Raw genomic sequence first — 144,179 nt, forward strand, 5'->3', positions numbered from 1 at the left:
CTATCCATTCTCCAGAGAATCTTCCTGACCCACAAATTGAACGGGGGTCTCCTGCCTTGCAGGTGGATTCTTTACCAGCTGAGCTACCAGGGAAGCCAGAAGTATATATTACCTAAGCAGGGGCTTCCCAGGTGGAGCAATGTAAGAGGTGCAAGAGATGTGAGTTTGATCCTTGGGCTGGGAAAATCCCCTGGGGTAGGAAATGGCAACCCACTCCAGTATTCTTACCTGAAAATTCCATGGACAGAGATGCCTGGTGGCCTACATTCCATGGGGTCACAAAGGGATAGATACAACTGAGCAACTGAGCACACAGACACATTTTAATACATGGATTATATGTACTTCTATAATTATATATATTTTAGCGGTGGGGGTAGAAGGTCAGGGCTTACGCATGTCACCAGAACCTGACCATGCTGGCACCCTGATCTTGGACTTCCAGCCTCCAGACTGTGAGAAATAAATATATGTTGTTTATAAGCCACTCAGTTATAGTATTTTGTTATAGCAACTCAAACTGACTAATACACCAAGTTTGCTTCTGCTGGTCAACTCCAAAGTGGTTTAGAAATGAATTTGTTTTCTCATCTCTTCCCCATAGATTTCTCAATATAATAATTTTCTAGGGGATATCTTAATCATTTGGGGAATTTTGCTTACTGTTTTTGTTTACATTCATAACAAAAATTTCTGGAAAAATGTAAAATATAGAAACTACTATACTATGCGATAGTGATTTATTACTATGTACTAAACAACTACATTTAGACTGATCATAAAAGTAAAAACCAACACAAATACCCTCATTTTCTAAAGAAATATATCTTTATTGGCTTTTTCCATTTTCTTACAAAGCAGTTAAAATCTCATTCTTGAACTTGCATGCTGTTCAATGTAATGGTGGCTGTCTCCTTATGAGACTGTCAGTGGAGCTATAGTAAGTTTCCTTAAGCACCACAGAAGACAATCATTGCGTGGTCCCACTTTTCCAGAAAAGAATCCAAGTTTCACCAGAAAGAGTATGCTTAGCTTTCTTGAAGAAGACCAGTTTAGTGGATTAATGTCTAATTTACATACAGTAAGAAAGACAACCTTTGAATCTTTACAGATTAAATGCCCACTTTATACCATGGTGTAATTGTTTGAATTATTTATGAGTGTACAGTATATAGATGTAGATGAACTAAATATGTCTATAAATAAAATAGTGCTTTAAGATAACAATATTCTTTGGCTGGTTTAAATGCCTACAGTGGATTCTTTAAAAACACTAAAATGAAAATGGCCCCACTATTATTGTCAATCTTAACACTGAACTAGTGCGGAAGGTTCCTATACTGTTGACTGTCAGCATCTCCAGGTCCACTATATATTCTCTTGGTCCTGATAGCGACTTCACCAGCACAAGCATTGCACTTACAGGACTTGTTTGCTAAAATGAAAGAAAAATGAGGGAGTGAGAGAATAATTTTTCCTCTATTGGAGTTTCTATTATTTGTGAATACACTTCCTTATAAGAATTAGGGGAAGAATTCTGAGGTAGGATTAAAGTCACTACTTAGTCCATTCTTGGTTATAATCCTTCTTGAATCTTGTCTCTTGCCCACACAGTCATTAGTTTCAGATATAGGGACATGCTTTTTTGATAGTTCTTTGTTTTCTTTCATCTCTCTGTGTTAATTTTTCTCTTCATTTTTATTGAGTAATTATATCAATAAGAGACTGCAGTTCAAGTGAGAATGACTCATTATAGAGACTGCAGTTTATGTGAGAATCTGATATTTTTTTGACTGATAAAAAAGTTGTCACCTTTCACTTCTCACCATTGTGGATCTGTTTATATTCTAATAGGTGAAGAGATATGTAAATAGTTTTAACAGAATGTGGAAAATGCTAAGATATGTGGGGATATGCAGGGTTACATGAAGATACATAGAGGCATATGTATGTGTATGTGTTAGTTGCTCAGTCGTGTCTGACTCCTTGTGACTCCATGGGTTGCAGCCTGATAGGCTCCTCTGTCCATGGAATTTTTCAGGCAAGAATACTAGAGTGGGTTGCTGTTCCCTTCTCTAGGGGATCTTCCAGACCCAGGGATTAAACTCGGGTCTCCTGCATTGCAGGCAGATTCTTTACCATTTCAGCCACCAGGGAAGTCCATATAGAGGTGTATACACACAGGGAAAAAGAGAGGGACTCTGAAGCATTAACGGAAGGCCTTTGATTGCCTGAGGACAGTCACCCAGAATAATTGGGAGTTTTGTAAAGAAGGATGTTCTGGAGAAGTGGATGCAGTTTCATTTTAATGGACAATATGATGGGCACTGGAGACTCCAGAGAGATCAGTTTGGACAGGCAGGCAGGTAGATGTGTGGATCTGGATGCCAGGAGGAGGGCAGGGATAGAAACAATGGATTAGGACTTTCGCTGTCACTTCAGCTGTGTGCGTGCTAAGTTGCTTCAGTCATGTTCGACTCTTTGTGACCCTATGGACTGTAGCCTGCCAGACTCTTCTGTCCATGGTATTCTCCAGGCAAGAACACTGGCATGGGTTGCCATGCCCTCCTCCAGGGGATCTTCCTGACCCAGGGATGGAACCTGAGTCTCTTATGTCTCTTGCATTGGCAGGCGGGTTCTTTAATACTAGCACCACCTGGGGAGTCCAGTCACTTCAACAGGTGGACATTAAACTAAGGGAGAAAATGTATGATAATACATGATACATGATAATACTGGGTCTGGGAGAGGCCATCATTTAAGGATGGGCAGAAGAGAAGCCATTGAAAGAAGCTGAGAAGAAATAGATAATTAAGTAGAAAACAGATGAACAGCAAGAAGTGCCCAGTAGAGCAGGGGAGGATGAGGGTGACTAGGACTAAACAATGCCTCTGGATATAGCAGTATGGATGCTGTTGGTGGCTTTTTCACCAGAGCAATTTCAGTAAGGTAGTGGGAATAGAAGGTGGAAGAGTAGGAAGTGAGAAAGTAGAGATTGTGATTACAGACTATGCTTTAAGAACCTTGGCTAGAAAGGGAGAACAGAGAGAGGAGGCAACATCTAGAGGGAAAACAAGTTGGATATGTAGGAGGTATATTAGAATTTAATAGGGTAAGTTCCCAAAGGAGATGGAACGAAGGATACAGGAGTGAGTTGGCCTTGATGGATAGAAATGAAAGTTTGTCTTTGGAAAATTCAAGCAAGAATGATAGAAAGGGGACACATGGAGTTAAATTTGCAAGGGATAGGATGTTAAGTTCAAATAATTCATGACTGTTGGTTTCAGTGGTTTCAGAAGAGTAGGAGGTGAGTTTACCTACTGAAAATGAATGGGGACTACTCCATGGACATGAATTTGAGCAAGCTCCAGGAGTTGGTAATGGACCAGAAAACCTGGTGTGCTGCAGTCCATGGTGTTGCAAAGAGTCAGACATGACTGAGCAACTGAACTGAAGTACTTAAAGAGTATGGGGACATTTGCAATCAGCGACTGAAAAGAAGGAACAAAAGAAAGTAATAGGATTGTTGAGCATATTGAGGACACATCTGAAGACTTAAAATATTACCAATCTGTGCTGACAAGGTGGGTATGAAAATAGATATGGATTATGCAATTGATCTAGGGTTGCTGGACAGGGAAGTACTGATCACAGTAGTTCAAGGGTCCATTAGGAAGTTGATAGGCTGTAAGAAAATGGTGGGTGAAGGGTTAGAGGACTAACAGCACTTTGAGGGTAAAGTGAGGGCATGAAAGAGAAGGAGAATCAGTCCCTGAGGGGATCACTGGAGACTAAGATTCCAGTGTGGAACTGTTCTGCATGATAAAAGTGTCCCTCACGTGGCTATGGGGTGGTGGCAGAGTGACATGAAGCTGAAGTTCATGGGGGATGGCATGGCCAGAGATTTGTAGGCTAAGGTCCTGGATGACTATTATAGTGCCCAGTTCTGAGTGATCTCACTTATTCCCTACACACTCTCCCTGAGTAAGCTCATCCATAGCCATGGCTTCAGGTATGACATATCTGCCAGTGACTTTAAAGTCTATACTATGAATTCCAAGGTCACATATCCAATACCCTACTCAGATTTACTTGGAAGTCTCAAGGCAACCAGTACTCCATATGTCCAAACTGAACTCCTTGGCTTCCTCTCCACACTAACTCCTTCATCGTTATCTCAGTAAATGGCCCCACCATCTACTGTTGCTCAAGACAGAAACTTGGAGGTTATCCATGATGTTTCATTCTCCTTCACCTCCCCATAAAAAACAGCTTACCAAGTCATGTAGTTCTTCGTATATCATCATAAATCTGTCCACTTCTTTTGGACACACTGCTACTACCCTAGTCTCCCATCTTTTGAATTAATGGTCTCTCCATTTCCATTTTTGCTCCACTTCAATCCAGGCTCTACAGTGTAGCCAGGGTTGTTTTTTATTTTTTTTTAATGAAAATGTGATAGCAACTCCTCTTCTTGAAACCCTTAGTATGGTTTGTCATGCATTATGTGATATAGGCCTTGCTCATCTCTCCAGGCTTCTCTCAAATCACTCTGCCTATAGCACCTGGAGTTGTAGATCAACTTGTCTGCTTTTTGTTGCTTCCATTTGCTAGTCTCTAACTGCTAGTCTTCAGTTTAAATCTACTTCCAGGAAGCTCCCAGACCACCACTACCTTGGTTAGGGTTGACATGTAGTGTACTCATGAGGAATTTGCCATGTTCAGTTGAAACATTCAGCACACTTGTGAACACTTGTTCAATGTCTTGACCATAAGACCCACTGGGGCCAAAACTGGTTTGGTTTTATTCACTCTCTATCTCTAGAACCTAGCATGGTACTTGCCTCTTATAGGTAACAGTGATACCTTGAAGGTGTGGACTGAATTAATTCATTCATTTAAAAATATTTTTGAGCACTTACAAAATGCCAGGTACCATTCATTCTATGTGCTGTGCATAGAAAAGTCAACAGATAGACAATGTCTCTGCTCATTGCCCTCACATTGTAGTAGGTGACATTGACAAATAAATATTATGGAAGGTGGTGCTAGGGGTTATGAAGAAAAATAAGTCTCAGTAAGGGAGGAAAGATATTGGTTGGTGTGGGTGAAGGATGGTATTCTACCTTCAATTTCATTATTCTTTTTAATGTGTTCACTTTTCTAAGGAAGAAGATTTTCTCAGTATTCTCCCAAAAAGAATATAAATAAAATCCTATATCCCTCAGATTCTTTCAAGGATAATGTCTAGTCTTATGCTTCTCAAGAAATTGTCTTTAACTCTTTGATGTCTTGGGCCATGGAATTAAACACAATTAAACACTGCTGCTGTTTTCATAGGTGTTAACTATGCCACTAAGTAATAGTTAAAGCTCTTTGATATAAGGAACTGTATATTACTTACACTTAGCATGGAACTGAGCATTTAATAAGTGTTTAATTAATGCCTGCTGATTGTAAATGTCCTCTGTACAAGTGGAATTTCAGTGAAGACATTTTGTAGGATTTTATACAACTACTTTTTAAATTATGTGATAAGAAGTAGTCTTGAAATATCTTTTTATTTTAAATGCTTCTTTTTGTTTTTCAAATAGTAGTATTTAACTCTGGGATTATAAAAATTGACAATGTTTTATATCATTCATTAAAAGGGCTTTTACTTGAGAAAAATACTGTATTTATGATAAGTGCACTGATATGAATCATAAAACTTTAATAATGCCATGTTTATTAAAAAATATGCAGGAACTTTGCATAACTATTTGTTGATACTCCTAGGAAATTTTTTTTCTTAAATTATACCTAAGAGTCCCAAGTGGAAAATTATTTTTAAATGAACCTATTTTGTTGCCATGAGTTACAAATAATGTGATTTCTTTGGGCTAAAATTATTAAATTGATATTATCTGAACTGTGTGAAGTTTCTTTAAATTTCTTATAAATATCTATTATATCTCAAATTTAAAGCATCAAATGTTAAAGAAGTTTATTTTTAGTTATTAGAAAAAAGAATAGTAACAGATTGTATTTGGGTTGGGTTTTTCTCTTCAGAAGTTGGTCATGAGAAATTAATCATTTTTAATTTACTGGCAAAGAAACAGAATCACATAATTCTAGAGCTGGAAGGGAACTTAATATATCAAAGAACAGGATAAATGTGTAAACATTAAAAATCTGTAAACTTTACCACAAGGATGAATTTCCCAATTTACTTTTCATATTCTCAAAATGAAATATTGACCTTAAAATTTGATTAAAAATGAAGAGTGCCCAAAGGAGTTTTGAGAAAATTGTAACTGGATGAATAACATCCTTAACATGAAACAGTTACCGTAACTCTGCAAATTGGTTGGTGGGGTGCCATCATTTTCACATGAAGTGGTGAGCCATATTTAAAATGTCAGAATTTTAACCTAAAATGAACTTGCAAAGATTTTGCAGGGGGACTAGAAGACTGAAGCATTGGAGTCAAGAAGATCTGCTGGGAAACCTTTGGAGGGATTAGAGAGGTGCTAAGAGCCAGTTTAAAGGAAGAGAGTCAGGGACATGAGGAAGCAAAGATAACATAGGGGACATTGTGAAGAGAGAAATGGCAGAATTCAGAGAAAGATTTCATATAGGCAATGAACGAAAAGGAAAACATAAAGGTGACCTCACATTGTCTTCCTGGAAATTTGCAAGAACGGTACAACTTACTGGTTGTATACATGGTACAAGAGTGGGAGGTTGGGGTCACTTCTCAGATACTTCTGGGGTCTTAGTTTTGGTGCAAATCTTGTGAATGTAGCAATAAGGAATTCAGGGTTTTTGAAAAGTTCTGTAAGAATTAGTTTTTCTACGTACAATTAAATAGCTATCACTGATTTGTAGTATCTATTTAGTGTGTGTGTTTGTGTGTGTTTGTGTGTGTGTGTCCAGGCAGGCTTGTATTTTGGTGGTCACATATAACTCTGTTAGAGTCTGTAATTTTTATCTGAGTGACTTTAGAGAAGCTATTTCATCTCCCTGGGTCTCACTTTTCTGTAAAATATGGAGATAAATATTAATCTTACTAAGTATCAATATTACTAAGAGGATTATGAGATAATGCATACAGGAAGGCCTTACACAATGCCTGCACATAAAAACTTTTTAAATGTTGGCTTTCTTTCCAAGTGAACTACTATCAAACAACAACAAACTTGAACCAAGTTTGCTAAGGCTGCCCTCAGGATACTTACTCTTAGGTAGAACTCTCCATTTTCATTTCCAGATTTAATCCGAAAAGTGTTGATAGTGTTGGCATAAATGGTTGTGGCCTGTATTTGGAAGATGTCTGATGGTACAGACCTATCAGATCGAATGCTCATGTATTTGTAGACGATGGATTGAGGAAGTTCTCGGCACATTGCATTTGAGACTGGGCAAACACATCGGCTGCAGAGACAAAAGTATTCACTGTTAGGCTTGGTAAAATCAGAAGATTCTCAGTTTCAAAAGTTCTGGTTTTTCTTACTTCTCTGATGTTAGAACATAGGGATCTTGACAAGGATTTCGTGGGTAACAACGGAAGCCGCCATGATAATTCCAACACATTTCATCTTCCCGACATTCATTTGTGGTCTCACACTCATTTATATCTGTAGAGATGCAGAGTCAAAGAGTTTACTGATATAAGTAAATTGCCTAAGTGGCAGATGCCAGTTTGCCACCAGAAGGAAGTATATGAGAATCTGGGCTGTTTAATTTGATTTTAGACCTAAAACTTGGTGGGACCTCAATTCATTTCACTGCAGATGTAGTGAAACCATTCTCAACTGATTAATATGTGTCATTTCATTGTATTTTATCAAGCATCTATTATTCATCTGTTGAATTCAAAGCCAAATGCTAGGCCACTGACTTTGCTTAAATAAAAGTGAAAGACACCACTTCTTGGGGGATTAGCGAATGCTGAAGGAAGGAGGAGCCCTCTCAACTTGGCCTAGAAAAGGTGGTGGTTAGATAGGATTTTTATCATGGAGGTGGGGAGGGCCTTCCAGGGTAAGAAAGCAGCAAACAAAAACTCTGGAGATGGAAGTTTATTGTCAGGCTCAGGAGCTTGAAGAGAGGGAAAAGCTAGAATGTGGTTTCAGTAAGTTGTAGCATGCTGCTGGATAGTTGGTGCTCTGAGAGTGGGTTACACTGTCCTTAAGAAGCTGTTTACAGGAAAAGAAATGAAGCTATGAAGCATTCCAGCATGTGAAAGTGAAAGTCGCTTGGTCGTGTCTGACTCTTTGCAACCCCATGGACTATACAATCCATGGAATTCTCCAGGCCAGAATACTGGAGTGGGTAGCCATTCCCTTCTCCAGGGGATCTCCCCAACTCAGGGATTGAACCCAGGTCTCCCACATTGTGGGCAGATTCTTTTCCAGCTGAGCCACCAGGGAAGCCCAAGAATACTGGAGTGGGTAGCCTATCCCTTCTCCAGCAGATCTTCTTGAATTGGAAATCTAACCGGGGTCTCCTGCATTGCAGGCAGCTGAGCAACCAGGGAAGCCCATAGAATGTGGCTATTTAAAGATCATGGGGAAGAAGAGGAATTAAGGAAAGGGCAGTCAGCAGTGAGAAGCAACCCAAGAAAATGCAGTTCAAGGAGGTCAGAACAGGAGAGAGTCTCAGGAAGGAGGGTTGTGGAAAGGTCAGGCTGGACAAAGACTGAGTTTAGACTTGGGAATCAAGAGTTCCCAGATGACATCTGAGAGAAGTTTCTCCAGAGAACCATTACATTTACAATAATGACAAAAATTATATTAATATGCATATCCTTATGTGTGCTTCCCTTTACATTTGAATAGTGATAAGATTTTATCTGATATAAGTCTTTTCTGAATTATTCCTTCCACACAATCAGATATTTTCATTCATTAATTTACTTATTCCATAAATAATTTACTGAATTCTTGTTAACAAGGCAGTCATGGCCTAGCTGCTGGGATGTGATCTCTTTCTTCCCTCTGAATTCTTATATCTCATTTTTGCTCATTTGGGGCCTTTATTGGTTTCTGCTTTGCATTATTGAAATCTGCATGTTTGTTTTAATCCTTCTATTAGCTTGTAAACTCCTGGAGGGTAAGCGCCATTGTGCACATCTTTTTATCCCTTTATCACATAGCATGAATGCACTGGAGGCACCTGGATTTTAGCAAATATTAAACTGAATGTGAGAATTGGACTATAAAGAAAGCTGAGCACCAAAGAATTGATGCTTTTGAACTGTGGTGTTGGTGAAGATTCTTCAGAGTCCCTTGGACTGCAAGGAGATCCAACCAGTCTATCCTAAAGGAGATCAGTCCTGGGTGTTCACTGGAAGGACTGATGTTGAAGCTGAAACTCCAATATTTTGGCCACCTGATGTGAAGAGCTGACTCATTTGAAAAGACCCTGATGCTGGGAAAGATTGAGGGCAGGAGGAGAAGGGGATGACAGAGGATGAGATGATTGGATGGCATCACCGACTCAATGGACATGAATTTCGGTAAACTCAGGGAGTTGGTGATGGACAGGGAGGCCTGGCATGCTGCGGCTCATGGGGTTGCCAAGAGTTGGACACGACTGAATGACTGAACTGACTGACTGACTGAAACTGAACTAAGTTACTCTTCACACAACATGTGGAGATAGTGAGAAAGTTATCTCTATTTGGCATGAAGGAAAAACAAGTAAGGGTTAAGTGGCTGACTCAAGTGTATACAGACAGTGACAGGCATCTTTCCACCACAAGGTACTGCATCCTCTAAATGAGAATAATTCCATTCTTTGTCTTTGGAGAAAAAAATTTTTTTTTAGGTTCCAAATTGGCAAGAGCTCTCTGGAACCCAAGAGGAGACTGGAAAAGCCATGCAGTTTCCAAGAGTCAGTTACAAAAAGTATCTTCTTTTGGACTGGCTATGGCTAAAGAAAGACCTTAGATTCCTCAGAAGAAATCACAGCTGACTTGTCCTTTCAATATTTTTTACTTTTTTGAAAAATAAAGATGCTGTTTAGCTACAGGACTGGTTTGTTATATGGAGTTCAAAAGCGGCAAAAGGAAACTTTATGTAATAATTTAATTTATTACTTCCAGTAATTTACAGCCTAGCATAATCAGCTCCTTAATCATTTTGGAGGGTTTTTCAGAAATGATGAATAGTATTAAAATATTTCATGAGTGTGTCTGTGTATCTGAGTATTCTCTCTCTCTGTTTCTCTTCCTCACCGTTGTCCCTTTCCCCTCCCCACACCAACCAGCACATACACAGAGAATTTTCATTTTTGCAAGACTGTGGAAATGAGAACAGTTATTTCATCCCCCAAATAAACTTTTTAGGGGAAGGTGAGAATCGAAACTCTTTTGGTATTAATTTAACCTGTGGACTGTTGGGAAGGGATGCTTTCAGTGGGGTAAACCAATTGTTTTATACCTTAAAAGAATGGTCTCTTTCACAAAAAATGTTTTAGTTTAACAAATATTCTTCAAGATATAACACTGATGAATCCCTTATTTGCAATTCCACTGCATTTCACCTTTCATCCTAACAGATATAAATGTTTCCACAAAGTAGGCAGGTAACTGAATGTTAACTTGTTTCTGTGTTTTGCTGGGTATCAAGTCTATTTATGATTAGAAAAACACATAGATATTTGTTTGAAGGGCTCCAGAGAAATTGGTTAAGATAATCCTCTGGCTAACATTTTCCTGCATGTAATATTCATGTTAAAAGTCTCAATTAGAGTTCAGAAAATAAAACTTTTGGAATGCAACGTTTTTCCACAATTAACATTACAGAGTCTCTAGTAACCCTGAAAGGGGTAGAAAGATGTTACTTGTGTAATGAACTACATTCTGATTATGCTCATGTTTTGTGGTTAGATTCTAGCTGAATAATCACATGCATGCTATAAAGTATCAGGTAATAGATGTTCCTGTGAGTTAATATTTCCCTGCAAAATCATGATACAGACTCAGAATCCTGCCTCCTTTCCTAGATATTTTCTTTTCTTAACAAAATTTTACTGTCCTTCTAGAAAAAATTTGCTACTGGTAATTAATTAATATTTCTAGGTAAATTTCATAAAAACACCTTGAATTTTCCAGGCTTTATAGTTTATAGTTTTTCTGTGTATTATTCCATTTCATTCCCTCAACTCCCTTTTTCAAATGAGAAAGTTCAGGTTCAGAGAAGTCTGATAGTTTGTTAAAACTGTATAGATAGAATGTCATATGCTGGGTCTTCAACAGATTTTGTGTCTTCAAATTCAGTCATTTTTTTCACTTATTTATATAAACATGTATTTGTACCAATTTATCCAGGATTTTCAAATCTCTCAGAGAAATTCTGAAATCATCCTATGTAGGGAGCTGTATCTTTTCTACCTATATGTCACTATGAAGATCACCTGAATATTTAAAACTGGATTGAAAGACATTAGCTATTTTTGGATTAATAGTTGTTTTTTTTTAACTGAAGAGTTCAGGCACATTTAATACACATGATGCTGACTTTGTCAACACTTATTACTATCCAGTTTATAATCCTAGTGTTTTAGAGTATTGAGGTCTTTTTGAGGTACACCTAACCACACATTAAGCTTATGTTCTATACTGAAATTCATGGCAAAATATTCTAATAATTGAATAATTTTTGCTGGATGATTAGAAGATGTATATCATAGGAATTATGTAGGCTATTTAGAAGGCATTAATATTTTATTAAAATTATTTCTATTTTAAGAAAAAAATAATTACTTTAAATTTCAAAGAAAGAAAACGCTGAATATCCTTTTTATGAGGTGTGCATGTCTCATGATCAACAGGGGAAAAAAGAGCTCAAATTGTAAAAAACGAGAGTCTGTGGTAGAGATTCCAATACTTCCTCCCTGCTTTTCTTGGTTAAAACTTAACAGATCTGAAAACAATAAACTTACCCTGACATGTTCTACCTCTCACCACTTGGTATCCTTGGGGGCACATACATGAGAATTTCCCAGGTTCATTGACACACTGATATTGACACAAGTAACTCGAGGTTCTGCATTCATCAATGTCTGTTGAACCAGATAAAAGCAACAACATAGAGTTGAATACTTACATGTCATTATTTTGGTATTTTTTTTTGAAACATTGCAATCTCTGAAACAGAAATGTAATACTTTATAGGAGGCTCAAATGCAAGTTCTAACAATATCAGCTTTTTCTCATGGAACTTCACAGAGCAGAGAATTTTCTTACCATCAGTTTTACTCAATTACTGCTGACACTTTGGCAAATCCTGGAACTAACCATCCTAGCTGAGCAGACTGAAAGAAGTGGTTTGTGGTTGATGATCCTCGTGTTATGCTTGGCAGACCCACCCTTGATGCAGATTCATATTTGCCTTCTCAGAAATTGGGTGGCTCTGCTTCCAAGTTCATCTAAGTTTTGAACTCCAAGTTCCATCCCTATGCTAGCTTCTAGAGGTTGATGCCCTGGCAGAAGGCTTTGCATTTCTCAATGGTGCTGTTCTTATAGTTTGCTCAGAAGGGCAGAGGCAGCCGTCCAGGGCCAGCCCCTTTTGGTTTTGAGCGCAGTGGCATGATGGGAGGCCTCTCTGTGTAGGGTGTGATCTTTGTGGCCCCAAGTAAAGCTGGGACAGTTTGTGAGGAAGTCAAGAGCGTGAAGTGTCAATGGCATCCCTCAGTATGTCTTAGGCCATTTGAAATACACAGTGGAGCGAGCATGTGCAGTGAACTCTGAAGGTGATGCCTCTAGTTAAATGGCCCTCTTCTTGATCATGTGGAGAGTGAAACGAAAGCACCTTACGAAATGTGCCCTGAGCACGCAGTGGCAGGGATGCCTAGAGGCCAGATCTTTTGGTTTCTATTCTAGTGTTCCTGACATGCAATCAGCTACTTTTGAACTTAAATATGCCACTGGTCCCCTGGAATTCTCATTAGACACAGAATTTGATTCAGTAGGTCTGGGCTGGAGCGTGAGAGTCTACAATTTCACAGGCCCCTAGGAGGTGCCAGTTCTGCTGGCCCATCACACTTGAGAAGCAAGATACTAGAGTACCCTTGCTAATTATCAGATCCAGCCTACATCTAGTATTTAAATTATTTTTTCTTCTTTCTTTTGATAACATACTAAAAAGACAGTATTAAAAGTGAACTAAGTTAACTGGATTTTAGAACATAATAAAAATTTGCTTTCTTAAACAGGTATATACTCGGATAAAGCAACAGCAAAGACAGGAACTGTGCTATTACTACCAATTATTTGGATAATATTTTACCTTCACAGTTGAGTCTGTCACTGCTTAGCTCATATCCTTGATTACACTGACAGATGAATGAACCAAGAATGTTGTAACATTGCTGAGCACATTGATTGCTGGCATCACATTCATTTATATCTGAAAGGCAAGGTCATACACACTTATATATTTATGTCTTTAAACATAGTCTTGCTCTTTTGTACCTATGTCATCTGATGATAAGTGAGTAATTCCCTAGCTGGATTCTTTGCCTTGCAGAAGCTCACTGGAGAACATCCATTCAGGTCTCATATTTACTGGAACAACTTCAAACATCTGTCATGTACTTTCAGAAATACCAGAATATTTTTTTTCCTGGGAATGGCAGTTAGTTTGGTGTTTGATGAATCTTTCCAAAAGAATTTAATGATTCTAATAAATATACATTCCAATATCTATTTTCTTTTATTGTTCAAATGCAAAATGCCAAGTCTATAAATAATTGATATAAGACACATACTGATACGGTCTCTCAGCATGCTGTAGTGAAGATTTATCTGTGCTATTTATTACTTTTTAAATGGGTCCTGTTAAATTCCATTACAATTATAACATAAGCCTTTGAGACCCATACAGAGTTTTGCAATGCTCTAAGGCACTGAAAATATTGTGAAAAGGCATTTTTCCTGCACTAGATTTTTTCCATGTCATGCCAATCTTAAAATTGTGTGCCATGACATTGCATTCTGAAAGGGTAGAAGAAGCATGTGAAAATCAGATGCACTCTCAGCAGAAAGTTTATGTATCTGAACTTGTAGTAACCTCTTTGGCACCTTCAGTGTTTGTATCACACACTGTTGACTAACTGGTGTGTGTATATCAATTGATCTATAGTTAAAACCTTTTTTTGATACTGTCACAGAGGAGAACTAAAACCAAAGTTAAAAATTTTTTCCATTTACATCTTGATGTGTTTTTAAAAACCAGATTGGTTATTGTCTTTTCAGCTATGGGGAAGTTGATGGAAACCATGAATATAGAAAACTGGAGATACTGCTGGGAAGACAGAAATTGGTTGGCTGTTTCCAGAAGACTTACCTACACAGGTATAGTTGTTTGCTGCCAACTGAAACCCAGGATTGCACTGGCAATAAAATGATCCTGGTGTGTTCACACATCTTTGGTGGCAATATGGAGGGATGGTGCATTCGTCTACATCTAGGTTATTAAGCATACACGCAAAGAGAACCAAATTACCGACTATCCAAATTACTATTATTGATCTGTTTAATCTCAAGTTCTCAGCAGAGCATTATCTAGAAAACCTGGAGACCTCATTTTAAAAGTAATTATTTTTCTTTTTAAAAAACTAGGGTATCTGTGCTTTAAATATACTTTTGTACGCTCTCTGTAGCTAAATGAAATGTTAAGAACAAAGACTTCATAAACCTGGCTGGATGGGTTGAGATTTAAAGAGGGAGAAGTAATTAAGACTATTTCACATATAAGTGAAAATGTAAGGCTGGGAATATAAAAACTTATTTATAATTAAAGAAGTAGAAAAGAACTACGGAATTGAGGTATAGTATAAAAGTAAGAAAGGAGGCTGTTGCTTAGCGGGTGACGTTGGTGAAGTCACTCAAATGTTCAGTGGTTCATTTTTTCTTCCATATAATGTAGACAGTAATGCTTGCTATGTGTATCTTATGAAGTTTCTGTGAGAATCAAGTGAAAGAATGCTGTGGAAGGAATGGGTTACTAAACAAGTTACTTTTTGAGAGTGCCCTTCTGACACACTGATCAAGTGTTCCAGCCTGTGTCCTTCTCATATAAATATTTCCAACTATAAAATGCTCAATTGAGAATTTGCAGAATAGAATTAATGTTTTAGAAGCATAATAAAATTTCATTAATTTACAACTGTACACTTTGTGACAACTCAAATATGGCATGTGTAATTTAAAATAATAGTTATATACTGTCAATGCAATGATACTATCTTATGGGAAAAATGAAAACAAAACATAACTTTATGCTGAACTCTTCTGGTATTTTAATAACTACAAGTGTGGGAGGCAGTGTGCTTAAGTAGGTAGTGTACCATGAGGTAACCTGAGTTTAATTCTTTGTTCCGGCATTTACTAGCTTGGTCTTAACCTCTCAGAACTTCCACTTCCTCTTTTGTGAGTAATAATACAACAATGTGGTAGGGTTGTTGGGAGGATAACATGAGATGATACAGGCGAACTTCCTTGCACAAAATAGGTAAAAACAAATGGAAGCTATTATGAATAAGCTGAAAATATATGTGATTTAACTTGAATATTAAATAAACAATAACAATGTTCACATAGCTTCCCTCCTAATTTATTTAGCTGTCTGATCAGATGTCATGTCAGGGAGGCCATTTTTGTCCATCCATATAAAATAACTTCTACTCCATTTACCCCTAGTCCTGCTTTATATTTCTTTGTAGCCAGTGACACTCCCTGCCATTGTGTTATGTGTTTATTTACTTCTTGTCTGTCTTCCTCACTATAATGCATGGCAAATAATATCCATTTTCTCCCCTTGAGGTAGAGATAAAGTATTTTTTGTCTGTTGTGTGCTTAATACCTAGAATAGGGTCTGGCACGGTAGGTGCTCAATAAACATTAGTTGAATGAATGGAAAGTTCATACTAATTAATAGCTGTTGTGGCACAGTTCTTCCTAGTACCTAGTATCATAGCCAGGTGACAATATCAATAGCTAAGTTATGTAATTGGTACTTTCTAATAGCTCCACGAGGGCTGTGATTCTGTAAAATCTATTTGTTTACCACAGTGGTCCAGCACCTGGCACACAGTAAGCCCTCAATAAATATTTGATGAATAAATGGTGCATGTCTTTTTAACAAGTAAACATTCATTGAACCCTTGTTATTTGTTAGCATTGTGGTTAGCAATGTAGGTTTACACTGCTAAACATATGATGATGATCATATGTATATTCTACTCCATCTTGTATGGAAAACAGGCATGAAAACAAATTATTGTATGGAATTATAAGATTAAAAATAGAAAAGTGTACAAGAGATAGAGGGAGCACCATTCCACATGACTTGCTGACAACTGCTGGTCTATTTGGACCAGTCCACAATGAATAAATATAGAAATTGGAAGCATGTATTTAGGAATAGCAATTTGGTATTACTGCAACATTCCTATTGTACGCTGCAGAAATACTGATCTATAACAGGCTAGAAATTTACAAAAAGAATCCATCAAAGTTTGAGAATTACTGGCATAGAGGAGGGAGTGACTATATTTGGGGAGATCATGGAACACTTCCCAGAGGAAGTGACCTTGACCTGGAATTTAAGATTGAATAGGAGTTTGTCAGAAGTGCATGTCTCTGGTACTGAAAGCTTATAAAGAGGTAGCAAAGTGTGACACTGTGTGATGTACTGGGGAACTATAACTTGTGGGACAAAGCTAAAGTATAATTATTTTGGCAGGAGAAGGGTGCTGTTACAACAGAGTTGGGCGAGGATAAGATGAGGAAGACCTTATATGCTGTTGAGGAATGCAGTGTTGATTCTGCGGGTGAGGGGAACAGCAGGGAGTCACATGATTAGATCTGAATTTACGGACATCTCCTACCATCTTATAAAGAGCTCTAACCATATGGTCCATTTGCTTTGATTCTTCCCATAGTAGGCTGGGTTTGTTCTTTTTCTATACTTATTATACCCTCAGTTGTTTATTTTCCTAATACAACGGGCAAAACTTTGGTACCTATGACTTTTTCCAAACAATTTTCTCCTAAATCACAGCTTCAGTCACTGCAAATTCCTGGTGCTTCATCAGAGACTGGACTAACTAGCCCCAGCACCTAGCAGAGCCTCATGGCAGAGAGAGCAGGGCCAGGGCCTATGAGAGTTCAGAGTGGACACTCTGACAACAACAGCTTACATTCATTGGTGAAAACTGAATGTGGCGTTGCCTGTCCCCAGAGATTTTTATCCTCTGTTGCTATGAGAAAATAAGAACTCTTCATTGATTTAATGGTACAAGGAATTATGTAAGTCAGTGGACAAAGGGAATCAGTTACAGAGTTTCATCCTAGTGCTGGGCCTCAACATTGCACTCAGAACACTTGAGTTGACTTCTTATTTGCCAGCCTCCCCATATTGTGTTCTTCCAGTCATTCAAAATGCATGCACTGAGCATCTACTTGGCTGGCAGATTTCGGGGACTGGGGAGACAACAATGACACAAACCAGACCTGGCCCCTGCCCTCAGAGAGCTCAACTAGAGCTCTCAAGGAGGGCTCAGGTATTGCGGTTCTAGTACTGGAGCCACTTGTAACATAAAGAATGCTTAGTACAAGTCTGTTAACTCATTACATAATGATGGTACACAACTATTCAACCCAGGACCAGGCACCATTCTAAGCATTCCTGCACATGAGCTCTTGAGATAGGGGCTGGTTTCATTTCCACAGTACAAAGGAAAGAAGTGAGACACAGAGGATTTAAGTAACTCAAAGTGAGTTAGGGATGGAGCTGGGATTTGAACCTTACTAATTCACTCTATAGAGCTTCCCAGGTGACTCAGTGGTAAAGAATCCACCTGCCAATAAAGGAGATGCAAGAGATGCAGGTTCCATCCCTGTGTTGGGAAGATCCCCTGGAGTAGGAAATGGCAACCAGCTCCAGTATTCCTGCTTGGAAAATTCCATGGACAGAGGAGCCTGGTGGGCTACAGTCTGTGGGGCCACAAAGAGTTGGACATGACTGAGTGACTGAGCATACACACAGCACACATTTGCTCTGTAAGCTGTTATACTAAAACCTAGTGAATGAAGCCCATAGCATCAGTGTTTTAGAGCTAGGACACCAAATAACTAATTTAAATGATTTTCCTCTTTGCTTTTGTGGTCTCACTCATACCCTAAATTTCTGTTTTTGCTTAGTCTAAGACATAACTGACACTTTGATATCCGGAATATGCTTAACGTATAAAGTTGTTTTTTTCTCATTAATATGGAAAATGGGTTGGTAGTCAATGAAAGAATAAGCATTATCATTCTGCAAATAAAGATAAGTGCTTTGATTTGAAGGCCTGAGTATTAAACAATTAAGATGCTCCAGACAGGATTTGGCTCACTGCACTGTTGTACTTACCTACACACTGCTCTCCTCGCTTCTGATACCCGGGAGGGCATTGACAGGTGAAGGAACCTCGTAAATTGATGCACACTTGATCGGCTCTACAGTTGTGTGTCCCTGCAGTGCATTCGTCTATGTCTGATAAAGACACGCAGCACAGAAAGAGTTTGAGTCGACTGTGGAGATGTTAGTATTTCCTCCATCTTTTTTGCCACACTTTTCTTAAAGAAACCAAGTTTTCACTCTATTCTTAAAACATTACTCTGTAATACTGTTTTATTGGAAATACTTAAAATGATAAGTTATTTCAAATGTTCAGAAAGTAATTTCATAGATGTCACTGTATATCACTTATTAATAGATTTAACAAACGCTAACATTCTGCCATGCATGCTTCAGTTCACTTTGTTTTGTTAAGAAATGAAACATTGGAGGTGTAACCAAAGCTTTACTTCTTCTCATCCCTTTATTCATCCACCTACTACCATCCTGGTAGGTGTGAATCCTTCCTTGAGTTTTTTTTTTTATACTTTCATTGAACATATATGCACCCATTAGCATATATGGTATTGTTTTGGGTGTTTTAAAATGTTAAATTGTATGATACTTGCTTTTCCACTCAATATATCACATTTGAAATAATTTCTAGTGACCAATCTCTAAAAATCTGCCTAATACCTAGGTAAAAATCAAGCTTTAATATTATGCATTGCTTGTTGCTGTTTTTTTTGGTAAACTTTAGCATAACATGGATGAATAAACTTTTCATTGCAGATTTCAAAATAAAAGGGATTAAATTTAATCATATTTCTCTAGGAGAGATAGGCTGGTGTAGTTTAAAATACATATTTTACCAAAGCATTTCACATCTTGGAATAATTTACTAAATGTACCTTAAGGAGTAGGTAGATTTAGTTCTAGAAAAGTAAAAAAATGTTCACTTTGAGATCAACATGTATATGCATGGCAGAGTCCCTTCACTGTTTACCTGAAACTACCACAACATTGTTAATCAGCTCTACCCCAATACAGAATAAAACCTTTAAAGTCTGGGGAAAAATATGATGTGGATTTGTGTGTGTGCACTCATATTGGAATAATTTATAAGTGAAATTTAGTTCTGACTTCTCCACATCACCTTTGCATTCATTTGAATCTCATATTTATGAGGTTAAATAGCACAGATGAAAAGATTATGAAATATTGGCATTCTTCAACAACTGAAGACTCTAAGCTTCTTTCAAAAATATCTAAAATTTGTAATTCCTAGATGACAGATTTTGCATAAAAACTGAGAGAGGTTTTGGGGTGTCTGAATCATCACTGTGGTAGACCCATGGAAGTGCTTTGGAGGAAATAGTGGGCCAAAAATCAGTACTGAAAATGAACCATCAGTAATTAGAATTTATTCCTAAATCCTGTCTTCCCTTTAAGAGGCTCAGAGAGTAGCCCCAGGTGTGTTGCCTTTCATCTTCCTTTATTTTCAAGCATAATTGCTGCACTTACACTACCCAGCATATTAATGTAGGAAGCTCAGGTTATAAGAGAGTTGTCCTCAGATATCGGCTTTGGTTAGTTGGGTGTGGAAAAGACAAGAGGGATTCTTTCCAAGAGAAAGAGGGAGGGGAGATAAAGAATCCCCGAGGGGTGCCTGGCTGTTTATTGGATAATAACCTATAAAAGCATCTACTTACATAATTCTTATTATCCGGGTTTAAAGTTCTGGCAAAATTTTTGTTATTATTTTTATGTCTGTTTTGAAAATTTTTATTGCTATTTTCAAATCAGTGATTACAACTCTGTCCTTTCTAGGTACTATGCAAAGGTACAGCAATCTTTCTTTGAAATTATCTGCTTTTTTTGGTGTGTCTTTTATTATTTTCTCATATGCACTTGATGAAAACATGTCTATTGGGGTTTCTTCAGAGCTTTATGACTCGCTAATACAGAAATGACAGCAGAATTCCTATTGTTTTATGTCAAGAACATTTGCCAGCATTTGCAGTGATAACAGCCCTGAGAGATACAGCAATGTGAGATTCAGATGTGGCAAGTTTCCTCAGTACATGCTGGCAGAAGATCAAGGGCTTGGGTTGGCTGCTACATTTTCTAAAGGAGGCCTCACCAGTGACTGTGGCTTTTCTTTCTGAGACATCCCTTTGCAAACTGCCTCCACCCCATCGCATTCCTGATGTGATTTCCTTCCTATCTGGGTTTTTTTTTTTTGTCTTCCAGTTCTCTTTGATAAATAGGCTAACATTTCCGGTGGAATTAATATATCATTAAATAGGTTTCATACATAAAAGTCGTGCTCCCTGGACCAGTTCTTTTTTAAGAGCCAGGTTTGTTTACCTTCTAAGAAGGATAATTTAATAAAAGTATTAGGTGAATTAAAGAAATTTAATTTTAAAAAAACCCAAAAAGCAAATAAAATGCCACCATCTCTACTGCCACTATATTCTTTTCTCTGTCAATAACAAACAAAACTGAAACAGGATTTACCTCACCTAGGATTGACTGGTGATATTTTTAATATACTTTCTATTTACCTGGATTCACTTTTAGTTTTAATTCTTTCAGATGGGAAAACTCCCTGAAATTCAATAAAACACAATCGCATGAAATCCCCTTCAAGAAATTATTCCAAAGGAGTTGAATGGATGCTTCATCTTATACCTTGAGCTGCCATCTGCTAGTAAATGAACAGACTACATTTTCATTTATGGCTTTTCTGACTCGAGTTTAGAATATTTATCTCCTTTGCTCTTTGCAAGTTATGTAATGCTGAAATTATGTGTAGATAGACTAGATTTCTCTGAACTATCTTCAGTAAGACTGTAAATTTGTTGGTTTATTTGAATAACATGGTTTTATTAATTTGAAAGTTGTTCTTTGAGATCCTGTTATTGTTTATTCACACATCTATACAAAATCATGCAAAAATAATTTACACTGTTACACTCTTTTATGATTATCTTTTCTACTTGTATGCATCTAAAATATACTACTATGCTAGAAACTCAAAGCAGAATATCCATCTCTGTGCAGATTCACCAGCAGACCTAGCTTCCCCAGATATGTTAAAAAAAGTCCTCTGTGGTGGGAATACCTTACTGGCAAAAGCAATTCTTTATTCATATGGGAAACTACTCAGGTAAGCCACAGTTTCCCTGATAATCTAGGAAACAGTACTCTGGGGAGAGGAGTTTTTGTGTTGTTTTTAAACTATTTGTAAGTTATCTTTGACAGTTCAGCTCACTAGGTTCTTTAGGTAGACAGTTATCATGGTTCTTGGGCCTTGAAACCAAGTTCTTTGAGGACAAGGTCTATGTATTACTTTTTTTCTGTATTCCTAGAACCTTATAGAGTGCATGAAACATGATGGGTTTTCAAAATATAATAGTTCAATAATGGATGAATCAATCAAGGTTGTTTGCTAAGAATGGATGCCTATAGTTGAAAGCAAGTAGGGTCAGTGTTTTATCTCACCGAACTAAACATTTACAAGACAGAGTAACAAGGTAAAATGTAAGAAACACACCAAAATGTCAGCAAATGGAAATGGCTATAAAGCAATGGAGTAGAGAAATACAGAAGCTAGGAAGAAAAAGGCAGCATCAGAGGTGGAAGGCTGGCCCAAGGAGGTGAATTTTGAGCTGCATTTTGAAAAAGGTAAGGTATGTGGATTGGCAGAAATAGGGGGTTAGGGGCTTTTTTTCATGGCTCAGTGGTAAAGAATCTGCCTGCCAATGCTGGAGACATGGTTTCAGTCCCTGGTCAGGGGAAGATCTCAGATGCCATGGAACAGCTAAGTCCATGTGCCACAACTGCTGAGCCTGTGCTCTAGAGCCCAGAAGCTGCAAACTTCTGAAGCCCACACACCCTCCTGTGTTCCACAACAAAGAAGCCACTGCAATGAGAAGCCCACACACTCGAGCTAGAGAGAAGCCTGTGCTGCAGTGAAGACCCAGCACAGCCAAAAATAAATAAAACAACACGTGAAAAAAATTTAAAAAGAAAAAGAAATAGGAAGCTATTTCTAGGCAGAAGGGAGATCACATTAGAAAATGCTGATAAGATAGAATTGGTTTGCATGAGAAGAACGGCAGACAGCTGGAGTCAGCATGGCTGGAGGTAGTGTATGAGGAGTTTGGTGCAATGCCTGGTTAAAGGTGCTCATAAAATGGTAACTCAAGTCATGAGCAAAATTCAAGGCCTTAAAGGTGTGATTGGGCTTCCTAGATGGTACAGTGGTAAAGCATCCACCTGCCAATGCAGGAGATGCAAGAGACGTGGATTCGATCCCTGGCTTGGGAAGATATCCTGGAGGAGGAAATGGCAACTCACTCCAGTATTCTTGCCTGGAAAATCCCATGGACAGAGGAGCCTGGCGGCCTACATTCCATGGGGTTGCAAAGAGTTGGACACGACTGAGCACGGCACAGAGCACAGAGCAAAGGTGTGATTAGAGTTTAGATTGAACACCACAGGAAGCAGCTCTGAACTCTGTAGACACAGCCTAATGTAAACATTACCAAAGTACAAAATAATAGAATGTGCTTCCTAAAATATCACGACACATAAATCAACTCACATTTCATCATTCTAATGTATTAAGAATAGCTAATGGCAATATTTGGTGATTCCTTCATTTTTCAAAAATGTGCCCACACTCTCCCTTCTTGTGATTTATACTATTGTAGGTCCCTCTCTTGCTGACTTTGGCATCATCACTGCGTTGAATAATCCAGCTGATCTTCGCTCAGCTCTCACTCCTAGCCTCTTTATCGCGCTGATCCCCAGTCTATGGAGCTGCATATTTGGTTTTCTCTCAGAGTCAGTAGAGGCAACTGTGTCCACATGTCTGTGGCATCCATTAAGTCCCTGCTTAGGCCCTCATTCTCTATGGTTTTGGCTCCTGCCCTTCAGTATGACTCATATTTCCCAAACCCCTGACTCATGCTGCTTTCTCTCTCTTATGCAACATTTTAATCTTTGCAATGTTCTTTCCATAATTTGATAACTTACCACGACATGGACTAACTTCAGTGTGTTTTCATGGGCAAAGATTTTGTGTACCTTAAACGCTCTATACTACCACTTATACTTTTTTTGTGCTGCTTTACATTAAGGGAATAATTTAGAACTACTTTGGAGTAAGCCACCATTCACTAGATGTTGTATTTGATGAGAATGCACTGAAATAGAAATAAGGGACTTAAATTATTTTTATTCTGTCACTGCCTCTGTGATCTAGGGCCATGACATCAATTCCTTTTCTGTTTCTCTGTCTGTAAAATGGACTGTTTGTCCTTAATGATATGCACAGATTTTTAATTAGTTCAGAATTTTCAAAATACATCTTTTTAATTCCAGACCATAAATCCTTAGAGTAAAATAACCAGATCTTTACTAGTTCCGAGTGGGCCACTGTAAATATTATTTGATAGCAAAGAAAAGGTAATGGTTAAATTCAAGTTGCTGCTATTTCTTGATCTTTGTGGCTCTAAAACCTTATTATGTCTTCACCAACAATACTAATTTAATCTCATAAATGGAAAGAAGTAGGAGAAAAAGGTCAAGATTCATATTTGCTGTAAGGAGAAGTTTCTTTACTCCTGGCTGCTTTCTTTCCTCCCTCCCTCCCTCCCCCTTTCTTTCTTTTCTTTTTTCCTTCTTTTTTTTCTATAGTGACAGGATAATAAATTAGTTCCTAGCAAAGTACACTTTCTACTTAATCTATGAAACTTTTTGAAGAAAAGAGATTCATTGGGTGAAGATCTTATAGTTGTTTTGGATATTAATCTTATTTTTCAATACAATCCTGGAAGGTGGCATCTATTTCAGCAAGTGCTGAGGCATTGCTATTTTATTGCTGTTTCATCCATTAATGGCTATTGATAGTGATAGCCTGAGTAATCAAGGCATTATATTATATTGACTGAAATCTATTAAGGATAAGATGTGTAATATTTTATATGACTTCATATACAAATTTGTTAAAATTCTAAAACTAACTGGTGTAAAAATAGGTAAATATTTAATAGTATTTAAACATCTATTATTTGTTTAGGAAATAAGACCTACAAGTCTCTGATTTTATCCTAATAGCAATCCTGTAGAATACTGGTCTCATTATCCACAATTATTGGATGAGGCAGGAGGATGCCACTGAAATGTAGGTTGGTAAGTGATCTGCTCAAGGTAACACAGAACAGAGAAATCTTGGAGTCAAGAAACATTTCTCTTTTGCTTCTGTAATTTAGGTCTCCAGAAAGGCTTATTTCTTAAAAGTTCTGGATAGTAGAAGTTCTACTGTATATATATATATATTTATATATAAATATATATATATTTCTTATAAATATTATATAAATATACATAATTTTTCTTAGAATTAAAGAGAGGGTTGTTAATTATTAGGGCCTTGATTCTTCCTTTGCATCTTTCTGCTCCATCAGAGTAACATTCATAGCTCTCCAAGTCTTCCGTTTCCCTCCCCAGTCCTTAGCCAATTATCAACAATTTTTGTCAAAGACTTTCTATTTCCCTTGCTGCTTCTTTAATAGTCCTGGAATCAGATTTATCTGGGACAGATGCCCAGTTCTAGTTAGCTTTTCACCCTTCTGAAATTATCAGCTAGAATTCACCCAAGCTAAGCAGTTCTAGTGGGGAAAATAAATAGTGACATTGAGTAACAAAAGAGGACTGTCTTTGTTGATGGCCAGCAGTAGATTTATAGTTCTAGATTCTTATCTGTTTTGGCAAGACAGATTGTTAATAGTTTGGTTTGCTTTAAATGATAAACAAAAATATCACCAAAATCAAGAAATATCAGCTTCCCAGATAGTTCATTTGTTCCTTTTAGAAGAGTAGTCAATCAACTATACTGGAAGTCCTTGGTACTGCACTGCGTTCTAACAGACCCTTGAAATGTGCTATTACCATGTGGAAAAGTCATGGTACGTGTACTTGGAGTTGCCTTGTCAGCCCTGATAGTGGATTTGCACTACAAATGACCTTCTCTCACCTAGTTTCCTCTGTCTAGAGGTGTTCATTTGCAAGATGTTGGATGAGATTAGACATGAGGTTCAAGTCTAACCTCATGAAGTCATATCTAACATTCATGAATGTGGGGAAGAAAATCAACTGGTAAACATAAATAATCAACTTATGACTCATCTCTACTACAAACAAACCAAATGGACCCATCAGGCCAAAAGAAGACAGCAAGCAAGGACTCAAAGACCTTAATCCTCATTCTTCAGCTCTTTTTGCACACTGTCAAAGTGAAGCTTATTACTTTCAGTCTTAAGGGAAATACATTTTCTACTGGTAAATGGTTGTTAATTGTCAGGAGTGTTCTCTGGAATCTCTGTGAATATGTCACATCCAGGTAAACTCTCTTTTTTCTTCTTAATCTTAATAATCCATTAAAAATATTTGAGAAAAGATGACCCTGGTATTTGAATGATATTACAATCAATCATTAATCTATAATCAATCATTAATACAGTGGAGGTAAAACTGTATTTTGAAACAAGCAGCACCATCAGTCTTTGTTCTAGGGTGGCTCAGTACCAGGAATAAAGGATTCTGTGTGAAAGTTCAAGCCCATCCCATACATGTCAAGGACCTACTTCACACTGAATGGCCTTCAGAGGAGTTGTGATCCCATTTTATTAGGGGATGCCTTTGCATTGACTAAGAAGGGAATGGCAACCCACTCCAGTATTCTTGCCTGGAGAATTCCATGGACAGAGGAGCTTGGTGGGCGACGCCCATGGGATCACAAAGAGTTGGACATGACTGAGAGATTTTCACCTCACTTGCACTTATATTTCAATTGTGTTTTCTGGTGCCCCACTACTTCATCTTGCCCCTCCCACCTCCCTCCTATTTCCAGCTCCAGATCACACCACTGGAGAGTGATGAACTGAATGGAGGCTGAGTACATTCGAAGGAGTCCACCATGCCTTCCCTGAACACTGTGATTCGACTCCTGGCCCCAATCCTTAAGGCTTTAACAGCCAGATTAGTCAGCCTCTCTAGTCCAAGGCATATACATTCGTGGCTTACTCCTTCAGCCCAGTCATCACTTGAAGTCACATAAACCGCTGGCTATGGCAATGCCAATTATAAGCATGGCTTGAGGACCTCCTAATTGTATGAGACCAATTACATTACTTCTTGTTCATTTAATAATAAACAGCTTTTGTGCCCACTAAATTGAGGCATACTACTAAATTTGCTGAATGTATCTTGGCAATACTTCTCCAAATCATTAACTACCTAAGACTTTGAAAATAAAGTATATCTTTGTGCCTCTTGCCTTCAGAGCATGTTCCGTTCTTGTGTGTACTATCCTACCCATTTCATTACACTGTACTTATGATGCTTCTGCATAATGTTTTCCCATATGCCTGAATGCCCTTCCAGTTTTCTGAATTCCAAATGGATAGGTAGGATGAAGTGAGTGAGGTGTGTGACACCAAATTTGTGCTAAATTTCCTTTTCTTTTTCATTCAAAATTTCAGCACAATGAAAAGCAATGAAAGGATAAATATGTGTGTAAATCTTAATGAATACTGACTTTATAAAACAATAATAGTCAGGTCTTTCATGGTTTATAAAAAATTAGAATTAAAATACATGGGAATAAAGTGCATATGCTGGCAGGAATATAAATGGATTTTAAGTATTTTAAAGTCCTGCTATAGTCTGGGAAGAGGTAAAACCAATAAATAAAACCAGTTTATTCTGGACTTTGATAGGTCAAGGGTTATATGTTAAAGTATTCCCTAGAGAAAGCACAAAAAGGAATTGTAGAAGAATATGAAACTCACATCTAAGTCAGGGGAGAATGGGAGAATACAAAATAGTCCATCATTTTAGCTTGAAAGTGAAAAAGAAAGGAAAGAAAAACAAACCGTAATATGCAGAATGAAAAGAAAAAGGCAAAGAGTAAAATGGTAGCTTAAACCTAAACTTATCAATAGTTACATTAAAGGTAAGTGAATTAAAAGCTCTTATGAAAACCAAGAGTTCTCAGGTTGATTACAAAAACAAAGCCCAAATATGCTGTTTCAATAGAAATGATTTAAGTATAAGGACACAGGTGGATTAAAGAAAAAAGATGGAAAATATACTATATAAACACTAACCCAAAGAAAGTTGGCTTTGCAATATTAATATCAGACAAAGTTGACTTTAAGGAAAAAAAGATTAGAAAGGATAAAAAATAATACTGTGTAATGATAAAAGTTTAGTTCACCAGAAAAATGTAGAAATTCTAAATTTAACTGCATTTAATCACATAGCTTCAATATAGATAAAGCAAACATGAGTCAAACTAAAGGGCAAATGGCTATATACAGTAAAAGATTTTAAGAATCTCTCCCAGTAACTAAAAGAATAAACACATATTTGCAAAAATGAATAGAAAATATGAATAACATGGTTAAAATCTTTGAACTGACATATATAGAACACTGTACAGAATATATAACCTTTTCAAATATTGAGAAAGCATTAATGGAAAATAACTATATGCTGCTTTTAAGTCTAAATAAACTTCAAAAATTGCAATATACAGATTTTATTCTCTAACTGCAAGGCAAGTAAGATAGAAACAGCAACAATAATGAGGACAAAACTAGAAAAATCACTCTCTTTTGGAAAAGAAGACATACACTTCAAAAGAGCTCATGATTTAAAGAAGATAACAAAATTGAAATTTAAGACTATTTCAAACTAAGTGAAAATGAAAATGTTATGTATCAAAGCCTGAGGGGGCAGGGAAAATGCCAGCCTTTAAGAAGGACTGTAGCCCCTACTCTCCTTACATCATCCTTATCTTCCCCCCACACTGTACTCAGTTTACAAAATGAAATTTGTATCTGAGCTAGTGTGCTGTGAGAGTGACTTGAGGATTTTGAAGGTCTGCTTAAAGAAGAAAAAGATCTTGACCATGTCTTTCCAAAGAGCAGAACTAGAATGAACAGAAATCTGAAGAAGGCAGATTTTAGTTCAGTGAAAGAAAAAAATGTTGTGGTCATTCAACATTTTAAGATATTAAGAGATAACGAGGTTCCTATCACTTGGAAATATGCAACTGGTGTAACTTTAATCCCAGTAGTGTGTGTGTATGTGTGGCAGGGGCAGAGGTGGGATTTGACCAGTTTGTTATCTGTGTTTAAAGATGGTGTTAAGGTACTGCATGCAAATATTAATAGTTTCTGAATCTGGATGGTGGGTGATCAATGTTCATTTATCACACACTCAACTTTAAGTTTGAAAATTTTGATAAAAACACTGAAAAATAGGTGCTGCATCTACCCCAGTGTAGAAAGTTGTGAGGATTCAATAAGATGAAATATCTATATTTTCTCTCTTTGACATATGGTGTACATACATATATCTTTGTATATACACAATATATATTGTGATGTTTACTTTTATACTTTGATAATTTTTCCTCTAACATCTGAAAAACTGACTCTATGACAAAGTATAACAAGGAAAGATCTCATCTTAAGTGTTTTATTTTTCATTCTCTCTTCCTTGAGCAAGGAAGTAGTAAAGAAATCCTAGACTTGTTATTATGCTAATATATACTATATGTTATACTATACTATATAATATACTATATATTATTGGTATATATAGTTTACTAACAAATACTAACAAAATATATACAGTATACTAACAAATTCCTTGTTAGTTTTAAGAATTTTTCAGGAAGGAAGACTCAGCAGGCTTTATCATATTAAGGCAGAAGATTATTCAGTGTTCAAAATGTTAAATGCAAGCAACTATCAGCTTGTGCCCAAGTGTTTCATGTGCCATCATACCAAGTAAGATTTGACTTTTTGGTTTTGTTCCAAACTGATACTATAGTTACCATTTCTTCCAAGTTATTCATGAATTATCATGCATACTTGAATTTAATTTGCTGATAAATTGTGTTTGACCTAGATAAGCTATGGGATATCCCCTTACCCACTGTTAAAACACTTTTAGTGATGTGAAGCAATAGCATTCAAATAACTCCTGATTATTAGTTCAAAGAATACCTAAAGGCAATAGGGGACAAAAGAAAATACTGTTCCCTAAAACTATGACCTGTTGAGTTTTGATGCTACAGATTTCTCAGGCTAGCATATAAATAGTCTTTGGACTTTTTAAATGAGTTTGGGGCATTTTGCCCTCCATTTCCATTAGAAGGAAAAATACTATATATTCTCTGAAATTTCTTTCAGTTTTAAAAATCTGAAATTAAAGCTCACTTTGCTGAATTCCTGAATGCTGTTGTAAAACGGATTCATTTTCCAGCTCTTATCACTTCTACCCTTTCTAACACACAACATTGGATCCTGGAAAACCTGAAAAACATGCTCTTGCTTCTTGAGAGCCATGACTGTTTCTTCGTCCCTTGTTTTCCTTTTTCCCCTTCTCCTAATCTGTAGAATCAAAGGAGGATTTAAAATGGACTCATCTTTCTGAACAGGATTAAATGGCTCTGTTAGCAGAGGGGGATGCACAGAAAGTTCTCTTCAATGTTTAGGCAGTACTGTGTACCTGTAAAGTCACATACTTGCCCAGAATTTAGAGAAGCTTAATGCTTGATTGCCAGCTTAAACTCTGAAGAAAAATCTTATGGGGAAACATGCCCTATACATGGTTTCTGTCTGTAGACTACAAAGGGAGGTGGACCTGTGCCAGTTATGTGTTAAAGGTAGATGCCAAACAGTCTTTAAGAGAATTTCTTGGCATGAATAAACACAGATTGAAAAAAAGTCTATATTCTTAGATCTGTTATATACACTTAAAATGGTTACCGCATGGGGCACATCCATAGAGTCTATCATATTCCAAGTTTTCATTTTAGAAGAAAAATGGAAAAATTGAGTAATTCATATTGTTAATTTTAAAATTAGCCTATAATCATTTCTCCCTAGAAATATAACAATTTGTTTATGGAAAGCTTTAAATGAAGACCTTTGACTTCAGGCACATATATAATATGGTCAATGTGGATGACTGTGAAGCTGCCAGATAGCTGTAAGGAGGTCCCCTATCAGTGACCTTCAACTACAGATCTCTTTCCATGGCTTTTGGAATTTGAATAGCCATACTATTTTCTCTTCATTTTCTGCCATAAAGGTGGTGTCATCTGCATACCTGAGGTTATTGATATTTTTCCTGGCAATCTTGATTCCAGCTTGTGCTTCTTCCAAAGCCTCTTGAGGAAAGTGAAAAACTTGGCTTAAAGCTCAATGAAGATCATGGCATCTGGTGCCATCACTTCATGGGAAATAGATGGGGAAACAGTGGAAACAGTGTCAGACTTGTTTTCAGGGGCTCCAAAATCATGGTTATTGCAGCCATGAAATTAAAAGACTTGCTTGCTCCTTGGAAGGAAAGTTATGACCAACCTAGATTTCATATTAAAAAGCAGAGATATTACTTTGCCAACAAAGGTCCGTCTAGTCAAGGCTATGGTTTTTCCAGTTGTCATGTATGGATGTGAGAGTCAGATTGTGAAGAAGCTGAGTGCCAAAGAATTGATGCTTTTGAACTGTGGTGTTGGAGAAGACTCTTGAGAGCCCCTTGGACTGCAAGGAGATTCAACCAGTCCATGGTTGGATCAGCCTTGGGTGTTCATTGGAAGGACTGATGCTAAAGCTGAAACTCCAATACTTTGGCCACCTCATGCGAAGACTTGACTCATTGGAAAAGACTCTGATGCTGGGAGGGATTGGGGGCAGGAGAAGGGGACAACAGAGGATGAGATGGCTGGATGGCATCACCAACTCAATGGACATGAGTTTGTGTGAACTCTTGGACTTGGTGATGGACAGGGAGGCCTGGCATGCTGCGATTCATGGGGTCGCAAAGAGTTAGACATGACTGAGACTGAACTGAACTGAACTATTTTCTCACTACATAGTATTTGTAAGTTTTAAATTATTTTACTTGAGATTGTTTCTTTCTTTAGTTGCTTGTGCTAGATTTTGTCCTAGCCTTATTATACCAAGAATTAAGAGTTTATGGGAGGACTCAATCTTTTTAGAAAATTTGGGAACCACAGAATAAATTTTTTCCCTGTGCACCTCCCTGACAGAAAGATATGAAATATGATTGAGATACAAGAGTAGGTAAGATCATGGGATTTGGAGTCAAACAAGTCTCAATTCAAATCCAAGCAACACCAGTTTTTTAGTATGTGTCAGGGGAGAGTCATTTAACTTTTCCAAGTCTCACTGCCATGTCTGTCAAGTAGGGATAATATGCATTTCATAAGGTTCTTGTGAGGATGGACTGAAGTAATACACATCCCAAATGGCACCTCATTGACACTAAGGGCTCAATAAATTTTATTTAACACTGTGAGGTTTTTACATGTTGTTGTATATCAGGATGGTACTTCTGTTATAGACAAGTGGAAGGAAGCAAGAAAACTGCCGATGTCCTGGTATATAATTACACATCCTATCTTGGTTTCCTTGCTCAGTGTCATATTTTGAATGTGGTGGTCATGACTGAAATCCACTTAGGAGGAACAACCATAGCATCGAATGACTTCCCTTCCTTTGGCATATTCCAGATGCATGGATGCAAGAATAGGCAAAATCACCCTTTCTTTCTTAAAGTTATTTCTCATTAGGGAAATTGCAAACATTCACACAAATGTGATCTGGCAAAACAGAAAGAGTCTACATCATTTGCATTTCATATTTTGAGATATGAAAGGACAGTTGGTGGCAATAGGACCCATCCACAGAAATGGAGTATTAATGTTTATGAAGTATTAATGTTTAGCAAACATAGCTTTAATTGGCACTCTGATTAGAACCTACATGTAATTCTGATAGATTTGAAAAAACTGTGAAAAATACAAATTTCAGAAGCAATTTTTATTATTATATTTGTGGGATACCTGGGTTTGATCCCTGGGTTAGGAAGATCCCCTGGAGGAGGGCATGGCAACCTACTCCAGTATCCTTGCCTGGAGAATCCCCATGGGTAGAGGAGCCTGGTGGTCTACAGTCCATAGGGTCGCAAAGAGTCAGGCATAACTGAATGACTAAGCACAGCACATGTCAAGAATATGGTCACCATTTCTCAAGGTGTCAATGAAATTATAAATCAGAACTTGAGAACAGATGGGGAATATTTTCAAACATGTGGGAAAAGCTACATGTAAAGTCATGATAAATATTTCTGGGTGTTTGTTCATTAGGGACAAGGCTCAGCATCACATTCTAAGATGAAAGCATCAGGTGCTTAACTTCTCAAATGAGGAGATCTGAGGAATCTCCACAAGACATAATGGTGATGTATATCATTTGTAGTTAATGAAACATCCATTCAATCATATCATACAGGAATGTTTGATCTGGAGCCAATTTTTGTTGGTTAAAAGTTATCCTATTAATAAAGCAAAAAAATATGGCATATGAGAAAAATAAACTTGGGAAAATTAATTTTGGTTCCTTTGGATACCAAATGACCTCTAAATGCTTTCATTATATCCATATATAGATTATATAGGTGCATATGATAAATTCTTGTTCTCATATTAAAAGTAAAACATAGAAAATTAATAGGAAAAATTAAAGAATTTAAAGCCTGAGGAAAAACACTATGCTTATGGTGACAGTGTGACAAATCAGCAAGTGACAAGGGTGACTTCCTTCTCTGTTGTCTTATTATCCCACCTTTTTCCATCCTGCATTTCTGACTCTTTCTTCCTATTTCAGTGTTCGATCTTGCATTTCAGTTCAGTTCAGTTGCTCAGTCATGTCCAACTCTTTGCGACCGCATGGGCTGCAGGACACCAGGCTGCCTGGTTCATCACCAACTCCCGGAGCCTGCTCAAACTCATGGCCATTGAGTCGGTGATGCCATACAACCTTCTCATCCTCTGTTGTCCCCTTCTCCTCCTGCCTTCAATCTTTCCCAGCATCAAGGTCTTTTTCAATGAGTCAGTTTTTCCCATCAGGTGGCCAAAGTATTGGAGCTTCAGCTTCAGCTTCAGCATCAGTCCTTCCAATGAATATTCAAGACTGATTTCCTGTAGGATAGACTGGTTGGATCTCCTTGCAATCCAAGGGATGCTCAAGAGTCTTCTCCAACACCACAGTTCAAAAGCATCAATTTTTTGGCACTCATCTTTCTTTATGGTCCAACTCTCATATGGAGAAACCATAGCTTTGATTATATAGACCTTTGTCGGCTAAGTAATGTCTCTCCTTTTTAATATGCTGTTTAGGTTTGTCATAGCTTTTCTTCCAGGGAGCAAGCATCTTTTAATTTCATGACTGCAGTCACCATCTTCAGTTATTTTAGAGCCCAAAAAAGAAAGTCTTTCACTGTTTCTATTATTTCCTCATCTATTTTCTATGATGTGATGGGACCAGATGCCATGATCTTCATTTTTTGAATGTTGAGTTTTAGGTCCACTTTTTCACTCTCCTCTTTTACTTCCATCAAGAGGCTCTTTTCCTCTTTGCTTTCTGTCATAAGGGTGGTATAATCTACATATCTGAGGTTATTGATGTTTCCCCTGGTGATCTTGATTCCAGTTTGCATTTGTAGTTGATCTTGTATTTGCCCTTTCTTAATTTCACTTCAGTCGGGCAGACCATTCTTTTACCTTGAGAATTCTGATTGATGCCACATCCAAGGGTAGTGTGAGGATCTCCTACTAGTGCAGGCCTTGGGCACTGTTGCTTTAGCAATGGTTTGTGAGTGCTGTTTCCCTGACCCAGGGCTGTGACTCTCCAGTGCACCCCTCAGGAGCTCAGCAGACTGTCCCTGCCATCTCCATCTCTTCAGTGAGGTGATCTGCTGCTACCCAGGTCCCCAGAACCCCAACACCGGTGACTCAATCCTGTGACTAATGCAAATCCACATAGATGTCAATAAAATGCAGAAGGTCCATATAACTGGATGAACCTCACTATAATATAACAGGTAATTTCATATAAAAACTAGTCTTTTCATCAATATCATCTTGTATGACCCTCAATATATAAAAACTAGTCTTTTCATCAATATCATCTTGTATGACCCTCAATATCATCTTGTATGACCCTCAATATCAAGCCAGGCTACATATTTCCATGGTGCAAACACATGTTGCCACTTGTCTGCCTTTGCCCATGAGCCTCTCCCCAACCCTTCTACCTTAACAGGATAGATTGTCCTTCTATCCAGTTCATATCCACCTTCCTGAAGCTTCTTTTCCCAGGTTCTTTTGCCCAATGTAAGATGACTGCAGAAAGTAACCTGTCCATTTGAGCTCTGGGACTGCCATATCCACAAATCATCAACTATCTTGGAGAGATCTTGGTGACAGCTGCTCCTATCCCCTCCTGCTTAACTAGACTCACCTTAAGGATGAAGGAGTGCCTCTGGCACTTTGTCTGGCTTAGGGTCCTAAATAAGTTTTTCTCTGACTACTGAATTTTGGCACACTCCATTAGGAAAAACCGACAGTGAATAACCCTAGGCACACATCAGTGGCCTATATAATTTTATAGCCTCAATTTGTTGAAGGTACCAATTGAGCTCTCCATTAGATCTGATGTGTAGTTTCTAGCACTATTATATTATAAAGTGGCAAAACACTTAAGATAAATAACACTTGATACTTCCATAGCATTTATACAATTATATTGTCACTATAACAATTTTTTTTTTGTAAGGCTAGGGATGCTATGCCAAATAAGGTGAATGTGTGGAAACTCTTGTAGCTTCTGCAAAGTTACAGAGAGGTTGAGTTACAATTTTATTTTCAAACTAGTTTTCCAGTAAGTTTTAGTACAAATTTTAAGATGGAACAGATCTCAAGTAGTAAAAATCCTTTAAGAGTTTACAGTTATATTCTGTGTGGATAAAATCATAATGGCCTGGAACAATGACCAAATGCTGAGTGGAATTTTAAGGCTGGATTTGACTTTATAAGCTTTTCCTTGAGCTAAGATATTTTTCCCACTGTGTTATGTTTGATAAAGATTGAAACTTATAAACAGGACTGTGCCATTTTTATAATGAAATTCATACTTAATTTGCCTTTGTAGCACTGGTATGAAATGAAGAATTAAACCAGTTCTAATTAGCTACAATAAAATTATCTCACCAGGTTAACAAATTTATAATTTAGAAATAAGTTTTAAAAGCAAATGATGTGTGTGCCTCTTCTGTAAACAAACCTGATTATGTCACCTCCCACCTATCTTCAGGATGAAATCCAAACTTTTTAACAGGATGTTCAGGCCCCTTTCTGATTTGACTTGCTTATCATTTTAAATGCTCACTGAACTATACAGAGCACTTATTTCTCCTGTATTTCACTTAATGACTAGCAAATGCTGTTCCCTCTGCATAGAACATTTTTTCTCTTTCCCTCCATCCCTTCCCCCAGTTCATTAAAGGCTAATCCCCACAACTTCCTAAGACTGAGGTCTGGTGGTACTTTCTCTGGGAAGTTTCTGAAATGGGACTCAAAATGTCACATTGGTATTACTGTCTTCTTGTTCAGACTGTTAGCTCTTTGTGGGCAGGCACCATAACCTTTCATCCTTGTATTCTCAACACCTACTATGCTTTGCACACAGTAGTTACTCAACTCAAGCTTGTTGAATAATCTCACACTTTGAAATTATGCTTAGGGATCCAGCTATAGGATGTCTCTGTAGTCTTGTGCCATCTCCCAAACTATAAGAAACAAAGCAAATGTTAAAATATTTCTACCTACCATTTTATTATTCCAAAATCCAACATCATTAAAAAAGCAAATATAGACAAATAACATTTCATCTCCGGGAGACCCACTCTTGAAAAGCATAAGCATGACTGTTGTTTATGAAGTGTTCCAGAATGGACACTTAGATCAATAAATAGACAAGTCAGGTGTTTTGTCTTTGCAAAATTCTAGCTATGAGTAGATCCTTAAAAAAACCAAAACCAAACTAAAACAACCACCCCCAACCAAATAGTATCAAGACTTAGTGATCTCTAAATCTAGTTAAAATTCCTCTGGATTACTCTATAGGCTAAACTATATATTCTTATGGTTTTAAGTTCTTGCTGTATTAGCTTAGCAATCTAGCCTCACTCCCACTCTAAAATTGCTGTTCCCCATTTTGTATTTTTAAATGAAGATCATTTTTAACTGGAAAATGCATTTTCCATGCATATTCTCATGACATATTATGAGAACTTGTTGCTCTCCTCTGTTTATAATCAGATTACTCCTTTAGTTTATGCTGATTTACAAAATGGATAGTAAGAGACTCACCGGGGTGACTGGGCCTATGGATAATTGCCTCTTGCCATAATTTTCTATAACTGCAAAACCCTTATTTAATTAGGGTATGACTCTACTTCAGTTGTATTCATTGCATACTGCAGTGTCACAGACTTAAATAGGTTAAAATAAGAGAAACTGTTGTTAACAGTCTATGTTTAGACAGTTTATGGTTAGAGACTTGCTCCATATTCCTTCAGTCATACAGTATAACTAATGAGCATTCTACAGTTTAATGGATGTGGGCACGAAGCACAAAGGCTGATTGTTCAGAAGATCATTTAAGGGCTTACTTAGCTCCTAATTGGCTATTTCATTGGGTACAGGAGCTGAATTACACCAGAATGTTATTAATTTCAAATTTGATGTTTACTTTGGTAAAACCTATGAATAAATGGATTGCTAAACAATATTATAAACAGTTTACCCTACTTGAAGTGGAACTTGTTTAGAATCATCATTTGACTCAGGAGAAGCACTTGCATGCAAAAATAATGAATGTGTTTATTGGAAATAGTTTCTAACAAAGTATTAAATTATTATTATGATTCTGAAAATAGTCCTTATGGAGCAAACTTTTTATACCAATTATTAGCATCATTACTGTATGTATTAACTTGAACGTTATGTACAATTCTTTCTTAAAAAACTCAATTTTAAGCAAATCAGACTAACATATGCCTTCTGGTCTCAGTTCCCCACCCCAGTCCTATTGAGGTGATTTAACACATTTAACCATATGTGTATGTTTATTTCTCCCCCTCACCTTACAACTATCTGAAGGTAGCATTTTTATTAGATCACTCCTTGCTCAAACATTTTACTAATTTTGACAGTACTAAATTTAAATAGCTTAACAAGAATTCAAGGTTCTATATAAATTTTCTCCAATGACTTTCTTGTTGTGTTTCTTGCTTCCCCTATAGTAGACCCTCTTTCCATCACCCTGAACAGTAATACAGTACTGTTACCATTATTCAGGTCCATCTAACAGAGCCTGCCCTTTTGCTTCTCAGATTTATCCACATCTGTCAAACATCTGCTCCCTACAAAAAACTCTTAACTGGCCCTTGGTTGCAGCAACCAATCCTTCCTTTGGACCCTTCCAGTTCTTTTTGTTAAATTAATCAATTAGTTAATTTTTAATTGGAGAATAATTGCTTTACAATGTGTTAGTTTCTGTTGTACAACATCATGAATCAGCTATATATAAATATATATATATAGCCGTCCATCTTGACCCTTCCTTCCACTTTCCCCATCCCACCCCTGTAGGTCATCACAGAGCATCAAGCTGAGCTCCCTGTGTTATATAGCAGCTTTCCACTAGCTATCTGTTTTGCACATGGTAGTGTATCTGTGTCAATGCTACTCTCTAAATTTGTCCCACTCTCTTTACCCTGCTGTGTCCATAAGTCCATTCTCTACATCTGTGTCTCTATTCTTGCCCTGCAGATAGGTTCATCAGTATCATTTTTTCTAGATTCCATATATATGCATTAATATACAATATTTGTTTTCCTTTTCCTGACTTACTTCAGTCTGTATGACAGACTCTAGGTTCATCCCCCTCCAGTGCTTCTTGGTAACCATCATTTACCATTTACTACATAGGGGCTATGGCCCTTAACTAGGGTTTTGTTGACTTGAATTGTTGAGCTGAATTATTTGGTTAATTTTCTTTTTTGTTGATGTATAATTGACATACAACATTATATTAGTTTCAGAGATATAACAATTTAATATTTGTGTATATTGTGATCACCACAATAAATCTAGTTAACATCCTTTTTCTTGTGATGAGAACTTTTAAGATGTACTCTCTTAGCAACTTTCAAATATACAATAAGTGTTATTAACTATAGTTGCCATGCTGTATGTTATATCCCCATGACTTATTTATTTTATAACTGAAAGTTTGTACCTTTTGATTCCTTTCACTCCTTTCACCCACCCTCCACCACCCACCTCTGGCAACCACCAATGTGTTCTATCTATCTTTCATTTCATTTTTTAAATCTGACACATATGAACGTGAGAGCTGGACCATAAAGAAGGCTGAGTACCGAAGAATTGATGCTTTTGAACTATGGTGCTGGAGAAGACTCGAGAGTCCCTTGGACAGCAAGGAGATCCAACCAGTCAATCCTAAAGGAAATCAACCCTGAATATTCCTGGGAAGAACTAATGCTGAAACTCCAATACTTTGACCACCTGGTGAAAAGAGCTGACTCACTGGGAAAAAACCCAGATGCTGGGAAAGATTGAGGGCAGGAGGAAAAGGGGAGACAGAGAATGAGATGGTTGGATGACATCACCTATTTCAATGGACATAGCGAAAGTGTGAAAATTATTCAGTCATATCCGACTCTTTGCGACCCCAAGGACTATACAGAGTTTGAACAAATTCCAGGAAATTGTGAAGGACAGGGAAGCCTGGCGTGTTGCAGTTCATGGGGTCACAATGAGTCGGATACAACTGAGTTACTGAAGAACAACAACAAACCTCTTCAGATAGACTGAAAAGTCCTTGCAAGAAAGGTGGTATGTCTAAACATCTAGTATAGTTTGAATACATATTAACTGAATGCATTGATGCAAAAATTGATGAATAAGTGACCAAAAATTGAACAAATGAATGTATGAATGGTATGAATTTCGGAGTACACATGGAAAAAAAAAATCCTAAATTTACACTAACAATTTGGAATCTACTGAGGAAAAGAAAGGGAGAGTTCTTAAAAGCCAAGACTCCTGATATTTAAATTATCCTTCGATGTCTGCAGGGCAAAAAAGTAGTGAGTCCAGAAAGAATAGCCAGAAATGGGCTCTTTTAGTTTCATAATCTCTCTGTTGAGTCCTGTGTGTTTAGGAATTTAAGATCAGCGTGAAGTTATGGTGACTACCTGGCCACACAATGTCCCCTTTTCCTTCTCTCTATGGAGGGATCATGACCTCATCCTCTGGAAAGTGGACTCTCCTCTAAAAGCATTTGAGGACCGCTTCTCTCAAAGATTAAATGAAATGCAAAATGGGTCCAGGACAAAACCAATCTTATTAAGAGAGCATGCACAAGTTCTGGAGGGAAAAGTCATTGCTAAGTTATATATGTATTTTTTTCCTGAACCTTTGAAAAGATCAACTCTGGTTTCAGTTTAATTTTTTTTATTTTTTTTCAAAAGAAACCTACATGGCCACTTCTTCAAATTTGTTCCAGATGGATTTAGTCATAGAATGATTGATTATCCACTCAGTTGTGAGCTATGTGGTTAAGCTCAGAAGAGCCTGCAACAAACTGGTCTGGAGCTGTTTCACGGTTAAGTGGCAGAAAGGATAATCCTTACACTGTCATTTTAGAGTTAGTGATGAGGAAAGAGGAATTTAGTGAGGCTACTTATGTCAAGGGAATGTATTAGCAAATGGATGGCTGAATATGAAGAGATATTATGAGCACAATGCTCCCTCCACCACTCCACCCCCATCGTGTATTTCATGGTAAAGGGAACCAGATCTGACTGAGAGCCCCACGAGAGCTACCCCAGTTCTCACTGCCTGCTTCTTGAACCAGTCCAGCCTCCTGGGAATGCTCCAGGCCCAAGGCCAGAGGTTGGCTGCTACCTGGCTGCTGAGGCACCTATTATCCTACTACCCACTCAACAGGTCCATAGAGCCTTTTATTATTGGCGTCAGAAACACCTGGGAAAACCTGGAAATTAATTCTGGGGAAGAGTGAACCAAGGAGAAAATGTACTGCTCTCCATACAGAGCTGTATTATGTACTTTAAAAAGCAGTTTAAGAACATTTGGTTCATTTCCATTTTCTTTTAGGGAAAAAAAAAAAAAAAACCCTTTCCTTTGGATTTTGGTTACTCCTTTTAATAGCTGCATTAGCCTTTTCTTGGTTCTTTCACTCTGGTTAAGTTACAATCTGGCTACCAGAATATTCTTTTAGGGAGATTGGATGTGGCTGATGGCCTTGCCTACATGTCACCATTTGATTTCATAAGTTGTTCAATTCTTAGTATCTCTCATCATGGTGATTTTCTATTTTTGCTCATATACCCTTTCTCTTTTTTTTTTCCCCCTTAGAGTGCTATTCTACCTCATTATTGCCTTCTTGTTGAAAAACAAACCACTATTCTGTCTCCTATCAAGACACCAGCTCCTTAAATCCTAAGACAGTTCATGTTGGATTTTATTGCCACTGAATTTTTAAGTCTTACAAAACTTATTTATTGTAACCTTAGGTTATATTCATCACAGGTCTCCTAGTAGAAATTTGAGGCAAAAGAAAAGATGTAAACATTTAAACACAAAAATGACAACTCTAGGAGCAGGCTTTTGAATAGGTTGTAGGAAGAAAAATGTGACCAAAACATAACAGCGATTTCTATTAGAGAGATGGAGAACATTTTCCATGATCCTCTAACAAACACACAAATATCACAGATGTCTAGGACAAAAGTTCATGTGAAGTAAGAACTGTGTTTATTGAATTTCTTTTATATAACAAGCATGTGGATACATGCTGATCTGCAAAAATAAAGGGAGTTTTTGTGTTTGCTCATAAAGTTCTTGTTTCATGGATATTGTTTATTTGTAGAGTGGAGTAAAGCAGGATTTTAACTAAAACACTTGAAAGTCAGAGAATATATTCATAATTATTTAGGAGTGGTTTTGGAGAGAATTGATAGCATTCTAGAAGTTCCACGTCCATGAAGAAGAGAAGGGTACATTCATTCAAAAGGAGCTGTTAGAAGCTATGAGGCTCTTCTTTTGAACAGGACTTCACCTGTTTGGACTGCACCCATCAGGATGCGTATCTGAATGAGTCATCCACTCTCCTGAACTGCTGGGGAGGTGGGTGCATTTTGCTTTTTGACCCATATCTTGCCTTTTGAAACCATTTAAAATTCTAGATTTAACTCTAAAGGTTTAGATGGAATCATTTCAGGGAGAATTTTAATTACAGATTATGTAGGCTTCTGACATGGCTCTCAATGATCCTAGGCTCCTGGCATTCACACCCTTGACTGTGGGCTGATCTAGTGGCTTGTTTCTAATGAACAAAATCTGCTAAAAGTTCGGGACTGTCACTTCAGTGATTGCATTACAAAAGGCTGTGACTTTAGTCTTATTAGCGTTCTCTCTTTTGCTGACACCTCTTGCCTTTTCTCTTGCTTACTCTGATGAAGGCTGCTGTGCTGTGAGATGCTCTATGGAGAGGTATATGTGGCTAGGAGTTGATGGAGGAAGACCTCATGAGGAATGGAGGCAGGAAATGAATCCTACCACAAACTCTAGCTGAGTGAGCTAGGAAGGGGATTCTTCCCAGTCAGGCCTTGAGACAACTGCATGTTATAAAAGACTCAGAGCCTAAAGACCCAGCTAAGCCATACTTTGATTCCTGACTTAGAGAAACTGAGATAATGAATTTTTGTTGTTTCAAGCTGCTATGTTTAGGTCAATTTGTCACGTGGCAAGAGGTAACTCATAGACTTCATTATGGTTTCTGTATAACAGACAATAATGCACAAAGTCAGGAAAGACCTTTGGTCATAAGCCTAGTTTGAGTCTGAGGCTGAAAAAGTCTTGAAATGTGAAATGAACAAACCTGTAGACTTTTAACAGGTTGTTCTTTGCTGAAAGGTATTCATGTCCCACAGTGAAGACAGGAAATCCTAACTCAAAATCAATAAAAAGAGAAAAAGAAAATAATAAAGAACCTGTAACATTTAATGTTGGCACCTTTACATTTTAAATAAGTTTAAGGTAATAAATAAACTACTTAAATACATAAAATACATAAACATATTTTAATATATAAAATACATAAACATATATACTATACTATGTAGTATAATATAGTACACTATATAGTACTAGTGTACTATATTATACTACATCAGTTCAGTTCAGTCGCTCAGTCGTGTCCAGCTCTTTGCGACCCCATGAATTGCAGCATGCCAGGCCTCCCTGTCCATCACCAACTCCAGGAGTTCACTCAGATTCACGTCCATCGAGTCACTGATGCCATCCAGCCATCTCATCCTCTGTTGTACTAATATTACTATAGTAATATAGTAATACTGCCTCTTGAGATATCTCTGCAGGTCAAGAAGCAACAGAACCAGACATTGAACAACTGACAAGTTTCAAATTGGGAAAGGAGTACATCAAGGCTGTATATTGTCACCTTGCTTATTTAACTTATACACAGACTATATCATGTGAAATGCCAGACTGGATGAAGCACAAGCTGGAATCAAGACAGCCAGGAGAAACAGCAATAACCTCAGATATGCAGATGACACCACCCTTATGACAGAAAGTGAAGAGGAACTAAAGAGCCTTTTGATGAAAGTGAAAGAGGAGAGTGAAAAAGTTGAATTTAAAACTTAACATTCAAAAAACTAAGATCATGGCATCTGGTCCCATCACTTCATGGCAAATAGAAGGGGAAATAATGGAAACAGTGACAGACTTTATTCTCTTGGGCTCCAAACTCACTGCAGATGGTGACTACAGTCATGAAATTAAAGGATGCTTGCTCCTTGGAAGAAAATCTATGACCAACCTAGACAGCATATTAAAAAGCAGAGACATTACTTTGCTGACAAAGGCCTGTCTAGTCAAAGCTATGGTTTTTCCAGTAGTCATGTATTGATGTGAGAGTTGGACCATAAAGAAGGCTGAGCATTGAAGAATTGATGCTTTTGAACTGTGGTATTGGAGAAGACTCTTGAGAGACCCTTGGATTGTAAGGAGATCCAACCAGTCAATCCTAAAGGAAATTAGTCCTGAATATTCATTGGAAGGACTGATGCTGAAGCTGAAGCTCCAGTACTTTGGCTACCTGATGCGAAGAACTAACTTCTTGGAAAAGACCCTGATGCTGGGAAAGATTGAAGATGAGAGGAGAAGGGGACGACAGAGGATGAGATGGCTGGATAGCATCACCGACTCAATGGACATGAGTTTGGGTAAATTCAGGGAGTTGGTGATGGACAGGGAGGCCTGGTGTGCTGCAGTCCATGGGGTTGCAAAGAGTTGGACACGACTGAGTGACTGAACTGAACTGAACTGATAGTAATACATGCAAAAAAGTATATTTACCCTGCACACACACACATACCAACCAACCCAACTCCTTTACAAGCTAGGACTGAAATGGAATCCTTAGCTGTGGCATGAACCACAATAATTACCTCTGTCTCTGCCTTGGGGGGAAGACTGCAGTGATCTAGCTTTTAAAGGTTCAGTGATTTGGTCCAAACTTTCAGCACACAACTAGTACTAGGTGTGAACTGTTTTGTCAGTAAAGCTTTAAATCATTAGAAATGTCTGGTTTTTTGCTTCTGAGTCATTAATTTTATTATAATCACAGAATACACCTGCATTCTTCTCAGGGCAGATTTTAACTTGCTCTAGTATGCTTTTCCTTATAAAAAAATGCCAACTGAAAGGCAAAGAGTTCCTATCAATAGAAATAGTTCAAGAAGCATATAGTGACCACACTTCCAGGGCTTGTAGCTAGACAAAGTACACTTTCTCTTTTTTTCTTTCTCTACCTCTCTTTTTCTCTTTCTCATTCTTTTAAAAATATTTTGAATGAGAGCTGGAAGAGACAACTCTTAATTTTGACAGCTGAGAAAGCTGAGTCTCAGAGAGGTTAACTGGTTTAATATAGTCAGAATCACTTGGGGAAGTTTCAGATGGGAACCTTTTTCTCTTACTAAGTTTTATGGAATCTCTGCCACTCTTTTCCTGTCAAACTACTTTCTGTATCCTCCTGAGCATTCAAGCATAAAAACATTCCACTACAGGAGAAAATTCTATTAATTAGTAAGCAAAGGAAATATCTATGTATTATAGCTGTAACTGTTACAGTGGAATTTATATTGGAGACATTGAGTATCTAATCAGGGAAGAAGAATATGTTTTGGGGGGAAAAAACCCCACCACATGCAGATCTAATTTTATCCAAAGTATACCCACTTTGATAACTGCAGAAAAAAGAGAATGAAGAATCACTAGACATATCAGTTTCTTGGTGGGAAGTACAAATTGCCAGCTACTGGAAGGTAGGCTCTGTTTATATCAACGAAATCTGGGAGCTTGTTAGAAGTGTGAATCCTGGGTCTCATCCCACACATAGTAAATCAGAACCTTCATTGTAATAGGATCCCAGGGATTCATATGTACATTAAAATTTTAGGCCAGAATTGGTGGTCTATCACACATAGCATATAGAAGTTTCTCAGAAACATGTTAGAAAATTGAATCCCAAATTTAAAGACTCCCTTAGCCAATTTCATAAAAACAGCAAAACTGATTTACTTAGTTGTCACCTTTTCCTTTTCACCTTCATCAGTCTTTTGAGGAAAATATACATTTATACCTACTATGCTGCTGCTAAGTCGCTTCAGTCGTGTCCGACTCTGTGCGACCCCATAGATGGCAGCCCACCAGGCTCCCTCATCCCTGGGATTCTTTAGGCAAGAATACTGGAGTGGGTTGCCATTTCCTTTTCCAGTGCATGAAAGTGAAAAGTCAAAGTGAAGTCGCTCAGTCGTGTCCAACTCTTAGCGACCCCATGGACTGCAGCCTACCAGGCTCCTCCATCCATGGGATTTTCCAGGCAAGAGTACTGGAGTGGGGTGCCATTGCCTTCTCCATGCCTACTATATACATAGGTAAAAAATGGTCCTTGTTATACTATTTTACAAGAATCTTCAGTACAACCCATTTTTGATGAGACTAGTCTTACATTTGCTCATTGTCCTCTACTCTTCTACCTTACTCTATTTTTTTCTCTCTCACAGTTTCATTCAACATCTCCTTTTCTGACTCTCATTCCTCTTACAGCTGCTTGTCTCCCAGGGTAAGGGGAGGTTCCTGGAAGAGAAGGATATGGTTCAGCTGTTTATTTTGCTTTTTCCTCCACAAAAGTGTGAATATTGTACTGGCCTCTACCCTCACAGGTGTTCACTGCATTTTTGCTTTTTCCTTAGATAACTAATTTTCATACTGAGTGGTGTGTGGGGATGGTAGGTAGGTGTTGGGGGGAGAGTGTTACTGTTACCTTGAGTCACTCAGCAGAGGAGCCAGGGAAATTTTCATAACTGGCATCACTGTTTCATCTTAATTTGTGGTTTATATAGTTGCCCCTCTTATCTCTGGTTTCACTTTCTGGAAGTTTCAGTTACCCACATGGTCAACTATGGTCTAAAATATTATATGAAAAATTCCATAAATAATTCGTAAGTTTTAGACTGCCCACCATTCTAAATAGCATGATGAAATACCTTGCCATCCTACTCCATGCTGTCCAGGACATGAATCATCCCTTCGTCTAGCATATCCTGCCCAGCAACCGATTAGTAACATCTAGCTTTCAAATCCACTCTTTTGAGTATTGCAGTGCTTGTGTTCAAGTGAATCATATTTCACATAACACTGGTCCCAAAGCTCAAGAATTGTGATCCCGGCAATTAGGGTATGCTGCAGAGAAACTATAAAGTGCTTCCTTTAAGTGAAAAGGTGGAAGTTCTTGACTTAACAAGGAAAGAAAAAAAAATTTGTCCCTGAGGCTGCTAAGATCTACATTAAGAAGGAATCTTCTAAATATGAAATTGTGAGGAAGGAAAAAAAAAATTTGTTCTAGTTTTGCTATTAAAACTCAAACTGTAAAAGCCATGGTCAGTGTGCAATAAGTGCTAAGTTAAAATGAAAAAGGTATTAAATTTATACAAAAAGATATTTTGAGAATGAGAGAGATCACACTCACATAACCTTTATGACAGTATATTGTTATAATTATTTTATACCATTATTAGTTATTGTTGCTTATCTCTCACTGTGCTTAATTTATAAATTAAACTTTATCATAGGTATGTATATATAAGAAAAAACAGTATATATAGAGTTTGGTACTCTCCATGGTTTTAGGCATCCACTGGAGGTCTTGAAATGTATTTGCAGATGAGTGGGGACTTTTGTATTTAAAATTGATCAATGCACAAGCAACACTTAAGTCATGAATTTTTAGCATCAGTAGTTACCCAATTATGATCTTTGTAGTTAAGAGATTCACCTAACAGTAACAGAGAAGAGAAAGTATCTCTTCTCCTTTAGGGGAAAGTGGTGTTTTCTTTTTTGCTGAGTAATAGAGTTGACATAACATAGAGTGTGTCATCTATTAAACTGATTTTAAAATGTCTCCAAGTCAACTGCAAAGGCTGACTTGACTCTGCACTGATTCTTCTTTTCCTAATGTGAGATTTATACTGAGGAATAGGCAGTTGCTTGTAGTTGGTTTTACCCACTTCTCAGGACTTCTACTTGATATTTTAAGTTCTTGAGAAATGACAAAACATCATTCATATTTAATCAAATAACTCATTCAATTTTCTTTACTGATGTCTTCTCTATTCTCTATCCCCATATATATTTCCTTTTAATATGAGACCAGAAACAGTGTATTTCACCAAGAAAAACAGTTATAACAATTTTGTTATGGATTAATAATGCTTTGGGAAATGTATAATTCTGCCTATTCCTGACTTTGACATTATAGTCAGCTTTTCCAATAATTCTTTTACAACCCTATTAGAATCCTAATACTGTTTGGGGCTTGGTTTTTCAATGACAACTAAGTAACCCAAGCTCTTTTTCTAAGAGTGATATTCTATTTGGGTATTAACCATTGGTGATAGCTTGGTTTATTGGAAACTTGTTCTGGCATGCTTACACAATCTATTTTTCTGCTTAAATTGAAAAATCAATGAGAATATTTTTTTAGTTTACTTAGAGTTGAACTCCAATTTACAATGGTTTTTCTATTTAACATTTTAAAAAAATGAACTAGGGGCTTCCCTGATAGCTCATTGGTAAAGAATCGGCCTGCAATGCAGGAGACCCTGGTTGGATTCCTGGGTTGGGAGGATCTGCTGGAGAAGGGATAGGCTACCTATCCCAGTATTCTTGTGCTTCCCTTGTGGCTCAACTGGTATAGAATCTGCCTGCAATATGGGAGACTTGGGTATGATCCCTGGGTTGGGAAGATCCTCAGGGAAAAAAAAAGGCTACCTCCTCCAGTGTTCTGGCCTACAGAATTCCATGGACTGTATAGTCCATGGGGTTGCAAAGAGTCGGACACAATGGAGCGACTTTCACTTCACTTCACTTCAAAATGAACTAGTCGCCAAATAATCTTTCCCAGCCTTTCAGAATTATCATTAGCTGTATAAATTCAGTTCAGTTCAGTCACTCAGTCATGTCCAACTCTTTGCGACCCCTTGAATCGCAGCACGCCAGGCCTCCCTGTCCATCACCAACTCCCAGAGTTTACTCAGACTTGGGTCCATCGAGTCAGTGATGCCATCCAGCCATCTCATTCTCTGTCGTCCCCTTCTCCTCCTGCCCCCAATCCCTCCCAGCATCAGAGTTTTTCCAATGAGTCAACTCTTCACATGAGGTGGCTAAAGTACTGGAGTTTCAGCTTTAGCATCATTCCCTCCAAAGAAATCCCAAGGCTAATCTCCTTCAGAATGGACTGGTATAAATTGCACCACAATTAAATTTCCTTCTTTCATTTAGGTTCTTTTTATCATTAGCACCTCTATACCCCCATCACTAAAGAAGAGAGGTCTTGCAATTGAAGTTTAGAACAAAGCCCAGCATCTTTACCAGCTTGTGTGGGAAAACTTTTTTCTCTGGCTACCTTCCTGCTTGGATTAGGGTTCTTCTTTTATGCCAGGTCATGAACAAAAAGGAACCATAGCTTTTATTGGGAAGTTTAATTAATTGAGAATGACTGGAATTTTCTGGCTTGCCTGTTGAGTGAACTTTTATTCTGGGCTACATCCTGACTATAATTCACCAGAGTCTGTCTAGTCAAAGCTATGGTTTTTCCAGTAGTCATGTATGGATGTGAGAGCTGGACTATAATGAAAGCTGAGTGCCAAAGAATTGATACTTTTGAACTGTGGTGTTGGAGAAAACTCTTGAGAGTCCCTTGGACAACAAGGAGATCCAACCAGTCCATCCTAAAGGAAATCAGTCCTGAATATTCATTGGAAGGACTGATGCTGAAGCTGAAGCTCCAATACTTTGGCCACCTGATGCGAAGAACTGACTCATTAGAAAAGACCCTGATGCTGGGGAAGATTGCAGGCAAGAGGAGAAGGGTAAGACAGGGTGAGATGGTTGGATGGCATCACCAACTTGATGGATGTGAATCTGAGCAGGCTCCGGGAGTTGGTGATGGACAGGGAATCCTGGCGTGCTGTAGTCCGTGGGGTTGCAAAGAGTTGGACATGACTGAGTGACTGAACTGAACTGAAGAATAAAAGAGTATGGCAATTCAATAATAGTCCCAGATATGTTATCTTCTAATTCATTCTATGATGGTCTATCAAAAAAGTTTATTTTGTTAAAAATTCAGTTGTTCATTTTCTTATTTTCTAACACAAAGATAGGTCAAGATAGAATCTAGGTAAATCTCTAAGAAAGATTAGTCAAGACATGGCCAGGATGTTGTAGAAGTGTAAGAGAACACAATCTTAGAGGTTATGTCTTAACATTTTTATTTCTATTTTGTTGACTCTTTCTATATTCCATCCAACATGTTTTTTGTTGCTTGAATCATGTAGTAGCTGTCCAAGGTGACCTGTTTTCTTGTGATAGGTAAAAACAGGAATTTATAAAGCAGTTCCTAGAGTTGATTTTACAAGAATAATGAGAGAATCCTTTTAGAAGCATTTTCAGCTTTGGTCAGTTTAATTTTCATACATGTTACTTTCCTATTAAAAAAAAATGGTGTATCACATGTTTGTGCACATGAATCTGTGTGGGCTAAACTTGAGTAGGTATGTGTGTATATGTGCACATGTGTGAATGTAAATAGCTGGAACAAACTAAATCCAGGCAAGGAAGGGGGGGCATTTAGGCTGTGTAGGCAGGTCTCTAAGGTGTCTTTTAACAACTTCCTTTGGAATATCCTTTCCTTTTTTAGAAGAGGTACCTTCTGATATCACAAATTTCTCAGGGGAGGACATGGATAAGCAGAGAAAACCATCTTACACAACATTATCTCTTTAGGCCTCAAATGATGAAAAACAGTGATTAGGAAAAAAGTTTACTGGTGGGTTTTGAATGATGCCAGATACATAAACTGCTCACATATTTTAGGAGAATGATTTATTTTGAACTAATTCTTTAAGAAGCTTCTTCAAATAAACAAATTCAAAGGACTGAATAACAGACTCTGGAAAGCAGACTTATATTGCTCTGCATAATTTTGGTATATTAAAAATATTGAGATACTTAAATTTTTTAGTGAACAGTAACAATTTAATGACAATTTAATGACATTTTGTGAATATGACAGCAACAATTTAATGACATTTTGTGAACGTATGTATAAGAGGAGGGCCTTATGGCAAAATAGTGAGATCTAATTAATCACCACCAAACAAAAATTCTTCCCTGATCCACATTGTGACAGATCTGGTCTCCAGGTTGGACAATGAGTGGGAACCCCTGAGTTGTTTCCTACTTTAGATTGTGTTCCACTGTCCACTCAAGGGAGTAGGATTAGATTATCTGCAGCACACAGCTGTTTAGAGTACAAAACTTATTTCACTACAGTCCCTAGAGCTTTTTGAGATTTTATATGCACAAAGGAAGTTGTGGTTTCCACCATGATTCTCACTTTAGCTGCTGCTAAGTCACTTCAGTCATGTCCAACTCTGTGCGACCCCATAGATGGCAGCCCACCAGGCTCCCCCGTCCCTGGGATTCTCCAGGCAAGAACACTAGAGTGGGTTGCCATTTCCTTCTCCAATGCATGAAAGTGAAGTCACTCAGTCGTGTCTGACTCTTAGTGACCCCATGGACTGCAGCCTTACCAGGCTCCTCCGTCCATGGGATTTTCCAGGCAAGAGCATTGGAATGGGATGCCATCGCCTTCTCCGCCACTTTAGCTGGGCACACATAAAGCAAAACACACAGCTTTCATGGTTGTCTCTAGTTCTGTTGTCTCCTTCACACTCCTAATTCATGTACAGTTAAGTACAAGGTAGCTCTTAGCTCCCAGGGTCCCCTCAGTATTCTGCATTCTTTCTTCCTGGGACTCTCAGATCTATGGATTTCTTTCTCACTTCTCTAGAAATTCAGTTCTTCCTACCTTGGGACCAGATCATAAGTGTGCTTCTTTAAGTCACCTACAACCAACTAAGTAACTTTCCTGGATTCTACCCTTTAGCATTTTAACAGGATAGATTTTAAAAGAATGGTTTCATTCCTAGCCACAGCAATCAGACAAAAAAATAAATAAATAAAAGGTATCTAAATTGGAATACAAGAGGTAAAACTATTTGCAGGTAACTTGATACTCTATACAGAGAACCTTAAAGACTCCATCAAACACTTATAGAACTAAACAAATGAATTCAGCAAGACAGGCAGGATAAAAGATTAATATACATAAATCTGCTGCATTTCTTTATACTAACAATGAAATACCAGAAAGAGAAAGCAAAAAAAAAATAAAATCCCATTTAAAATCACATAAAAATACTTGCCAAAGCAATTCTGGGGAAAAATAACAAAGCTGGAGGCATAACCCTTCTACACTTCAGGTGATACTGCAAAGTTATAGTAATCAAAATAGCATGGTATTGGTACAAAAACAGACACATGGATCAATGGAACAGAATAGAGAGCCCAGAAATAACACACACACCTACGGTCAATTAATCTATGACAAAGGAGGCAAGAATATACAATGGAGAAAGACAGCCTCTTCAACAAGTAGTGTTGGGAAAGCTGTACAGCTACATGTAAATCAATGAAACTAGAACACTCTCTCACACTATATACAAAAATAAATTCAAAATGGTTTAAAGACATACACACAAGACATGACACCATAAAACTCTTAGAACATAGGCAAAATATTCTCTGACATAAATTGCAGCAATAATTTCTTAGATCATGCTCCCAAAGCAAAAGAGATAAAATAAAAAATAAATAGGGCCAAGCAAACTTAAAACCTTTTGCACAGCAAAGGAAACCATTACCAAATGAAAGGTAACCTACAGAATGGGAGAAAATTTTTGCAAATGATGCAACAGGCAAGGGGTTAGTATCCAAAATATGCAAACAGCTTATATAGCTCAATATTAAAAAAAAATTAAAAAATGGGCAGAAGACCTAAACAGACAGATGTTTAGGTCTCCAAAGACATACAGATGGCCAACAAGCACAGGAAAAAATGCTCAACATCACTAATTATTCAGTTCAGTTCAGTCACTGTCATGTCTGACTCTTCGCGACCCCATGAATTACAGCACACCAGGCCTCCCTGTCCATCACCAACTCCAAGAGTTCACACAAACTCATGTCCATCGAGTCGGTGATGCCATCCAGCCATCTCATCCTCTGTCTTCCCCTTCTCCTCCTGTCCCCAATCCCTCCCAGCATCAGGGTCTTTTCCAATGAGTCAACTCTTCACATGGGGTGGCCAAAGTGTTGGAGTTTCAGCTTTAGCATCAGTCCTTCCAATGAACACCCAGGACTGATCTCCTTTAGGATGGACTGGTTGGACCTCCTTGCAGTCCAAGGGGCTCTCAAGAGTTTTCTCCAACACCACAGTTCAAAAGCATCAACTCTTCGGTGCTCAGCTTTCTTCACATCCATACATGACCACTGGAAAAATCATAGCCTTGACTAGATGGACCTTTGTTGGCAAAGTAATGTCCCTGCTTTTCAATATGAAATCTAGGTTGGTCCTGGAGAAGGCAATGGCACCCCACTCCAGTACTCTTGCCTGGAAAATTCCATGGGCAGAGAAGCCTGGTAGGCTGCAGTCCATGGGGTCGCTAAGAGTCTGATACGACTGAGCGACTTCACTTTCACTTTTCACTTTCATGCATTGGAGAAGGAAATGGCAACCCACTCCAGTGTTCTTGCCTGGAGAATCCCAGGGACGGCGGAGCTTGGTGGGTTGCCGTCTATGGGATCGCACAGAGTCAGACTGAAGTGACTTAGCAGCTTAGCAGCAGCAAGTGGTCATAACTTTCCTTCCAAGGAGCAACCAAGTCTTTTAATTTCATGGCTGCAATCACCATCTGCAGTGATTTTGGAGCCCCCCAAAAACAAGTCTGACACTGTTTCCACTGTTTCCCCATCTATTTCCCATGAGGTGATTGGACCAGATGCGAGTGTAATGCAAATCAAAATCACAATGAGTTATTACCTTATATCAGTCAGAATGGCTATCATCAAAAAGTTTACAGATTGTAAAATGCTGGAGAGAGTGTTAAGAAAAGTGAACTCTCTTACACTATTGGTGGGAATGTAAACTGGTACAATCACTATGGAAAACAACATGGAAGTTCCTTTAAAAAAACTAAAAATAGAGCTACCATATGATCCAGCAATCCCACTCCTGGGCATATATCCAGAAAAGAAGAAAACTAATTTGAAAAGATATATGCACTCCAATGTTTATAGCAGCACAATTTATGATAGCCAGTATATGGAAACAGTTGAAGTCACATCAACAGACAATTGGTTTAAGAAGATGTAGTATGCCAAAGAAAGTTCAAACTACCATACAGTTGTGTTCATTTCACATGTTAGTAAGATTATGCTCAAAATTCTTCAAGCCAGGCTTCAGGAGTATGTGAACCAAGAACTTCCAGATGTACAAGTTGGGTTTAGAAAAGGCAGATCAATTTGCCAACATTCACTGGATCAGAGAGAAAGAAAGGGAATTCCAGAAGAACATCTACTTCTGCTTCATTGACTACACAATGGAAACCAGAACGTACTTATGGAGTCACAATAAACTGTGGAAAATTCTTAAAGAAATGAGAATATGAGACCACCGTACCTGCCTCCTGAGAAACCTGTATACAGGTCAAGAAGCAAAAGTTAGAATCAGACATGGAACAATGGACTGGTTCCAAATTGGGGAAGGAGTATGTCAAGGCTGTATATTTTCACCCTGCTTATTTAACTTCTATGCAGGGTACATCATGCGAAATGCCGGGCTGGATGAATCACAAGCTGGACTTAAGATTGCCAGAGGAAATATTAACAACCTCAGATATGCAGATAATACCATTCTAATGGCAGAAAGTGAAGAGGAACTAAAGAGCCTCTTGATGAGGGTGAAAGAGAAGAGTGAAAAAGCTGGCTTGAAAGTTGACATTCAAAAAACTAAGATCATGCCATCTGGTCCTATCACTTCATGGCAAATAGAAGAGGAAAAAGTGGAAGCAGTAACAGATTTTATTTTCTTGGGCTCCAAAATCATTGCAGACAGTGGCTGCAGCCATTAAATTCAAAGATGCTTGGTCCTTGGAAGAAAAGCTATGACGAAACTAGACAGTGTATTAAAAAGCAGAGACAACACTTTGCTAACAAAGGTCTGTATAGTCAAAACTACGGTTTTTCCAGTAGTCAGGTACAGATGTGAGAGTTGGACCATAAAGAAGGCTGAGTGCCAAAGAATTGATGCTTTTGAACTGTGGTGCTGGAGAAGATTCTTGAGAGTCCCTTGGACAGCAAGGATATCAAACCAGTCAATCCTAAAGGAAATCAGTCCTGAATATTCATTAGAAGGACTGCTGCTGAAGCTGAAGCTTCAATACTTTGGGTACCCGATACGAAGAGCTTACTCTTCGGGAAAAATCCCGATGCTGGGAAAGATTGAAGGCAATAGGAGAAGCGGGTGGCAGAGGATGAGATGGTTAGATAGCACCACCAACCTAATGGACATGAGTTTGAGCAAACTCCAGGTGATAGTGAAGAACAGAGGAGCGAGGTACACTGATGTCCATGAGGTCACTAAGAGTTGGACACAACTTAGCAACTGAACAACAACAACAACCATACACACACACACATATACATATATACAGTGGAATATGTCATAAAAAAGTAAAATATGTCATTTGCAGCAACAGATGGACCTAGAGATTATCATACTAAGTGAAGCAGTAAAAGACAAATGTTTTATGGTATCACTTACATGTGGAGCCTAAAAAATAATACAAATGAATCTATATACAAAACAGAAAAAGATTCACAGACATAGAAAACAAACTTATGGTTACCTAAGGAGAAATGGAGGGGGAGAAGGGATAAATTAGAAGTATGGGATTAACATATACAAACTACTATACATAAAATAGATAAGCAACAAGGATTTACTGTATAGCACAGGGAACTATGTGCTTCCCAGGTGGCTCAGTGGTAAAGAATCCGACAGTCAATGCAGAAGACACAAGAGACTTGTGTCAATTCTTGGGTCGGGAAGATCCCCTGGAGAAGGAAATGGCAAGCCACTCCAGTATTCTTGATTGGAAAATTCCATAGGCAGAGGAGCCTGGCAGGCTATTCTTGGGGTTGCAAAGAGTTGGACATGACTGAGGACTGGGCATACATGCACAGGGAACTATATTCAATATCTTATAATAACTGATAATGGAAATCTAAAAAATACAACTGAATCAGTTTGCTGTACTCTTAAAATTAACACAATATTGTAAGTCAATTATATTTCAATTTTTTAAAGTTACATAACCAAAAAACAACAGCAAAAAACCTACAGATGGTTTGTGGCTTGCAGTCAAGGGACAGAACCAAGAGAGATTGCTCTGATCCCTTCTTTCTTTTTTGCTCTTATTTTACAGAGTTTTATCCAGTGCCCTGATTTCCGCCACAATATTGGAGAGCTTACATAAACATTTTTCCAGCATTGTGATTATTTCACTTCAAATACCATAAATATTAACATTTCCCTGAGCCAACTGTATTTTCATTATTCACCATTATATTTCTGATGAAGGGTATAGCTGATATAGAGATGCAATCACTGGTTAAATGGCTTGTCAGAAAGTTAAAAGAATTATAGTGTTTCTTATTATTACTTTTGCTTTAGGAATAACAGCAACTTATTTATTTGCCAATGTTTTTTAAAAACCTAACAATCCATAATATAAAGAATAAATTTCATAGTTTCTTCTTTCAAATGTCTTAAGCTTAAGATAGGTACTAGATATCTAAGACCTCCATTGTTAATAAAAAGTTTGATACATACAGAGTTGGGAAATATAATTTATACATATATGGTATACATAATAGCTCATTTTCAAGGATGATTTTAGAACTCAAGTAAACTTTAAGCATGAATTCTCTAATGATTAAAATACATTCATTTATTCAAACAACACACACACACATACACAAACACAAAACATTTGCTTAGTGCCATTTCAATAATAAGTAAAATGGGACATAATTTAGGAAGATACTGAGACAGAGCTGGAGGACCACACTAGTATTTTGTTGGGGAGAGTTACTGAGGATGGAACCAGTCATAAATGTTCGGTCTGCAGTGCTTCAGCATCATGGGTACTGTCTAATTTTGTATTCCTCCACATACCGTTACCCCTAACCTTGTTAGCATTCCTATCAGCAGCACCCTGCTTCTGGGGGAGTCTCCTGGGAAACCGCTCTTGAGTAGGAGGAACATGGACACAAAGCTGTTTTTCCCTTGTTCTGGCTTGTCTACATGATGCTTACTTCCCTGGCTGTTTGGATCTTAATTTCCTCTTCAGAACTCTCAACTTCCCCTCATTATTCTCTTCTAAATATTCCATTCCAGGAAGGAACCAGACTTTTGTTCTTCACCATACATCTGGGAACATGTTCTTTTTTTTCTGTCCAAATGTGGATTTTAGTAAATTGTAAGGATACCTGTATCACATATTGATTTTGCTACTACTTCTGGCAATTCATTATGTACTTCTTGTGATGTCCCATGAGTTATTTTCCAGAGTTGTATTTTGTTTCTTTTATTGTTATTTGATAATTCATGGGCTGATGATGGCAAATTTCCAAAGGACAATGTCCACTCCTACTTTGATTCTACCAAAGTGCCTTAACAACAAAAAGTGATTCTTAAAATTTGATAGAATTACTGAACATTAACTGAATGGTTTGCATTCTCTTTGATCAGTTTCACTCGTGATATTGCTTGGTTACCCTTGATTAGTATAAACATACAATTATTTTAAAGGTAGTTCAAGTTTTAGAATTGAGTTAGCCAAATATCTTAAGTTTTTAAGTCTATTTAGTACACATTTATATAACCTTAATTCACATTCTGTCCCTCCTTTTAATTTGTGGTTATACAAAATTGACAGCAATAAGCTATCCATGCTGCTGCCAGTATCCTGGCACTCAGCCTTCCTTTCATGTCATTCCTTCGTTTCATCTTTATTAAATGTTTACAAATCATTTAGGTTCAAGCTACAAGTCTGCAACTGTGGCTAAATGCTTACAATGAGAGCTGTTTGCTTCTGCCAATATTTGAATGCAGTTTTTTTTTATCAGTTTTATTTTCGAGTGTGCAATTTGCAGTTACCTCCTGGAAAAAGCAGCATGCTAATGAATTTCAGATGTGGCACAGATTACTTATTTGTACATTCGTGCAAAATCAAACACATTTGGGACAAATTTTGTTTACTCTTTGGTTTCAAAGAACAGAATTGTGCCAATAATTCAACAAGTGCAAAGGCAATCTTTACCAATGGGGCAATTTGTTGATTTCAGAGACTCTAGTTTGACATTTTCTTCTGGAGAAAGAGATAATGAATATCCAGTGCACACTCCTGAAGTTACCCAGACTTGCAATTCTACTATAATCTGCTTCTTTTTGCTTCTATGGGGTGAGGAAAATTCATTCTGCAGATTAAGTGTTAACTAGTTTTAAGAATCTTGTCTTTGATGGGAAGTTTTAATTCAACAGAAGATACTCATATGAATAGTATTCTAATATTTGATGATATTCACAGAATCTAAAGGGGATGTCAGCCATGTATCTGGTATTGAAAGGATCTCCTATCAGTTTGGTAAATAAAGCACACTTTTAAGGCCAAAATCAGAATCAACATCTTCCTCTATTGCAACTCTACATGAACTGAACTGCCACACAACGTTTGTGCCTTGAGTGTAAGGCGGATGCCTTTAGAAGATACGGGTATCACTTAGCACCAATCATTACCACAGCCAAAACATAACTGTGAGTTTCACCTACTGACAATTTAAGGGCATTTATAGTATTTCACAGGGCTTCCCAGATGCAGTGGTAAAGAATCCGCCTGCCAATGAAGTAGACGCAAGAGATGTGTATTTGACCCCAGGTTGGGAAGATCCCCTGGAGTAGGACATGGCAACCCACTCCAGTATTCTTGCCTGGAGAAGTCCATGGACAGAGGAGCCTGGTGGGCTACAGTCGTTGGGGTCCCAAAGAGTCGGACATGACTGAGCAACTGAGCACAGGACAGCAGTGTGGCATTGCACACTTGCAGAAGCCTTCACACTTGCAGGCTCCACAGAAAGGCCAAACACCTCTGGTTTCTTGTGAAGATGTCCCCTTTCTTCTAGATTGCACATATATGCTCTTGGTTCAGGAATACAGTCCTAACCAGGACTCATGGCCAATCATGTTTGGGGATGAGGGCACTGGTGATGGCAATAAGAATGGTGAGAGAAGTAGACACATTATTCTGTCCCATAAGCAGAAAGCATTTTTGATGTTTTCTCTTCATTACTTCCCATATCCCACATAAAGTATTCTGACCCCACCCTTTGATTTTTACAACTGAATGCAACTTCCTGAGGTTAAAATTATATTAGACCATTGGTTCTCATACTTGAGTAGGGATCAAACTCATAGGATTGTTAAGACATAGATTGCTGAGCCCCATCCTTAGAGTTTCCAATTCAATAGTTCTGATGGGGCCCATGATTTTGCATTTCTAGTAAGTTACTGGATGATGCTAATGTTTCTGGTCTGGAAACCACATTTAGAAAATCACTGAGTTTAATAGTTATATAACTTATTCTTTTGTGATGGAGAAGGCAATGGCACCCCACTCCAGCACTCTTGCCTGAAAAATCCCATGGATGGAGGAGCCTGGTGGGCCACAGTCCATGGGGTCGCTAAAAGTCGGACACAACTGAGCGACTTCACTTTCACTTTTCACTTTCATACATTGGAGAAGGAAATGGCAACCCACTCCAGTGTTCTTGCCTGGAGAATCCCAGGGACAGGGGAGCCTGGTGGGCTGCCGTCTATGGGGTCACACAGAGTCGGACACGACTGAAGCAACTTAGCAGCAGCAGCAGTCTTTTGTGGCAGAAGTGTGATCATATCAATATCTTCCATCCTTCTACCTCAAGTAACTATCATTCAATTTTTATGAAGGAATTTTCTGACTATACATGAATCACAAAGATGTACATATTATTTACAAATGTGTATTAAAATATGTCTTAAGTAACTGAAATTTGATGACTATAGTGTTTGGAGATGTAAATCATGAAACGATGCTAGATTTTTCAGGAAGAAATCAATGCAATTATATGGCATCAGCTTATTTAAAAAGTAATTAAGTTTTCCCTATAAACTCAACTTCTATGCATTTACATGGCCTTAGAGAATTTTAAGATACTCAAAGATAATTAACACCTAAACACAATAAACTATTAGTAGGTGAAATACCCATTTTACATTCTGCTTGAAATATTTCTTTTCTGATAATATAATAATTTACTCAATTATAGTCTTCTTTTTGCAAAATATCTATTTTCTGAGATCAAAGCTCTTTGCTGGGCTGTATAATTATATATAACAAAAATTAGGCACTTCTTCACAAAACTAAGCGGAGCAACCAGAGACCCTAATGACAGTAGTGAGGATGAACGAAAGGCTAGTATTTGAAAGTTGCTTGGTAATGACAATGCCAACTATGCTAAGCTACTTGATTACACTGTAATTTATAAATCCTCTTTTGGATATGATATCATTTAAGTTTCAAATGAAAGAAGCCAACAAGAGATGTCCCTAATATCTGAGAATCTCTATGTGTTAGTTCAAATTTCTCTTTTTTAAAGTAGTTGTATAGATAATAACTTTTTTCCTTTTCCAAACAGTACTTTAGTTATGTTTATAAAGAAACGTGTGGAGGATAATATACGGTCTCCAAGAGTGTGGAGCTTTTTAACCCTAAGTATAATTTTTTAATTCCTTTAGGCTTTACAAAAGGCAGTATATTTCTCTTTTTAGCTTTTTAGTTGCTCCTGCATCATAGGTAATAATAACAGAAATCAAATAAAATCATTGAAAATACAGCTAAAACTGAAAAAAGAAATTTGGCAAACAAAAGTTTGTAGTTAAGTATGGTTTTTAATTTAGCTGAGTGAAAATTTTTCCCAGTGGAAATGAGGAAAGATGAACTAACTATGGTATGCCATATATCCAAGTATGTAGGTGCTAATGTCTAGGTATCCTATACATGCAATCTAGAACAATGTGGAAATTGACAAATGGGCAGAATCCTGACAACTGCAAAGAAAGGCTCTGTCCAGGTACATAAAGATCAATGAAATATAGTTTTTCAAAGTTTAAAACAAATTGAAAAAACAGTCTTTCTGGACAAACAATGCCTTAACCTGAAAAAGTGGCTTTAACACTGAAACTTTCCCACTGTTGGCTGTGGTGTGCAGAACATTTGTTTATTGGTGGTTTGCTGAGGTGCTCAACAATTCCATTTCTCCAGGACTGAGGCATTTTCAGGGAAGTGGGACATTTAGTTTTCAGATCAGGACAGTCTTGGGTAGCACGGATGGTCGGAAACCCTAGGATATGTTTTCACATCTTTCAGTTATACCTTATATAATACAAGCCAGGAATTGCACTCTGGATTTGACTCCACAATCAGCTTTATTAGACATTTTATCAAGTTCATTTTCTAATGGCATGGTTTCTTAAGCAAGTAAGTAATGATACTTGCAAACCCTGGCTGAGTTTAGTAATGATTTAATTACCAGCCATTCAAAATATTCTACATGTAATTTTTGAAAGTTCAGTTAAGTGGACAAATTCCTTTCAATTGGGCAATTGATTCTCTTATTTCTCTTATTTTTTCCCCTACAAGAATGGGGCTCTTAGAACGTGATATATGGTGAAAAAAATTATTTCTCAACTTGAAATAGTGTTTTCTAACTCCATATCCTTTGAAGATTACAATAGTGACTATGCACTGAAGATCCAACTTCCTTTAGGAACAGATGAATATCTGTTATCTTTGAAGTGGATGATATTTCATGGAAGAATAATTAGTTTCTAAAGCTTAATTTTTACATTACTCCAGGTATGTGACACTGAAATGATCTTCATGAAATTTGATAGCTGCCAACATTCAGAAAACTAAGATCATGGCATCTGGTCCCATCACTTCATAGCAAATAGATGGGGAAACAGTCGAAACAGTGTCAAACTATTTTTGGGGGGCTCCAAAATCACTGCAGATGGTGACTGCAGCCGTGAAATTAAAAGACGCTTACTCCTTGGTAGAAAAGTTATGACCCACCTAGATAGCATATTCAAAAGCAGAGACATTACTTTGCCAACAAAGGTCCGTCTAGTCAAGGCTATGGTTTTTCCAGTGGTCATGTATGGATGTGAGAGTTTGGATGGTGAAAGCTGAGCGCAGAAGAATTGATGCTTTTGAACTGTGGTGTTGGAGAAGACTCTTGAGAGCTCCTTGGACTGCAAGGATGTCCAACCAGTCCATCCTAAAGATCAGTCCTGGGTGTTCATTGGAAGGACTAATGCTAAAGTTGAAACTCCAGTACTTTGGCCACCCCATGCGAAGAGTTGACTCATTGGAAAAGACCCTGATGCTGGGAGGGATTGGAGGCAGGAGGAAAAGGGGACGACAGAGGATGAGATGGCTGGATGGTATCACCGACTCGATGGACATGAGTTTGTGTGAACTCTTGGAGTTGGTGATGGACAGGGAGGCCTGGTGTGCTGCGATTCATGGGGTTGCAAAGAGTTGGACACGACTGAGCGCCTGAACTGAACTGAAAGATGCCACGTGTCATTTGAAATTCTCAGTGTGAATGACTTCCCCAGTATCATGCTCATTTGGTAAAAATTACCTGGAAAAAAATGCTTACTGTGAATTGATAATTGGATGTTATGTTTTAAACTCCTTGCTTTTGCATAAAATTGAAAAAACCTGGACAAATAGATGAATAAAGGTTAAAGAATCATGTTTTGACTAAATGTTAAAACATGGAAAGCTGGTTAAAAATATATTTGCAAAATAGAATACATTTATTTATTTACTTTTTTATTTTTGGCCGCACTACCCGTGGCATGAGGTATCTTAATTCCTTGACCAGGGATTGAACTCTTGTCCCTCTGCATTGGAAATGCAGAGTATTAACTGGACCACCAGGGAAGTCCCTAATATAGAAATATTTTAAACTATCTAGTGGTATTTAAATTATTAAGTGCCAACTGTGATTGATAATAGTGCATGCAAAGGCACAATTAACTAACATTGAAATACAGTTCAGATTTCAGTCATTACATTAAAAATGTCCTCAGCTTTAAGTTATATAATGATAAACTGTACCTGTAGAAAAATATATATGGAAAAAAGAAATAATTTTATGACAAAAATATGACTCATCTTAGGCATTCATTTATTCTGATCCAGCAATCATGGTAAATGTGTTTGGATTACTAGTCATAAGTATGCAACATTTAAAAGGAGAATGGAGATCTTTATTAAAACAAAAAGTTCCTCAAACTCTACAATGATGTCAGTAATATAGGTCTTTGGAGCACATTATTGTTTTAAGCAGAAGTCCCTACACTTTCACATTGGTTATAAAACATTATTTTGTGCTGCTGGCCTGGAATGAGAATGTCATACATCTGTAGGCAATTAGAAGAAGCTGGACTGCATGTTTGATCAGCTCAATAATAAACGGGCACAAGTGTGACTCGACTTATGTTAGTCAGATTCCCTAGACAGATTATCCTGTTGTTATCATATGAAATAACCCCCTTTTATCAACAATTTAGTAAATCCACATTTATGGGCACTTTGCAAAAGTGTGTGATGGGAAGAAATCCAACTTAAGCCTTAAGTCATCCAAAAAAACTTTTAACCCTGCTTTTAATGATACAGACCCCCAATCTCAAATTGTAGAAATTGGTTGAATTATGCAAAACAGTTTGGGTTGGAAATGCCTCATGTGCACACAATCAATGAATATGTATTTAACATCTATCATAAGCATTTAAGAGTTTTAGCTTATAACTGAAAAAGAAATTCCCAAACAAGAAAAGACCTTACTTTGTAAGGTAGTCTAAATCTTTGTTTAAGAAAGATTAAATAGGATTTCATTTTTATTATTCACTTTTTATTATACAGTTTTTACTGTAACCAATGCATGTTGTAAATCCTGCATATGTTTTATTCTAGAACTTCATTCGATTCTAGGCATTCTTCTTGCTTTTAACCACAACTGTCAATGATGGATCATAACCTACTTTGTAGTTTCTGATAAATGAATTTACCTGCTTTTTTCCCCTCCTAAGTACCATTCAAACATATGTCCAAAGTATAAAAAATAATTCAATATGTAAAAGTCAATACTTTAAAACTTTCACAAAACCTTTTCAGTTTCAGGAAAATTACCACCAAACCTTCCAATATAATTATATATTTAAATAACACAATTAAAAGTTGCTATCTTAAATAAATTCAAGGTATTTTTAAACCAATATTCACTCAAATACACACACCATACATATATAAATATATATATTTACAAATAAATATACATATATATATATATAAATAACCTCATGAGGTTATCTCTTTGACATAATCCTTAAATTAAATATCTGAATATCAAGCAGATGCTGAATTGGAATTCTGACTCATGACAGTAACACAAAACAGATGCTAATAAGATAGGCACTCTGAAAAGTGACACCATCACAGCATGGCTTAGCTCTTGATGTGGGATACTGAAAATTTGAATGCAAAATATAAAATAATAAAAGTCAGAGCCTGATAGGTTTCCTTACTTCATCTATAAACCATTTAAAATCTACTGTATTTTTATACAGAACATAAAACTCAACACTTGTGAATAAGGGGCAGCATCCTAGAAGAACACAAGATGCTTCTTTCACTTAATACAGCAGGTAGGTGACCCCAGTTGATCCCTCTGTGTTGAGGGAGGAAGGTGCTCTCTTCTTCACTTATGTAAGTAGAAGGTAAGAACTCCTGGGCCCTTCCTATTGGCCAGTGTGCACCAGGCACTTATGGTGTATATGGGGTATACCCAGCCAGCACCTGGCAGTGAAAAAGTAGCCCAGAGCTTCTATGGCCACATCAGGCAGATCTAAAAGGGTTTGCTAAGTAGGCAAAGAGGAAGAAAATCCCTTAGCACAGTCCAGTTAGTTCATATGCTACACGTCTTCAAAGCCCAAGATTCTTATCAGTTTGCTAGCATGAGTCTACCGGATGTGTGTTCTTTTTGAGAATAAACAGAAAAACCCAGGCAGATGGTGCCATGGTGCAAGTGATATAAGCAAAATGTGCTCAAATGAGAGCTTAAGAATAGATATAAGTGTGAGTGGGGGGAGATTCCTTCAAAGGTAATGACAGGCAGAAGTCCCATTTCTTTATTCCTCAGTGAGGAAAACAAGTCACTGGCAAGTTCAGTTAAGAGACCTTAAGGGGGGCATTTGTGGAATAGCTTGACAGCACAATTTCAAATTCCAAATGAGTAATGTGACTGCTCCTTTTGACAGCTGTGACTCTAGCCCCATCTGTCTGGGTTTGAAGGCTGGCTCTGCACTCACCACCTGTGTGACCCCTGGTTCTTAAACTTGGCTGCACACTGGAACCACTTGGGGAGCTTAAAAAAAATACTGATTCCTGGAACCCACCCCCAGAGAGTGTTATTTAATTGGGCTAGGGTGTGGTTTGGACATGGAGAAGTTTTAAAGGCTCCCAAGTGACTCTAAATATGTGCAGCTAAGGTTGAGAACCATTGGTGACCTCTCTGAGACACAGTTTCCTCATTTGTAAAATGATGATGACACAGGCAGCAACTACCTTTTATGATTTTTGTGATGATTGAATATGATAATGCAGGCAAAGCACTTAGCACAAAGAATGGCGAGGGGGAAGCTCTCAATAAATGAGAGCTGTTGTCTTTCTCACCACAAGGTGCACTTGGGCAAGAACTTTCTCATTAGCATAGAAAGTCATGCTTACCTTGGCACACGTTATGCTCACTCTGCTCATAGCCTGTTGCACACTGGATCCGGTGAGAAGGGTTGGCGGGAATGCGCTGAGGGTCAGCTGGGTTCCGCCGGGTGACAAAGTTATTTCGTCCAGTCTGCACTTCAACAGCAGCACTGGCGACAACACCACCCCCAGGCACCACTCCACTGGCAGCGATGCCAGTGGCTGCCACACCCCCAGTGCCTGTACTAGAGGTCGCGGCTGCATTTGCAGCTGCACCCACACCTTCGGCTGCTGGTGTTTCTTGCTGAGGTTGCTCATTGTTGACAATAATCTGGGCTGTTTTAGGAAGGCAGAGGTATCCTCCATAGTGGTTGACACATTTCATTCCACCTTTGCAAGCGTCTTGGACAATGTCACATTCATCAATATCTGTGGTGAGTAATAAAATAAGTCAGGAATCTTCTTACAGGGGAAACCGAACATGTAAACACATGCTTACACCTTTTGGGTATAATACAGGTGGGGCATGAAGGACATACTAGATGGAGACAGAGAGCTTTGATCAGATGGGACATTTTTGAAGCTGGCTCACCTTTGCACTGCTGTCTTACAGGATCCCATTCATATCCATCTGTGCATTGCTGTGAAGAGGGGCCAGGAGACAGTTAATTGAGTATCCACTCTCTAAAAAGTCACTTTAAAAGCTTCATATTTATGGCAACAGTCTTGGTACTAGAGTCCCATATAGATGATGAGATAGTTTAACATTCTGTAGCTTTTTTAAAAAAGACACATCTGTGCACTGGACTGCTTCAGGGATCCCTTCTCAATCACCACCTGTCTCAGCTCTTTTGTTGCATTTCCATTGGATCCAGTTGCCCATAACCAGCTTGGAATTCCTTTCTGTCTTGATACTAATACTTTGTAATCTCTGTTTTTTTTTTTTTTTGGCTTTACTTGACCCTTCTTCCACATTATAAATTTTACCAAAAAAAAAAAAAAAATCCAACTGAGTTCTTTTATTCAGCCCTTGACTATTCCCCCTCTGTCTAAATCCTCTTAGAACACTCCAGCACCTGACTTTCCTTATCATTCCTATTCAGTTAAGCCCTGATCCGTCTTCTCATACCATGGCCTGCCTCCCAGCTTCAGTTTCTAAAGGTCCTCTCTAGTTCACTCACTGACAGAACCATCTGTCAAGTACCCTTTCACACCAGGCACCATCCTAGTGCCTGGGAAAGCAAAGACGATTAAGATCTTGTTCCCATTCTCAGGCAGCTCACAGGCCTGAAGAGGAGACAGACAGGTAGATTAGTTGAAGCAAGATGTCAGGTGTCGTGAGACAAGTTCACCTGTGGAAGGAGTGATGGACTCTGCTCAGGACTGTGGGTAGGCATGACAAGGTGGAAAGGAGGGCTTTATGGGCAAAGCTACAAGTGAGTTGGATTTTTTTCCAGGGAGATGTGGTAAGTCTAGGATGAGGGACCACATAAGCAAAGGTGCAAAGCTGGAAGGAGCTACCAGTAGTCTTGGGTGGATGGAGTGAGGTAAGAGAGGCAGGCAGGGCCAAACCTGGGAAGCCTTTCTTTGGAAAGGCCAAGTGGGACCTGAATTTGACCTTGAAGGTCAGTGAATCTCAAGCTTTATTATGCTTAAGAAAGTCTGGTGCTTGTTAAAATGAGATTCCTGGGACCAACCAAAGACTCTGACTCTGCAGATCAGGTAGGGGGCATGGAATCTGAATTCCTAACAAGCATCTCAGGTGATTCTGATACAAGTTATCTATGGGCTACTTCTTGAGACATGCTGGTCTAACTGATGAGGCCTCTGAAGAATTCTTAAGCTCAAGAAAACATCTGATCACATGCAGATTTGAGGAAGAGGTTTCAGGAAGGATTAAGCAAAAGCAGAGTAAACAAACAAATAAACTTAGATTCTTCCATAAGAGCCAAGAGTTGCTTGGCAAACAACAGATGCTTGGCAAATAAATAGCTGAATGGAGACAGAGATGAGTTTAGATATTTTACTGACTTCTGAGACTTAATAAGGTGAAAACTAAACTCATTTTATCTCCCAAACTAATGCTTCTACTTTTACCAACACTGTCCAAGGCACTATACCACATTTCTCAGGAACCAGGATAACAATTTTAACATCAACTTTTCCATTATTTTCCTTCAAGCTCTGCTGTTATTGCGTCCATTTTTATATCTCCCATGTTGGTATAAGCCTTCCTGACCTCATGAGAAGGCAAATCTCCTTAGCTGGTCTCCATATCACTGCATTCAGCACACAAGCCTCTATGATAACCTTTCTTCGCTCTCTTGGTTACACCGCTCCTCCATCTAAGAGCTCACAGGGGCCTGTGGACCCCTCATCTTCCACTATTACCATCTTTAGGTTCTCCACATCACCCAGCTCCTTGTCACCTCCTGATCTTGACTTGGCTATGTTCCCTTCTAGTCTTTGATTATGCCACCTTTTCTGATTCAGGTGCCTCTTCAGCCTTTCTAGAATAATCCAAAGTCCTCACTTCCTTCAAGAAGTAGCAGCAAGTTCTAACTCCTTCAATAAGCCAGTGGCTTATTGAAGGCAGCATGCACTAAGTCGCTTCAGTTGTATCCAAACCTTTGCAACCCTGTGGATGGTAGCCCACCAGGCTCCTCTGTCCATGGGGTTCTCCAGGTAAGAATAATGGAGTGGGTTGCCAGTATGAACATTAATCACCTCTCTGCTTTTGTATTTCTTTAGCAACATGTATAAGCTGCATAATACTTTGTACTTTTCAACAGTACTTTTCTCAAAGTAAATTCCCCAAGGTTAAGGTCTGAAATTGTTTAGTAAACAAATAAGCTTGAATTGTTTTGATAGTGATGAGAACTGCTTATGCACAGGGCAGGTACATGACGCATACATAACTGAATGGATCCTATCTTTAATATGAAAGGAGAATATGAGGCTGTCTTGTGGATATGATCCCATCCATCTGAAAAGTATCATTCAAGCCAGGCAGAATGGTAGTTCACTTGATAAATTTGTATGCTAAATAGAGGAGACTTGCAGTTTGTTTTAGGTTTTCAGTTCCAGGACATTCAATATGGATCACTATTAAACAAGCCTAGACTGAATTTAGTTTCACCACTTATTGGCTGTGTAGTCCTTAATTTAGATACCTCTCTGATCTTTAGTTCTACTATTAGTAGAAGTAAGAGCATGCCACTTAGCTCATATTTTGCTATGAGGATGAAAAGAGATAGTGTCTCCATAGGGAGTTACTAAAAAAATAGTTACATCTTGTCCTTTAACCATGAACTAATAGCCATATACAGTTTAAAAGAGAATAGATTTAATCTTGGCACAGAAAGGGTGCCATATCTGAGAAACCTGGTATACTACTGGTGAACCCTAGTTAGCGGTCTTAAAACTACAGTGTCTAAACCACAGGGAACTTTCTCTGCTGAAGATGAGTAAGGTTTAGGTGATTAGCAAAGGGAAGGAAGTACAAGATAAGCAATTGTAAAAAGCAATAAAATCTATTATTACATGAATATAAAAGGGGGTAGCTAATTTAATTTTAACTCCCTAAGAAGGTAGTAAGTTTAGCTTGAAGAACAAAACAATTTCATCTGAAGATAAACAACACATGTATTCATTTCTCTTGCTTTATTTATCTTCAGCAGAGGAAGCAACTACATTTACCATTAAGTTAACAAAATATTTATACTAAACCCCATTTGATTTATAGTTGATCTGGACAACAGGAACATTTGCCAGATGAATACTAACATTCTAGGGATAATACTGTATCAAAAAAGTGAGATAACGTTTATTATCAGTAATTAACATTAGCTCACTTTTAAGAGTTTTATTTTCAAAAATTTTCAACAGTCTTTTGAGTAAGATTACTTAATTTTAAGTTGGGAGCAAGTAGAAAAATATGTTTTTCATATTCTGATCCAGGACAAATGTCATTTGCCTCACAACACTGATTAAAGACTAGAAAACACAAAACAGAGGTGCAAACAGACTCACCAGAAGTGAGGCAAGCACTGCTCTCTGTTCTCACCATCCATTCTGGGCAGTGGCGGGGAGGGGTGGTTAGATGATGATATTTTCAATACTTTATTCAATGTTGGTTGTACTCATACAATTAGCTAATTAATAAAAATTACTTGGAAAATCAGATATGCTAATCAGAAAATACAAAACCAAATTTCACAATACATTTTACCAAATACTGCATCCTGGTAACACATGCCTGAGTGGCATTTATATGAGCTATCAGTTAGATTGTAAGTGAATAATAGCCTTTATAAAGTCGAGAAAATCCACTTACATGAGAACATAAGTCATATGCACAAATGAGGTGATGGGCTTTTATGATATTTAACATTCCTATTTGAGTCTTACTCCTTGAGTTCTGGTTTTATCTTCATGTATATTGTAATTCGTGTTTTCCAATTACTTATACTCATTAATATGCTGAATGTTTCATAAACATGTAGCTTACTTTGATTTTTGATTTAAAGGAGTTTCCCTTTTTGGCCTTGCATAAATCCTTACATTTTGGTCCGTATCTCAAATGGCGATCTAAGTGAACTTTTGAAAGGACGGGCTATTTACAACGTATCTTAAACGTGAACCTTGCTAACGCTGGTTTAATTTATTACCCTCCGCAGAGAATAGCCCACATAGACTGGCAGGACTGGATAAAGTCTCCCTTGTGCCACAGAATCCCACTGAACCGCAGTTGTCTCAAATTCCATCATCCCTTACCGTGTATGTGATGGTTTCTTCAGTGTCCTGTGACTTGACCAATGCCAGAGTCAGCATAGTTAGGAAAAGGGCTTTCAACATCGTGAATCTCAAATAAAACACAGTACAAACCGATGCTTAGCAGCTGCAGCGGAGGAAAATAAAACTTCAGCTGTAAAGTAATGAGCAAGGTAGAGAAGGTGGAGAAGGCTGAGGCTCTGTCATGCACAGCTTCTAATCTACTTCTCATCTCCCCACCCCCTCCTCAACTTTCCCTTGGCCAAACGGGACACCAAAGGCTGAAGACGGCTGCAGAATTACATTTCGATTTACATTGTCCGGCTACGATGAATATACACAAAAGCTGTAAGGTACGCAATTTACACTGCACCTACAATAAGCTCAAGAAAGGGGGTGAAAGAGAAAGAATACAGGGTAATTAATTTCAAAGGTGACGGTGCATTTTTTTTTTTTGAGGGTGGAAGTGGGGCAGCAAATCTTATATTTCCTTTGAACGTTAAGGCTTTCCCTATAAGCTCACCTCTAGCCAGTTAAGTTCCTTGCAAAGTTCAGCAGAAAAACTTGTGAACCAATATGAATTATCTTGGCTTCAAACTTTAAAAAAAAAAAAACTTAAAAAAAAAAAAACAAAAAACACAGCGAAACTCTGGAGCAATCTCCTCCCATACTAAAATACCTGCCCTTCAGAACTCCTTCTCACATTCCCCAGCGCAAACTCTCCAAGTGGCATTTCCACGCGTTCTCTGTGAGCAGCTTTGTTTAAAAGCCCCAGGTGGTGTAGAGGAGCAGCCCAAGCGTCTAGTTCCCTCGCGCCTTACGGGTGTCTCGGTCCCCGAAATGCTACCTTCAGGATCCGGTCTGCCTAAGGCCAGAACTGGGGAACCACACCGCAGCCCGAAGTACCAGTTTCAGGGCGGCAGGCCAAACGTCCTCAGGGAGGCGAGGTCCCCTTTCTTAACTATATTAACAGGCGGCTGTCTCTGGGGAGCTGCTCGGTGCTCCAGCTTCTAACCAGTTCCGGTGGAATCCAGGTGCGGCTTAAACCTCACACACTGGCCCCCTGAAACTTTCAAAACTTCGTTTTCGGGCAAAGCCTTGTCGGTTGATTGTCGGCACGCACACACATGCCCATCCAAACAGATGTCACCTAGTGCTCGCACATCCTGACAGATCGCATTCCGAGACCTCACACCTCCACCTCCCTCTCTGCCTGAGAGATCCTGCACTGTGTGGGGGCAGTTCTCAGGTCCACTGCACCCCTCAAGTCACCCCACTTACTCCTCGGCGCGCGGCCCCGCGGGCACTGGGTGCGCTGGTGTGACCCCCGCTCTGGGGCTCCTACCTGCGCGGCCGCGCGGCGCTCCGGGCCCGGGCAGCGAGGGGAGAGCGCAGGGGAGGGCAGCCCCGTGGGTCTGAACTGGCGAGGTCTGGCAGCGGCCGCGGTAGGAGGAGGAGGAGAAAAGGAGGAAAAGGGGAGGGCGAAGGGGGGCGGAGGAGAGAGCTGAGGGAGGCGCAAGGGCTGAGCTGAGCGCAGCAAACCCGGAGGGAGGGCGCGCTGCGCAGCTGGGTCTGCGCCCCTTCCTCCGAGGGCGCCTGCCCGCCCCTCCCAGCCCCTCACCCTTAGTTCCCAGACGCGCCGGAACTCTAGGCAGAAGATGGCACGTTTGGCATGTGATGTTTGGGATTTGAATAGGCCTTGGTGATGCTCCAGCCTCCCAGGCAATTTCTCGTGCCCCGCGGAGTGGAAAACTGCTCTCCTAGAGAGCTTGCGAGCGTCCTGAGAAATTAAACACACACACACACACACACACACACACACAATAAGTGAATCCTAGGAGAGTAAATTAACCCCATTTATAGGACTAGTTCTTTTGCCTTATCTTTAAGATATTTTTTGGGGGGGAGGGGATAGGGGAGTGTCTGCTGCTGCTGCTGCTGCTAAGTCGCTTCATTCGTGTCCGACTCTGTGCGACCCCACAGACGGCAGCCCACCAGGCTCCGCCATCCCTGGGATTCTCCAGGCAAGAACACTGGAGTGGGATGCCACTTCCTTCTCCAGGGGAGTGTCTACTTCCTCAAATATAGAAAAAGAGCATTCATAATGTTATAGCCATGCGTTCTGGGAAACAAACTCACTCAGAAGGACAATGCAGATAGTGGAGTGCAGTTTATTACACTGGGGGGCCCAAGGCAGAGTCTCCTCTTAGCCAAGAACCCTGACCAGTTTTTCTGAAAACCTTATATGCCCTAAGTGCTACTGCTACTGCTGCTAAGTCACTTCAGTCGTGTCCCACTCTGTGCGACCCCACAGACAGCAGCCCACCAGGCTCCCCGGTCCCTGGGATTCTCCAGGCAAGAACACTGAAGTGGGTTGCCATTTCCTTCTCCAATGCATGAAAGTGAAAAGTGAAAGGGAAGTCACTCAGTCGTATCCGACTCTTAGCGACCCCATGGACTTCAGCCTACCAGGCTCCTCTGTCCATAGGATTTTCCAGGCAAGAGTACTGAAGTGGGGTGCCCAACCCACCTCCTCAAGTTCCCTGAAACTAGTCTGAACAAAGGAAAAGAAAGATACAATCAAAGGTAACCCGTGATTCTTATGCCTTAAGCCTAGGTAGTTAACAGTGGACAGTTATCAATAGGCCTGTGGTCATACCCCAATAAGCGTAATAGAAGTTATGATTCTATTTGGTTACACAGATAATTAGGGTATTCTTTTAGGCAACAGAGAGTCTAGGTACGAGCCCTGGGGCTCCTCCATCCAGGGGCCCTGGTTTTTCAGTTGTGTTTCCATAGATACTGAGCATATAGCTCAAAGTCCACAGTCCAGCCCAAGATGGAGTCCTGCTTTCAAGATGGAGCCTGTTCTGTTTCCTCCTTCAATTCAACAAATATTTGTGACTTACTGTGTGTGAGGTGTTGGGAATAGGCCAAGTAGAACTCACACAAAATTGTGAGGTTGTGTTGTTTTTGGTCTCTCAACCATACCCCTCCCCCCTTTATCATCTACTGCTTTTCTTCTCTCCACTGGTTCATTTATGGGAGTCCTCAACATTGGTCATTCAAAGTTGAATATTTCACTCTCACCTTTCATACTAATGGTGGCATTTCAGGAATTTGGAGAGAAAAAAAAATTTTTTTTCTGGCTTCTTCAAGTCATACCACACAGATTGTGGTTATCTTTGAAAGCTCCAACTCTAAAGTCAGATTAATAGTTTGCCTCCAAGGCAGTTATGACTTCTGAAGAAAAGAGTTTCATGAATAAGACAATATGCAAGCTGAAGTTGTTGACTCAGCACCCCCTCAGCAGGGACAGAGGCTCTGCCCAACAGCTCCTTCTCCTTCCCTGCAGACCAAAGGGCAGCTAATGATAGGGAATGCAAGAGAGAGAGAGAGGCTGCCAGGGGGGAAGCCTCTGTCCTTATCTCTGGGGTATGTAGTAGGTTGCCAACCTTGCTAGTTTGGTTGCAAGCCCCACAACAGTGGACAAGATCAGAGGAGCTTCACCACTCTGATGCTTCACCAGTTATTTTAGTGTATGGTGTTTTGGTAATAGTATTGAAGATTTTGGTGCCAGAATTTCAATGTTTGTTTACCCAGTTGTTCAGTTCAGTTCAGTTCAGTCGCTCAGTCGAGTCTGACTCATTAGTGACCTCCAGACTTTAGTAAATTGTATCTTTGCTTTTGTACAGTAAGAAGATCTGTCTAGGCATTTTCTTCTACTTTTTGAGTTCTTTTTACCTATCTTCAGCCCTTTCCCCAGGGAAAAAGGGGGTTAAAACTTCCAAATTTCTATCTCCAGCCAGGAATTGTTCCTGTACATCCAACTCCTGACCTGCTATCTTCATTTGTGCACTTAATGGACATTTCAAACTGAACAGTCTGCTGACTTTCACCCTTCTTCCCAACCTTCTCTGCCTACCTGCTTCACCATCTTAATGAACAGCAATTTCATCTTTCCATTTGCTTAGATCCAAGATCACAGAGTCATCCTCGGTTTCTCTTTTTTCTTACACACCCTGCAGTCAGTTCTTCAGAAAACTCTATTGGCTCCATCTTTAAACTGTATCCAGAACTGAACAACTTCTCATAACTTCTTTCATGACCATGCTGGCCTCTGCCACCACCATCTTCCACACAAATTATTTTAGCCTCCTTATCTTTCTCCTTACTTATACCCTCACGCCTCTGCAGCCATTTCTCAGCAGAAGTTCATGTAAATGGAATCCTAGAACATGTACATTTTTGCATCTGGCTTCCTTCACTCAGCATACTTTTGAGATGCATCCTTGCTGTTAGGTATATCAGAAGTTCACTCCTTTTTAATTAATGAGTATCGTTCCACTGTGTGGATATACCCTGGTTTGTTTATCTGTTCACCTGTTGATGGGTATTTGGATTGTTTGTGAATAAACCCATCATGGACATTTAATGTAGAAATTTTTGTGTGGACATATGTTTTCCCTTCATTTAGATAAATACTTAGGAGTGGAATCTCTGGGTCATATGGTATAGGTATGTTTAACTTTATAAGAAAGTGCCGAAGTATTTCCCAAAGTAGCCATACCACTTGGCATTCCTACCAGCAGTATGTGAAACTTTGTGATATTGTCAGCAACTTATAATGCTAGCCATTTTATGGCAGGTGTGTAAGTGGCAGCTCATTGTGGTTTTATGTTTCTCTGATATCTAATGATACTGAACTTTTTTATATGCTCATTATCCATCATTATGTCTTCTTTTGTGAAGAGCCCATTCAAATCTTTATTTCTTTATTTTTGTTTTTTTTTGTCTTATTAGTAGTAAGAGCTTTTTTAAAAATACAAGTTCTCCCTGCAGGTTCTTTGTCTGATTTTTGAATGTTTTCTCCCAGTCTTTGTTTTGCCTTTTAATTCTCTTAATGCTGTTTTTTTGAGAGCAAACATTTTTAAATTTGATGAAGTCTAACATTAATTTTTTCTTTTATTTTTTGACCTCTTTATTTACTATTTATAAAATCTTACCTTTGGGAAATCTTGTAAGTGCTATAAGCCTCAGTTCCTGCTTCTATAAAATAGGAAGGATAACATACTTTCTTTCTTAAGGTTGTGGGGACTAGGTAAGAAACTCATGGTAAATATCAAATACATGTGAATGATTGTTCTGAGATATTAGAATATATAGTGTGATGGGCTATAGTAGACTGTTCCTCCATCTCAACTTAACCCAGGATTCTTTAGGTATTCCTTACAATAGGGCATCTCCTGACAAGTCTAAGGTAATGAAATCAGCAATGGCATTCTCTGGCTGTTGTTTCAGGGTAGCCCATCTTCCCACCTCAACCAATCAGAACTGAGGGGAAGGATTTCTTTCCTAGGTGAAAGGTCTCCGAAGCCCACACTGGAGAACAGTGGAGCCTTTTGCCTCCATTGCCGTTGTGTTATGGCAGCCATAACACAGGCCAGAGGTAAGCCAGCCTGAGCATAAAAAGGTGATACATGCTGTGTGTGGCCAACCACATGGAGAGAACCTGGATCTTGATGGATTGTTCAGAGAGCCAACTGACCCCAGAAATCATGATACTTTTAGGGGTCCTCCACAGTGTTTTTTAAAGAATTAATTAATTAATATTTGGCTGTGGTGGGTCTTTGTTACTCTTTGAGGGCTGTCTCTAGTTGGTGAGCAAGGGGCTACTCTCTAGTTGTGGTGTGTGGGCTTCTCATTGTGGTGACCTCTCTTGTTGTAGAGCACAGGCTTTAGGTGAGCTTCAGTAGCTCTGGTGCCTGGGCTTAGTTGCCCCATGGCATGTGGAATCTTCCCAGAAAAGGGATTGAATTCATGTCTCCTGTATTGGCAGGTGAATTCTTAACCACTTAATCGCTAGGGAAGTCCTCTCCACAATATTTTAATTTTTAAAGTCAGAAAGAATAAATAAATATCATCCAGTCTGGATTATATTTGTCCCTATACTATTGCAGTTGTAAAATATAATTTTTATGGAGAAAGGGGCCCAAGAAGGTAAAACTACCCAGGGACCAGAAAGTTATAATGTGGCCCTGATTGTTGAGCTTCCAAATTAGCCAGACTTGAACTCTGCGCTGACTCTGCACCCCTGTTTTGTGAAGTAATATATTTCCTTATGGCTCAAGCCAGTTTGAGTTAAGTGTTCAGTTACTTGAAACAGAAAACATCTCTCTGTTAACAGGGGAAGAATCCCACTCTGGGAGCTCTGGTTCCTGCGAAGTGTTGTACCTGTGTCCTGCACTCCAGAGTGCCAGGCCTTGGCTGTTTTTTAGGAGAGTCTATTGGGAGAGCTTCCCAGGCTTTCTGTCCTGGGACAAGTTGAGCATTTCAACCACTCTGTTTGGATCAGCTTCTGGATCCCCCTTCATCCTTTAACCTTTGTGTGTGTGTTTGTGATTTTCAAAGATTTAAGAATTGAGATCTTCCTTTAACAGTCACTGCCTCTGGAAGACAACTCTGGCAGACAACTCTGGCTTCTCTTCATAGGATTTGAAAAATAACCAGTGATAAGGGAGCCATCTCTTTTCCAGCTTGCCAAATATTATACTATATGTATCACAAAGAAAATTTTTACTATTGCTCCCTTTTTAAATGGAGAAGGAAATGGCAACCCACTCCAGTACTCTTGCCTGGAAAATCCCATGGACAGCGGAGCCTGGTAAGCCACAGTCCATGGGGTCACAAAGAGTCAGACACAACTGAGTGACTTCACTTTTTATTTCCCTTTAAAAAAAAATTCCTTGAAAATAATTAGAAGTCTCAAGGACCCACAGGCTTTAATTGAGTCATGGAGCCACAAATCTTGTGGCTAAAACCTGATTAATAATTTTCACTAGTATGTGGGTAACTGGAAAATGAAATCTGTGAAAAAACATTAAGAAGGCAGTGAAGAAGGCAGTGAAGATGAAACAATTGTGTAGGGATTAATGGCAGGGTGATTGACTCATTCCAGTTTTCCCAGGACTTTTCCAGTTTTTGCACTGGAAGTTCTATATCTTTGGAAAGCCCTCAATCCTAGGCAAACTTAAAGGTATAGAAAAGAGAACTCCTTGGCAGGCCAGTGGTTAGGACTCTGAACTTTCACTGCTGAGATCTGGGTTCCATCCCTGGTATGGGAACTAAGATCCTGAAAACTGTGTGGTGTGGCCAAAACAAAAAAAAAAGTGAAGAGAAACAGTGTGGTAGAAAGAAAATATGAAAGGACACAGGAGTTCTTGCCTGGATTTTTGCTGTGCTTTAGCTGGGTAATCATAGCAGTTGCTCAACTTCTTTGTGTCAGTTTTACACAAACACTGACCTGGGTAACAACATTTATTTGTAGTTATTATATTTAACCTACCTGTTGTCACATTCTACTTACCTGTATTTCTCACATTGCTTTTGCCTGTTCGTCATTTCTTTCCTTACAGTGGTAGGCCATCAGCAGTCTTGCACATAGAATGCCCCCTAAGTACAAAAAGGAAAAATTCCTAGGTCCAAAAAAATAAGGAGAAATGACTTAGTGCCAGTAAGAGAAGAATGTCAAAGTTTAAAACCTGGCTGTTAGGTCTAGTAAATTGTGGCAGAAGTATTGTCTTCTCTAGTGTCAGTAAAAGAAGAATGTCAAAGTCCAGAACCTGGCTGTTAGGTCTGGTGAGATGGTAGAAGTATTGTCTTCTCTAGTGTTTAAGTAGTTTCTGTGTGCTGATGAGCCTGAGGACACAAAGAACACTGAGCCCATGATTCCAGGTTTCTCTGACTGGAAGACAACTCATTCTGCATGGGCTGTCAGGATTTCTAGATTTAGGTTTGCCTCTGCAAGCTACATTCAGTATCACAGTAATCCAAGTCTATGCCCAACCAGTAATGCTGAAGAAGCTGAAGTTGAACGGTTCTATGAAGACCTACAAGACTTTCTAGAACTAACACCAAAAAAGGATGTCTTTTCATTATAGGCAACTGGAATGCAAAAGTAGGAAGTCAAGAGATACTTCAAGTAACAGGCAAATTTGGCCTTGGACTAAAAAATGGAGCAGGGCAAAGGCTGACAGAGTTTTGCCAAGAGAATGCCCTCTTCCAACAACACAAGAGAAGACTCTACACATGGACATCACCAGATGGTGAATACTGAAATCAGATTGATTATATTCTTTGCAGTCGAAGATGGAGAAGCACTATACAGTCAGCAAAAGCAAGACTGGGAGCTGACTGTGGCTCAGATCATGAACTCCTTATTAGCAAATTCAGACTTAAATTGAAGAAAACAAGGAAAGCCACTAGCCCAATCAGGTATGATCTAAACAAAATACGTTATGATTATACAGTGGAAGTGACAAATAGATTCAAGGGATTAGATCTGATAGGCAGAGTACCTGAAGAACTATGGGTGGAGGTTCATGACATTGTATAGGAGGCAGTGATCGAGATCATCCCCAAGATAAAGAAATTCAAAAAGGCAGAATGGTTATCTGAGGAGGTCTTAAAAATAAGTGAGAAAAGAAGAGAAGCTAAAGGCAAAGGAGAAAAGAAAAGATATACCCATTGACTGCAGAGTTCCAAAGAATAGCAAGGAGAGATAAGAAAGCCTTCCTCAGTGATCAATGCAAAGAAGTAGAGGAAAACAATAGAATGGGAAAGACTAGAGATCTCTTCAAGAAAGTTAGAGATACCAAGGGAACATTTCATGCAAAGATGGGCACAATAAAGGACAGAAATGGTATGGACCTAACACAAGCAGAAGATATTAAGAAGAGGTGGCAAGAAGAAGTGTACAAAAAAGATCTTCATGACCCAGATAACCATGATGGTGTGATCACTCTCCTAGAGCCAGACATCCTGGAACGTGAAGTCAAGTGGGCCTTAGAAAGCATCACTATGAACAAAGCTAGTAGAGGTGATGGAATTCCAGTTGAGCTATTTCAAATCCTGAAAGATGATGCTGTGAAAGTGCTGCACTCAATATGCCAGCAAATTTGGAAAACTCAGCAGTGGCCACAGGACTGGAAAAGGTCAGTTTTCATTCCAATCCCAAAGAAAAGTAATGCCAAAGAATGCTCGAACTACCACACAATTGCACTCATCTGACATGCTAGCAACATAATGTTAAAATTCTCCAAGCCAGGCTTCAGCAATACGGGAACCACGAACTTCCAGATGTTCAAGCTGGATTTAGAAAAGGTAGAAGGACCAGAGATCAAATTGCCAACAGCACTGGATCATTGAAAAAGCAAAATAGTTCCAGAAAACATCTATTTCTGCTTTATTGACTATGACAAAGCCTTTGCCTGTGTGGATCACAATAAACTGTGGAAAATTCTTCAAGAGATGGGAATAACAGGCCACCTTACCTGCCTCCTGAGAAATCTGTATGCAGGTCAGGAAGCAACAGTTAGAACTGGACATGGAAAAACAGACTAGTTCCAAATTGGGAAAGGAGTATATCAAGGCTGTATACTGTCACCCTGCTTAGAAATGCCGGGCTGGATGAAGTACAAGCTGGAATCAAGGATTGCTGGAAGAAATATCAATAACCTCAGATATGCAGTTGGCACCACTCTTATAGCAGAAAGTGAAAAAGAACTAAAGAGCCTCTTGATGAAAGTGAAAGAGGAGAGTCAAAAAGTTGGCTTAAAGCTCAACATTCAGAAAACTAATATCATGGCATCTGGTCCCATTAGTTTATGGCAAATAGATGGGGAAACAATGGAAATGGTGAGAGACTATCTTTGGGGGCTCCAAAATCACCACAGTTGGTGACTGCAGCCATGAAATTAAAACACGCTTGCTCCTTGGAAGAAAAGCTATGACCAACCTAGACAACATGTTAAAAAGTGGAAACATCAGTTTTCCAACAAAGGTCATTTAGTCAAAGCTATGGTTTTTCCAGTGGTCATGTATGGATGTGAGAGTTGGACTATAAAGAAAGCTGAGCATCAAAGAATTGATGCTTTTGAACTGTGGTGTTGGAGAAGACTCTCTAGAGTCCCTTGGACTACAAGAAGATCCAACCAGTCAATCCTAAAGGAAATCAGTCCTGAAAAATATTCATTGGAAGGACTGATACTTAATCTGAACCTGCAGTCCTTTGGCTACCTGATGCAAAGAGCTGACTCACTAGAAAAGACTCTGATGCTGAAAAAAATTTGAAGGTGGGAGAAGAAGGGGATGACAGACAATGAGATGGTTGGATGGCATCACTGACTTGATGGACTTGAGTTTGAGCAAGCTATGGGAGTTGGTGATGGACAAGGAAGCCTGGTGTGCTGCAGTCCATGGGGTCGCAAAGAGTCAGACATGACTGAGTGACTGAACTGAACTGAACTCTGAGCTACAAGGTAGGCCAGGACCTGGGGCATCCACCTTGAACTTTTATTTTCATTTATACTGTCATCTCCTTCTATCCAGACAGTGTATATTCCAAGGCCTCCAGTGGATGCTGATACTATGGAAAGTACTGAAGTTTATATATACTATGTTTTTCTTAGGCATACATAATTATGATAAAGTTTAATTTATAAATTAAGCACAGTAAGAGATAACAACTCTTCCCTGGTGATTCAGTCAGTAAAGAGTCTGCCTGCAATGTGGGAGACCTGGGTTCAATCCCTGGGTTGGAAAGATCCCCTGGCAAAGGAAATGGCAACCCACTTCAGTATTCTTACTTGGAGAATTCCATGGACAGAGGAGCCTGGTAGGCTACAGTCCATGGAGTTGCAAAGAGTCGGACATGACTGAGTGACTAACACTTTCACTTTCACAAGAGATAATAACAATAACTAGTAACAAAATGGAACAATTATAATAATATACTGTGATAAAAGTTATGTAGTCTCTCAAATGTCTTATTATACTGTACTCACACTTCTTGTGATGATGTGGGGTGATAAAATGCTCACATGACGAGATGAATGAGGTGAATGACAACAGAAACTGTGACTTAACATTAGGCTGCTATTGACATTCTGAGAATAAGTCAGAAGTAGTATCTGCTTCTGGTGATCCTGGATCATTGGACCATGATGATGTCTTTGATTGGATGTAGGCAGATGATGTCGATGGTTAAGATCTCAGGTAGGATGGAGCAGGACAGCTCAAGATTTCATCATGACACTCAGAATGGTGCAATTTAAAACCTGAGTTGTTTATTTATGGAATTTTCCATATAATATTTTCAGACCATAGTTGACCTTGGGTGACTGAAACTGTGGGAAGCAAAACCATGGATAACTGGGAACTGCTGTATCCTTTGCTTGCTTATCCTTATGGTTCTTCAATCCAGACACCGCCATCTGGTCTTGAGAATTTCCACTTCAAGTAATTTGTAGGGAGCTTATTTTTCCTCTGACTTTTTGAGTGAGCATGTGGCTCAGACTGTGCCAATAAATATCAAAACTATAGACACAGTAGTTGGTTAGAAATAATGGACATACCCTAAGATAACCGCCAATAAGGAGTTAGTGTAGTGTAGGGCTTGGGTCCAGAGAGCTTGGGTTCAAGTCCTGCTGTGCCACTCACTCACTGTGTGAACTTGGGAAAGTTACTTAAGTCTTTTGGGACCTCGGTTTCCTCATATGTGAGATGGGAATAAGTATAATTCCTAGCTCATAGAGTTTTTATGAGTATTAAATAAGAAAATGGACATAAAGGCTTTAGTACAATTCTTTGCACATAGCTATTGCTGTAGTTATTACTGATCATGGTGACTTAAATCAGATAATCAGATTAACTGAATGATAGAATGAAAGAGGTCATTAAGGTTAAAAAATTTCTTCATATTTTTGTGTGTAACTTTTTCTAATTTGTGGGATATTTAGAAGAATCAGGGTCTAGACACTTAGTCTGCTGCAGTTTGATGACTGGGTCATGGAAATCTGTGGCCCCACTCTGAACATTGTCCTCAGACAATAGTATTTTTTGAATAAATGGATCTAAGTGGCTTATGAAATTATACTTCTTTACTGGTAGTAAATAGTAGTAGTTACCATTTTTATAGTCATTACACCATGTGTTACAGAACTATTATTGTGCCTGTTTTACTAGAAAAGAAATTGAGTCACTGAGCAGTTTAGTAACTTGCTCTGGTCATATAGTAGTGAGCAGCAAAGTGGGGATTCAAAAGTAAGCTGTCTAGTGCCAGAACCCTTGTTCTGAATTCTCATCTCTGTTACTCCTTCCCCACCACCAACGGAATTTAGGATTTCAGGGACAGAACAGAAGCATTGTGTTGCCACTACAGAGATTCAAACTGATATGTAGATTGAGCAGACTGTAACTGGAGATTGCAATAAATTCACCTTGCTAAATTACTCTGAGCCCACAGGAGTCTGAAATTTTAAAGATTTGAAGATCTGTTTGGTTGGAGTGGGCGGGGGGCGGGGGGCACAGTTTAGAAGGAATTCACAGATGTTGATGACTACACAGTGTGCTTTAAGGCTCCATTTACATCTAAAAGAAAGATGCCCTGTGAGTGTAGCTCAGTTCTGCTGCTGCTGCTGCTAAGTCGCTTCAGTCGTGTCCGACTCTGTGCGACCCCAGAGACGGCAGCCCACCAGGCTCCCCCATCCCTGGGATTCTCCAGGCAAGAACACTGGAGTGGGTTGCCATTTCCTTCTCCAATGCATGAAAGTGAAAAGTGAAAGTGAAGTCGCTCAGTTGTGTCCGACCCTCAGCTACCCCATGGACTGCAGCCTAAGGCTCCTCCGTCCAGGAGTGGCTGATTAAGGTGCATGCTGTGTCCAGCTTTGGGTACCCCTGGTATTCTAGAGACCAACACATGAATAGCAGAAATGGCCTGTAACTTTTGGCCGTATAACCAAATCAGACAGTATTTGGGTCCAGTTGGTTTGTGAAAGTATATGCTGTTATGAATATGTTGAAAGAGAAGCCAATATTGGGATCAGATTTGCCCGTACAAACCTTTGCCTTTCATAAAAACAGCTTTTTTTTGTTAAACACTAGATGTCTTAGTATCATGATAAAATTTGATTACTGGCTACTGATAGCCCCTGTAATGTCATTTTGCAAGAATAATGTTGATTTAAATTATTTATTTTCTTGGGCTGCTTTCATATTGATGCTTAAAAATTCAGCATTTTTAATAGCTAAGTTTATCATTATTATCCAAGAAAATTTTCTTGTGGTGAATACACATATGAATTTCTGATATACTTGTCTTTATTAAATAAGTAGTCTTTAACAGTCTTTCTAGTGCTAAGTTTCTTTTATTTTAATATTATTTTTTGTCGCTGAATTAGAGTCAGCATCAGGCCAAGAGAAAATATGAATTTTAAGTGGGTTTTCAGCACACACCTGAGTCTTTTCAAATACACACATACACACACACATACACACACTCCACAGAAGATAATGTGTGTTTAAGAAATTGATTGCTGAAACAACACCAAACATTAACCTATGTGATTTGTGGCCTGTGCTTTAGAAGAAGACTTGTTGAAATACATGGAAGTTGGATTGCAGCTTTGGCCTCAAAGAATATTGGCAAATTTGCTTTTATGTGATATTAATTTGCCTCAATTATGTCACTGGTGAGTTCTTTGTTTTAGTGAATGCCAGATGAATTCTTCTTCAGAATATATTTGGTGAAACTCTTCTTCTAAATGCCAAACGGACATGAGAAAACTTTCAGTCATCTGGAGCTCGTAAATTGTTCTGAAATTTTTGGAATTTTATTGAAGGCTTGATTTCATCATAGAGCAGAGAATACCTTGGATGAATAAAAAGCAAATCAATCAGAAATGATTGGAACCAGTAATTAGAATTTCCTTGGAGAGAAAAAAATGTATGATGTAAATCCATGACCTGGCAAAAAAAAACCCTCGAAAAAACCAAAGTTGCTTTCTAACAAGTTATCAGATCTTACAGAGCAACTTCAGATGTAGACACAGATGTGAAGCTTTATTTTGTTTCCAGCAACAAGTTCCTCTCTCTCTTTTTTCAAAATTAGCTTTTCCGGAAACTTCATTTGACTAATCAAGGCTGATGGGATTTTGAGATGACTGCACTGTGGAGCATGAAATTAGAAATAACATCCTGTGAAAATCAGTAATTTTATTTCAATATGTAATTTAATGAAATGGGTCATCACTCTCCCACTTTTGTGAGTTTGGAATCTTTCCATAATACTCTGTTGACTTTTAGAATTCTCTGTGTTCTACTTTCCAATTTTGTTTACCTTATTTGAAGTATTTTTCCCTTTTGTTGTGAATTTTTATTTGAATAGAAAATCTCCCTTATCTGTCCTTTTGTGAATACTTAATCTTGTATCTTGATACTGATTAAAGATAACAAAGCAGGTTTCAAATCTCTTTGAAAATGTTTTTTAAAATGTGTAATAGAGTTACTAAAACTGATTTATGGTTTTCCCCCTTTAGTATGTCTTATCCTATACCAATGGAACTACTGAGACCAAAGCCTAAAATGGAATGGACATTATTATTTTCTCTCTGCCCTTGGAGGAATTTTAAGGCATAAATTACTTTGATAAACTAGCATTAACTTCTTTCTCACTGTAGAATGTGGAAAGGGAAAAAAAAAATCCCTTTCTTCTTGGAATTTATAGTATGCTGCTAACGGAAAAAGTATAAGGAATGAAATATCTGACTTTTATCATTGATTAAATAAGGCAAATATGGAAACTCTATTCAAGGTAAGAGGCTAAAAGTTTATATATCTGCAAGGGAGATATCACAAAGATATTGCTTGGATTTAAGTTGGTTTTTTTAAAAATAACTCTGTTCATTCAGATGATTCAATTGCAGTTAATTTTTAAAAAGGCCAAGAGTTATAAAATGCTTGAATTTATTCAATACAGTTGGCAGAATGGCAGGATAAAAAAGGACTTTCCAATCTGATCTAAGAAAGATGAATTCCTTTTATGGAGAAAAGGAAAAAGAAAAAAAGGGAATCTTAGCAGTCATCTGCTCCAATTCCCATGAGGGAATTAGAACTTAGATGACTTGTCCAGCTTAACCCTTGTTAGTAGCAGAGCCAAGGACTAGAACTAGGTGTCTTCACACCTTGTCTTTGGAGCATTCCACCTCCCTGTCCAATCTCTTTATCTACAGCCTCCTTGGTCTCTTTCACATAACCATCATTATTATCATCTATTCACGCAATACAAATTGAGCATTAGACTGAGGCACTGTTTCAAGGCTTAAGGAGCTGTTGGGTGGAGCTGACAAGTAAGTGTGCCGGATGACATGGATCTTATCTCTTTTGCCAGGCTCTGATTTTCTTGAAGTCAGGGACTGTGTTTGCCTCCGTTCCAGTCCACATTGCAGAACATGCTCTATGAAGTTTTATGCAGAATGTTCTCTGCCTTAGGAAATTTCTCTACCCATCCCTAGCCTATGAATCTTTCTATCTTGATTTCTACCTGTTGCCTCTTATTAGGAGTCCTGTATCCTCCTTTGGACTAACAATTTACTTGGTAAACCTGACTTTGATTTTGGTGTTTCTCCTGGAGATTACCTTTTGTATTAAAATCGTTTCTGCTTAGCACTATGCTCTGTAGTCTTTGGTCAAATGACCCTTGTATTTGCCCTTACTGCAAGCTCCCAAGATACTGCCTATAGCCTGTGCTAGAGCCCAGCTCCCATCCACCTGGAGCTGAAAGTAGTTTTATCTTTGTATTGCTGAAGAAATGAGGATAACCTTACACTTGGTAGATACTCATCAGATGTTTGTGGAATGAGCAGTAAAGACACTACGTAGCGTGGTCTTTGTTGTCATCCTCATGTTTTATTGAATGTTTGGCTTAGAGGGAAGGTGCAATGAAAAATGGTTTATGGTTCAAATGATCACATTCAGATAGATACATAAAAATGAAACCTATTCTCATTCTTGAATTTCCAAATAGCTGGTTTAAACATCTGGCAAATTCTATTAATATTTGGTTATTCTTTTCCTTCTCTGTGTATTGTGAAGACTTAGTTTGTATATAAGTTTTGCTATATTAAGGAGTTATTTTCTCTTCTCTCTGAGGAAATATCCAATCAGTAGAGGAAGTGGGGTTCGGCTGTGTACACATGCTGAGTTTCTATCACTTAGTCTTCTTTCAAAAACTTTCAGAAATTCTTGGCTGGAGTTCACTAATAACTAGCAATTTAAAAATAATGCATGAATCAGCTTTACTTTAGACAAAATAGCACTTATTTTTTTAAGAAGTACATTATATTAAAGGAATATGGACAATAGATTTAAAATTTTTAATTGGTTAGAAGCTTATTTTTAGTAGTTTGCTAGCAGTTAAAAATGAATTTATTCTGTTTCTAAGCATTCTCTAGCTTCCTTCTTCCTAATGACTCTTTTGACAACAGTATTTGTCTTTTTTTGATTTTTAAAAGTAATATTTGCTCAATGCAGAAGTTTACAAAAATTGTTGTTGTTCAGTGGCTCAGTTGTGTCTGACTCTTTGTGTCCCCATCGACTGTAGCACACCAGACTTCCCTGTCCTTCACTGTCTCCTGGAGTTTGCTCAAACTCATGTCCATTGAGTCAGTGATGCCATCCAACCATCTTATCCTCATCCACTTCTCCTTAAAATCATCCATAATGAAAATGACTTAAACATTATCATTCTAAGAGACAACTGCTGTTAACATTTGGTTGTATTTCTTTCCAGACTTTTCCATATGCTCCCTTGCTCTCTATTTCTCTCTTTGCCTCACATTTATTCTAAGCATGTATGTAAATGTAGACAGTATTAGACTTCCCAGGTGGTACTAGTGGTAAAGAGCCCACCTGTCAATACAGGAGACTTAAGAAACATGGGTTCCATCCCTGGGGCTGGGAAGATCCCCTGAAGGAGGGTATAGCAACCCACTCCAATATTCTTGCCTGAGAATCCCATGGACAGAGGAGCCTGGTGGGCTACAGTTCATGGGGTCGCAAAGAGCCAGACGCAGCTGAAGTGACTTAGTTGTGCATACACACATACATGTAGACAACATTGTTATTTTTGAGCATGTACATTATATTAATATATATACAAGATGTTGTATATTGTTTCAGTCTTTCTTAGCATTTATATTTCAAACATTTCTTTATATTTTGTAATAAGATAAAGCTTATCTTTGATTTTCTCTGTGGTAGGGGAGACAGGTAATGCTTAATCCTTTCTGGAGGAATCACAGGTATTTTTTGAGACTCATTCTACATGGTTGTAAGATAGTTATCCACATCTGGGAAGTGGTTTATAATAACAGAGTAAAATTATAAAGGCATATTATCAAGGTGAGAGTTAAGAGATTCTTTATGTTTTCCCCTAGTTATAAGCTACTTTCAAACATTCATTATATCTAAGTCTAAGCTACACAAGGTAGGGGCTATCCACCTCTGTGTTAGCACCTGGCATGAAATTCTCAAGAAAAATGTGTGGATGGCTTATTGAATGATTAGTTTTTTTTCTTGGAAGCTCTGGTTTAGCTGAAGAATCTCGTAGCACACCGACAAATATTATCAAGAATGTGTCTCTCTTCCTCTCACCCTCTGGTCAAGAGGGATTGGCTTCAATAAATGTTCATCATCTTCTCTTTGTGACTGTTTTGCTACCATTTTCTTTGGAATATTGACAGACCTAAAGAGACTGCTTGCTTAATGGACCTTGGAAACACAGTAGAGTTAATTTGTGTATGTTTTAGTCTTTCCAACTAGATTTTCTAAAGTGCAGATTTGTAAAAGTGAGGATTTGTGTCTTATTCTTTTGCTTCACTATTTCATTTGGACAACAGTGAGATTTTTAAACTCATACAATGTTTAAGATACAGCCAAACACAAAGTCCTTTGCAAATAGAAGTGAACATGCATTTCTATTGTTTGTAAGTGCTAGTGCAAAGTCTGACTTATAATTTGTAATGTTTATATGAGAAAGCTCTTAATCATTTATTTGAAACTGATTAATAGACTATTCCTAAATTATAAAATCACTGTGAAGTCAATGACTATATGCTCTTCAAGTAGCCAGTTAAATCAGTACATTCTGTGAAATATAAACCTAATAGTCAAACTGTTTATGGGCAGCAATGTACTAACTAATTTGTTTTTGTTTTTACTGTCATATAGAAATACAAGTATTTAATTTGGTATTTAGATTTAATGAGGTGATTATGTGCTGATTAACTGGTATTGCACTTATTTTTAAATGTATTTGGTTGCTATGAATCCTATGGTTCTTTGAATCCTATGAACAGAAAGTAAAACTTAGTCAAATATCTATGTAATATCGTCTGGATGGTTTTTGTGGCTGGATGTGTGTTATTTATTTTACAAATTGTTTTAAAATTTTTTTATTGGTCCCTTACTTTTTCTACAAATATCTGTAGAACATATACCATGTACTAAGCATTGGGTTTACCACCATGCCCCTAAAGATATTACAGTCTGGAGGGGTATCAAAAGTTTAAGCAGGCATTTAAAATGCAATGTGATGGGGCGGTACAGAGACCACAGGAAGAGGCAATTCACCTCACTTTGGGAGGCCAAGGAAGACTTGTTTCCCAAAAGGAGGGACATTTACGGCAGTCTTGGAGGATAAGTCAAGCTAGTCACCGACAAGGGAGGAAATGACCCTTCACTAAGGCTTAGAGAGCCTCCAGAAAAGCTGTAAGCAATGCAATATAAATGGAGTTGAGAGATCAAGTAGTGGAGGAAAAGGAAGTTGAAGCTGGAGGGATAAGCTGGGGCTGGATTTTGAGGCCTTGTTTGCCACACTAGGCAACCTGGGTTGCATGGTGCTATGTAAGTGGATTTCAAGCACTGAAAAATGTCAACTGGATTTAGAAACAAAGTTGTATTTGACCTTGAAGAGAGAAGTTTAGTTGGAGGTGTGGGAGTGAAAACCAGATTGCAGCAGGTTGAAAAGTGAGTAAAAAATAATGAGAGTAAAAAATAAGTATAGACAGTGGCTGTTGTCAGGAAGTTATTTTGATTTATGAAACATTTAAAATTTGTATGTCATTAAATGTAAAGGATTAGTCTTGAATTATAGATTGGCTACAATAACAGATACTAGATTTACTATTAATATCACATACCTCTCTTGATGTATGGTAATTTTATTTTCCAAGAGTTTTTGAAGAAAATAATGTTAGGTGATAAAACTGTTTCCTCTAAAAAGAAGAGTCTCTTTATGATCAAGACTAATGTCTTCTACTTAAGAATTATGGTGTATTTTAGATCTGATAAGTTCCTACAAAGTTCTGTCTACACTTAAGTAGTTACTGCTATAAACAAAGCAAGCTACAAGAATTAATTTTTGAGAATAGTTTATTCATTTAAGAATTCTTGACATTATTAGAGACATTGGCTCTAGGATTTCTTTGGTATTTTATACATGTAAAATTATTTGAATAAGAAGAATTCTGATTTCATAGTATTACTCAGTACTATGTTGCCTTCCTTTTAGTATAAATGATTGGTTTGGCCAAGAAGTTCATTTGGTTAGTGAATATGTTGTTCAATAAAGTTCTTGGTAAAAATAAAAAATGCATCTTTATATTTTTACTTAAAACCAAGTGAACTTTTTGACCAATCCAATTTTTTCAGGCTGCAAGCATTAAAAATGAAACTAGTAGATGATGCTTTTAATGTTAAAACTGCTATCAGAGGTGGATTTACCTTGAAGTTTATGAAACTTCAGAGCCTCCTCACTTGTGCAGCCCTATATTCAATTTTCTATCTCAAATTTCTAACTTTATATTCATAATTATTCTTTTTCATAAAGAACGTCCCCAAATTGTATACATTTCAAACCAAAAAAATCTGAGTCTGCCCTGATTTCTCTGTAATAGATTATTCCTAGATAAAGAACCTCAATGTATTTAAAGCTTCTACTTTGAACTTTATCAAGAAAACTGGAGAAGTAGGCTCCTGAAGGGAGAAACATACACACTTAAATTTTAAACAAATGATAATGAATCGAGAATATTCTTGAAAACCAACAAAGTGAAAAAGTTCCTACAACTAAGTAATTTTATTTTATCTTGTGTGGCTTTATGGTCTAGAAAGAGGACATGATTTTTGAGGCTTACTGTGTGTGAGTCCTCGATGGATATGAGTTTGAGCAAGCTTTGGGAGTTGGTGATGAACAGGGAAGCCTGGCATGCTGCAGTCCATGGGGTTAAAAAGAGTTGAACACAACTGAGTGACTGAACTGAACTGTGTGTGAGACCTGAATCAATCTTCTCAGCAATGAAGACCTCCTACTGTCTATGGATGAGGAAGCTGAGTCCTCAAGACCTGAGACTAATCTGGGCCTGCTTATTAAGGATGTGCTTAGCTTTCTGTGCATTTTTCAAATGGTCCACACACACTGTTCAAGTGGTCAAGTTTATCTGTTTGATACCTGAACAAACTTAACTCTTCACAGGAAAATATATCTGAAGACAAATGCCCTTGAACATAAGGGGCCATGGCTGGCTCAGAAAATGGAACTCCAAGCACATGTCTCTTCAACAGTGAGTCTTATCTGTGCTATTATTAGCATATACAGATAATGGATCATTACCTTGGTATATTTTAGATACCTTTTCTACCTAAGGTATTTTATTGCTTTTCTATTTCTGTGCTGTGCTATGCTAAGTCGATTCAATTGTGTCCGACTCCTTGTGACCCTGTGGATCATAGCCTGCCGGGCTCCTCTGTCCATGGGATTCTCCAGGGAAAAGTACTGGAGTGGGTTGCCATGCCCTCCACCAGGGGATCTTCCTGACCCAGGGATTGAACCCGTGTCTCTCATGTCTCCTGCATTGGCAGGTGTGTTCTTTACCACCAGCACCACCTTGCTGTTCTACCTAACGTATTTTATTGCTTTTCCATCTCAGAAGAACATTAAACCACTAAAAAATCCACTGGTTGTCCATAATTTGGATCTTACTAGAACATTTGAATTGCTATCAGAAAATTGACTTTTTAAGAAAGGAAGGGTAAAGCTACAGTTTCACCACAAAATCAAATGAAAGACATGAGTCTAAATTAACTATGGACATGGGAAAAAAGAAATGTTCAATAAAAGCATTCAATAAAAATCCCCTTGAGTAGTTTCTTATATGACCCAGGTACCTGCTGTCATGCAAACAACTTAAAATTTATTTGTCACTAAAATACTCAGCGTGCACAGGGTTTGTGGTTAGACACAACCAGAGTCAGGAATCTCATCTATTCTAAAGCCATCTATGAGTAGCTGAAGAATAGATCATCCTTTTATTTTTTTTTTTAACCCAACTGTCAAAGCATTTATATTACCCAAATAGGGTCATGTAATTCCATAGAATCTAGAGTATGTTTAATTGAGTCCTCCTGTGGTGATTCTGTTTTCAAGCTGGTTCCTGGTCTTCAGGATTTCTAGAAGTCTGGAAAGGGTTTAGTTGTTTATTACTGGCTTTTCCCAGACTATTAAGGCCTCCTTTATTCCCTGACTCTCCAGCAATATTTTATGTTTAAAGAGCACCTGGTACTCTGAGAATAGTTGATTTTCATGTTTCTAATCTGAAATATGATTTTTAGAAAAAATAAAAAGCCAACTGCTGGAATCAGGAAGTGTCTATTTAGCTTCAGTAACATATTTTTTTAAAGTAGCTCTATTTGATTTTGTCTTTTTTCCTATCCTTTGCTGATAGAAACATTTTCTACAGAAATTGAGGTTGGAAAGGAGGCTGAAACAAGTGAAATTTTTAGGGCTACTACTCTATAATATTACTGTAAAATTATTTTTAGCATCTATTTGGTAAGAATTAAAAAAAAAAAAATCTCCTGTTAAAAATTTGCCAAATCATTTTATAGCTGAAAGAACTGCTTCTGAACGTTATATTTAACCTAAATAGCTGACAGATTTATCCTTCCAATAACCTCCCACCTCTGCCCCTCAAACCCCCTACCTACTAATTTTGTCTTCTTTAGTCATGAATAAATAACATTTATGGTTACAGTTTGCGATGGCCCTTGGGAACTGTGAGATGCTCTCAACTGGAATTTAAATCTACAAGCAGTAATCCAATTTGTCAGATTTTGGGACTTTAGCCATGTATACTTAGCATTATTCAATCACCAGTCGTATCTTTCAAAAGAACGGATCTTGCCACATAAATTCAGTTTCTGGATGAAAGCCAGTGTGAGTCAAACAGACACAACTAATTGGGTCTTCACTGTAAGTAACATTTGTTAGCAAGTTGCAACGTAATTGTTCATTATCCGATAGAAAAAGCTCTATTGGGTAAATATTTTGCTATGAAAACATAAAATATATGATGAGTTCAGGATACTTACTGGGAGATGCTCATTGGGAGGTTTCCATGGTTTAAATGTAACTAAAATCTTGGACTTTTGATGCTAGAGCATCAAATTTGAAGTGAAATTTAAAATATTTTTGGACTGATCGTGTTTGTCTTCTAATTACAGCATGGTTTAGTGTTAATGAAAACTTATCGACACTTTTGTGAAAGTTAGACTGGATGATTTCATTGGGAATTTAAGCCAGTTACATCCTAACTTTTTTTTTTTTTTACTTTCTCATGGCCTCTTTTGATACCTGTGTAATTATTGAGAGAATAAGTAAAAATCAGGACTAAGTTTTAATTTCTACAGTGTTTGCAAAGTCCTAGTAGAAGTGCCATCTCCATGGGTTCCTCTTGAATACTTTCCTCCAGGCAAGAGGGACCTTGTAACCACTGGGAATGAAGTGCAGGTTATAATTCTTAGTCATTTGTTGTTGTAGGCTTAAGTCCAAACAATGAACTAGAGGTGAAAGTCCCTAGGTCCTATTACTAATCCCCATGGTCTCTTAGGTTCCTTTTGATTTTCTTCTCACTACATTATTAACTATATAGTGTCAGGGGATACATCAAACTCCCATAATGGAAGTACAATGTATAAACAACTTATAACCTGGAAGATTTCTTGTTCTGTATGTAGGGTTCTTATATTTAATGTATATCTTGCCAAACTTGGGATAACTATTTTAAAACTTTGTCAAATTTCTGCACCTTTCCTAATGTTTTCCCTGATATTTTATTTTAATTATTATGACTTCCTTACTTTGTTGTATTAAATTGTGGCCACATTACAATAGGGCACTTAAAAATCACTTCGCTAGAGACTACTATTGTATTCTGAAGTTTGAACAGTCTTGGTTGGATTCCACAATATTTCTTCTTGAGTCTCAGCATCTTCTCTCTGAAAAGTTTCAGATTCACCACAAAACAAAAGGTGAAGTTTAAAAAAGGTGTATTATCTCTGTTATTATTTACACACAATACACTTTTTCTAATTAATACATTTGAATTTTTTTAAAAGTTCAAATGTATAATTCATTATATGTGCATATTGCAGAAATAATGACAAGCAAATAGATAAAAAATTACTTCACATCCTACCACTCAGAGGTGACAAGTGTTAACATTTTCTTTCTGATGGATATTTTTTACTATCTCTATATTTATACATATATACATATATATTGACCTCCCTGTGGCTCAGACAGTAAAGTATCTGCCTGCAACAAAGGAAACCTGGTTTCAATCTCTGGGTTGTGAAGATCCTCTGGAGAAGGGAATGGCAACCTACTCCAGTATTCTTGCCTGGAAAATCCCATGGACAGAGGAAATTTTATTTATATATAGATAGAAATATCTCTATATTTATACATAAATACATATATATTAATAAATATAATATGTGTATAAAATGGGATCATACTATGCCTACTTGTTTGGGCTTACCAAGTAGCTCAGCTGGCAAAGAATCTGCCTGCAATGTAGGAGACCTCAGTTCAATTCCTGGGTTGGGAAGTTCCCCTAGAGAAGGGATAGGCCACCCACTCCAGTATTCTTGGGCTTCTCTGGTGGCTCAGGCAGTAAAGAATCTGCCTGCAATGCAGGAAACCTGGATTTGATCCCCTTGTTTTACCCCCGTTCAGTATTATTAACAATAGATTTTCCTGTTTATAATTAGTTATCTATGGTATCATTTAATGATTGCTTAAGGTGATGTTGTATAGATTGCTATAATTTATTTAGCCAATCTCTAATTACTGGACATTTAAATTGTTGCCAAGTTTATATTGTTATAAAGAGTTTGTGCTGTGCTATGTTACTTTAGTCGTGTTTGACTCTTTGCAACCCTAGGGACTGTTGCCTTCCAGGCTCCTCTGTCCATGGGATTTGCCGGACAAGAATACTGGAGTGGGTTGCCTTGCCCTCCTCCAGAGGATCTTCCAACCCAGGGATGGAAACTCTTATCGAATCTGCATTGTAGGTGGGTTCTTTACCATTAGTGCCACATGGGAAGCCTCTATAAAGAGTTTACTAATCATAAATTCTTATACATAAATCTTGTGCAACTAATTGTTTATTTTCTTAGGAAGAACTTCTAAAGGCATAATCCTGCTGCTGCTGCTGCTGCTGCTGCTGCTAAGTCGCTTCAGTCATGTCCGACTCTGTGCGACCCCATAGACGGCAGCCCACCAGGCTCCCCCATCCCTGGGATTCTTCAGGCAAGAACACTGGAGTGGGTTGCCATTTCCTTCTCCAATGTATGAAAGTGAAAAGTGAAAGTGAAGTCGCTCAATTATGTCCGACTCTTAGCGACCCCATGGACTGCAGCCTAATCCTAGGTTAAAGGATATGCACACATTAAGGCTTTTGATATGTGTTGCCAAATTGTTTCCCCTAAATAATACATCAATACATAGTTCCTCCTTTGAATATGAATGATGTTCTATCCCTTACTATCCTTTTCTTTTTAATATTTGATGTTTTCACAGTTGAAAATGGCATCACATTGTTACTCTGATTTCTATTTCATTAATTACTAGTGAGATCGAAATGCTTTTTTAATGTATTTGTGTGTTTGCTATAATTTTTTTTTAATGGATTGTTTCAGTGTTTAGCCTATTTTTGTATTAAATCTAATTGTAGGACTTAAAATGTAATAACTTTTGTCTATTAAATAGAAGATTTTTTGCTTTGTCATTTGCCTTTTAATGTTTGTGGTATTTTTGATATACGGTTTAAATTGTTAACTTTAAAAAATTAAATATATCATTCATACAAATGAACATGTAAATACCGTACATATACTGTTTGAAGAACAATAAAAATAAAACGAGTAATCGTGCACTTACATCCCAGTTTAAGAATAATACATTTCCAAAATCTTTAAAGTTTGTATGAGCTCCTATCATATCATATTTCCGTTCCTCTCTGGAGGCTACTGAGTTCCTTAATTTTGTTATTTTCTTTATATTTGTATCAAATATGGAGAATTCCTAAATAATATATTATTTAACTTCACATATTTTTGGAATGATTTAGAACTAGATTCATATTTTGTAAATTCTTTTGTAGCTTCCTTTAAAAATACTAAACATTCATTTAGAATCATCAGTGTTGATGCTTCCTTTTTAGTGCATGTATGGTATTCTGTTGTAAGGCCATATCACAATTTATTTATTCCTCTGTTGTTTTCAGTTTTTGATATCACAAAAAATGCCTCTACAAACCTTGTACATATCTCCTGGTGCTTATGTACAAAAAAAAAAAAGTATTCTTAGTATTAGAATTGTAGGGTTATAGGTTAGTCATATTTTCTGCTTACAAAAAGCCAAATGTTTTCCAAAGGATTTGGACCATTTTATCCTCCAATCAATAGTGTTTAAGAGTTTATGTTATTCCACATTATTATTAACATTTGATAGTATCAGTTTTTAAAACTACTGGTGGCAGTAAAATGTTATCTCATTGAGGTTTTCATTTGCATTTCTCTGATTACTAATGAGGTGAGCATCTTTTTTGTAAGATTACTGGTCATTTGTTGATGTTCCTCTGAGGAATGCCCTGTCATGTCTTTTGACGATTCTTTTATTGGGTTCTCTATCTTTTCATTATTCCTTTTCTTTCTTCTTTACTTCCCTCCCTTCTTTTCTTTCCTCGCCTACTTCTGCCTTCCCTCTTTCCTCCTTTTTTCCCCCTATGTTTTTTTATTCCAAGGTGGTTTTTATATATTCTGGATACTTAAGTTGATTTTATGTGTGAAAATGCCTTCTCTCCATCTGTGACTCCTCCCTGCGTCCCTTTATGGTAACATCTGAAATTAATTTTTGTGAATGAGGGCTTCCCTTGTGGCTCAGCTGGTAAAGAATCCACCTGCAATGTGGGAGACCTGGTTTGATCTCTCGGTTGGGAAGATCCCCTGGAAAAGGGAATGGCTACCTATTCTGGCCTGGAGAATCCCGTGGACTGTATAGTCTAGTTCAGTTCAGTTCAGTCGCTCAGTCATGTCTGATTCTTTGCAACCCCATGGACTGCAGCCCGACAGGTCTCCCTGTTCATCACCACCTCCCGGAGTTTACTCAAACTCATGTCCATTGAGTTAGTGATGTCATCCAACCACCTCATCCTCTGTTGTCCCCTTCTCCTCCTGCCTTCAATCTATCCCAGAATCGGGGTCTTTTCAAATGAGTCAATTTTTCACATCAGGTGGCCAAAGTATTAGAGTTTGAGCTTCAAAATCAGTCCTTCCAATGAATATTCAAGACTGATTTCCTTTAGGATGGACTGGCTGGATCTCCTTGCTGTCCAAGAGACTCTCAAGAGTCTTCTCCAACACCACAGTTCAAAAGCATCAATTCTTCAGTGCTCAGCTTTCTTTATAGTCCAACTCTCACATCCATACATGACTACTGGAAAAACTATAGCCTTGACTAGATGGACCTTTGTTGGCAAAATAATATCTCTGCTTTTTTAATATGCTGTCTAGGTTGATCATACCTTTCCTTCCAAGGAGTAAGAATCTTTTAATTTCATGACTACAGTCACCATCGGCAGTGATTTTGGAGACCAAAAAAATAGTCTGACACTGTTTCCCCATCTATTTGCCGTGAAGTGATGGGACCAGATGCCATGATCTTCATTTTCTGAATGTTGAGCTTTAAGCCAACTTTTTCACTCTCTTCTTTCACTTTCATCAAGAGGCTCTTCAGATCTTCTTCACTTTCTGCCATAAGGGTGATGTTATCTGCATATCTGAGGTTATTGATATTTCTCCCAGCAATCTTGATTCCAGCTTGTGCTTCATCCAGTCCAGCGTTTCTCATGATGTACTCTGCATAGAAGTTAAATAAGCAGGGTGACAATATACAGCCTTGACGTACTCCTTTTCCTATTTGGAACCAGTCTGTTGTTCCATGTCCAGTTCTAATTGTTGCTTCCTGACCTTCATAAAGATTTCTCAAGAGGCAGGTCAGGTGGTCTGGTATTCCCATCTCTTTAAGAAATTTCCACAGTTTATGGTGATCCACACAGTCAAAGACTTTGGCGTAGTCAATAAAGCAGAAATAGATGTTTTTGTGGAACTCTCTTGCTGTATAGTCCATGGGGTCTCAAAGAATCAGACACGACTGAGTGACTTTCACTTTCACTTTTACATGTGGTAGGTTGCGTTACTGGCCCCATTTCTTTCCTCCTCCCTGTACGCTCTTTGGTATGTGGCTTCAAGTTCCTTACACAAAATCAAATGGTATTTCCCCAGCTCTTTACTTGGAATCAGTCATGTTACTTGTTTTGGCCAACAGAATGTGCAGAAGACACGTCCGTTCCAAGCCTAGGCCTTAAGAGGCTTTGTGTGTTTCTGCTTCTTCCACTTCTATGATAAGAACATGTCTGAACTAGTCTACTAATCCCAAGCGAAGGAGAGCTACTTTAGTCAAGCTTCATGAGTTGAGTCCAGTCAATTTCAGCTGAATCCTAGATGACTCATAGACGGACCAGTGATAGTAAACCATTGCTGTTTTAAGCCATTGAGTTTGAGGTAGTATGTTCTGTGACAAAGTTAACTGGTACAAGTGCTGATTCAATTTCATATTTTTTTCTATATGAAAACTAATCATCTCTCTTATCATTATATAATAATCTCTCTAGTCTTTCGGTTTTCTTTGTATTAGCATTTTTTCATTGATAGTAACTATTATTGCTTTTGAATTTATCTCTACCATCTTAATTTCATTTTCTCCTCTGATTTTTACTATGTTCCTTTTTCCTCTCTTTTTACTTTCTTTTGGTTTGGATTGTAATTAGCCTAATTTTTATTCTACTTTTTTTTTTTTACTTTTTAAATTGTACTTATTAGTTCTATTAATTTTGTGGTAACCTTAAAATTTTTAACATGCATATTTAACTTAATAGTCTTTAAAGGTAATTACCTTTTCATCCTCTGGAACAATAAAAGGCCATTACAACACTTTAACAACCATATTCTGTAGTATTATTTTTGTCTGCTCTACCTTTTTAAAATGCCACAAATTAAACGTTGTTATTATGGCACTTGGGCTCCCTCCTGCAATGCAGAAGAGGCTGGTTCAATTCCTGGGCGGCGAAGTTCCCCTGGAGAAGGGATAGACTACCCACTCCTGTATTCTTGGGCTTCCCTGGTGACTCAGATGGTAAAGAATCCGCCTGCAATGTGGAAGACCTGAGTCTGACCCCTGGGCTGGGAAGATCCCCTGGAGGAGGGCATGGCAACCCACTGCAGTATTCTTGCCTAGAGAATCCCCATGGACTGAGAAACCTGGCAGGCTACACTCCATGGGGTTGCAAAGAGTTGCACACAACTCAGCCACAAAGCACTCACAACACAGCATCATGGCAGTCAGTGTTTATGGAATTTGCCAATATTTACTATATTTTCTCTTAGTATTTCCTCTTCCATTTCATATTTTTCTTTGGTGCCTTGTCCTAGAGTGCTACCTTTAGAAATTTATTTAGGAGGCATCTGTTGGTGGTAAGCTCTCTCCTTTTTTTGCTTTTCTGAAATAGCTTCATCATGCTTATCTTGAAAAGTATTTTTGCTGGTATACAATTCCAGACTGAGAGTTTTACTGTCATTTGGCATAATGAAGGTATTGTTCCATAACCTTCTGGCTTCCATGGTTATTCTGAAGATGTCAGCAGTAATTTAAATTGTTCATTTGTCAATAATCTCACTTTTCTATCTGGTGTCTTTTAAGATTTCTTTAATTCAGGCATGCTTCAATTTCTCATGATGTGTGTAGGTAAGGGTTTGTTTTCATTAGTCCTTCTTGGCATCATTGTGATGCCTGAATCTGAGGATTTATGCCTTTTCACAATTCTAGCAATTCTCTTGCATTTCCTCATACTCTTTTTATCTCTTTTGGCTGTCTTGTTAAACAGCTCTCTCTTCCTTCCGAGTCTTTTGACTTCTCTTTTATATGTTAATTTTTGATTCTCGTTGCTGCATATTGATTCAGTTTTAGCTTCTGGCTCACAACTTCTCTCTTCACCTCTGTCTAATGATTAAGCTGACAATTGAGCTTCTAATCTTAATCTTGATAGTTTTCATTACTAGAAGTAATATTTCATTTTTAAAAGCCCTTCCCATTTTTATAATCTTCAGTTCAGTTCAGTCACTCAGTCGTGTCCAGCTCTTTGTGACCCCATGAATTGCAGCACGCCACGCCTCCCTGTCCATCACCAACTCCCAGAGTTCACTCAAACTCACATCCATTGAGTCAGTGATGCCATCCAGCCATCTCATCCTCTGTTGTCCCCTTCTTCTCCTGCCCCCAATCCCTCTCAGCATCAAAGTCTTTCCCAATGAGTCAATCTTCGCATGAGGTGGCCAAAGTACTGGAGTTTCAGCTTCAGCATCAGTTCTTCCAAAGAACACCCAGGACTGATCTCCTTTAGAATGGACTGGTTGGATCTCCTTGCAGTCCAAGGGACTCTCAAGAGTCTTCTCCAACACCACACTTCAAAAGCATCAATTCTTCGGCGCTCAGCTTTCTTCACAGTCCAACTCTCACATCCATACATGACTACTGGAAACACCATAGCCTTGACTAGACGGACCTTCGTTGGCAAAACAATGTCTCTGCTTTTGAATATGCTATCTAGGTTGATCATAACTTTCTTTCCAAGGAGTAAGCGTCTTTTAACTTCATGGCTGCAGTCACCATCTGCAGTGATTTTGGAGCCCCCCAAAATAAAGTCTGACACTGTTTCCACTGTTTCCCCATCTATTTGCCATGAAGTGATGGGACCAGATGCCATGATCTTCATTTTCTGAATGTTGAGCTTTAAGCCAACTTTTTCACTCTCCTCTTTCACTTTTATAATCTTACTTATTCATAATTTTGAGTATGATTTTAAAATTCAAATATTCACATTCATTGTAATTTTATTAATTATGTTTCAAATATATACTTCATTTAGAATTTATCTTGATGCAACATGAGAATAGAAAATAATTTTATTTTTTTCTCAAATAGTTAACTTATCCCAATATCTAGGTAATTTGTCAAAAAATAGAAATGTGAAATAATAAAGACTGAAGTTGTATTACCAATAAATAGAAGTTGTGTTTGAATAGAAATTATAATCTACTATAATCAAATTATTAGCTGCATAATATGGAAAACCAATAATGAAAATTAATGCTTTTTTAAAAAGTATCTTAATTTCCTTTGTATTCTTTGAAAGAAGAGGACTTTTAATTCTTTCATTTTATTTGCCAGTGTCTACTGTGGAAGATATCTCTTTTCCTGAAAAATTCCCAGGATACTGTAAAATAAGGCATTAAAACAGGAAGTCCTGGGGAGCTAAATATTTTTCTGTCTTCGTGTATATTCTTTCTGTTTTTCTAAAGTCAGAAACTTGCATATATTCAATTCCGCATTGTGACACAATTATTGGTGGCCTTGTAGAGAATTGGAAGGAGAGACACATTAATTTGAAAGGGAAAAATGGAATTCTCTTATTTTCCCAGAGATGTGGACTATGAAGGTAGAGCAAATGTTGCATGGATAACCTCTGTGGAAGAGTATTAAGCTCTTCTTCATAGATTAGATCATGCTTTCTAGTCAAACTTCCCTGTATCTGTAGAATCATTTCCATGCAAACTAGAGAGGTAAAATTAAACTTCTAATTGTACCTTTAGCTCACGTTTGTGCAGATGTATGTTATGGACACAATCTCAATCATTCAGCAGTGGTTGACTGACCTTTTGAAATCTCCTGCTGGGTCTTGCTTAGCATAAGAAGAGATTTCAATCTCCATTTATTTATAATGTGAGAGAATAAGTTATTTTTATTAATAGAACATATGAATTACTAGTCACATTTTTAAATCAAATAATAAATATACATTTGAAACTAAAAGTATATGGAAAAGACTTGACTCTGAAGATTTCAGATTTTAGTGTTTTCCTCTTGCTGTCAGAACATGTACTATTATTGCCTGATGGTTATAGATGAATAAGGCAGTTACAGATGGAATCAGAACTACCTTTTTGATATGTTGAAAGTTGCTTTATGGGCTACATTTATGAAAGCTTGTTTACTTGTTATTTTTCCTCATAAAAGAGAAGCTACACAATTCTAAGCAATATCTGTGACTCATTTCATATGCCCACAGCAAGCAAAACGTTGTTAGGAACATAGTAAGCATGCAACAAACACCTGTAAATGAACAGAAACGGGAGCACAGGAAAACATTATTCAGTTTATTTTAACTTTCTGGTTCACTGCATTCTAAATAAATGATAGTTTATTGTAGCGAGGAAAACAGGACCTGATGGAATCTGGGAAAGATGTGGCAAGAGAAGGTTGTCCAGCAGGTCAGGGAAATTTGAACCCGTTGTCAAGAGTTCTGAATGTTTTTCCTGTTCAACATTATGAGGTGCTTACCCATCATTAATTTTAGTTTGTTTTTATATGAACTTAAACTTTGGGTAATTCTTGACTAGCGCTTTTTTATGTAACATCAGTTTTTTAAAAATGATTTGCATTTTGTTTCAAAACAGTTGCCCAAAATATCTTTGAAAAAAGAGGGCTGTGTTCACCTTTAATATTTAAAAATCACTTGGAGGCAGTTCAGTTGAGCCTGAGTGTGTGTTTGCAAAAAAGTAAAACATAACCAGAATGAGTAACCTCTGTTCTCTGAGGCTTATTGCATATCATTTATGCTTGAACAAACAGAATGAATTTATTTGCTTTAATGTAAAAAATCTTTGACCCAAGAGTTAAAAGGAGTTTGCTGACCAATCCAATAAAAATAGCCACAAACTTACTTTTTAACTGAAATTATATTTAACCTACATCTCTTCATTACAGGAAAAGTTGAAAACAGTTTGAAATACTTTTCTAGTGTTAGCAGGGATGTTTAAAATGTCTACTCTGGTAATATGAAGTATAAGTCAGCCAAATTATCTGAATATCCCAGGCCCCCTAACAACCCTTGGAGATAGAGGTGAGGTTTTTTTTTTTTTTTTTTTAGTTTAAATTATCCAAATAGCTTATCTTTATAATCCCATGACATTTGGTAATTACTCAATCTTCATTGAATCCCTGCTGCCTTGTGGACAGAGCTCTATTAATAAAATGAAAGGATTTAAGAAAATGGAATGTCAGAAATCAGCAGCAAAAAGCTCATTTTACTTTAAAAATGTTTTTAAATTAAACATGATACATGATAATTTAGTTAAACTTGATGAAATCTTTATAATCTTTCCATATATCTATATTTTGCTGATTAATCTTAGGATAATTTGCTTTGTTGTTTTCTGTTTTCTCTAAAGGAGTGGTTGGGTCTTAGCTTGATTTGATGTTCCCTCCCAGGCCACTAATAAAGGCAGGCCTCTTCCCAAAATGACTTTTTTATTATTGTTCTAGAAAAATGCTGATGACAATATTTTTCTTTATTACCCTTTATACCGGTCTTGCCAAGTCTTCTCAATTGAATATGTAACAGTCAAATAGTTTAATGAATAATTTGGGGGCAAACAAGGGCCTTTCTCCTCCTGGCAGTCGTTTTATAGCTGTCAGTGCAACCTAGAAAGCACAATAGTGTGAGTAGGAAATTCAACATTTAGTTGAGTTTCTCCTTTGAGACTCGGAGTTTGATTATAGAAAAAGTAACATTGATTAAATGGCTTTTAAATAATTAAGCACTTTTGTTTCATCCTCAATACTGTGGCCACATGCATTGTGTGGTGTAAAAGCTTTAAGATGTGACTACTCTCACCAGCTTATTCACAATCTAGATGAAGTGATCATATTTACACCTGAAGTCCGGCAATTAAATGGTGGCATAAGATAGCATATGACTAAAAATCAAAATAAGCAGTGTAAACAGCAGGTACTACAAGAGCTCCTGATGGAGGTGAAGAATCAGTAGAGAACATTTGACTTAACCAGAGGAGTCACATCATACTTAGGAATTAGGTGCCGAAGTTAACACACAATGTAAAATGTATGTGAAGTCAATATCCAGCTCTCTTAAATCACCGGTAGATTTCAGTATACATAGTCACAAACACTTGCTACACTGAATACTGACACATTCTCTCCTTCTTAGAAAGTTATGAACATATAGTGTTTCCTTTATTATACAAACAGATCGCTGGAAAACTGCCTCAAGTTTAACTTCAAACCCAACAATCAGGCTCAGCATCATGAGCTGCTTATATAATGAGGGGACAATGGGAAGTGGGGTCTGACTGACTTGGCAGTTTTTGCTCCTTTAATGAAGTAGTGGGCAGAAGTTTCCACACTTTATAATTCTTTTTCTCTAATTCTCTCCTTTCTATTAAACCTGCAGAGGCAACTTTACTTAAGTTTAAAGTGTATATGATGTGTTCCTCTGTATATAAGTCATTAAAATTCTTGCTGACTCTTGACTCTTAGATGGTAAATTCTGAATTGTTTTTATTTGGCTGAATTTTACATTTGTGTACATAGCTAGTTTAGTATATTATTGTTTCATGATTATTGAGGGCATTTCTAGTTCCTGTATCATTTTCCTATATTTTCTTTTTTATCTTTCTAGTTTCATGGGATTTCATATACTCTCTCTTCCTATAAACGAAAATCGCTACCTGTCCTGGATTTTTATTCCTTCTCATTTTCTCTAAGATTAAATTTACTAAAAGAATCACCAATCAGAAAATATTAAGGAACACCTACTATAAGGCAAACTATTGAGCTAAACTTTGGGAAAGAAACTTTGAAGTGCATCAGAAAGGAAAACAGGGACATTTAATAGCTCAAAGCACCGTGTTGTAAATGCCAAACTGGTGATACAGAAGGTAAGTGGTGAGGCTATTCAGAGGAGGGAGACACTCCTGGCCTAGAGTGAGTGGCCTGAAAAAGTCTGGGCAAAGGGCTGGGATTGAGTCAAGTCCAGAACCTTGGGTACAATTCAGATAAGAGGAGGGCAGTGTGTGTCCATAATTACATTCATTCAGACTGAGATAAATGAGTAGTACCTGGTATTGGTTTTCTGTGAGCTTACAGTCTAGTGATGCAGACAGACAGGTAAACAGATAAATTTCAACACAGTGTGGTACATGTGTTCATGTAGGGATCGAAACAAAGTCCTATGTAGGCATAAAGACTGTTGGATTGTGATATAAGAAAGGAGGTATCATTTGGACTACACTTTAATTGTAGGAGGGTCTCCCCTGATAGCTCAGTTGGTAAAGAATCTGCCTGCAATGCAGGAGACCCTAGTTCGATTCCTGGGTCAGGAAGATCCACTGGAGAAGGGATAGGCTACCCACTCCAGTATTCTGGCCTGGAAAATTCCCTGGACTGTCTATGGGGTCCCAAAGAGTTGGACACGACTGAACGAATTTCACTTTCACTTTCACTTTTAATGGTAGGCAGCAGCTTGCAGGCACAGAAGGAAGAAAGGCACATTAGATCAGAGAAAGCACTTCTAGACACAGATCTGGAAGGAACAAGAAAGCCCATTGTCAGTGACAAAGTGCTGGGGGTGAGGGCATGGCACATGGGGAAGCAGATTATGAAATGCCTTTTAAGACTCGGGAAGGACTTGCATTTCAACTTGAATGAAAAGAGGAGTGAAGAGAGAGTTGTAAGCCACAGCATGACATTATCAGATTTGGTTTCTTACAAGGAAATGCATTAAGCGTGGTGGCAGAGAGACCAGCTGAGATTGAAAGCTACACAAGGGGAAGGTTATGTTTAATCTCTCTTGACATACTCAGCACTATCACATGGTGCATGCTAAGTCACTTTAGTCGTGTCCTACTCTTTGTAGACCTGGCTCCTCTGTCCATAGGATTCTCCAGACAAGAATACCAGAATGGGCTGCCATGCCCTCCTCCAGGGGATCTTCCTGATCCAGGGATCGAACCCACATCTCTTGTGTCCCCTGCATTGGCAGGTATGTTCTTTACCACTAGCATCACCAAAGCCCTATGCTCTATAATCTTTTACTGATTGGAGATTTTTTGTTACCTGAATAGTCCAAGGAAAGGTTGAGAGCCCAATCTAAGGCCTTAAGCAGAGAAGGTAAAAAGAAGTCAAATATGAGTGAGGGTTGTGAGATGGAATCCATAGGGTCTATTGTCTGATTAGGTGTAGTAGGAAGTGATTAGGAAGAAGAGAAAGTTGAGGAGAATTCCGTGCTTTTCAGCTGGGGAATCAGATGGATTTATTATGAATTAAAACAGAAACCACTGGGGGCACCATGGGTTCTCTTGGGAGTCAACACATTTTGTTTCAAGGGTCTGTGAATTCATGCTCAGCCACATCCGGTGAGCAATGGGAAATACCGGCCTGGAGAGTGAGACTGAGACTGAGGTTGGGGATACAGATTTTAGAATTGGTGAGCAATGAGTGGATGGGTCGAAGGTAGAAGAGAACACACTGGAGTGGCCACTCTCTGAGGAATGGATGAAGATTGTATAAGGTTGAATAGTATCCCACTTTAAATTCATGTCAGCCCAGAACTCCAGAATGTAACTTTATTTGGAAATAGGACCTTTGCAGATGTAATTAGTTAAGATGAGCCATACTGGATTAGAATGGACCCTAGTCCAGTGACTGGTGTCCCTCTGAGAAAACAGAAAAACAGATACAAAGTGGAGAAGGCCATGTGAGCACAGGTGCAGAGCAGCACAAGCATGGTTTGATTAGAAGAGATGATTTGTGTCAAGGGATGGTTTACAGGCTGGGTCCTAAAGTACTTAGAACCAGTTTGAGGTGCACTTCTGTGCCAGTGAGGGTGGACCGGGGACAGGGTGGGTCTGGGCTATTTCTGTGCTTTGAATCTTCTGTCTCTCATGGTCAGCCTTTCCCCACCTCGCCTCCAAACTCAAACGGGTCTCCCCTATTGTATGAAGGACAAAATGAATGGCCCTGGGTCTAATCCGCTGCTCCTTCTCATCTCCCTTTGCAACACTGCCTCCATTTCCTCACCACTCATCCTCTGGGACTTGATTTCTCTCCTCAGTTTCTCAATTAGTCTTTAACTTGTTAAATTTTCTAGAGCTTCCTCTCCCTACCCCTCATTTTTCTTGAACTCACTTGCATCTCTACAGCATCAACATTTCTGATTTTCTCTGCCTTGTTGAAAGTTTCTCTTCCTATGAATTCTCTGCTGTTCTGTTATTCCAGTTCTTAAATTACATCTTGGTCTCCCCAGGGTTCATTCTTCCTGCTGCTGCACAGTGTGGATGAGATGATACTTTTGGTTTAACTATAACTTCTATGATTTCTTCCTTCCTCTCACAGTCAATTTATATAACTAGTCACTGAATGAATTAATTATGAATTAATTCAAAGCATATTAGTGCTATCAAAATTCCTTCTTTACATTTGACCTTCCTCCAGTTGGGATTTCCTGATAGCTCAGTTGGTAAAGAACTCACCTGCAATGCAGGAGTACCCGGTTCGATTCCTGGGTGGAGATCTGCTGGAGAAGGGATAGGCTACCCACTCCAGTATTCTTGGGCTTCCCTGGTGGCTTAGCTGGTAAAGAATCCACCTGCAATACAGGAGACCTGGGTTCAATCCCTGGGTTGGGAAGATGCCCTGGAGAAGGGAAAGGCTTCTTCCCACTCCAGTATTCTGGCCTGGGGAATTCCGTGGACTGTATAGTCCATGGGGTAGCAAAGAGTCAGTCAGGACTGAGTGAGTTTCACTTTCACCTTCCTCAGGTCAAACCTAATTTTGGTCAGGAATGTGAGTGTGCTTAGTCACTCAGTCGTGTCCAACTCTTTGTGACCCCCATAGACTATAACCTGAAAGGCTCCTTTTGTCCATGGGGATTCTCCAGGCAAGAATAGTGGAATGGGTTGCCATTCCCTCCTCCAGGGAATCTTCCCAACCCTGGGATCGAACCCAGGTCTCTTGCATTGCAGGAGGGTTCTTTACTGCTTGAGCCCCCAGAGAAACCCGTGAATACTGGAGTAGTGAGCATCAGTTATAATCTGTGTCTGTTTAAATTTTCTCTTATTTTATTTGAAATGTTTCCTTAATGAGGTCATTGAAGAAAATTTGAAAAGTATATAAAAGGAGAAGAGAGATATAAATTTGCCCAGTGTTTCCTTTCACCTTTTGTTACCTGTAGGGATTTACTGTTTATTTTTACAAGCAGAGTTAAAAGCAAATGCTTAATATAGATACATACATACATATATATGTGTGTGTGTGTGTGTGTGTGTGTGTGTAATATATGTCTTCTCTTTTTTAAATTTAATATTATAAGCATTTTCATGTTACCCATCCTTATAAGTATTTATAGCTTGTATAGTATTCTGTCGAGAGGTTATATTAATTTTTCCTTAACCATTTTCCTATGTTTGATATATATATAACTTGTTTCTGTTTTTCTGTTATAAAATGATAGTAAGTATCTTTATGCATGAAGCTTTATTTTAGTTTCCATTTTTTTAAAAAATGATACTTTTTCCAAAAATGGACTTTTGGATCCAGGGTATAAACATTTAAAACCTTAATATATATTGTCAAGTTTCTGGTAACAGAGTTCTACCAACTTGTACACCAGCAATCTATAAAGTGTACTAATTTACCACAGCCTTGCTAAAATGTTTAATTAAATTTTCTGCTCTTTAAATACTTGACTTTTTTCATCTAAGAACACCAATGATGTATTTTAGTGAATAAACTTATAATTCAGATATTTTAGTCATACATGCACTTAGGGACTGATAGCAGAAATTAAATTGATGACAAGGGTTTGTCTTTCACTAACAAAAACATGTTTACTTGGCAAGGAGAATCTTAGAAAAAGGAAAGATCTGAAAAGAAAATTTGATATGGTTTTAGAAACAGTGTCTTTGAAACTGTAGAACAGTATCTTGGCTTGAATTTCTCTGTAATTCCTCTACAGAAAAGAAAATATTCTTAATTTATTAATTTTAAGCAGAAAAAGAGTTCCAACAGAGAGGGAATAACTTTCTCTCTGCAGATATGAGATTCACTTATCCTTATAGAAAACATCTTCCCATAGGCATGTACAGATGAGCATATTTTGATGTGTTTCTTATCTGCTTGCCAAATGAAGTGCTTGTTTAGCAAAGCTTCTATGAGAGAAGTGTGCATTATCCTAATGTAGGTATGTGTTGTTTGTGGTATGTGGGTTGGCTTAAAACATTAATTAGATTCTTCCTGCTAGTTTATACAGAACATACTGTCAGTTTATAGAAGAGATATTTATATGTTTGTAGAGTTCTTTCAAAGAGTCTGAGATCTGATATGTTTCAAAAAAACAATCCATGTCTTACACAGTCTGATTTCTGGAATCATTTTCTCATAACCCTCTGGGTTTCTGGTTAGTGACACTTGAATAAAATTCAGAGAAAATATAGGTGCTTGATAGCACCTAGTATTATGTTCTGTATTCCAAACTTTTGAAAAAAATCAAACCACTATTAATATACTAAAAGCTAAATTTTGTAGAATGTTAAACATTCATGAAAGGAATGATGAAAGAAAGGATAGGTTTTCTGCCAGCATTGCGGTCAGCAGCAGTACTCTGGCCTGATTACTTAAGCCGATGTTTTTCCTAAATCAGTCATGAATCAGTAATTATCAAGTTTTGCAATACGAGGCAATTCTCTTGAGAATAGCAAATGATTTGTAATGTTCAGTTGATAGCTTTTTGAAAAAAAGAAATGTTTTGGCTCCTCTTGGTGGGTTTCCCTGGGCACTGGGCAGAACCCCTATTGACTTAATGAAACTTGTCTGTGGAGGCTTTGTAGGTTCAGTTTTCCTACATGATCAAATAGCACATATTTGCTTTCTTTCCCCACAAAAATAAGAATGCTGCTGGTGTGTGGTATGTTGGTTTCACTTCCATTCATTTGGCTTAACTATTTAAACCACGATGTCGTCCAAAAAGGGGAAAAAAAAAGAAATCACAGATGAAAAAAAAAAAAAAGGATTCACAGATGGAAATTCAGGAATCAAGGTTTTTTTTCTTTTTGATTTAATTCTGTTTCTTCCAGCACATTTTGTGATAACCTGTTTCTTCTGTCATATTCTTCTGTCATAATACGTTCTTCTTTGTGCACTGGGATTCTAAATCTTAGAGTTGGAAGGGACCTCATGAAAAGTTTCTCATTCAGTCCCCTACTCCTCTGTCTCAGTTACAGAACCCAGAATTGGTTAAATAAGGATCCAAGCATGGCTCTTTCTTTTACTTGATAGTACATTAGCCAACATGCCTGCATCGATGCAGTTGCCTTATTTTAGGAACAGGAAACCTGGAGCTCAGTGGATTACACACTTTGCAGTTTGTCCCAATGTGCCATGTGACACTAGAATTTTAAACAGTTGTCATTTGGTGTCCAGGACCCTCATGCTGGTGCTTCTCTTTTATGATCACCATCCTGCAAGTACGTATTTACTCAGGAGCCTGTGTAACTTTGCCATGTCCACTTCCTACTTCCTTCACAGTGGAGATGCTCTTTTCTTGGATATATCTTTGATAACACCTTTGCTTGGAGGTTCCTTATAATTTTAATGTCTTAACATTGCAGGAGGGCTCCTCAATGTGGGGACCTGTAGAGCCCTCATCAGGTGAACCTTTCAAAATAGTCTAGAATCCTTCATAGCTCTTCTTCAAGGGCTTACATTTTCAGCTCTTTGGTCAGTCTTTGTCTTGAGGTGCTCCTTGTCTCATAGCCGTGATCCCCTTTGAGAAACTAATGAATTTTGCCATTCTGAGACTATCCCAGACACTCTGACCCCAGGAGTTTGGTCAGGATTTTGGTATGTTATGTATTCTATTTCTGTCTGTTTCCTCATCACATATCTGACAGTCTGGTACCTGAATGAGCCTAAGTCATGGCTAATCTGCAACATTGTGACAATTCTGCAGTATGGGTTCCCAGATTCGTCTGTTGTGCTATCAAGTGGGAGCTGCAGAACCTCACACAATCACAGGATTGGAAGGGAGCCTACTGGTCTTTGAATGCTTGAGTCACCCCTGCAAAGTCACTGCCAAGTAATTATCTAGCCTGACGGGAAACTTATTACCTCCCAAGGCAGTTCATTCTAATTCGAACAGTTCCCACTGGTGGGAAATTCTTTCTCATACCTATTCAGTGTTGATATGTTTCCCGTATTGAATAAAACAGAATTCCTATTAATTAGGCACCCTCCCCCACCAGAGTCTTTCAAGAGTTGACTTAATATCTTTGGGAGGAAAACTTATTTGCGTTTATAGAACTTGGTGGATGCTGCCCTGTGAAATTCACAATGCAGCTTTACATAAGATCTGTAGTGGGCATTTAATGTAAAACACTTGTTGAACTAGACTGAAGTATCCTCTGAATCAAGCAGCAATGGCTAGGAGTATAGTGATTATAGCATGTGTGTTCTTTTGGCAGCTCTTGCCTTGGGCTCTTAGTTGCTGTATATGCAGGAGCCTTGCCTGTACAGCTAGTTGTTAAGCTCCTCGGGGTGTGGACTTGTCAAGGATGTTCAGTCCCTAACAAGCTTACTTGTGATCTTGCATTCACAGGATCAGCTGTTTTGCAAGAAAGTGAAAGTGCAAGAATTGCTACTCCTGTCATTGAATTGCTTTTCTTCTTTGCCCCGGACGATAAGTGGTGGTAGTGGTAGAGGTGGTGGTGGTAGTCTGTGTGTGTGTGAGTATGCGTGCACACGTGTGTGCATGTGCATGAGCTCAGGGCCAGTTCTGTCTTACCGAAGGTTTTAGAACCAATTTCCCAACAGAAGGTCAGCCTGCAAAAAATATTCTCTTTCTGCTGTCTGCCACAGGGGTTAAACTGACACCTGGGTGTTGGTCTGGCAGCCTGCCAATCACATTCCAGGAACACCCTTTTCCATCATCTGCCTGGTGCACACTTCCTCATTCCTCAGCAGGAATGTCTCTTTGTGGAACCTTCCTGATCCACCCAGGCAGAGAGATCGCCTCTTCTTTCTTGTCCTTGCGGTACTATGGACAGTCTTATATTTTTACATATGCTGCTTTGTATACATATATTATTTGCTTCAGCCACTGTCTCTTTGTTATTCTGTGAACTCCTGGAGGAAAGAGTCTCATTCCTCTTTGTTTCCCCTATGTCAAGAACAGTGACTAGCTACACAGCAGGGAGATACTCAATGAATATTTTTGAAGGAAAGACAATTAAGATAGATGAGTTGTTTGTGATGGCTTGGGAAATATTCCCAAGTGCTAGAGAACCTATTTACAGACAAACTTTTGAAACATAACATTTTTTGAGGTTGGGGGTTTGTTGCACTGTTTTGTGTGCTTTCAGGGCTTTGCTAAACAATATCAGTTAACCACAGTAAAGGGAGTGCAGTTCGGTTAAGCCATGAGCTGGAAAAGGAACAAAAGTGGGGCACCCTCTGAAGATACAGACCTGCTGTAGCTGTCTTGAGGAAAATGGAGAGGCAGGTAGGACATGATAACCACTGGGTAGGGCAACCAAAAGCAGATCAGGCAAGCAGCTGACTTTAGAGTCTAATGGAGTAAGTGAGAAGTCCCCAGAGTGGTTGAACACACAGTTGACACTTGACAAATGTGGATCTGAACTGTTCAGGTCCATTTATTTGCATTTTTTTTTTTGATACCAAATAGTATTGTAGTACTACATAATTGGAGGTTGCTTGAATATTTGAATTTGGAACTGGAGATACAGCAGACAGTTGGAGAGGGGTGACTATAAAGTTATATGTGAATTTTGGATTGTGTGGAGGGTCAGTGCCTCTATCATTCCCATATGTGCAAGGGTCAACTGTAGCAGTAGGAATTGAGGAAGAGGTGATCCTCAGCAGTGTAGGCTGCTGACGCTGATTCGTCAGCCAGCATTAGGGAATCTGCCAGCAGGTAAGTGGTATGTATGTGAAGGACACAGTGGCAAGGGTCTAGCAAAGCTTCAAAACTGGCCTTTAGTTGTTCTGCAAATATTTGTTGAATACAGTATGTCCTCTACATACAAACAAGTTCCATTCTGAGAGCAATTTCCTATTAATAACGCCAATTTTTTCCTAAGTCCTACAGCGTTAGCCTAGGTACCCAACAAACTCAATTGACTATGTAATGATTTACTAAAATAGGTTTATAATACTTTTCAAACAAATAATACATAAAAAACAAACATAAAAAATAAACATTACAGTACAGTACCTTGAAAAGAACAGTAGTACAATGCAACAGCTGGTATATGGGGCTGGCATTGAGTGAACAGGCAAGAAAAGTTACTGACTGGAGGAGGGAGAGGACTTAGAAATGGTAGAGTCAAAGGACTGTCAACAATAGAGATGGAGGGCAAGCTGCAGTTTCACTCATGCCTGACATTAATGGCACAGCTTCTGGTTCCTTGCTGGATTCAATTTGTCTGCCCTCTTGAAAAAATGACCCAGTGACATCTGGGTAGTAGATCTTTTTTTCTTGTCTTAGATAATAATACAGTAGCACTGGGTTGAATTCTTTTCTTAAATTTTTTTTTTTAAATCTACCTACGTATTTATTTATTTATTTTTGGCTGAACTAGGTCTTTGTTGCTGTGCCCAGGCTTTCCCAAGTTGCAGAGAGTGGGGGATGCCCTCTAGTTTCGATGCATGGGCTCCTCATTATGGTGGCTTCTCTTGTTGAGAAACACTAGCTTTAGGGCTTGGGCTTCAGTAGTTGTGGCACATGGATGTGTGGAATGTCATGTGGAATCTTCCCTGACCAAGGCTAATGCACGGGACACACAAACCTATGTCCCATGCATCAGCCTGTGGACTGTTAACCAGGGAAATCCTGGATTGCATTCTGAATGGCTGCTGCAACCTTTGGTCTCTGTTCAGGTCTTGTGCCTCAAAAATGAACCATGTCTCCTCAAATAAAATCCCCTGCCATTTCCTGTGTCGTGACTCTCTTCTTAGCAGCACCAGATGTATCACTGCTGCTTTTATGCTTGCTTTTAGATGTTCTGGGTGGGCTTGAAATAAAGATACTGTACTACTGTACTCTACTTCCCAGGTGGCTCAGTGGTAAAGAATCAGCCTGCCAAGCAGGAGACATGGGTTTGATCATTGGGGTGGGAAGGAAGATCCCCTGGAAATGTAAATGGCAACCCTCTTCAGTATTCTTGCCTGGGAAATCCCATGGACAGAGGAGCTTGGTGGGCTACAGTCTATGGGGTGGCAAAGAGTCGGACACAACTTAATTGATTAAAATAGCAACAGCAACTAGTGTGCTCTATACAGTGTGTTGAGCTATTTCAAATCCTGAAAGATGATGCTGTGAAAGTGCTGCACTCAATATGCCAGCATTTTGAAAACTCAGCAGTGGCCACAGGACTGGAAAGGGTCAGTTTTCATTCCAATTCCAAAGAAAGGCAATGCAAAAGAATGCTCAAACTACCGCACAATTGCACTCATCTCACATGCTAGTAAAGTAATGCTCAAAATTCTCCAAGCCAGGCTTCAGCAATACGTGAACTGTGAACTTCCAGATGTTCAAGCTGGTTTTAGAAAAGGCAGAGGAACCAGAGATCAAATTGCCAACATCCGCTTGATCATTGAAAAAGCAAGAAAGTTCCAGAAAAACATCTATTTCTGCTTTATTGATTATGCCAAAGCCTTTGACTGTGTGGATCACAATAAACTGTGGAAAATTCTGAAAGATGGGAATACCAGACCACCTGACCTGCCTCTTGAGAAACCTATATGCAGGTCAGGAAACAACAGTTAGAACTGGACATGGAACAACAGACTGGTTCCAAATAGGAAAAGGAGTACGTCAAGGCTGTATATTGTCACCCTGCTTATTTAACTTATATGCAGAGTACATCATGAGAAATGCAGGGCTGGAAGAAGCACAAGCTGGAATCAAGATAGCTGGGAGAAATATCAATCACCTCAGATATGCAGATGACACCACCCTTATGGCAGAAAGTGAAGAGGAACTAAAAAGCCTCTTGATGAAAGTGAAGGAAGAGAGTGAAAAAGTTGGCTTAAAGCTCAACATTCAGAAAATGAAGATCATGGCATCTGGTCCCATCACTTCATGGGAAATAGATGGGGAAACAGTGCAAACAGCGTCAGACTTTATTTTTTTGTGCTCCAAAATCACTGCAGATGGTGACTGCAGCCATGGAATTAAAAGATGCTTACTCCTTGCAAGGAAAGTTATGACCAACCTAGATAGCATATTCAAAAGCAGAGACATTACTTTGCCAACAAAGATCCATCTAGTCAAGGCTATGGTTTCTCCAGTAGTCACGTGTGGATGTGAGAGTTGGACTGTGAAGAAACCTGAGCGCTGAAGAATTGATGCTTTTGAAGTGTGGTGTTGGAGAAGACTCTTGAGAGTCCCTTGGACTGCAAGGAGATCCAACCAGTCCATTCTAAAGGAGACCAGTCCTGAGCGTTCATTGGAAGGACTGACGCTAAAGTTGAAACTCCAGTACTTTGGCCATCCCATGCGAAGAGTTGACTCATTGGAAAAGACTGATGCTGAGAGGGATTGGGGGCAGGAGGAGAAGGGGACGACAGAGGACAAGATGGCTGGATGGCATCACCAACTCGATAAACATGAGTTTGGGTAAACTCCAGGAGTTGGTGATGGACAGGGAGGCCTGGCGTGCTGTGATTCATGGAGTCACAAGGAGTCGGACACGACTGGGTGACTGAACTGAACTGATACAGTGTGTGTGTGTGTGTGTGTGTGTACGTCTGCGTGCTCGCATGTGTGCATGCTCAATCATCTCCTCTGTCCATGGGATTTCCCAGGCAAGAATACTGGAGTGGGTTGCCATTTCCTTTCTCCATGGATCTTCCTGACCCAGGGATTGAGCTCACATCTCCTGCATTGCAAGCAGATTCTTTACTGCTACAGTACTGTAATGCACACAAAAGCACAACCAGTTGTAGAGGATGCATGCATATGACAGTGTACACCAGACAGGTGAAGTAACTTATTTGATTGGACATGCAAACACATGTTTGCATTTTTGAAAGTTTGAAACTTGAAGGTTTGTATTTAGGGGACTTACTGTATTGCTATAGACTGAATACTCGTGTACCCAAAATTAATATATTGAAACCTAATCCCCAATATGGCAGTATTTGCAGGTAGAAGATTTCAGAAATGCTTAAGTCATGAGTATAGAGCCTTCATGAATGGGATTAGTGTCCTTATAAAGGAAACCCCATCTGAGGACACAGTTAAAACACAGCCATCTATGAGCCAGGAAGTGGGTCCCTATCAAATACAGGTAGCACTTCGATGTTGGACTTCCCAGCCTCCAGAACTATGAGAAATGAATTTTTGTTGTTTATGAGCCACCTAAAGTATTTTGTTATAGCACCCTGAGTGGGCTGAAATAAATACCTATGTGAAAATGCTCCCAAGAGAAGGTGAATTCTTTATCTGATTATCAGTAGGAAAAGAAAAAAGAGACTAGTTACCAGTATTGGGGCACATGACCAGGACTGAACTAAATACTGGGACATGATGTGAATTCCTTGTTATGGGGCTACAGCACCCTAAAATGCCTTCTGTTTCTAATCAGAATTTATCCTAGAGATAGGATGGGGCAGTGTTTCCAGAGCCAAATAAACTCAGCTGTGGTGAAAGGAAGATCTGGGGTCTGGGTACCAAGGAGGGCCTGACAAACCTCCCTTAACTGACCAAACCACTTCTAGCCTACGACTGTCCATTAAACCATTAAATATAGTTGATTGACTGCACCAAATGGCACTGCAGAGAACAAGAAACATTAATTTTAATAACACCCTGCACTTGAAAAATACTCCATGCTTACCAAAATATTTTCACATTTCACTATTTCATAGGATCCCCGAAGTCTCCAATATAGGCCGGTGAAGTATACCCATATTTTGGATAAGCACATTAAGGCACTAAGAGTTTAAGTGGATCATCTCACTTCTAGTTAGCTAGCAGCTGAGACAGAACTGAAACAATAAGCTCCTATCGCTAAGTCACCGCTCTTTACCTTATGCCACTGCTTTGCTCATGTAATGCTGTGACCAAACTCTTGGAGGACCATGTTCACTGAGAATTCAGTCCAGATTTGACTGACTGCTGGGAAACAGGACCTCGCTGGCCTGAGCATTCAGGGGGGTACTCTCAAAAATAATCATGAACACAAGTGTTGTTTAAGATACTTGCTTTAAGAAATATGCTTCAGTTTGAATTAAGAGGGTTATTATCTGTCTTACCTGGAGAAGGAAATGGCAACCCACTCCAGTATTCTTGCCTGGAGAATCCCATAGACAGAAGAGCCTGAAGGGCTACAATCCATAGGATCGCAGAGTCGGACACAATTGAAATGACTTAGCACATTATCTATTTTAAGGATATTTCCTTAAATTACTAACATAAATTAGCAATACCAGAGATGTCAAAAATATCAGTTTCTGTTAAAAATGCTCCAATTTTTGTGATTTCACCATGTTGCTTAATTGAATTCTTACAATGTGCTAATCATCATTCTAAGTTTTGAGAACATGGTGATAAACAGAACAGACAAAATTCCCTTTGTCATAGGGCTTTTGGTCTAGCTGAAGAGGGGTTGTTTGTGCAGGAGACTAACAGAAACCAAGTAAAATAGAAAGTATGTCAGATGTTGATAAATGCTATAAAGGAAAAATAAAGAAGACAATGGAGACAGGAAATGCTGGAGTGGGGATGGGGTTGTAATTTAAAATAGGATGATTAAGGAAGGCTCCAAGAAAAGCTTGAAGGAAATACTATTTTTCAAAAACAACAAAATAAAAAAATCAATAAACATGCAAACCAGTTATCAATAATTATTAGTGACTACACACACACACACACACACACACACACAACCTAGTATTTACTTTTCAAATTAACTCTCAACTCTATTCACTGAGAAAAGAAAATAAATTTGATTTTGTATTTTGTAGCACTATAAAAATATGATATTTAGCTATCACTAATCCCTGCTTTTTTGTTTGGAGACCTCCCACTGTTTAGCTCAGTGATAAAATTCCACAATAAATTTTGACTTGAAAGATTTCAGGATATCACGAAAATGGGAATGACGAATGAAGGCTATGAGATGAGCAAATATTTGGCAAATCCTGTAAAGCACTTAGAACAAGCTTTATTAAGTGTGGTGGAATCAGATGATCATTACTGTTTTTATTTTTATCTGGGGTCAAACATAATTAAAACATTTTCTGTGGGTTTCCAAATTAGCCTAACGATTTATTGGTCTCCAAAGATCTTGGTAGATGGTAATCTTGGCATGGAGTTCTAAAAGAGGACTCTCTAGATCTGGAAAGAAGTTGGAAAATAATTGTTTAAAAACAAAAAAGGCCCAAGGAACACCCTGAGATAATTGTGACATGTTGGGAATTCAGTCAAAAGGTGCCATCAATGATGGGCTGTAGTCCATGGGATTGTAAGAGTCCGACGCGGCTAAACCACCACCACTACATGGCTGCTAGAGCACTAAAATGCCCAGAGTCGACAAGGTTTAGAACTGCAAAGATCAAGGAGGAAATGTTGTAGCTGCCCTCTTGTGGCTGAAACGGATGTTTTTTTGCCTCTGCCTCTATACTTTCAGGAAGCAATGTTATTTCACCCCATGCTACTCCCACCCACTGAGTTATGCATGAAATAATGTAAGACCAGTAAAACATTTCAAGTTTTCAGATGGACTCACAAGACTTCCCCCCCAACCCCTACCCAACCACAAACACAACTAAACCTTGCAAGTCAGTCAATACACACTTTTCAGTTGAACAAAACTCCTGACTATTGGTACCTAATATTAAAATTTTGTCCCCTTTCAACCACACCTCAAGGGAAGTCACATGAGATTTCTGGAAGAATTTTAAGGTGGTATCCTCTAGTCTATAAGTACTTGGTGGCAGGGAGGGAGGATGGTGGGAATTAACAGCAGGGACTGATGTACCAAACAAGGGGAAGGAGTTTGATACCTCTCAGCCAGATAGTCAAAGCTAAACCACTCAACAGCTTAAACTTCAGTTTCCTCCATTACAAAATCAGAGTTCAAAGCAACCTTCAATATCCCTTTTAGCTCTAAAACTCTATAAATAAGTGGGATGATGGATAGGCCAGTTACTTTTTTGTCTCTTGGTTTTCTTTCCTTTCTGGTTATGTGGCTTTATGATTAGTGAGCTAAAGAGCCGTTAGAGGAATTGTGTGATTCATTTGAACCATTGAACATTGCAGGGCCATAGGGATATTTGCAGAACTGTCTCATTCATACAGGTACTGAATTTATCAACTATGTGCTATGCGCTGTTCATCATTCCAGTGCAAGTAGTGCAATATTAATAGAGAAAAGGGGGTGCTTATAATTTGAACAAAATTAACTTCATTCACTTTTATGTGGCTTTACAGTTTGCTTTTATGTTCTTATGATTCTGAAAATAACAAGGGGAACTTACCTTAAATTTTGACTGTCTCCAAAGATCTTCTAGATGGGATAGGCTTGAAGCTGAGCAAAACTCCCAGTAAACTTGGGCTGGGCAAGAACTGGGTCTGGAATCAAAACTTCAAAGTCAAGGCAGTGTGCCTTCTGGTGAAGCTTGTAGTGGAAGACTTGCCTGGCTATGTATGCTTCAGTCATTTTGAAAAATGTTCTTCCATAGGCCATTTTTTTTTTTTTTAACATGAAAGGAAGTCCGAATAGAACCTATATGTTTTTGGAAACTGCCTTGTTTGTGCTCAGTTTCATATCATGCTTTGGAATGGTTAATTTAAAAAGAAAGACTATGTTTTAAGTAAGTTAGAATTTTTTTTTTAATTTTTATTTTATCAGGCTAAGATTGTTTTGCTTGTTTTGTTTTCCCCTCAAATTCTTGTGCATGCTCTGACATTTAAAGACATAAACAATCATAAATTTGAAATATTAATTGTTTTGGATGTGAGAAATCTTAAGGTATACATTGTTAAAATGAAAGTTGACTTGTTATATGAAAATACACATGCATGTAATGATCAGGTTACAGGATCTTGATAAAAATGCTTATTCCAGATTAAAAGAAGTTCTGGAAGGACCTCTTGATGTCACAGATTTTTTTTCCTGTTGCCTTGATATTTTCAGAATGTCTTACACATCGTCTACTATATGTGTCTTTGTTGTAAGTTAGACTTTGGTTAGATAGAACATTTGAACTCTATTCAACTTGGCAGGGCAAAGAGCCTGGAGTCCAATGATTTGTCTTTAGGGCGGTGTTTGGGGAATAACAAAATATTTCAGAATCATTAAGGGTATTACAAGAGGGAATTTGGGAGTGGTTGAAATGCTTTGTGTACTTCTAAGAAGGCAGGATGGGAGAGATTAGAGGAGGAAAATGGTTTTAAAAATTTCACTTGGAGATTTGTAAATATAGTGAGCATTACTGCAGGTTCATAATAAAATAAAATGATCATAAACTGTTAAAAACATAAGGCTTTTTCTGATTTCAGTTTGATAAAACTGAAAAGGTAAAACAGAAAACAATATACATGTTACAAAGGAAGGTTCCTGATAAGTAGTATTAGAGTTCTCTCCTGACCAAAGATATATCTGTTATCTTACAAGGTGTGTGATATCATTTTGGTACAAGTAGTGATACCATAGGTTACTTCTTTAAACATTATTTTCAGGCAGATAGACTCTGAGGAAGATAGTGTGAAGTCTTGGAAAGAACACAAACTGGGTTCAGAGTATGCTGAGCAGTTGGCTCTGTGGTCTTGGATAATTTTTTAGCCTCGGTTTCTTTACTTGTAAATTGAAATAATTTCTATTCTCTCATAAGGCTTGGAGTAGGAAATGGCAACCCACTCTAGTATTCCTGCCTGGAAAATTCCATGGACAGAGGGAGCCTGGCAGGCTATAGTACATGGGGTTACAAAGAGTAGGACATAACTGAGCCCCCCACACATATACACAAACACACACACATAAGGCTTATCCAGCGAAGTCTCCATACCTTCCCCCTCCTACATCTTCCAGATTTCTAGAAGAGTTTTACTGTCTATCTGTCTCCAAGATCATGCCAATCAGAAAAGTCTAAAGAGTTAAAAGAGGAAAAAAAGTTTAGTTGGTATTAAAAGCGATACATGAAAATTTAAACTATCTCTTCTAGCTATGCCAAGCAAAGAAGAATTTTTCTAACAATAAAGGCAAATGGGTCTTAAACCTAGGACCTATAAGGAAACGTTTTTTGTCTTTTTGTTTAGATATGGGGATGTGGGGAAGAATGGCAGTTGTTGATGATTTCTGTGTATACGATTCAAAGGCTATTCTCAGCACAGCAAAGTGGCTGTCTAAGCACAGCAAAGTGGCTGTGTTTTGAACCAGGTTGCTGATTCCTTTTTCGTCAGACCACTTTCCTGAATGCCTTTGTTCTTTCCTGTCATTCAAACGTCAGTGATTGAGTGTACATTACTGAGTGCAGTTCTTCTGTCTTTACGGACAAGACTGTTCTTAGAACTTTGCCCAATTCTAGATCACAAGCTCAAAGGCATGTGCAGGTCAGAAGCAAAGGAGGGTCCACCTAATACAGCTGTGGTGATTTGGATAGCGTGTGCTCGGTCCAGAGAGTAGCCACCAGTCTGCAACTTGTTATATGGACTGTATATTGCCAGATCGTCAAACTTTTTTCAAGAGAAGTCAGAAATACTGGCTTAAATGTGAAGTTTCCCAATTTTTACACCACCATGCAAACCAAGCAGAGCTTAACTAAGGACTGTAGTTTGTATACTCTGATTCCAGCTGAGGTTAATGCTTCTTTCTTCATTTGCCTCTTATTGGATGATGAACAAGAGCTAGATAACCTAGGGAGAAATCACAGCCCCATCATATACTACCTGTGAGAACTTGGCAAGTAATTATACTCAGCATCTCTGTCCCTTAGTTTCCTCATCTATAAATTGGAGGTGATGGTAATAGTACTCATCTCATAGGGTTTTGGGGAAGAACCAAATAAGTTAAAATACATAAAGTGCCTACCATAGTGCTTGGGACAGTAGTGGGTGATACTGAAGTGTTTAATATTATTAAAGCTTCTTTCATGTCCTCTCTTTAGAAGATCACAGCCTCTTCCCGTAAGGCCTGGGAAGGGAGGAGGAAAAAAGGAAAACAAACTTTTATTGAGCACTTCCTGTGTACCAGGAATTATACCAGATGCTTTATATGACATTTTCTCAATCTAATCCTCAGACAGACTCTTGAGCAGGTTTTATTCTCATTTTGCAGTAGAGAGAACTGAAACTTTATGAGATTCACTTGTCCAAGGCAGAGTTATATTTGGACTTAAGTGGATCTGATTTCAAAACTCATTGTTATACCAGAAAGCTTTCCATCCTTAACTAAGGGAGATTTGCTGTGAATTTGATGCCTGACAGGATCTCTTTCAAAAGGGAATTTAAGGGTAACTGCCTCCTAAATGAATCAGCTTGGGTCCAGATTAACTGGGGAGAACTTTATTACTCACAAACCTACTACCCGCTCTATACTTGACCTCCCAGGCAAGCCTGAGCTCCTCCAGGGTAGAGACTGAGTATCTGCTCTATCTGAAACTCTCAGAATAGTCAATGAACCCAAGTGCTTATATAGGAATGAAAGAGGGATTCAAACTAGGAGGTTCTCAATCTACACAGTTTTGGAGACTTGGACATGACTTGTGACAAGAAAAGTCTAGCCAGGCCAATATAGGACCTTAATTACTGCACTAAAAGTCTCCACATGTTATAAAAGCTTTACCTCCTTTCCTAATAGTGTCCTTTAAGATGTCAGTGAATAGAAACAGATTGGATGGAAGGGGTGGAGGTGTGTGTGAAGAGAAAGAAAAAAAGAAGGGATAAAAGAATGAGAGCGGGGAATCTGTAGAGACAGAGCAGGAGATTAAGTGCCTCCTCCACATGAGATGTTTGAATGTGCCCAGATTTTGCCATCCTTGCCTCATTGACTCAAATGTGTTAGAAATCAGTGAAATGAACAAAACCACAACCTAAATGATTAATGGGTCTGTTTTCAAGAACCAAGTGGGAAACAAACAGGCAAATAGAAGTACAGTTCTCACTCTGTCCCTTTATCACTTTGATCTCTGTCTCCCAGTAAATGGAGGGCACTCTCAGGTCTACTGCATTATCACTTTGCTGCTATCCTTTATCCTATCCAGACGGAGTGGCAAGACCAAGGGTCAGGCAGGCTCACAGATGGATCTTTGGAATTAATCCAGATGCAGAGCAACACTGAATCCATCCATGCAGAGCCAAGGGTTCATGTTTACTCTAGAGTACAGTATTTCCTGACTGAAGGAATTCTGGCTAATTACTTGACCTTTCTGAGTCTCAATTTCCTCATCTGTGATATGGGAATAATACTAGAACCTACCTTACATGTCTGTGATGATTAAACAAGCTTTACCATATGTAAAATGCTTAGAGCAGTGACTGGCACATGATCATTAATATTGTTAATATTAATAAAAGGTTTTAGAGGTGATATTGATCACAAGCAGATGATCATACTTGCATTGGAAATAACCCTTTTTGAAGTGCTTTGATTTTGCAAATGATTTTAAAAGGCCCTTGGTAGGAGATCAAGTACCTTCACTCACCACTCTCCAAAAAATAGCCATTTCCATTATGCGCAGACTTCTATCCTTTTCTGTAAATTGTCCAGACTTCCAAAATGGGATGCAATACAGTCTTGTTCCTTGGAGGTGGAAAATGGTATAACTATACAGCAACTGGTGGCGCAGTGGTAAAGAAGCCATCTGCCAATGCAGATGTAAGAGATGTGGGTTCGACACCTGGGTTGGGAAGATCCTCTGGAGTAAGAAATGGCACCTCACCCCAGTATTCTTGTCCAGAAAATTCTATGGACAGAGGAACCTGGGGGCTACAGTCCATGGAGTCACAAAGATTTGGACATGACTGAGCACACACACTTACATATAGCAACTATACATATCAGTAGATAAAGCGGTGATTGTTTTTAAAAATAAGGGGAATGAAATTCACTTTTTTAAAGAACTGCTTTGTTCCATACTAGATTATTTCTCATTTTCACTAAATGGGATAGAAAGTTATCAGCCTCAATAACAATTTCACTAAGCTTGGTTTTCAGATTCATACCACAGGTATTTTTTGATCAGAGGAAAGCACCACTGGCAATTCTTAGGAACTGTCCTTTGGACAGTATGACATTATTGTAGGTAAGAGAACTGATCATCATTATAGTGGCCAAACAGAATTCAGAATCATGCTCTATAATCACAGTTCATTTAAAATAGGCTCCATCTCCAACATCTTCCCTGGTAAAGTTGAGATGTGAAGTATAGCACAGCAGAAAGCCACAGGTTTGGTGCCAGAGAGACCTGTATTTTAATTTTGAACATTAATGATTCCAATAAATTTACAGAACAAACAGTTCTCAAACTTTAGCATGGATCAGACTCACCTAGAGGCTTGTTAAGTGTGGACTGTGGACACCACCCCTAGAGTTTCTAATTCAGTAGGTCTGCGGCTAGGCTCAAGAGTTTGCTTTTCTAGCAAGTTTTCAAGCAAAGATGGTGATGATGCTGGTCTGAGGACTATACTTTTAGAACCACTAGGATACATGAGATGCAAAAAATTAGATTCAGATGGTTCCAGAGTTGGGCCAGAGATTCCATATCTATAAAAGGGAAGAATTTTGACTTGTAAAGTTTTCTGTGAGGATTGGAGATATTGTGTAGATGCACCCAGCCCTTCCTCCTCCTACTCCTAAATCGCTTCAGTTGTGTCTGACTCTGTGCGACCCCATGGATGGCAGCCCACTAGGCTCCGCCGTCCCTGGGATTATGGGCAGTCAAGAAGTGCTAGATATTATTCCTTAGAGTCAGACATGGACTCAAGTTCAAGTTCAAGCTCTGCTGACTGAATGATCAATTGTAAAAGTCATAACCTCTCAAAAACATCATTTATTTGTAAAGTGGATGCTACTGTCTGAATTGTGTTCCCCCAAATTCTTACCTTGAAGGCATAACCCCCAAAGTATGGTAGTTGGAGACAGGGCTTTGAAAGGAAATTAGGTTTTGATGAGGTCATGTGGGGGCCTCACAATGGGATTGGTCTCCTTCTAAGAGGAAACCAGAGAACTTGCTTCTTCTCTCTCTCTCCACCATGTGAGCACGCAGCTTGAAAGTGGCCTCTGCAAGCCAGGAAGAGAGCCCTAACCAAGAACCTAATTGGTTGGCACCTTGATCTCCTTCTATAGAACTGTGAGAAATAGATTCTTAGTGTTTAAGCTATCTGATCTATTTTGTTGTGGCAACCTGAGCTTACACAGTGGAGTTAATCCCTACCCTATAAATTAGAGATACAATGAGATACTGTATGTACAGCGCTCAGAACAGTGTTGGCTACCTGTAGTAGGAGTAGCCTAATGAGTTTTAGCATTATTATTTAATATTACAATTGTAGTCATCACTATACCCTTTCTTCCAAATCTGTTGTGTTGTTTCTTCTTTTGTTAACTTTGCTAAGAACTTCCCAAATATGATTGTAAGCTGATTGCAGGGCACGTAGATGAGGTGATAGCTAGTGAGGGCTAATTCATATCATTGCCTTCAACATTATCATTACAGATTATTTTTCTGTCCCAGCATCTTATCCTTGGACAAGTACATATTTATATAAGAATAAAAACGCTATCAACCCTCTTTCTGGTCTCAGCCTGTCCAAAAGAGTAAGCCATCTCCTGTGGCTCATTTTCTGGTGATGTTCCTTTTTTCAGAACACACTGGTCAGTTGTCTCCTGGGTGGTATCTTGAGCATATGTTTCCTATTAAAGTAGCAACTGAAGAGTGGCAACTGTGAATCTTTTCTGGCTGATGCTCATGTTCCGTTTTCTTCTGCAATTAGCCTTGGGGTGGAAGTTTTGAGAGGAAGGGAGGGGGAGGCTAATTTATGAATTGAAAATTGCACTCGATGCATATGACACTGGGCTAAATTGCTCAAATTTAGCTGTGATAAGAACTTTCCCTCGGTCTTTCTCTCTTGTTAAAGTCTCCTCATTTACATTTCTACAGTTGCCAAGCATCTAACTTTGTTTTAAAAATCATGTTAAAATATTAAAGACCTTATTAAGTTTTAAAAGTGAAAAGAAAAAATGAAATCAAAGACTTCTGATTATTTTAGGGACATGTTTTCTCACGGTGAATAACATTATTGGAATCACTTCAATATGAAATGATTAAACTACCAATGGGTCACTTTTAGTGGTTTTTATGAAAAAAATTATATACAGCCATCTGGGAAAAGTTTGGCAGTTTCTTATACAGATAAACACCCATGTACAATATGAACCAGTAATCCCACTCCTAGATTTTTACCTAAGAGAAATGAAAATTTACATTCCCAACAGCACTTATACACAAATGTTTATAGCAGCTCTATTCATAATTGCCACAAACGGAAATAACTTAAGTATTCAATGGATAAATAAACTGACATATTCACATAACAGAATACTACTCAGGAGTGAAAAGCAACAAATTATTAAGCAACAATCTGGATGAATTTCAAAGGCATTTTACTGAGTGAAAAGTTACATTAAAAGGGTTATATTTTTTACATTCTTAAAAGGATAAAACCATGGTAATATGGAGACCAATAGTTTATGGTAGGTGAGGGATTATAAAATAGTAGCACCAGAGAATTTGGGGGTGTGAAAATTGTTCTGTAACCCTGATTGCACTGATCTTTCTATGACAACACATGTAGTAAAAATTCATAGAACTGTACACCAAAATATGTCAATTTTACAATGTTAATTAAAAGAAAATGAGGAGAAAAAGAGATATTATGTCTCTTTTAGGAACATAAATGATTGTCCCAGTGTGTTATGCAGTGAAAATTTTAAATGTGTGTTGGGTTGAATCTATTATGAAATTCTGTACAGGTAGGAAATGTCAGAAAAAAATTATTTTTGATTGTGTGGTAACGAAGGAAAGAAGGAAGGATGGGTTTAATTTTACTCAGGGTTTCCACTATATCAACAACCAAAGATCATAGGACAATATAATGAGTTAATAGTGCTCATAAGTTGCTTTTTGAAATCTCTAATCCTCACCTCTTATCAACTTTCTGATCTCCATGGCATTTTCAAAACTGGATTGCATCTGGATTCTGAGTCTGAGATGCTTGAGATGGGAAGCAGTTAGGTCAAAAGTGGGAGTTCACTTTCCTTTATACTGCACATCAGCTATTCATATCCTACCATCTGAAACTAATTTGTTGTGTGTAATTTATTCCATAAAGTTGCTGAAATAAACAATGCATCCACGGCTCCTTAGATGTGTATTCCGCAGGGACTTGCTTGTCTGTGTGTGATTTTCAGCTCTCTGGGAGCTTTTAGAAGTACCATCCAGGACTTGGGATGTCATGTGGGTTCTTGGAGAGCCTATTATTTGTAAACTAGGGTACTTGTTGTGTGTGGTTTGTTATCTGTAACTGATGTGATATGGACCACAATCCCTATTCCCAAATATTTCCTGAGTCCAGATTAGTGAGTTAGTAATGGGGAACAGACATGCCCACTCTATACCTCAGATAAATACAACAGGATCAAGATTGTCTGGGGGAAATGCGTGAGAAGTTACAGCATGGTGGTTTGTCACTTTCCTCCTAGGAAAACAAGGCACTGTGGAAAAGCATGGTGCATTTTTCTGGGTGTGGCCTGACTTCACTTCTGTGTTGTGGATGCATTTCACAAAGTTCTTCCAGGCTTTCCACCTCCTATCCTTATTGCCAGGAGCTTTTGCCGGGTGATGACATGATGGGGAGGAATAAGGCACAGTTCTTCTCACAGATGTCACAGATTTCTTCACAGTTCTCACAATGGAAGCAAGTCCTTTTCAAACTACACATTCAAATTACATTTTGCCTTTTTTTTAAAGAAGGCTATACTAGCACCAGTACGGATCACTTTAGTGTTCTTTCTGTCAAAACTCAATATTTTCATTTTGTCCTGATAATTAAATCAAAGTACTAGGCTTAAAAAAATCTCTTCTGAATCCACAGACTACTGGTATCACTTTAAGAGTACAAATCATTACAGAGCACTTTAAAATGCTCTTGTTAGTTCCAGAAATATACTTTTGAGTTTCCTCTTGCAGAGAACAGATTTCTTCTCTAGAAATCTTCTAGCTCATACTCGAACTTTGGAAAATGGTTCCCTCTTGCCTATTTCCTTGGAGGCCAACAATCCTTATGCTATTCAAAAGTACTTTTTGGAGCATTTTCTATATACAGGCCCTATTCTAGGTGGTGAAGAAATAAGACAAAATCACAGGCTGAAAATTTATTTTAGAACATATGAAATGCTAGGAAGGAAATAAAACATGACTGAGATAGAGTGATTGTAGGCATGGGGAGAATGCATTACTTTAGACAACAGGTGGTCATGTAAGATCTCTTTGAGAAGGTTACATTTGAGTGGAATCTATACATAAGAAGCCAGCCATGTAAAAATTGAGGAAAGAACATTCTAGAGCAGGCTGTTTCTCCATCAGGCACCACACTCTTCATGTTTGAAAGGTGGAGGTGGAAATTGCCTCTATCACCATTTTAACATGTGATCCACTGAAGGAACTGTTTCTTTTCCTTAAACCTTGGGCTGTATGGGTTTGGAGATCCGAGTGTTCAGTAGAGGACACCACCACCAGGGAACACAATCATAATTCTGTGAAACTGAAGGTTATTCTTTTGTAGCTGGTCATAGGCCAAATAAGTGAGTTGGATAGAGATGTGGTGGGAATCCTCATTCTTGCTTATTTTAAGTCCTTCACAAAGGCATTAATCTCTGAAATCCCTCCAGGAATGAGGCATTGACTTTCGTTTATTATTTTCCAAGGTAGAGGCAGTTCTAGTTACTTCTCCTCAGGCTTTCCCACCATAAGACCAGTTATAGTCAGGGAAACAATGTAGGAATTCTGCCAGTTGCTGAGTACATCTATTCCAATTATGCATTATGGAACTGAAAAAATAACCACAGGATGGGCCCAGATACTTACTGGGCCTATTCTGAGACAGACCTGAGCTAAAACTTCACTGATCCCATGACTTCTAGCCTCTATTCTGACTAGTGGACCACAGTGACATTTTGGTTCTTCTGGAATTAGTGTTAGTTCAAAGCCAGTGTCCATCAGTCCCTAAAGCTCTGATTATTACCTTTCCCCAATACATAGTTACCCTGGTAAAAGGCTATAGGTCCCTTTGGGTATGGCTGGGAGAAAGGTTAACAGCATAAATTTTTGACAGTATACTGGGGTCCTTCCTCAAGGGGATCCATCCTTCCTTTCTTTTTTGAGAACTAAGAATGGGGTTCTTGGTCTGTAAACTAGCTCAAGGCTGGGAACTGATTGAGGGTCGTGACTCTGTTTTTATCATGTATGTTATATTTTTGTTCATTTGACCTAGAACTTTTCTGCTTATACAGGTAAGTGGGAAGTTAGTAGGCTTCCTATCTATTTCTATCTATTTCATTTTTAGGACTGCCACAATTAATTAGCCAACATCATAGGCCTGCAGCAGTCAGATTGTCCTGAATGCCACTTTACTATCCATTATGGTAAATGGATAGACACTTTACTATCCATTACCATGCCCACCCTGCCTTTGTTGGTTGAATCCTGCCACTTGGCCCCTGCCACCTGGGGATTCAATTACTCCCATCACATTTAGGTTTGCCAAGTCAGTACTATAGTTCCACTGTGAGGTCTGGCATATAGATAAGAGCTCTTTAAGGATCCAGGATTCCCTCATGAATTCATTTCTCACAGTCATGGTGAAATGTATGTCTTGGACCCTCCCAGGCTGAGTGAGTAGGTCTTAAATGATAAATCCCCTCTAACATTCCAGTCTCCCTAAGTCTTCAAATCCCTTCCTCTCCACTAAACCAACTGTGAACAACCTTTTGGTCCAATGAACCAGCCTGTTAGAGCCTTTTCTAACTCCCTGAGCTGCAGCAATACATGCAGACTCTTTACTTAGTGAGACCAGATCAATAAATTCAGCCTGCCTCAACTTTATGTTTCATTTATCATTATCCCTCACTCTTATTATCCATTCACACACATGTTCTCCAGATTTCTGATCATGTAAGTTAGAAGACTCAACTATTCTTTTAGAGTCTAAAGCAACTCTTCATGGGCCACATTTTGTACCTCACCTTGCGGGGCCTGTTGGCACTTGTGTCTAGTTATAGATCTAGAGTGGCTTCCCCAGTGGCTCAGAGGTGAAGAGTCCATGTGCAATGCAGGAGATGCGAGTTCAGTCCCTGGGCTGGGAAAATTCCCTGGAGGAGGACTTGGCAACCCACTCCAGTATTGCCTGAAAAATCCCATGGGCAGAGGAGCCTGGCGGCTACAGTCTATAGGGTCGCAAAGAGTTGGATAAAACTGAAGTGACTGAGCACATAGATCCAGAACAGATCTAGAAGCAAAGAGGGGCTTTCCAGGTGGCTCAGTGGTAAAGAATCTGCCTGCCAGTGCAGAACATGCAAGAGACGCAGGTTGGATCCCTGGGTCGGGAAGATCCTCTGGAGGAGGAAATGGCAACCCATTCCAGTATTCTTGCCTGGAGAATCCCATGGACAGAGGAGTCTGGTGGATGGGCTACAGTTCATAGGGTCATAAAGAGTTGGGCATGACTGAGCACGCAGGAGGGGTGTGTCCCGAGGAGACTCAGTATTGTCTTGCATGGAAACTATCTCAGTGAAGGCTATTATAGTTTCCTCAGGACATGCAGGAATAATCCCTGGTAGGGAGCCAGAAGGTGGGGGCAGGGAGAGACTATATAGAGAGAAACAGCCTGAGGGCCTAATTAGGAAATTTGCTAAACTTTCATATTTAGAAATGCACTATTTCATATTGTAGGTATGTGCTATTGCTCTGAAAAGAAGAATTAAAATACTATTTTCCAGTATAACCAACTCATTTATTTTAAACAATTATAACAACCTACTATGTGCCAGGAAATCTAGGTGCTAGGAATACCACAGTGAATACCACAGAGCCCCAACCCTCAAACTACCTACGTTCTGGTGAGGAAGACAGACAATGAAAAAAAAACAAAAATGTATATAGACAGTGTCAAGTAGTGGTAGGTACTGTGAAGAAAGAGCCAGGAAAGGGGATAGAGAGTGATAGACTAGAGGAGCTATGTTAAGCAGAGTAGTTGGAGGAGGTGTTTCTGAAAAGGAGTAGAGACTTGAAGTGAGAGAGCTAGCTCTGTGAATGTTTGGAGAATGGAGCGGAGTTAGGTATGGCTAGTAAGGAGGAATGGAAGGAACTGACAGAAAGGGAGGTTAGGGGGCTGATTCTGTAGGGTCTCGAGGGGGAGAGGGAGGAGCAAGGAGAGAGAAGAGGGTCAGAGCAGGAAAGGGAGGGAGAGAGTGAATTGGGAAGGTGGGAGAAAAGGAGATGGAAAAGGAGGTGGAAGAAGTCAGGTAGGCTGGGGCTTTTATTGGCAAAGTTTAGAGAACTGAGATTGAGAGGCTCTGGAGCAACTGTGGGGCTATTAAGAATAGGAGGGAGGATTTCTAGAAGTATTGCTGAAAGTTATGAATTTCTTTACTTTCTTAATTTAATTTCTTAACTTGGATGGTTTTTCCTTTAATGTTCTTTGGCAGATATGACAAGAAGTGGGGATTATTTTTACAATTACTTATGGTCATTGGCCTGTTTTTTTTTTATTTTATTTTACTATATAATACTGTATTGGTTTTGCCATACATCAACATGAATCCGCCACAGGTGTACACGTGTTCCTAATCTTGAACTCCCCTCCTACCTCCCTCCCCATACCATCTCTCTGGGTCTGGAACTGGACCTTGTGGCACACATTTGGGTTAAATTTAAATTTAATAAACATTAAATTTATGTCTCACATTATCTGCCAGAATGACTTTTCAGAGATCCTGCATAGCATAGTAGCCTTTTTTCTCTTTGAAGAACATATTCAGCTGAGCCTATGGAAAAATATATAGTACACGCATAGCATACAGAATATAGTATGCAATGTTAAATTGCTTATTGAATTTACTTTACAATTATCCACAAAAGGTTTTATTATTGTTTGTATACAATAATGTTAAATCTATTTCTAGGACTGTGACTCTACTGAAAACTCTTCATTTTACACAAAGTATTATAAATTAGTTTTCAGTCTGCTCCTTTTACTAGTGTGTATGCTTCATTAAGGTAGTGACTCTTCTCACTGCTATATCACAGGTCCAAGAAAAGTAACTGGCACATAGTAGGTGTTCAATAAATTTTAAATGACTGATAGGTGAATTCATAAGTGAAGCAAAATGAGCTTGCTTGTCAAAACATCTTGACCCTTAACGCTAGAAAATGCTGGAAATACAAATGAACTTAGGCTAGTTAAAAGTATAGTTAGTTATAACATTTTATCTTTTATAGTGATTGCTCGATAGCATTTTTTCTTATAATATTTACTTCAGTGATAATGATGAGAAATAATCTCTATTCAAATAGCAATACCTATTTAAACTCCATAAACCCCTAAGTTAAAAGAAAATAAGCAAAGATAGCAAACAAAATATATCTACTTACTTTTTTTCACAAGTTATAAAAACAATCAGCAAATTTTAGGTTGTTTTATTTCATGCTAATATATTATCAAAAAAGGTAGAAGTGTATTATTGGTATAAACATGGAACTAGGTTAACTTCTCTGGTTTCATGAATAAATCTTTAAGAATGGTAGGCTAATGATTGGTGTTTTAGCATCGTAGGACCACCTCTCTCAGAAACATTTCTCTTTAGGGTTTCATTAAGAGTGCTTATTTTATTGTATAACCATAAGTACATCACAGCAAATCTAATTTGGGATATTTACTGATGCTTGTTTAGATGCTGAAGGCAATGCATGAGGAACTGATGGTGACCGATTCTTATCCAATCAGTTCCTGATGCAGTATCTGCGACATCAAAATCTCTGCGTTAATTATATTCAGTATCATTTATTTCTGAAAGCAACAACTTTGTTTCCACATATGAAACTTGCAATTAAGTAATTCTTTTTAACATGTCACCTGATAGATCAATACAAATTCATGCTAATGAGTAATGTTCCCATTTACCAAGAGAGATATTGTAAAGGTAGTATGTGTAAGACTCACTTAGCACAATCATTTATTTCATGGCAGACCAACATAAATGAGTATTTTTTTAGAGAGGATATTTTAAAAATAGCTATCCTTAAGCCACTAATTCTTATTTTTAATAATTATTTTTTAAATATTAAAAAATGAGGTGAATTTGAATAAGACAGTCTAACCTCTTCCCTGGTGGCTCAGATGGTAAAAAGTCTGCCTGCAATGAGGGAGACTGGGGTTTGATCCCAGGGTTGAGAAGATTCTCTGGGGCAGGAAATGGCAACCTACACCAGTATTCTTACATGGAAAATCCCATGGATGGAGGAGCCTGGCGGGCTACAGTCCATAGGGTTGCAAAGAGTTGAACACAACTGAGCAACTAACACATACATACAACACAATGATCATTTAATTTTAGATTCATTGACTAGGATAAACTGCATGTACATTTTCAAAATGAGTTTGTTATATCTTCTTAACCATTCTAGAGTTCTAGCTCACTGAAGTGGTATGATTAGAATTAGAGTTATAGATAGAGGAGGCACATGACACCAAGAAGAATGTTGTGGCCAAGCATATGACCCCAAGAATGTTACTGGTTTCTTATTGACAGTTTTACAAGTCAGCTTTTTATGATCTCATTAGAAATTTCTAACTAGTCCTCAAGAATTCCCCCCAAATATAGAATAAATGAAAGGCTCTAGTGTTATTTAGCAAATCTATCCTTCTATCAAATGGAACTTCTGATTTACATGGGCTATTTTGGACATAAAGGGTAGGAGATAATTGGTACAGGATTTTGAAGTAGAATAAAGGTAGAGCTGAGAGGTGGAGATCATAGAATGGAGACTAAAGAGTTCACTGATTGCTACTTGTTCTGTCTTCATTCATCTGAATGCCAAGTAGGCCTCAGCGTTATGTTTTCATCATATTTTTATTTTACAGATGGAGAAATTTTGGAATACATTAACATATTCTAGGACCATAATTTCCAGCTCATTTGTATCTTTTTTCTAGAGTTCTTACCAGTGATCAAGTGTGTTATTTCAATTGTTTAACAGACATTTCCTCAAGGTTTATATGCTTTTCATAGAGAGTATTTCTGTAAACCCAAAGGAGTTGTAAGCAGAATGGTACTGAGGACTTTAAGATGTCTGTTGGAGAAGGAACTCTGGAAAAGAATCCTAAAAGTCAGTCCCTCATGTAGTCCTCTGTAACTCTCATGATCACTCTGTAAGTATAGTTTTCTGTCTTACAACTAAATTTGACAGATTAGGGAACTGAGTTAACAACTCCAGTAGTAACTGAGAAATTAGTATTGTGTCATTTTTCAAACTAGGAGGAATGTGATAAGATAAAAGTAGGTGAAAAACAAGGTCCCTCAAGGTTTGATTGTAAATATGTACTGAGTGATCTCTATGTAGTGTTATTTATCAAAAGTAACTGGGTAGGAGTCCAATTGCTGACATGTCATGATTCTAGCCTTCTGCTATTTGGAGTGCCTAGTCTAAGACTGCAAGTTTTGAAAGCCCTGAGGACTGGATATGGTGGCTGGGATGGTTAGATAAAGGTATATCATCTTTCATCACAAAGTGCTGTAGGAAATTGGGTGGGGAAAGAGGAATTCATGGAGATGTTGAAAGGTCCTATTTAGGCCAGTCGTTATCAATCAAGCATGCAGCAGAATTATCCAAGGGGCTTGTTAAAGTACTGTGTGCTAGGACACACACTTAGTGTCTGATTTGGAAGATCTGAAATGGGGTCTAAGAATCGGCATTTTTAAAAGTTCCCTGGTGACATAATCCAGGAACTATAATTTGAGAACCACTGCTCTTAGCCTGATCTCTGTGGGCTGTTGGAAACAGGTGCTCTTAAGTACTACAGCAGTAAGTGAGCATGATGATTTAGAAGGAAAAAGGCCAAGCACCTACAGAAGGTCCAAGTTTTAGTAATTACTGGATTCAGGAAATGTTGTTTGTTATATCAGTACAGATCTTTCAGTACATTTGAAACTTCCTGTTTACCTTTACTTTCACCCCCAGAAAATCATAGACTAGAAACTCTGCAGTTCTTGGGGCTGCGTTTGGAAATCTAGCTTGTATGCCTGTGAACTATGCAGAAAGGTGGTAAGGGAAGACAACTCAGAGATAAGGCCATTGTAAACCATGAGAGTCTTAACATCCAAGTCACGGTTCTGAGCACTCTTTGGAGCACCGTAAAGGCCAAGAGCATCTTCCAATAATTGAGGTGTCTGTAACAGACTGAAAAAGCAGAGTCACCCTTTCCACAGTTACCCCCTAGAAGTTATTCTAGAGAGATCCTCTGGGTTGGTCTGTTCCAGCTAACAGATTGTCAGATAGTGAAGGGACAGCCATATCCATTCCTAGAGTTGATCAACTCTTTTCTCCTAAGGTTTTCGCCATGCTGTTCATACAATTCCTACTCATTTTTCAAATCTCGACCTCACCTCCAGTCTAGATGAGGTCTCCTCATCCTTTGCTTATAGGAGTTAACCATCTATAATTACAAGGGGGATATTTACATGATTGGCTTAACAACCAACTCCACCACTAGACTGAGGCCAGGATGATTTGCTGAAGTTTCCATTCCCAGTACAGAACCTGGTTCCTCACTGGCATTAAGAACTTGTAAAATAAGAAGTGGCTATATTTGATGGGGAGCAGAACTTGAAGACAGAGTTTCTTCTTGATCAAGCATGTTGGCTGAGCTTATTAGCACTGTCCCCACATTTGCCCTCTCCAGACCACCATGTTTGCCGTTAGTGAAGTGTGGGTTACAAGTGCATTACGTTTGAAATATGAATTAAATAATGCCATAACCCCCAAAGGGGGGAGAGAGAGAGAGAGTGTGTGTGTGTGTGTTTAGAAGTTTCAACTTTGAGGATTACTCAAAGTTGTACTGTGCTGTGGTAAGTTGCTCAGTTGTGTCTGACTCTTTGAGACTCCATTGGCTATAGCCCTCCAGTCTCCTCTGTCCATGGAGATTCTCCAGGCAAGAATACTAGAGTGAGTTTCCATGTCCTCCTCCAGGGGATCTTCCCAAGATCCCAGGGATCGAACCCAGGTCTTCTGCATGGCAGGCCAATTCTTTACAATCTGGGCTACCAGGGAAGCCCATGAATACTGGAGTGGGTACCCTTTTCCTTCTCCAGGGGAACTTCCCGACCCAGGAATCAAACCCGGGTCTCCTGCATTGCTGGCAGATTCTTTACCAGCTGAGCTACCAGGGGAGCCTGAAGAATGTGCTAGCTAGGACCAAATTTGGTACCTGGTAGGGTTATCAATCTTGATGGGCTCTGTCTGAGAATGAGTCTGTAACCAGGAAGGGTTTTTTTGTTTCTTGTTTTTGTTGGCTAGTTGCCAAGTCATGACTGACTCTTTTGTGATCTCATGGACTATAGCCCACCAGGCTTCTCTGTCCATGGGATTTTCCAAGCAATACTGGAATGGGTTGCCATTTCCTTTTCCAGGGGATCTTCCCAAGCCAGGGGTTAACTCACATCTCCTGCATTGCAGGCAGATTCTTTACCAGTGAGCCACCAGGGAAGCCCGTCTTTAATTCTGCTCTACCTTAATTGGAGACAGCTCTGACTTGGATACAATAGCCACCTTCAGAATTCATGGAAACTTTGAAATGATCACTGAAAACATAGCCATTTTAATTTAATTTTATCTTGTTTTGGTTTTGATACATATTTTTCAGGGGGTGGTGCCAAAGGAAGACAAAGGTGGCACTTTCTGGGCTTTCAACAGTTCTTCATCTTTCAGTAGTGTTGCCTGGGAAGGGCCACAGAAAATTCTAATCTGGATGTCCACAGAAGACAGCCAATTGTGAGCCTGGGCCTACTATTTCTTGAGGGTGCTGCTAGTATGTCTCTGGTTACTTTGACTCTCAGTGACTTCATAGGGCTTCTTGGTGGCATATGAAAGTTTTATTGGCCTGGTTTGAGCCTTTCCACACTTCTTAGCACATCCATTTGGGTGCAGAGGATAGTAAAGTTCTTTGACAGAATGAGAGTGGCCATCTAGCTGCTTGTTCTGAGTAATAGAGTAAAATCTGCTCTCAAGTTGAGGTTTCCTTGCAACAAAAGGCTTCCTCCAGCAATGGAAGAGTTAGATCAGCCTCCTGAGCTTGGCTGTCTCATAGAAATGGATTTCTAATGGAAATCTTTACTTGTAAGGTCAAGACTGAAATTTTGATTCCTAGCATTAACAAGGCTCAATCAAGAATTATCCATGGGAATGAGCTCAGGAGGAGTCCTTTTCTCAGGGAACTGTCAGATAGTAAGGAAAACCAGGAAATCAGTATAGAAATCATGTGACCGCTAGACTTATGCCACTGTGGTAGGCACTGGGGCTGGGTGGTGGTAGGACCTGTGGGACTACAAGTCTATACCTGGGGAGAAAGCCAGAGAGGCTTAGAGAACATTCAGTATAAGCTTTGGGTACCACAGATTGATGTGCAGTACATGTCAGGACATCTGGTCAGAGCAAACTCAGACAGCATTTAAAGAAATTGTATTGGGGCCTCAAATAGGTAAGGGAAATGGGAGGCACACAATTACCATAGCTCCTAAGGGCAGAGCCAAGTCGAGGTCTAGAGGTGAGGTCAGAGCCTCAATGAGTTGGAATCTATGGTTGGACAGGAACACACAAGCTAGAAGATGAATAGAACATGGCCCCCTGTGCTGGGCAGAAATAGAATTCAGATATATAGCTATACCTCAGGATCACAGATTCAGCACAAGTCAAAGGTATAGGCCTGCAGACTCAGTCTTCCCACTTGCTCTCAGAGAGAGAACAGCTGCTTCTGTTTTGACTTACAAGTCTTCATGGTACCGTAACAAGCCATGGTGTTGGTGCCAGAGACTGAGGCAAGGACTTAGCTCCCAGGTACCCTAACAAAGTCTCAGGTAGTGAGCCTGTTGTACTCCATTTTCAGTTAGGACAGGCATAAATTAACCCCATATAACAACCTTGCCTAACTCAATGAAACTATGAGCCATGACATGAAGGGTCACCTAAGACGGACGGGTCACGATGGAGAGTTCTGATAAAATGTGGTTCACTGGAGAAGGCAATGGCAGACTACTTCAGCATTCTTGCTTTGAGAACCCCATAAACAGTATGAAAAGGCAAAATGATATTACACTGAAAGATGAATTCCCCAGGTCAGTAGGTACACAATATGCTACTGGAGAAGAGTGGAGAAATAGCTCCAGAGGAAATGAAGAGGCTGAGCCAAAGCAGAAACAATGCCCAGTTGTGGATGTGTCTGGTGGTGAAAGTAAAGTCTAAAGCTGTAAAGAACAATATTGCATAGCAACCTGGAATTTTAGGTCCATGAATCAAGGTAAATTGGAAGTGGTCAAACAGGAGATGGCAAGAATGAACATCGACATTTTAGAAATCCATGAAATAAAATGGATGGGAATGGGCAAATTTAATTCAGATGACCCTCTCTCTGCTACTGTGGGCAAGAATCCCTTAGAAGAAATGGAGTAGCCCTCATAGTCAACGAAAGAGTCCAAAATGCAGTACTTGGGTGCAGTCTCAAAAATGAGAGAATGATCTCGGTTCATTTCCAAGGCAAACTATTCAGTATCACAGTAATCCAAGTCTATGCCCCAACCACTAATGCTGAAGAAGCTGAAGTTGAACAATTCTATGAAGAACTATAAGACCTACTAGAACTAACAGCCAAAAAAGATGTCCTTTTCATTATAAGGGACTGGAATGCAAAAGTAGAAGTCAAGAGATACCTGGAATAACAGGCAAGTTTGGCCTTGGAGTACAAAATGAAGCAAAACAGAGGCTAATAAGAGAATGCTCTGGTTATAGCAAATACCTTCTTCCAACAACACAAGAGACGACTCTATACATGGACATCACCAGATGGTCAATACTGAAATCAGATTGATTATATTTTTGCAGCCAAAGATGGAGAAGTCCTACACAGTCAGCAAAAACAAGACCAGCATCTGACTGTGGCTCAGATAATGAACACTTTAATGCAAAATTCAGACTTAAATTGAAGAAACTAGGAAAAACCACTTTCCATTCAGGTATGACCTAAATCAAATCCCTTACAGTTATACAGTGGAAGTGACAAATATATTCAAGGGATTAGATCTGATAGACAGAGTGCCTGAAGAACTATGAACAGAGGTTTGTAACATTGTACAGGAGGCAGTGATCAAAATCATCCTCAAGAAAAAGAAATGAGCAAAAGCAAAATGGCTGTCTGAGGAGGGCTTACAAATAGCTGATAAAAGAAGAGATGCAAAAGGCAAAGGAGAAAAGGAAAGATATACCCATCTGAATGCAGAGTTACAGAGAATAGCTAGGAGAGATAAGAAAGCTTTTTAGTTAACAATGCAAAGAAACAGGGAAGCAACAGAATGGGAAAGATAATGGGAAAGACTAGAGATCTCTTCAAGAAAATTAGAGATACCAAGGGAACATTTCATGCAAAAATGGGCACAATAAACGGCAGAAATGTTATGCTCCTAATGGAAGTAGAAGATATTAAGAAGAGGTGGCGAGAATACACAGAAGAACTATACAAACAAGATCTTCATGACCCAGATAACCATGATGGTGTGATCACTCACCTAGAGCCAGACATTCTGCAATGTGAAGTCAAGTGGGCCTTAGAAAGCCTCACTATGAACAAAGCTAGTGTAGGTGATAGAATTCCAGCTGAGCTGGTTCAAATCCTAAAAGATGATGCCGTTAAAGTGCTTCACTCAATATGCCAGCAAATTTGGGAAAAGCAGCAATGGCCACAGGACTAGAGAAGGTCAGTTTTCATTCCAGATCCAAAGAAGGGCAATGTCAAAGAATGTTCAAACTACTGTGCAATTGCACTCATTTCACATGCTAGCAAAGTAATTCTCAAAATCCTTCAAGCTAGGCTTCAACAGTATGTGAACCAAGAACTTCCAGATGTACACAGTGGATTTAGAAAAGGCAGAAACTTTGAACCAGAGATCTAGTTGCCAACATCCACTGGATCATAGAAAAAGCTATGTAAAAAGAGAAAAAGGGTCACAGAAAAGGAGAATTCTAGAAAAATATCTACTTCTGCTTCATTGACTGTGCTAAAGCCTTTGACCATGTAGATCACAACAAACTGTGGAAAATTCCTAAAGAGATGGGAATACCAGATCACCTTACCTGCCTCCTGTGAAACCTATATGCAGTCAAGAACCAGACATTGAACAATAGACTGGTTCAAAATTTGGAAAGGAGTATGTCAAGGCTGTATATTGTCACCCTGCTTATTTAACATATGCAGAGTACATTATGCAAAAGCCAGGCTGGATGGCACAAGCTGGAATTGAAATTGTGGAGAGAAATATCAATAACTTCAGATATGCAGATGACACCACTATTATGGCAGAAGAGCTGACTCATTTGAAAAGACCCTGATGCTGGGAAAGATTGAGAGCAGGAGGAGAAGGGGACGACAGAGGAGGAGATGGTTGGATGGCATCACCAACTCAATGGACATGGGTTTGGGTAGACTCCGGCAGTTGGTGATGGACAGGGAGGCCTGGTGTGCTGTGGTTTATGGGGTCACAAAGAGTTGGATATGACTGAGCGACTGAACTGAACTCAACTGAACTATGGCAGAAAGCAAAGAGGAATTAAAGAGCCTCTTGATGGTGAAAGAGGAGAGTGAAAAAGCCGGCTTAAAACTCAACATTCAGAAAACTAAGATCATGGCATCTGGTTCCATCACTTCATGACAAATAGATGGGGAAACAATGGAAACAGTAACAGACTTCGGACTCCAAAATTACTGTGGACAGTAACTGCAGCCATGAAATTAAAAGACACTTGATTTTTGGAATAAAAGCAATGAGAAACCTAGACAGCATAATAAAAAACAGAGACATTACTTTGCCTACTAAGGTCCATATAGTCAAAGCTATGGTTTTTCCAGCAGTCATGTATGGATGTGAGAGTTGGACAATAAAAAAGTCTGAGTGGTGAAGCATTGATGCCTTCAAACTGTGGTGCTGAAGAAGACTCTTGAGAGTTCCTTGGACCCAAGGAGATCAAACCAGCCAATCCTAAAGGAAATTAACACTGTATATTCATTGGAAGGACTGATGCTAAAGTGAAGCTCCAATACTTTGGCCACCTGATACGGAGAACGGACTCATTGGAAAAGACCCTGATTCTGGGAAAGATTGAAGGCAGGAGGGCGAGATGGTTGGATGACATCACCGACTCATTGAACATGAATTTGAGCAAGCTCCAGGAGATGGTGAAGGACAGGGAAGCCTGGCATGCTTCAGTGCATGGATTCACAAAGAGTCCAACATGACTGAGTAATTGAATAACAGCAATACTTCGAATGTTTCATTGGTAGACATGCCAAACCCTCCCTTTATTTTGATGCTAATTACTATCAGCATGCAATTCTATTTAGAATTTTAAAGTTAAGAAAATAAAATGGTCAGATTCTATATGGCTGAAAAGATAGTTGATTTTTTTTCTTAAAACAGTAACACAGCTAATTACTTGACAGGAGTTGGGGCACCTGATTACTCAGGTATTAATATTTTCTTTTTTGCTCTTTCATCCTATCTCTTCTCTTGGTGGGAATTGCTTATCCTATGATCTATGTTCCTAACACTTATTTGCAAGGATGTTTTTTGGAATCTACAACAATTTTTTTTTTTTTTAAGAGAAAGTTTATAAATGATTTGGTTTGGAGAAAATCCTTTTGAGCTATGTTACCTGTAGACATGTCATGCCACTTCTCTGAGTAAACTCTCCACTAGCTCCTCAAGTCATTTGCATTAAAACCCCATATCCTTAGATTGGCCCACCCCATTAGTGCCCCAACCCCATTTCCTACCAGGTTTTTCCTCTCACTCCACTCCATCAACAGCCTTCTTGCTGGGCTCAAAACCAGTGATTCTCACCTCTGACTGCACATTAGAATCCACTCAGCTAAGTCGCTTCAGTGGTGTCCGACTCTGTGTGACCCCATAGACGGCAGCCCACCAGGCTCCCCCGTCCCTGGGGTTCTCCAGGCAAGAACACTGGAGTGGGTTGCCATTTCCTTCTCCAATGCATGGAAGTGAAAAGTGAAAGTGAAGTCGCTCAGTTGTGTCCGACTGTTAGCGACCCCATGGACTGCAGCCCACCAGGCTCCTCCGTCCACGGGATTTTCCAGGCAAGAGTACTGGATAGGCACATCAAGCCAACCCCTGATTGCTGGGATTTAATTCATTTGTGGTGGAGCCCTTGCCATTGGCATTTCTAAAAGTTCCCAGGGTACCTGTATGTGCAGACAGTATTGCAAATATTTATGTTGTTGTTCAGTCACTCAGTTGTATCTGACTCTTTACAACACCATGGACTACAGCACGCCAGGCTTCTCTGTCCTTCACTATGTCCTGGAGTTTGCTCAGACTCATGGCCACTGAATCAGTGACACCATCTGACCATCTCATGCAAGGACCTATAGACAGCAATAATATGCTTACTGCATATGCAACATGGCAACAAACAGTGCTTGACACATGGTCGGTGCTCAACTATTTAAAAATCGCTTCTTACTCTATTGAATTACATTTGTCTCTTTCCTTTTGAAAAAAAAGAATTTTCTGTCCTTCTCGAAAAATTGTCCCCAAGAATTGCAATTGGGAGTTTTTTAATGTTTGGTGAGGGAGAAATGGTTATTTCTACTAACGGGAAGATATAGACACTTGGAGAGTTTCACAGCTTTAAAAGGCCCTAATAAGCCCTGAGAATGAAGCCCTTTCCAAGGAGGTCCCAGGTGGTTCAGTGGTTAAGAATTCGCCTGCCGATACAGGAGCTGCAGGAAACATAGGTTAGATCCCTGGGTTGGGAATCCCCTGGAGGAGGCAATGGCCACTCACTCCAGTATTCTTGCCATGATAATACCATGGACAGAGGAACCTGGTAGGCTACAGTCCCCAGGCTCGAAAAGGGTCAGACATGACTGAGCACACACACGTTCTTATGAGTAAGTGAAAGCAAAATGTGAAAGTGAAGTCACTCAGTCATGTCTGACTCTTTGTGACCCCATAGACTGCAGCCCACCAGGCTCCTTATGAGAGGTAAGTTATTTTCTGGCTTTTATGAACATATTTGTTCTGTTAGTCTGGGAATAACTGGTCCTCAAGCTGACCTCCTACTCCTAACAGCAATTTCTGGCAAGAAAACCTAATAGATCATACTGATCTGCCTCAATAACAGAAACATAATTTAATTAAGCAGCACAGGCTTCTCTTCCTGAGGATACACAAGGAGCTTATGTGCCAGTCAAGACCCAAGAAATAGCATCTTTAATAATTTATGCTGTTAAATTTAATGTTTAATTATAAATTTAGTTATATTAACATTTAATTATAAATTTGCTCCATCTAATTTGCTTTGTGTTGCTGGGTGAATGAGGAAGAAAAGTGGTCATTTTTTATCCTAAGGAATTACATTTGTACTCAATCTTTTTGTAGAATATGTTTTTCTGTCTGTTTCCAGAGGTCACTAAGAACTGGAATTAGGTACAACTCAAAAGTCTTTCGGCAACCTTAGACTAAGCCAAAGTGGATTCTAAATTTGAATATCAATTAGGGCAGTTGAATGCAAAACATTCACAGAAGGAATGAGGAAGGAACCCTCTGTGTGATAATCTGGCAGTTGAAGTTTGAGGAGGGCCTGGCCGGAGACCATATCCCCTTTTGATCTGTTTGAAATATGACAGAGTAGCACCCACAAAAATAGTGGGAGGAGCTTTCAGAAGGAAAACATTTTAGGTTCACTTCTTACTACACATAGACTCCCTTGATTGCAACTTTTAAAAAGAAACAAGTAGCAAGCACTGAAGACATGCTATATAAATAGCCTATGAATTCAATGAAGACCTTTCCAGTTGCCTTTGCAATATAAAAGGACTTCAAAAAAAGACACAAAACTATAACCATAACAGGGTTTTTTTTGGGTTATGGAATAGAAATTTGGCATTCTAATTTTGGTTGCCATGCAAGTCTTTTGATCCATGAGGGCAAGGAGATTGCTCTGTTTAGCATAATCCCAGAGACCACTGTGGAGGACTGTATGAACATCTCACAGTTGCCAGCTGAGATTAAGCCAACTCACAGCCATCCAGGTTAGACCTGCAACAAGAAGACCACGCAGGTGCCTTAGGTAGAATCATGGCTTTGTTCACTGTGAACCAGCTGAAGACACGTTTGAAGTCTTGTGTATCCCTGATTTTTGTTGTTGTTGAAACATCAAGTTACTCCCCTTGCTGAGTTGAAACCTTATTTTCACACATTTCTGGCATATGGAACATTGCATGTAATGTCATGAAAGCATAATCTTTGCATTTAGAAAGGATTTATCCTATTTAATCCTTAAATAATAAAAAACACAATCAAGTAGCAGGATAGGTAGGTGTAAAACTTTGGGAATACCAAACTAAGCACTCTAAAATAGTTCCTCAGGCAAGAAAACCAACAGTTGTGACAGTGAAAAAAGTGATGACCGTATACTCACCAAGGGGGCAGGTGTGACAGTGCGGGCCCATGCCTTACTTTTATTAGATGAGAGTTTCCTTGTCTTTCCCTTTTGCTCGTGCTGCTTTATTATGGCTAAGTTGGATTGGGTCTTGAGCCTCAGCCCCTTCTGTCCACTGGGTGGGGCTAATCATTGGTAGGATAATGATCAAGAAAGGAGGGAGGAGGAGACACCCACAGAGGTTCTCTACCACCTGCTTCAGGGATTCTAGGCTTCAGAGTGCATAAAAAGCATGAGAAGTACCCAGAGGCACTTGTTACAAATGTAGATCCCCCAGACTCCTGTGTGGATTTTGATTTTATAGGGCTGGTTTGGGGCTGGGATTTGTGATTTGGCAGGGATTTGCCCCACCTTGCTCTCTAGCTTCATTTCATTTCATCCTAGACCATTTCTTCCCCTGAATTGTAGACTCAGATACAACTGCTTGAAGTTCCAATAATCCAGTGAGCTGTATTATGCCTTTGCTCCTATACAGAATGGCTTCCTCTTCTTCTCTCCCGCCTTGAACACAGACACAGACACACACA

General features: G+C 38.6%; 1 protein-coding gene across 7 annotated transcripts; it reads right to left on the minus strand.

Moving 5' to 3' along the window:
• Positions 1 to 806: 806 nt before the first annotated feature.
• EFEMP1 (EGF containing fibulin extracellular matrix protein 1) lies at positions 807 to 71,192 on the minus strand. 7 transcript variants are annotated; one of them, XM_040224866.1, is made up of 11 exons: positions 70,984 to 71,192; positions 69,642 to 69,729; positions 65,458 to 65,506; positions 64,893 to 65,294; positions 18,405 to 18,527; positions 14,334 to 14,453; positions 13,275 to 13,394; positions 11,929 to 12,048; positions 7,496 to 7,619; positions 7,221 to 7,416; positions 807 to 1,435 (listed from the first exon to the last, which is right to left on the minus strand). In XM_040224866.1, exons 2-11 carry the CDS (start codon positions 69,720 to 69,722, stop codon positions 1,274 to 1,276), a joined length of 1,497 nt encoding a protein of 498 aa, XP_040080800.1. In that variant the 5' UTR covers positions 69,723 to 69,729; positions 70,984 to 71,192; the 3' UTR covers positions 807 to 1,273. The 7 variants fall into 7 exon arrangements, with proteins under 7 accessions (XP_040080800.1, XP_040080801.1, XP_040080802.1 ...); XM_040224867.1 differs by having other exon boundaries at positions 69,642 to 69,792; positions 70,984 to 71,068; XM_040224868.1 differs by having other exon boundaries at positions 70,920 to 71,065.
• Positions 71,193 to 144,179: the final 72,987 nt, after the last annotated feature.

The sequence above is a fragment of the Oryx dammah genome, unplaced genomic scaffold, assembly GCF_014754425.2.
Source record: "Oryx dammah isolate SB20612 unplaced genomic scaffold, SCBI_Odam_1.1 HiC_scaffold_25, whole genome shotgun sequence".
NCBI classification, from domain to species: domain Eukaryota; kingdom Metazoa; phylum Chordata; class Mammalia; order Artiodactyla; family Bovidae; genus Oryx; species Oryx dammah.

Bases quoted from the DNA above. Each gene is read 5' to 3' on its own strand.
- EFEMP1 (XM_040224866.1), bottom strand. From the start codon at position 69,722: ATGTTGAAAGCCCTTTTCCTAACTATGCTGACTCTGGCATTGGTCAAG. The intron at 18,528-64,892 runs GTAAGCATGACT...TGTCTTTATCAG, and splicing joins TGAGCATAACGTGTGCCAAG to ACATAGACGAATGCACTGCA. The intron at 7,417-7,495 runs GTAAGAAAAACC...TTGTCTCTGCAG, and splicing joins TATGTTCTAACATCAGAGAA to CCGATGTGTTTGCCCAGTCT.